This window comes from Arctopsyche grandis, chromosome 4 (assembly GCF_051622035.1).
Source record: "Arctopsyche grandis isolate Sample6627 chromosome 4, ASM5162203v2, whole genome shotgun sequence".
NCBI classification, from domain to species: Eukaryota; Metazoa; Arthropoda; class Insecta; order Trichoptera; family Hydropsychidae; genus Arctopsyche; species Arctopsyche grandis.
The window spans coordinates 13,386,512-13,530,690 of NC_135358.1; the positions used below are offsets into that span (position 1 = coordinate 13,386,512).

Below are 144,179 nucleotides of genomic sequence, written 5' to 3' on the forward strand. Positions count from 1 at the left end.
TTTTAATTTAGAAATCTATTCAATATATTATATACACAAAAGCTGCCAGATAATTTTCAACTTCAGAATACAATTTTCAATTCCATAAAATACATATGTACATATGTATCATATATAAATGCGCGAAAATTCATACATTTTTAAAATTTCGTGAAATGATTCAATGTTAGATGGGTTTCCTCTACGACACAAAAAGTTGATTCAAAGCATCATAAATAATCCTTTGATGTGCATACTCCTAATTCCGAAATTTTCCAACGAGAAAAATAATTGGGTAAACATGGATATTGCACACAATTTGACACATTAGAAATTAGATTCATTTATAAATTCGACGGAAATCAAATAGTTCATGTAAAGGAAAATTATTTTCATATTATATGTTAAATATTCTTTACTTACTTTCCTATAATTTCGCATAATTCGTATACGTCGTCGAAAAGCACTTCGTCGTCGGCCATTTTCACATTTGTTTATAATTTAACAACTTATTTCACATTGATTTCACTCACTGAACGCATCAAAACTCACTGTAACACACAAAATTGCCGATTTGTCGCCGAGTACATTGGGGTAGGCTTTGAGGTTAGGTTACGCCCACAAAATGTACGCGCCGATGTGTGCGAAAACTCGTCGAACACGACTCAAATCTGTCAATAGAGGGCTAAAACACGCTGAATTTCCGATCGACTTCGCGAAATAATAGAGAAAACGCGAAACGGACGATGACATTTGCCGCGACGAGAGAAACGTCAAAAGTGACACTTGAGAGAGGTGCGCTGATAAGCCAACTGTCAAAGGCGATGCTGCCACTCTGCAAATATCACTCTCTATTATCATTTGTGATTTTTTTTAATATATTTCACGCTTTAGAGAGATGCAATGACAGATTTTTTACAAGACGCTTTTTTATTATTATTATTCAAGTGACTGTTAGGTAACTGGAATATTACTTTACACCTGTTTGTCCTTATTTAAAATTTAATATCAGATTTTGATGCATAACTGCCCTCCACGTAACAGAGTTCATGGCTAATCATAATGAATATTTTATCAAATTGACAGCATAAAAAATTTAGGAAATTCCATAGTCGCACAAATTTAACTGTTATGACCTAATTATACTCATAGTATTTTCACTTTCAAATAATTGAAATAATTTGACTACAATGGTGAACCAGAAATTTAGCAAATTGATTCGATGCGCAATCGTTTTCGATGTTTTGTATTCGATGTGACCTTTAACATTTGAACTGCAGTACTTATCTTTATGCATTGCAAATTTTCTTCAAACAATTTGAAATAATGGTCACAGTGGAGTTTTTAACGACCTTCGTCCGAGAAGTCACGCTGATAATGAATAATCGAAATTCACTCGGTAAATTAGATTGATGTTCCTATTAGTGTTGACGTTTAATACACGGCGTGAAAAATGTCGAGGTGGCGGATGAAGAGAGGACCAAGGGATGAAAGGGGGAGGTGGGGCGTGTCGTACCCCCGCGCCTACAACATAACACACAAACCCCTCCGATCACACTGCATGCAAATAGCACCTTATTACAACTATCAATTAGGCCGTTTTTTATTTTTATATTATTAAATAGATTTTGGCGCCCTTTTCACTCAATCGATACGGAAACGCGTATTCGAATTACGAATTAGACCACGTTTTCCTCGAGATGTGTATTGTTTGTGTACGTATCGCGAGGTCAGAGAGGGGGGCGGCGAGTGGAGAGTGGCGAGCGGTGGACGACGAATTAACACTGTCGCGATGCACTGGCAGGGGCGTGCGCGCGCGAAGGTTATGCGGCTATGGAGATTCGGGGGCGCGCGGCCAGGGGCGGAGGCGTCCGTACGGCAACGGGGCGTGCGCTCGATCGGGCGTGCGGCGCTCGCCTGTGACAGCGGCCCGTGGCAGGGGCGGGTAGGCGCTAAGCGGCTGGTGGGCGGCGAGCGGTGGGCGGTGGACGGGGGGGTGCGCAGGAGAAGTGCGCGCCAAAACAACCCCGGCGCCGCCCCTGCCGCCCCACACCCAACCCCACATAACCTGCACCAGATAGTCGTCAAGGAGACACGATCGCATCTTCACAACCAAACATTCTCTGAACGCTCATCATCTCGATTCGAACGGATAACGATCCGCCTAGATCACTTTCCGTTACAAATTGCAATTCAACTTGAACACCACACCAATACTCGATTGTCAATTAGCTTGAAATCTATCTACATACATACATATATCTAGGTTCTATTTCTCAAGCGATCACAATTATTTCTGAAAATGTTCATAAGATAATGTGTGGTGGATTTTTACTTGCCTCTTCTTATTTTAAACTCTGTCTGAATATCTACAACAAAGTTCAAAAAGTTGCCGCGTAATATGTTTACAAAATCATTACAACTCAACAAGCATTTATTATAAAAAATATAAGCATTTTCCATCAGCATATTTTTTTTCGGTTTGGTGATTACTAGTCAAATGTGAACCGGTCACAGAACAACCGGTCGCTCTAGATTGGTCACACGTGATCACCCGTCACACTAAAACTGGTCACGCGAAAACTGGTCACACCCTAAAAATGGTCACACCCTAAAAATGGTCACGAGAAAACTGGTCACATCCTAAAACTGGTCACGAGAAAACTGGTTGACTGATTTTAGGGTTTGACCAGTTTTAGACGGGTGATCACGTGTGACCGATCTAGAGCGACCGGTTGTCCTGTGACTGGTTTACATATGACTAGTAGTCCGTTTACCATTTTTTTCCCACACTAGAAAGATTCGGGTGACCGTGAAAAAGACGAGAATATTCGTCTATCATCCATACATATGAAAAACGGTTAGTATATATATCAGTGGCGTGCGGTATAAGTCTCTCTCCTCCCGTCGTACATCCTCACTTAATTTGCGCGAGCAGGATACAACAGGAACAAGAGAAACAGGATTTTCCTCCCGTATCCTGTGCGCGCACATTAAACAAGGCTGTATGACAAAAAGAGAGATAATCTCACCGCATGCCACTGATATATATTATACATATATACATAGTACCGTTTACCATGCGCCCTTTTTTTTTTTTGATCTTTCGACTTAAGATCTTTCGATTTTCGATCTTTGCCTTCCGATATTTGCTTTTTTGTGATCGTATTCGAAAGTTAAATCGGAAGTTTGTAAATCGCTACAACCTGATTTGAAAACTGGGCCGCTTGATTAAAGATAAACAACGAACCTCAGTGAACTTTGATTTTCATTATTGTCATTATTGACTACTGTACAACTAATCAAATTAAATTTTCATATTAATTTAATTTTACTTATGCATGCGTATCAGGTTTTCGAATATCATCATAAAAAATTACATCGGTACTTTGTATGTGTATAATCAATAAATAAGGATTTTCAATCACATTTTTAACTATCTAGCATTGAAATATCGAAATCTGTTTATTTAAATACTGCTATAATTTTTAAAATTCATAAATGTAATTATATACATAAAATTCGTAATTTAATACAATGTACGTATTTGTATATGTATATATATGTTCACACACATCTAAAGTATGCTTTTTTTATTTGGTAAAAAAGTGCCAAAATCTTGCTATGCTTTATATTCATTCCAACACCTTGATAAGCGTCGAACAAACATTACGTGAACAATTTTTGTTGATTCATTATTTATCAATAAAATTGTATTATATATTTGATGAATTATTTTTACCACATTTCAAACACTAAGAAAATCCACGATGTCTTAATTAACGACGCTAACTTATTATTCATCAGTTGTAAGACGTCCTTCCTGTAGCGACGAAAAAGTTTTTGGAATTCTAACCGTATGTAAGGATTCATAAATATATTTCAACGTTCATTGCATATATAATTAAAATTTGTTAAAACGTCAATTATGTTCAATTTCTCAATTGAAAAGAATATCATGTCTACGATAATCAGCAAATATTTTTGTTCAAATGTTACAAATAACGTCATCAATATAGCACAATTTACAGAAGGAGTATAAATAATAGTGTTTAGCAGAATTTTTTTTTATATACATAGACAGGTACATATCAATGACGTATCGTGGAAAGTTCCCTGTTATTATTGCTTTACTTACGTGTACGAGAGCAGAATATAGGTTTATCATTCCAAATTGACCCATTTACATTTTAAAATGACCCCTTTTCATTCCAAATTGTTCCTTTTGTATTTCAAATTGACGTTGAAAACGGGTCAATTTTAAATGAAAAAGGTTTAATTTGAAATGAAAAGGAACAATTTGGAATGAAAAACCTGTACAAGGGGACCTCTTTCATTTCAAATTGACATTGAAAAGGGGTCAATTTTAAATGAAAAAGGATCAATTTGGAATGATAAACCTGTACAAGGGGACTAGACTAGGTTACGATTTTCGTGACACGCTACTGGTACAGCATGAATGAATTTATGTTATTTTCCACCTCAGTGAGCGTAGGTTACCAGAGATTTGTTTAGCCGATTTGTCTGGTAGCCTGCGCTCATCATTATTTTCATAATTGGGTGCGATGTACGAGTGAATTTTGATCTTATATCTTACATTGTTTTGTATTCAGGGCTGGTTCTTGTACATATGTACAAATATTGGTGCTGACTGTTGATGCAAAACATACCCTTATATTTAAACATCATTATATATTTTGTGACTTCTTCTATTGTTTGAACTTTTGCTGCTATTTTTATGTATATGTATAAATATTTATTTTTTTGTTATATTTTCTACCATTGTGGCCCATTCAAATATTTTGTAATACCACAATGATCAAAACTTTAAAAAAATAAATTAATATTATCTTTTAATTAAATATTATATATATTTTACATAAATACTCTCATTACATTTGATATTTTAAATTATATAATTTTGTTTACATACAGTTCTATTTTCTTTAAAATGTTATTTTTCATTTGATTCATGGACGAATTCACACGTATTTGGACCAGTGTCACTCGTTTGACGTGTTTGGCGTTTACGTTTCGCGGTTGATGTTCAAAATATAAATTCATCCACTGAATTGATTTCCTTATAATATTTAACGATGGTAAGTAAGACAAATTATTTTCTTCATTATAAAATATGAAAACTGTTGTTCAAATTCCAATAACAAATATTATAACCTCTAAATATTTTCACAGGCGAGAAACGCGGAAAAAGCCATGTAAGTAAATTTAAATTCGAGCAATTTTTGTAGATTTTTATTTATCAGTACAATTGTTTTAAGTTTTTATGTATTTATTTTAACAATTCAGGACTACTTTGGCACGGTGGCGTGCCGCTCAAGTTCAAGAAGCCGGAGGTCTCAACAAAGAAAGACGACCATTTTTAGCATCAGAGTGCGGAGATCTTCCTCAAGCAGAAAAATGGCGACTACAAATCATCGGTGAAATAGCAAAAAAAGTCGCTCAAATACAGAATGGTAAAAAGAAAACCTCACATACTCTTTAGTTCATAGCAAAAAAACACTATTTATAAATGAATGTAAATCATTATAAATATATTGATTACTATTACAGCTGGCTTGGGTGAATTTCGAATACGAGATCTTAATGACGAAATCAATAAACTGTTAAGAGAGAAACGACATTGGGAAGATCAGATACGCGAACTTGGTGGACCTGATTACTTCCGAGTCGGACCGAGGATGTTGGATCATGAAGGCCGAGAAGTTCCCGGAAATCGAGGTTACAGATATTTTGGAGCCGCTAAAGACTTGCCTGGTAATAACTATTTTCATCAATATAATAAAAAATATGTGTGTGTGTGTGTACATTCAATAATATAATTTTGTATTTTGTTTTTCCATACAGGGGTTAGAGAATTATTTGATCAAGCGCCACCCTTACCCCCTCGTAAAACACGTACTGAGCTAATGAGAGATATAGATGCTGACTATTATGGTTACAGAGATGATGATGATGGCTTGTTACTACCTCTTGAAAAAGAAGCTGAAAAAATTGGTATGCAATTAACTACAATTTTAATTTCCTTGAATCGTTTCAACGAGTTATATATTATATTATAATACTATCTTGTATATAGCGAGATCGAAGGCAATTGAAGAATGGAAAGCCAAAAAAGAAAGTGGTGTTACCGATGAGGAATCAGCAGAAACTGATGCAGAAGACATTTACAATACAGTGGTAAGTATTAATAAGGTGTTTATTAGCCTCGCATTAAGAATTATTTGATTTTAAATGCTTATAAACTAATTTCAGATTGATGATACTGGTGGTGCAGAAGACCCAACTGCAAGTTCAATGTCACAACAGTCACAATATACATCTCACGTCCCAGTACCATCACAAAAAGACGTAGAAGAAGCGTTACTCAGAAAAAAGAAACAAGAATTGTTAGACAAATATGGTTGTATGGATGTTAAACTAGAATCATAATAAATAAAATAAATAATCGTTTCTTGACTTTAAGTGGTATATTTAATATAAAAATTTTATATTAAAAATATGTATGTTTCTCATCTCTACCCATTAAAAACCACTGTCAAAAAATTTAATAGTACAAGAATTCAATATGTATCTACTTTAAACAATTTGTATTGTGTATAATATATAATTAAGACCTTTTCAAATTTATATTTTAATTACACTTTCATAAACAAAATATTTTAATAAAAAACAACTGATTGATTTATCGAATTTCATTTCTGTAAATCCTTATATCCCATTTTATGATTAATTTTAGATAACTTGACAGATATATAAAATAATAATATCCCCTTAAATGAAAAAAGTATATTAAAATGTTTTACCAGGTTTTTGGGAAAAAAACCATTATGACTTTAAACTTTCCTTACCACTTTCATTTAATACAGATTTTACTTCTTGAAACATTAAATAGATTAAAATAATTCAAATGTATTCCAGTTGTAGTATGTTATCTGGCATTTTAGATAATTCATATTCGAATATAGATTAACTAGTGGATATGTTTCTAGAGGCAAAAATCCATGTATATATTGACTTCAGATCAGATCTTTTTACAGAATATATACAACAATACGTTATTACTTACTATTCCAAAGTATATATGTATAATATAGTTTCCTATTAAGATACGATTATGTGTTCGAAACAAAAATGTGACTTCAACTCAAATTACTAGTCAAGTGTGACTTTCACGAAAAGCAGTTATGTGGATAAAATACGTACATCAAAATCAAGTTACATTGAAAGCCTATGTAGGTTCTGTGAATCTGTTGTGTTGATATGGAACAAGATGTGACTAGGAAACAAGGATGTGACGGAAACTTATGTGAAAACAATGAAAAGCTTGCAGGTGCAACATTAAATATTTTATTATTTATTTATTGCCAGGCAATATCATAACATAGGCTCATCGATGATTGCAGAAAAGCCCTCAATGCGTCAACAAATCAGCACAGAGATCGAAATCTCCCTTGTATATTTTATTATTGGAATGTTCGGCACAAATTTTAAACCAAAGCTGTATTCAGAGGACATCATAATTATATTCTCAACAACTGCAATTGCATAACAATATAGTACTATATGTAATCAAAATACTCCACATACTGAAGGTGCACGCTCAGTGCAACAATTATCGTATAGTTAAAAGAATCTTCAAAAAAAATATGCCATTTTCATACATCAATTTATCCATATAAGGGAAAACTCTGAATGCTATTATCATAGTATAATATATTCACAATTTATCCTACGAGAAAAATAGATTTTTCAAGAAAACCTACGTCAATATTTTTCAAACTTGTATACATTTTGTACAATTGAAATATATTTAATGACTCGATTGGGTCAATTGATAAGTGAATAATATATTTTCATAGTATGACTATTTAAAAATTTTTATATCCTTGTACTTCTCAAATCACTACAAGGTGAACGTGCACCATAAAGTATACATACTTATACATATGCATATTAATCGATGTTGCAAAGTTAGGTGTCAATTCAAATGGTATTGTATATATGTTTAAATTATCAAGTAGTATTTAAATTAATGCAATTACTAGAATGTTAGAAAAGCCAGACACGAACAAATACGTTAAAATATTTAAGTAGCACTGAATTATAAAAATTATTTATTACATTTTGCACTCCATCGTTATTCGAAGCGCTTATGGGAAATGATACTATAAGTTCACTAATTAAAGTGATTCGTAATATTTAAATTTAATATTCACAATATATTATAAATGAAATTATAAAATACTCTTATTTCAAAATAAAAGTGAGATTACAAAATAAAAGGTGGTTATATGCATACTTGTTAAATTTAAAAAGAATACAAACCTCTAAATATAAATCCATCGTATAAAAATGTTTTAATAATAAAAAACATCACAGTAAAAAAATTGGACTATCAAATTTAAAATAACTTAAAAAGTAGTATGTTATGAAACTTTTACATATGATTAAATAGCTTCATTACATATCGAAAACATACATAAGTATTAGCAAAAAACATAAAAATCTGTTTTTTTTAATTAAAATTAATAAACCTATGTAAGTGGCAAACCACATCTCATTCAATTCAGTATGAATCAACAATCAAATTGCAAATTAATACTGAATTAAAAGTTAATCTACCACTTTTTTAAGTACCTAACTGTTTTTTTTTTTTTTAATATTGAATATTGTCAGACAAAATTAGTAAATTAATCCTCCAAAAAAAAATTTTAAAATCCTTTTAAGATTAAAATAAGGAATAATATTATTTTTTCGGCTATTTCAAATAAATACATGTTTATTAAATTTTGGGCATACATAAATAATGTCTTCCAAGTTTAAAATTATCATGTATGTATTTTTTGCATTACCTTTTTGTAGAACCAATATCGTTTATCAGTTTCAGAAAAAAAAATGAATCAAAAGAGTTAAATAATTTTAATTCTAAAAACCAATACATTATTGGAATACCGATTTTATAGAAAAGCAAAAATCAATGATAATACGTAAATTAAAAGCTATAAAATTGATTACACGAGGAAATACATAATATACATTTATGTATGTATGTACATATACTTTAATCACAATAGTTTATGCATTGTTTAAATGCAAATGCAATAATAACTAACTATAGATACAATATATGTATGTGTATTGTAATAGTTAATGAACTAGAATTTGGATTCAAATAATACAATTAAGAATCGAGATAAATTTTTGGCCATATTGACCACTTGCAAATCGTGCTATTTTCACGGTAGAACCTCAAGAAGCCATCATACAATACGTAATAGGATAAATATTATACTACGACAAAATATACTTTAGCACTCGTGAATATTCCAAATTATGTATATGTATAAATACATACTGTGAAATTTAATATTTATTTATAAGATAAATCTTTAGAGTATTTATTTCAAATGAGTATTTTAGCATCAGTATGAGTTTGAGGTTATACCGTAACTACGTCCGTCAATATACCTAAATAATTGTTTTTTTTTATCACGTCACTTATGATTGAAACAAATTCTGCTGCTTTTCGTCATTTTCAAAATCGCTCCAAGCATTATTCAATTCCATAAATATTAATTTTGCTATATTTTCATTTTCTGTACCAACTTGCTGTAAATTAAAAAGAAAAATCTTATTTCAAAACACCTTCATTATAATTTATTTATACACAATAAATTCCTTTCAAATATTCATACCTTGTCTGGATGAATAGCCAAACAAGCACGACGATATGCTTTTTTAACATCATTGGGATCAACGATTGCACCCATATCACATTTTGACCAACGACAATTTTCCCACACAATAGTATGAAGAGAGCACAGTAAAGCTCGAATATTTGACTTTTTGCCTTCAGCCTAAATAAAATAGGTAAATGTATTTTATGAATAATAAATACAACAATCTAATCAATCAATCATAAACCAAAAATAATAAAAAATATACCCAATCGTGAATAAGCAATCTTTCAGGATCCATTTCCTTCATTATCTCCCCTTTCCTCATTTGATTAATAGTTCGGGGACCTTGATCCTTCCTTGCTGCGAATTCATATCCCTGACTACCCAATAAATCCCCGAATACATCACCCGGTTTTTTTATCTTATCTGCAGGAGCTTTTGGTGGTTCAAAGTGTGATCGACTATAAATAGCATTTATTTTATTTTATTGCAATGTTACGATTAATAAAAATATAAATAGAAAATAATTTTATTTCGAACCTATAATCGGGTTGATGAGATGGACTTGGGGTTGCTGCAGGTCGATGAATTGGGCTGGATAAACGAGAAGCAGAAGCTGAATTTTCACCACTATTCCAAGCACCAGTAGGTCCAACTTGCGGAACCGTTGGTGGTGCTTGATTTCCATTGTTTGAACCCAAATTACATAAATCGATGAATGGGTCACGTTTTGTAGAAGTTTGCTCTGATGATTGCTTACCTGTGCAATACATAAATAGTGAAAATTATATATGTACATACAAAAAAAAAAAAAATTGTATCAATAATTGCTCTTGCCATTCGTTGCTGAATTCTTGGCAGCACTATTCATAACATTTGGTGTAAGTAAAGGATTATTTCCATCTAATTTTTGAGGAGTAGCAAGACCAAATGGATCAAATGCATCAGATGAATTACCACTTGCATTTATAAAATCACCAAGACCTGAATTATCCTGAAAAAGCAAACAAACATGAAAAATACTGAGAATTTCAAATAATAATGCATATATAGAAAATTAATAAGTTTACTGCAACGCTGGTGCTGTTACTGCTGACATTGCTCAAAAAATCTCCGAAAGTATCATCTTCCGGAAATAGAAGATTTGCATTTTGATTAATCTTTGGTTCATTTAACTGTGCAGTTTTACTAGGCGGCGGTGGAAAGTTGGCAAATAAATCAAATGTGTCAGTAGTAGCAGTTTGAGATATATCAGCACTTTGCTCTCCAGCGATATTTAGCATATCTGTAGTTTCCTGATTTAGTTTCACACTATCAGCCTGTACATCGACATTCATAGTTTTCATCTGATCTGAGAGTACTTCTGGAGGTGGTGGACGTCGAGGAGGCTGTGGCGAAGGAGGCGCCGGTCTAGCTGGACGAGGTCGGCTCCTTACAACAGTTACTGAAAATTTGATTCGAATAACCATTACAATGAAAATAAATAAAAATCAACAAACAAAATTTAATATGTACATACCAAAGTTATCAACAGTTTCGTCCCTTTCTAAAGTCGTTGTAAATATTACTTGACTCGATCTGACGTAGAAAGTATCATCTTGTGTCCAGGGATCTGGCTCGATAGGAGGCCTACCGTCAGTACCAGCAACCAAGACACCAACGCTTGCACTAATCCCACCAGGAAAGTGATCATTCCCTTCTCCAATATCGTCCATTTCCGACCTAAATAAAAATTAAAAAAAAAAAAACAATAAATATAACAAAGTAAAATCAAATCATGCATAGCATGTGCTAAATATAAATTTTAATACCTATTAAACCTCAACACAATTTGATCTTGAGGAATATATCCCGTGTGAAATTGAATTTGAAACATCCTAATCCCAGTTGGTCGACCTAACTGATGTCTTGCATGATAGACCACAATTAACACATCTCCTGCCACCGTTGTGTTAAGTTGCAACATACACTAGAAATCAAAATAAAATAAATATATTTTTACATATGTTGCAGTAGCATCATTGACATATTATTTTATATTTTAAAAGTTTATATTTAATATATAATTTCAAAAGAGACTTTGAATGTATGTTTGTATATTTGTTTGGTTCGTAAAATCCGTGACGTTCAATTTAATTAAAAAAAAATGAATATTCAAATAAATTTAAATAAAATAAAACGATTCAAATAAATTTCATAAAATGTTTACTATTAGATTGGCCATGTTTAAGCGGTTTATATTACAAATACCGAGCGAAGCCGGGTAAAAACACTAGTAAACTTATAACATTAAGATGTAAAAACTACACAAACAATATGTACATGGATATTACATATTCTTTCAATCTTTACCTTTCCTTCAGTCACATTGAATAGATGAAGTTTGTCATAATCTTGCAAAGTAGAAAGCACACAGCGATCGTTGTTGTAAACTTCTACATAAGGCCGACATCCATCCCTAATAATAAGAATAAATTAGAATAATTGTATATATTAGTAGAAGGTTGATGAATATATCATTGAAAAATTGTTGAATTATTTACCTGACTTTAGTGAAAAGTGGAACAGGTTGAATTGCTAACGACATGAGAGTAACGGGTTTATAGTGAGGTAGTGAAGGTTCAGGTCTAGAGAAATAAAATTTTCAATAATGTATAAATACAATTATAATAAATAAAGAAGAATTTAGAGTAATATATAAACGTTGTAAAATGTTATTTCATTCAGTTTATATTATATAAAGACAATAAATTTTAGTTAAAAGTGCTAAAAATATCATAAAAAACAGCTTGAAAGTAGCTGTATGTTTTGTTTACCGTATAATATTAGTTAAATAGTAAAGATATCGAAGCTGACTGGGTTGCATGTTTGGAGGACAACGTCGAACGGCAAATATTTGCAATCCATCCTCCGGTACTGTTATGAGGCGACAGTAAAGCATTAAAGCACACACTAATATACACGACACAGACTTCCCATCCTGGAAAGTAATTATTTAAATGATTTCGTCAATTCGAGTGCCATTAATGATATATAAAAGATTGCTTACAAAGAAAATCCATGCTTTTGTTAGAAATCTGGCAATATTACCTGGCAAGTAACAACACACACGTTCTTTTCATCCTTTTCCAAATGCTTATAAGCATGACGAAGTGACATAAACAAGGATCGCAAAGTGGGTGAATGGTGAGCTTGCGAAATGAACACATCTATCGTTCGGTTCGGAGCTGGAAACATTGCACCCGATGACTTCCCAGATACGTTCACAATGAGACATTTACCGGCGGGATGACGACTTTCCAAAAATGCCTATAAAATAAACCGTTTAAATTTATAATACTGAAAAATCGATATATTACAAGGAAAGTTCAAACTTTTACTCACTCGCACATCATCAATGTGATTTGTTTTATATGCACTTTCTATGCCTTCAGATGGATAAGGCATAACAGCCACTCGGCCCGTTATATAACTGATATCTAAATCACTTCGGGCGATAGTTCTAAAAAGATAAGTAAATTACACAAATTAAGTAATGTTTGTTTTTAAATGGAACATACTTTGTTATCTGATCTACACTTACTGTTGAACTGTTTGCATTACTTTCGATGAAGTATCTTTAAGATTTTTGAGGAAGCTACCAGCTCCACCTTTGAGCGACGAGAATAGACCAGCAGGTTGAGGAGTTTGCTGTTGATGAACAGGTGGTGTTGGTCTTGGAGGGGGTGGGTCATTAGTAACTAATGGAGCTGCTGCAGGCATTGGTGGTCTGGCAGGCTCTGGTGGTCTGCTTGGTGGTCTCACTGGTGTGTTACTCACATTGGTTTTGGCATTATCGCGTACAGGTATAGTACCTGAGAATTTTAAAGCATCATGAAAATTATTGATTGCATTTGTTAAAACAACAAAAAATAGCCTTACCTGAAAAACTTAAGAAAATTAAGTGATAAATATTAGTTATACAATATAGTATATATCATTCAAGTTAAAATCAATATAGGAATGCGAACAGAACCTTATCTACATATCTTTTCCAATAAATGTATAAATTAATTTACAAAATGTATGAAACATTATAGAAAAAAATAAAAAATATTATCAGATTTTTTTTATTTTGATCAAGTATTTACATGATTATATAATATATATTTTTTATAATATTATTCAACATAATCGATATTCACAACTTGTTTTTACTATAAAGAAAAAAAAGAATACTGATTTCATAAGTATTTCCTCGTTTTTCAAAACATCATATAAATCTCAGTGAACCATTGAAGAAAGTTAATCTCAAATCAAAATTTGGTCTATGATAATGACTATGTGGACAATATCTCACGCCAATCATCGATTAACTGGCAAGAGCACACTACATAGATACATTTATTTCCACACGCCTAAAAAATATTGGACATATTATATTTATCGTGAACCTCAGTCAGTAAGATTAATAAGATGTATGAATTAATCATAAAATGTATACAAATGAGTATATATAATTATTAAATTTTAATTTACTAGAAATTAATCAAAAACTTGTAAAAAATTATATCTGACAACAAAATTACTAAACAGCTATGGGAATTAAAGCTCACTGTTAGGGAAAGGGGAGAGTTTAATGCTATACATAATTACAAGAATATGTTTATTTTAAGTTTTTTAATAAATATTTAAATCTATATCAACAAAAAAGTGATAATACTTGGTCCACTCGATACAGTACTCAAAATAAAAATTGAGTTACAAGTCTTGTTAATGCAAATTTTTGAAAAATAAATGGAATGGTTGTAAAAGGGTAAATAAAACTAAAAAAACACAATAAATCATATAAAAATTGGAATGCTAAGTGATTATTCACATCTGATGAATATTATCAATTAATACGTATAACATTACTGAATATTATTACTCATCAAAATCTTGGACTAGCTACAAATATATTATGCTAATATATTATAGCACCTTTAGGTGACTCAGTTATCTTTTTGTAAAATTCATAATTGTAAGTACAATGATAGAAATGTCAGCATATATCCGACTGAGTTATTTGAATGAAAAGAATACTGGACAGCCGAATATGCTCAAGAACCCACCTGTTAAATAATGAAACATTTGTAATTATTCTAATCACACTAAAAAATGCAGTGTTTCTATTGATTGTCACTTTTATTTCATTGCTAGTAGTGCATTAAAATATTTTGCTTCAATTTCAAAAATATTTAATGAAAGGTAATTGTTAACGTTGTGCATCAATTTTATGATCAATATTCAAACATTTATGTACAAACAAATGTGCACATTTTACGCACAAAACTTAAAATACTAAAAACCAAAATTTCACTCTTTCATTAAACATGTAACAACAGAGATATTGCGATATAACTGTGACAATGCATCATATGTGAAATTTTGTTTATATGCACTCGAAAATGAGTCATAAAATTTACATCATACAATTTAAAAAATATATTACAATATAATCATATTGTCTTTAAAGAACAAATAAACCAGTCAAATAAATATTATACTACCTTTGATGTATAAATATATATTTTTATATATTTGTATGACTAACAGCTTCTATCGGCACTAACTTTCAGTCGACTAAGAAAAATATCGTATTCATATTCACTAAATATGTATTTGTAGAGCTTCAATTATGCTATTTAAAACTACGTTGAATAAACTTTTAAAAAAATTATATAAAAATCATAATTTTAAGGGCTAAATCCCAAATAACGAATGTATAACTCATATATTAAAAAATAAGCAACATTATACATAAGAACAAAAATAAAATGAGTCATATTATAGATATATGTATTTGCAATTTTTAATGTAACTATTTGCAAAAAAATAGTTGGAATGACTCGATGAGTCTATGAAAAAATTATAAATTTCACAGACACTACGACGAAAACTTAAGATGTTTCGTATGAAACTATATTAAGAATATAACCTTAATAAACATTAAAAACCACAATAATAAAAGCATATTATTGAAACTGTATTTAAAAAATAAAAAAATTTAAGGGTAAAAATTTGAAAATCTTGACCATGCTAAGCTCGAAAATAAATTTTAAATCAAAAAATCTGTTAAAGAAATACATTTTGGTTTTCATTACGGATTCGCGCTATTTTGAAAAATGAATTAAATTCAAAAATTAAAAAATAAATACAATTCGTATTCGTTTTACGATATGGTAGTGTAATATTTACTTGACTTCTTATTACCTGGCGAGCTAGTGGCCACAGATTGTTCAACTTTTTTACGCTCAAATTTCAAGGGTTGCTTTAAGTTGACATTAGTTGATTCGGCTATAGCAGCTAATCGTTCTAAAACTCCGTTAATTGTCAACCGATTTTCCGGATTCACCGTGAGACATCCACCTGAAAGTATTTATTCAAGTGTTATATTTTTCATGTCCATATTGTTAAACACGTGGCTGTCGGACATTCGATTCTAACACACCCGATTATTTAATACTCACGGATTATTTCATGAAAACATTTATACTGCTGATCGTTCTGATTCAAATTGTAATTTCCGTTCAAGATCGCTAACTTTGCCGAATCTTCGAAAGGATGTTGCATATAACACAGAGTATACAGTATACAACCCAATGCCCAAATATCTACCGAATGATCTATTTGATGGTTGTCCCAAGTGTCCAACATTTCTGGAGCTCTATACATTGGAGTTGTAAACATCGTAAGCTGTAAAACAAATTAATCATTAACTCACATTCGAAACAACGGAGCAAGTCAATATATTTGTCTCAAAAATCAGAAATATTCTCACAGTTTCCTCCAGCATGGTTCGTTGATTTACATTCCACGATGTATCAGGTGAATGTACTTCGGTTGTTGCAGAACCAAAATCGCACAGCTTTATTGTACCTAAATTGATAGTAAAATTGTTTGAATGAAACAGGTAAAAAAAAATTAGACAATTTAAGCTTATGCATACAATGTTTCTTTATCCAGTTACCAAAAAACAAAAAAAAAATAATTTTATTTCAACTACAATATCATGATTATACTGATATAATTACGTAAATGAATTTAAAAAAAATTTCAATGTGTATATTTCATTTAAATAAAATAAATATTATGCATAGATACCTTCACTAGTTATTAAGAAGTTCTCCAGCTTGAGATCTCTGTGAGCTATCGGGGGAACTTGTGCATGCATATGCTGTACTGACCGGCAAGCCTGATAAAAAATTCGCAGGATAGTAGACACGGGAAATGCTGATCCTCGGTTCTGCAAAGCTTCCATCAACGACCCCCCAGTGCACAAATCGGTCAGCAATAAATACTCAGACATTCCGTGGGAAGTCTTCGTGTTGTCGATGAAGGAAGCGCCAACATACTTGATGATATTCGGATGACCGGAGAGTTTTTTAAGCAGACTAATCTCCTGAACGATGTTCTTGTTAGCGTCTCGGTCGGCTGCCATCAATCGTTTCAGAGCATACTCGGTTCCGGATGCAGTATCTTGAGCGACAAATACAAACGCAAAGCCACCTGTATACAATAAAACGAATACCATAAAATATACTTCAATTTTTACCAACGCATATAATATGTTAATGATAAACTAAAATACTATTGATAAGAGAATAAAATAAATGAAACACACACAATGACGTGTTATTAAACTTTTATCAGAGTGTAATGTATGTGGGTGAAACGCTGATAAGTTAAGCATTTTTATTATTTAGAATTCAATGATTTAATGTGTAAGCATTTCAAATTAAAATGACCAAATTTTTACTTAAAATTAATAGGGATGAAAAATGTGCATAATTTTCTGCAGTGAATCAGCGTATACATATACATAGTATTACCATAACAAATCTATATATGTTACAGTGAAACCATATTTCAAGTGAAAATATATCAATTCAAGTGGTGAAAATATATCAAACAATGAATTTACAATGTTTAACTCTATAAATTTATCCCTTACAACCCAATCTTAAATGAATAGGGCAAACCCTTACTTAACCTAACCCTTAAATAACACCAACCCTGAAAACGTAACTGGTAATGATTTCAATGAAACGTGAGTGAAAATATATTTTCACTGTGACATAAAGACTGAGGGAAATTCTATTATATAGATTGTTCGAATAAAATCATTTTGAATGATATGTGTATATATATATTTACGTTTGAAAGACTTGGCAATGTCTAAATCTGTACCCGACAAGTAAGTGAACAAAAGAATTAAATTAGAAAACGTTTATGTGATTGTCCTTAATTTAATATTGCCACTTGTCCTCATTTTGTAAAGATTGCTCTTCAATGATGCATGTCCTGTAATTTGCGTCCAATATTGTACCGTCTCAGACAATTTTATCCCCGCGTTTTAAACACAATAAAAAATCAATGCATAGGCGACTGCCTACTAATTTATGCAAACAATGTGCTAACATTTTCATATTTATAATAATCTTTTTAGCACCTATAAATGAACAGATGTAGTATTTGATTGATTTTTTTAATCTGTGCTTGCAGATTTTATCATACATGGTGATTTTTTTAATAGAAAGTAATATAAAGATGATGCAAGTGCGAGAAGTGACAAATTATTGGGGAGGGGGGGGTGCAGCAAGTGGAGGGGTTAGAGATGAGGCGGGGGGGGGGGGGTTGAGGTTGAAGGTCAGACCTTCGGCGATGAGTCTGCGCACGCGCAGTTTGAGTCCGGCGACATCGATGGCGGCTCCGACCAGCTCAGATCCTGGCTCGCCACCACCGCTGGCACCGTTGCTGGCCGAGCTGAAGTAGCCCATGGCCGAGCGGAAGACGCTCATGGTGGTGGTGGTGGTGAGAGTGACGGTGATGGAGACGACGATGGCAAAGAGAAGCCTCGAGAGGACGAGTCCACCTCACCGCCACCTCCGGCCCTCCTCCGCCTCCAGCCAGCACCCGCCGCCACCCACTTGGCAAATGTACCACTGCTTACACCACCGACTAACGTCAACTGTCAAGCTAGCCAACTCACTCGATTCTCCTCTAAATCAATCGAAACAGCTTGGACTAGAGAACCCTATATGCTGGGCCGACAAGAGGGGGGAAAGCTGGGGTAAAGTTCCACGGCCCCGTGTTGGGACGTTTAACTGACCGATATTGTTATTTTATATTATTCTACATAAAAGTACATACATATATTTATTTAGGCTCGATAATATTATTCCGAAAAAAGCGATCTCACGCACGTCACTAATATCTCGATCACGGAACATCTGGTACCCAAGAACTCCATCAACCACGTGAAATATTGTACTAACGAGAACCCGAATGCCAGATATTCCGTATTCAGGGCCGCGCCTACCATATGCAAAAATGTGTACAAATTATATTGTTACGTAGAGGTGGGTGGAGGATCCAAGTAAAAGGCCAAAGTCGTTTCACAGCATTTATTGATGATTAAGGAGATACACACACTGACAGTGCTCAGTCCAGAATGTCTTGATAACGCCTTAAGGTCTGTTCATACCTAGTCAGCACGTACCGACTTCAGCAGGTATCCGGCCGTACGAAAAGTATTCTTTGGTACATTTTGTATGGGTATATTCATACCAACCGTCACGTTTACGCCACGGCAGGCTTACAGCAGTACCCGACATTTCCTGTTCATACCTTACAGCAACATCCGTCAATGTATCGTATCCGTTTTTTTGGCCATCGTAGAAATATACACGCGAATTACGTGCCATGAGTCTGCCGCTTTGCTGTTTTGGACCAATTATCGATAGTGATAGTTGACAGCTGTTCAATCTTTCGACGTGGTTTTGGCGCAAATATTAAAAAAAAATTTAAATTTTTTACGGAAATATTTAAAAAAAATGACACATGTTTGACAGGATATCGTTCGTTTGAGAATGCGAGCGTGTGCCATGCGTTAATGACTTTTCACGTGTAAATGTCTTTCGGGACATGCGTTGCGGTCGCCTGATGACATCACAACTGGGTTTCGTTGTTTTACGATCGAACGATGAACTCTTTTTTCAGGAATGGTCGAAGGGGTCGTTGCCCTTGAGTTTATGCGTGTTTTTACAGGAACGACGATGAGATCGCTGGTTTTGATGTAATAGCACAAGTTGTACTATATTCCTACAGTACCAAGGTATCGGTCACTTCTGAGAAGGGACCACGGGAATGCGACCAAGTGCCGCTACTACGCTATGGGGGATGAACGAATGAGACGACTGGCATGTTAATGCACGTGTTTTATTTATGACAGCTGAAGGCAGAGTGAGTAGCCGCTCTCCAAACCCAGCCGAGTTGGTCCCCACTCGCAGGAAGGTAACCAAACTCGACCATGTCGTATAGCGAGCCGCCACAACGCCATTGTTTAGCTTACTTGCACTTAGTTTGCAGATAATCCTCGAAACCAATTATAACGGTCGCACAGTGTCAGGGATGCGCCTCGGCTTAATCCGATTGCACTTAACCGGCGGCTCTTTACTAACCTCTTAATTTAGTATACGTAACAATATTACTTAAAAAGTACGAAACAAAACATCGTATTTTATAAAATGCATTTAGGTTGTCTTGTTGTTTACTTATGAATTTCTGTTGCAAGTTCCAACTTTGAACACACCCGAACTATAATTAAGGGAAATAAGGGGATAAAATATATGTATAGTTCTGATCCGCATAGAGCTAGGTCTTTTATATTTTGGACTGCCAGATGTTTATCATAATTTTTAGACTTGGACTTAAAAATATTGTGTTGATTATGGAATATGGGTGATTAATTTTTCATTGTCGATATTTAAATTTGTAGTGACGATTCTGCAAATAAATAGTCATCAAAGGTGAGACAGTTTTGCGTCGCTAGTGTTCGGCAGTTGGTAGTCGAGCGAGCAGTGAGCAGTCTGCGTGCGGAGTGCGGAGTGTGGAGTGCGGAGTGCGGAGTGTTCTCGCGACACAGTGAAATATGGACGGCGACGACTGCGAGCAGGACAGCGGGCTGGAGTCGCCCCCCCACAGCAAAGGAGAGTCTCCCGAGCGGCCGCCCCCCTTCGAGGAGCGCACCGTGAGAGCCCCCGCCGCGCCCCCGCCCCGCTCCCCGCGCCCCTCGCCCGCACACGCCCTTCGTGCTACGCATAACCTCCAAATCCCACCACCACCCCCGCTCTATCCCACCTTCACCCCCGCGCATATATACCGGTTAGATAATTCATGCACCTGCCCTTTAAACTGCCATTCCAAATCCTGCCATCATATTTCCTATCGATCTGTCATCCGCCCATACTTTTCCAACACCCGAAAATCTCCCATTATCTTTCGAATTGTATTTATTTATTCGACCTCGAATTAATCTGATTTGTTTTAAAGTTTCAGCCTGAAGGCATTTCTCTGTTGGACGAGAGTGGGAAGCCTTTGATTTTGTCTTCAAAAAATGACTTATCTAAACAAGACAGCGTCTCGGAAAAAACTGACCTCACCATTAGTAAACTTTCATTTGACGCAGATTTAGAAGATGTAATTTCCTTCATTTCAAATATTCAGTATTCTGCATTAACTTTTTGGAAACCAAATCGACTAATTATAAAATAGAAAGTAGAGGAAATGACATAATATACTAACAAATCACATATGCTTGTGATTACATATTAAAATTAACAAAAAGTAGAGTTTGTCGATCTGTCTTGCAAAAGGCTTATATGTACATATAACACCATACCTTTTACATCAGGCTTGTTGTTCAGATATTTCAATATTTAAAAAATAACATACATACATATAAGTGTACCACTCCTTAATAGTCAGTTTCAGTTTAAATCATTCGTCAATCTATTATTTTACTTGAAAATGCTATAAATATCGTTTCATTAATTTCTTTACTTAATTATTTTTTTAAAAGTCCACATACCAAAAATTAAACAGGGCTGATGTATATGATAGTACTCTATTATTATTTAATACTTTAAAAACAGTTTCCCTAAATTAATTGAGTTATTAGTCTTGATTGTTAAAAGTTGATTATATCTATTTTAAATTAAGATGGTTTTTTTTCCTGTAAAATTTTTATAATATATAATCAATCTATTGATCTATAATGGTTAATCTGATCCAAAGCATTGTGTTGCATGATTTCATCATTTCATATTTTGTAATTCTATATATTATCAAAACTTCAATACAATCTTAAAATTCTCAGGAACCAGATGAAACATTAACTGAAAGACTTTGGGGCCTGACAGAAATGTTTCCTAATTGCGTTGTAAATGCCACCCACACTGTTACCACAACAACTTGGTTCGTATTCACCCCTGCATATATGCAATGTGTATTAATTTCGCCTTATTTATTTATATGTGTAATAATTCCAGGTCTGGCGTCAAAAACTTATATTCATTTTCCCGATCCGTAATGTGGATAGTCGCTAGCACGTCAGTCCTCTTATTTGCTCCCATTTTATTCGAATTAGAAATTGCTAAGAATGAAGAACGGCAAAAGAGTGAACAAAAACAGGTACCAAAAACGTTTCTATCCAGCATTTTTTTGATAATATTGTGTTTGTTTTGTTTTAATTGATTTATTTTATAATTTTAGTATCTACTTGGACCCAGTGCAGCTATGATAGGTCCGCCTGGTGCGACACCCCCGATGCCACGATAGAATATAAATGAATGCAATTTAGAGAAACTGTTGAAAATTGTTATTTTTGCGGAACAATATCTAGTCTTGACAGTCTATAGATTGTTTTCAACGCGACGAAACATCTGTATAAACATCAGATCAAACACTTTCCAATGTACTCTAGTATCCTAATATGGCATTTAACGATCATAGTCAAATCTGCATTATTATAATAGATATAATCAACTCTTTCGCACTGTAGACTCATTCCAAATAGCTGAATCGTGGCTTGCATATATGTACGTACATGCATTCATCAATTGTATTTAGATGTGTTCCATGTTTTCATGCATGAGTATATTCTGATCTTGTATTAAATGGTTAAAGCTAATATTACCAAAAAATGCATTTTTCCCTCATGTAGATTATGGCAACACGCTTATGAACTGATTCATTTTTGTATAATTTCGTTTTGTAATATTTTACTTTTTTTTCCACATCAACATTTGACGGAAATGAAACATTAACTTTTGTGAAAATATGGTTTTCAATACGTTTGTTTCTTTTATAAATACAGATATAAATAGTTTATCGTTTTTTTATGTTAATGTAGTGTATTCAAGGGTTAATGTAAAATAAATATAATTATATTTAAATAAGCATTTCATTCCAGAACCTCACTTCAATTTTTTACACATTTTTCTTATATCTACAATTTCTATATAAATTGCATAGATGGCATTCACAATTGAAAACCTGAAATCATAATTTACTTTGATTTTTAAATATGTACATAGGTTTGTATGTAAGTATATACATTTTCTGTTACTTTCCGCTAGTATCAATAGTATTGTAACTTTTTTTAAATACATATACAATTTACGATATTTAGAAACATTCAATTAAAAATAGATTCTTAAGATCCAGGTAGCCAAGCCAACGGTAAACCACAACACCTGGTAATAATGTCTCGTCTTGACAAAATCGATCACATTTCTATATTTCGATTCATCACAATATGACCCCATTATCAATTTCTTTAAAAGTATTCAGTTCGTTGTCTTCACACAAATAAAAAATAATAAAAAACAATAATAAATGTGTCATATCTTATCAGTACGAAAATTAATGAACCAAACTTAATGCAATTTAGAAATGCGAATTAGAATTAATAATAAATATGTTATCCTTTGGTTTTATATTTACATAGATCGTTTGAAATGAATCTTTGCTCGAAGTCATCATATTAATTGAACCGAACTTACAATTCATATATTCAAAAAAGTTAATACAACGCATAAACGAATGTCCACATTTGATTGTTAACCAAAGAGTACGTCATCAACTTTATGGTATATATACATATTTACCTTTCAAATTGTTCTTGATAATTGCTTATATTTTTCAATGATTATGTAAATAACATACGAAATGTCGCATTTCCACGCTGATAGCGAGATTAAAAAGTAAACATTTCGAGATGACTCGTCGCACACCACCTCAATTTCGCAACGTGGCATACCCGTATCAGGCAGTGCAAACATACCTTGAATAAATATATTCCAAACATATAAAGCACTTGATGATTCTGTCGAGTTGTTATTGTGTTTCAGCAGCCATTCGACAGCTGAAAGCACCTCGATCCTAGTTCGATCTGGTCAAGATGTAGCCAATTTGCATCCCGATGATTCAACGTCGAGCAATTTGCACACTGAAACAATCGTCGGAATCATAATATAATTAGTTTTGAATGTTAAGGGCCGCGGCGGGTTTTCACATCACCATTCGATGGGATAAATTGGATCGATAAGTGTGTATTTAGAGCTGAGGGCGTGTAATTTTAGAAGTAGATGATAAATAGCCGTTTCAGTTTGTTTGTAGATACAAGTGTTATTTTAGTACTACACCATTAGTTCAGTTTACTTGGATTGGAAACACCAGATGGACACTTTAGGTAAGTTTTAACGAATACTTTTACTATCTAATATGTGACTATTTACTTTATATTCCTTGTATGGTTTTCATTTTCGCTGTTGTTATCAGTGACATCCACTTAGATATTTTTTTATGAGTATAGTCCTAATTCGCACGATTGATATACAACTACTATGAACGTGATATATTTGCCTAAGAATCATACAGACGCTCCACTACTGCTAACCAGTGATATGACTTTTATTAAATAAACAATTCATTCTATTTTTATAATTTGGTCTCTGTCCTTTTAAACTTTCCTGTGATATACAGACGTGTCATTGAATCAAAAATTGTATTTAAATCCCACTGTGTATACAACTACAATTATACCTATGTACATACATATGTATGTACATATTTTGTATTTCTTCATCGTGCCCATCGTATTCGGATGAAACGAAAACGCATGTTTGCATTCTTTCCACGTTATTTACAGCACCATAACAAGCAAGGCAATCTGAGAGACATTCTATAAACAATTTGACCTAATTTTTATTAGCCATCATTTTTAATCCATCAAATTGCTTCAATTTAAACTGGCGTAACTACATATTATGTGGGATATGCGGTGCATGCGGGTCCTTGAGATCGTGGGGCCCCCAGAAGGATCTCCAAATATTAATAATAATAATAATAATATCTTTTATTCCAGACGATGAGGAGAATAGTGCAATCCCCAACGCTCATATAAATAATATGGGTCTACCCCACGGGATCGAATTAGAAATGCACGAAAAACCAAATATCGGAAGGCAAAGATCGAAAATCGAAAGATTACTCTTATTATTATTAAAAGATTATTATTATTAAAGATTAGTTCTCACGTACATACTCACTTAATTTGCGCGAGCAGGATACAACAGGAACAAGAGGAACAGGCTTTTCCTCCTGTATTAATACGGGAGGAAAAGCCTGTTCCTCTTGTTCCTATTGTATCCTGCTCGCGCAAATTAAGTGAGTATGTACCGTTTACCATGCACCCTTTTTTTTGATCTTTCGATTTTCGATCTTTGCCTTCCGATATTTGGTTTTTCGTGCATTTCTAATTCGATCCCGTGAGGTACACCCAAATAATATATAGATAATAAAAAGGGTATTGAAAAAATAGTAAACAAAAAAAAAATACATAAGTAAATATATAAATATTACTAATAATAAATAATAATAATAATAATATGTTTATATATTTTAAGGATTAAAAACAGTCTTAACCCTTTGAATGCTGACCGGGCGTTTTGCCAACAAGTCTATAGGCCTGAAAAACGCCGATAGGCGTTGTATTTTGAGTATAAATACATTCATTAATAGACTTCTTTTGCTTATTTTATACTAATTGTTTTACCCGGCTTCGCTCAGTATTTGTAATATAAACAGCTTAAACATGGCGAATCTAATAGTAAATATTCATTTGTTTATTTATTAAATTTATTTGAATCGAATAAAATATATATTCAACCAATCGAATCGTCATAGAAACATGCGCCCCCCGGTACCCCCGTCCCCCGTCCCCATGTCATGGAAATTTTGACTTGTTTTCGTAGTTCCAACCATCAATAATTACATACATACAAAGTCTCTTTCGAAATTATATATTAGATTGTTTCAAGATATAATAGAGTCTAAAGCAACCTTTACACAATTCGAAATCCTCGGCGGTAGTGATCTAGGGTTTGTACGGATTAGCTACAGTTTGTATCCCTGCTTTCTATTGGATTTCTAAATAATTCTAGTTGGAAATGTTGGCGAAATTTACAGCGTGGCGGGCTTTCAACAGAAAAGACGTCAGCACTCAAAGGGTTAACTATATGTATATTCTTTTAGAGAAATAAAAATATTTTATAGGATTGGATTTCCGAGAAACTTAGAATTATCATAAAAATTCTTTATTTCCTTCTAATTATGTTTTTGCATGCATATTGTGCTAATAGTGGGCCGTTTTTCCTGCCTTCCTGGAAACCCAATTCATTCATGAGAACGTGCAAAGAAAGCAGAAACGTTACTACCATGGCTTATTTTCAACACATCCGATTCAGGTCATAGTCTCCATCGACGTCGTATGATCAGGCCACATAAGGTTATCTACCGGAATCCCCGCTATTGTGACGGTACGGAGACAATTTGCAACAGTTTAAATAACAATAAATATTGAAGAAATAGCACCTACGCATTGAGTCTTACCAGCTGTGATAAATCTTCCTCTCAATATTCCAAAACAAATTAGCTTTGCGCGTTTCACTTTGATTACTTTGTGTATTTTATCGCTGCGTGGAGTATCATTATTTACTCAACGTATGACCTTAAAAAAAAAAAAAAAATTTTAAATATGCGCAGCTGAAAGATTATGCAGGTTGATAATATTAGTTCAGTTGACAATATTCGAATGTTTTAATTTCAAAAAGTAGCATCGTATATTGCTATCAATATTAGTAATGAATAAAACTACGATTACGTAATACACAAAGGAAATTTAGAGATTGTATAATATAATATCCAATCTTCTCAATTAATCTCTTAATGTACGTATACATACATATGTTACAGTCGAAGTGTATTATTAGTTGTAATATATTCCAACTGGCATTTTAGGTTATTCATATTCGAATACTATATATATTCCAACGAGTAAATTATATCTCTACAGGCGCAAATTCACTTTCAACAATGAGCACCAGTTGTAATATAACAGTTAAGTTTTGTCAGCTCTTATGTTTTAGAATTCAATAATGCGTTAATATTTGCTAGGTGTTACGAATAAAGTTAATGAGTACAGTATTAAGATAACTCTAAGAATGTGTTCAAAACAAAAATGTGACTTTCCAACTCAATTCAATAGTCGAATGACGTTTTCACGAAAACCTAACCTTGTAATCTTGTCGAGAACATTATTTTGAATGGCGCTCACTTTTTATCATGTGCACGTGGTTATTAGTAAAATAAAATGTACTATAGTTGGTCCGCTGTAGGAAAAGACTTTGGAACAATGTACATGCTGTATCTTACACTGCCTCTCTTCCAATAGCATTTCGTAAAAACAGTGGAAAATTGTATGCGCGAAATGCTATTGGTTGAAATGGGGTGTAAAGGACAGCGTGTTTGTTTTACACAAGTGTCACCCTGCAGCGGATGAACAATGGTGACCTGGTGCACACATATGTGCCCTTGTTAAAAAGTGAATTTTTGAAATCCACTTACACCGAGCCAATTTATAGAACTCAATGATGCCGCTATCTCTTTTTATTTCATATCTAAAGAGACGTAAACGCGAACAACGTATCGCCCAATATTATGGCGTTGAAGAGAATTACAAAAACAAAAAAAAAATAATACGTTAGCGCGCATGCGCATTGACTGTCAGTATGTGTGTGACAAATCAGCGTGACAAAATCAGGCTTTTAAATAAATATACTATATATAGATAGATATATGAAAAAGGGTATAAGGAAAACCACAGTGGAGATGGATGAGAGTTACCCAAAACAGAGACGAATGGAAGCGGGATGGAGAGGCCTTCATCCAGCAGTGGATAGCGAATGTCTGTGAATTACGCTTATATGAAAACAGAACAGGCATCACAATTTGAATATTTTACCTACTATCTACCTGTATATCTGCTTTTATAAATAGGAATCGACACCCATCTTAGAATTAAATAAATTTTTTTATTCGATCAGATTGTTTCAATTTTGAATGTACGGGGATTCTGAAGTCCGAATGCAATTCAAAAGCGATATATATGTACATAATAATATAACTGCCCCTTTTGACTGTAATAGCACGTATTGTAGACAAACGTGTTGTATAGCTTAACGAACTCATAGGAGATTTTGTTCTTTTGTCGTTATCGGTTGGACACTAAAGTCAATATGCAGAAACCAAGGTCATATAATTGTTCAAATTTGCACTACTGGAGTAGCGTTTCGGCTTACGCGGAAACGTACCGCTTTCCAAGGTTTACAACCAGTCTACATACATAGTATACATACATATGCACATACTTCTCTACAATTTGCTTATCATCGTCTCGCTCTTCCAATAATCCCACCAGGTCTGCAATAGCGTAGGTGGATTTTTGTATTTTCTCGTGCGAAGCTGGGTTCAAGGTGGTTGTCGTGGATGCGGTGCATCCGCTCTAAAATCACCAGACAAATTGAACGACAGATTAACGGACGGCTGCTTTAAATGCTATTCTCGTCTTCTCGAATGATAGATTGCACATCAGATGACGGGTAACCTTTCGATGTGCACAGATGCAATTATTAAAATTGAGTTGGATCTTTCAGGCGAGTTTAATAAGGCAAGATTCGATAAGTTCCGAATCTTGCCTTATTAAACTCGCCAGAAAGATCCAACTCAATTTTAATAATTGCATCTGTGCACATCGAAAGGTTACCCGTCATCTGATGTGCAATCTATCATTCGAGAAGACGAGAATAGCATTTAAAGCAGCCGTCCGTTAATCTGTCGTTCAATCTGATGTGCAATCTATCATTCAAGAAAAAGAGAATTATGTTTAAAGCTGCCGTTCTGTTAATTTGGCGATTTTAGAGCGGATGTACCAAACCCGGTTGTCGTCCATGTGGGAACCCTATCACTTATTTAACCATCAAATTATATATTTTATGACTACAATTTAGGGACAAGCATCAAATTTTGAAACCGTCCTACAAAGCTATTCATTCTGAACAATACATTTTCTCAAAAAAATATTCAGTAATGTGTATTGGATTTTTATTTAATATTTTCCAAATATATTATCATATTTTTTCTTAAAGATAAGCTATTTTTTCATCGTTTCATTATAGTGTACATATATAATGAAACGTTTCATTATAATGTATATTACAGTGAAAATCTTTCAGCTTTCATTATACTGAAACTGGAAACTGGTGCTAAATAATTTATTATATACATATACATATATTATATCAATATTTGCTCCCATCCAGTTCAGTGGCGTGCCGTGGAAATCTCTCAGTCTTTATCACACAGCCTCACTTATGTGTGAGCGAGGGGACTCAGTATCACGTCACCTAGTCCCCTTGTATCCTGCTTTCGCATATGTACATATGTATGTAAGGCTGAACGATAAAAAGCAAATAAGAAGCTTGTAAAAACGGGGAGATTTATATTTCACGCCACTGACCCAGTTGTATTGCTGGTAAAATTATTTCAAAATCTTATATTATTATACCAGGGCCTTAATTTTTATACTTGGGGGTGGGGACAGATGTCCTCAGGCGCAAGATGGAAGGGAAAGGGAGGGGGGGGGGCAAAACGCATTTGATAATATTCCATACTATGTAAAATAATAAGCTTGATTTTATTTTGAGAGAAACGTTTTTTTTTTCGCAGGTTTATTTAAAATGTACTTGAGTATGTAGACTAGTGCTGCAAACGCCATTCGCCCTGCCATTTTACGAAAATGACAATATTCTCCCTTGAATAAATTATATTATTTTGAATTTGAATTTATTTGCTGTTGATATTAAATGGAAAACGGTAATTTTGGTTTCTTATAAATTAAACAAATATAATTATATTTTGCATAGACATTTTATTTTATTTTATTTTACATAGATATATACCAGGAATACCTAATGTGCCTTTCCTAGATAATTAATTAAAAACATTGCAGCATTTTTATTACATAAATCGCTGTATTTTGAGAAGTTGAAGAACACAAAATTAACAGTTAATTAATCCATAAAGAATTCTATGGATTTACATAAATGAAATTCAGATATTTGTGTCAGCGAGTAGGATGATTTTGCCAATTTGATGGAGGACCGTTACGACAATGAAATCAGATAAATTGGCAAACTGACAAGAAACGATCGACTGGGAGTCACAAATATCCAAGTCTGACCAGCAGTATTGAAGATTGGAACGGGATCACTGATAACTAGAGGTAGGATAGTCACAGGGCTATCCATTGTTCGGCAAACCTTTAACAATGCATTTATAACCTTTGAACAATACACGGCCCCCTCAGGCTCCGGTGACTACTGATAACCTCTCGGTGTTAAACATAAACGCAACCACCGAGCCATACTGCTGGCTCGAAAATTGTTGTCTTATATCTAGTCACCGGAGCCTGAGGGGGCCGTGTATTGTTCAAAGGTTGTAAATGCATTGTTAAAGGTTTGCCGAACAATGGATAGCACTGTGACTATCCTACCTCTACTTATATCTAAAATTCCCGTTAGAGATCTGAACAAATAACCGTATTATTTTAAGCTTAAAAATCAAATTGTGCCATACGATAAAAAACACTGCCACGTTTCTACGGTTTGCTCGAAATAATGTTTGGAAAAAGTAGCATTTACGTACGTCTACAAATAAATACAAACACTGGAGATCATCGACCTTTCAAATTATTTGCGTGCAAAGCATTAAGTAGAACGTACTTACGATCTGTAATCGTATAAGAAATCCGACGATTAAAACAATAGAATTGTTTATAGCACTTATAAAGTCATTGTCCCATAAATAAGAGGGTGTGGCGTAACGACACTTTCGCACTTCAATCAATCCCTGGCCTTCACAATTGACCGCCAATACACACCGGCTGCAAAAGTTCAGACGTTTCGTCACAAAATTGAAGTCGTTTTCTAATCGATCTGCATTGCGAAAATGTAATTTTCGCCGTCTCGGTAACTTTCTCTGTTGTATCGCTCGGCGCTGACATTGTGCGCAATTTGACAATTTATTTTGCCATTTTCTATAGCCCAAGGGTTGGTTTGTCAATGACCCAGCTGTATCGATTAGCATTCCCTGCTTAAGCACATGCCGAATGATTTTTGACATTAAAATGTCGTTACCGCTCCTTTCGTTCGTTGATCAGTTGCTAACAACATTTTAATAATACTCCGTGACTGCGACTGTTTTCTACTGTGTGCTGAAAACATTCGCACCATGATTTTTCAGAAACCTTGGACTAAGTTCGTAATATGAACTGGTGACAATCAAATTAGTTTTACTTAAATATGGAATAGTTCATCGACATAACGATTTAGAGCACTTTAATATAATTGAATGAGTCGCAGCAAGTACTTATAAATTTTATTGGTACATACTTGCTGTAAGTATGTTTGTAGAATAAACATACTTACTATTCCAGTATAATATAATATGTATATTTTATTCCAATCACCTTTCCAAAGGATGGTAAAAATGCTGTTCATTTAATTACCAAATATCTTTTACTGAGCATACCTATATATGTATGTTCATTTTAGTTATTTTTGAAATTGTTTTAACTTATTCATAAGACTAATTATGAACTAGATCAGGGGTAGCGAACATTTTTATGTTCGCGTCACAAATTTTACAAATATTTATTTGTGAAATTTTCACGCTCAGGCGTGAAAAGGAATTTTGATGAAGAAAAAAAGGGGCTTTCAAGAATTATATTGAAAAATTTTGAGCAAATTATAAAGTTGAAGTAAAGTAAAATTAATCAAAAACTATAGGTTTTTAATAATTCCAAATTCTTCATTTCAAATTAAACCTTTTTCATTACAAATTGACATTGAAAAGGGGTCCATTTGAAATTAAAAGGGGTCAATTTGGAATGAAAAACCTGTATAATGACAAACATAAAATTCTAATATATAATTTCAAAAGAGACTTTGTATGTATGTATTGTTGGTTCGTAAATCCGTGACGTCATAGAACAAATTATTCGATTTTTCTCGATTCAAAGGATTCGAAGTCCCCGGGGGCACAGCCCGTAGTGGGTAAAGCCTCCGGAGGGGGCGCCGGGGCCAAAGGCGCTGGGGGAGCCGCCGGATTCTGGTATACATATAATTTCGAAAGAGACTTATATATGTCTATATATATGTTTGTTTGTTCGTGACAGTCAATTTAATAAAAAAAACAAATGAGTATTCAAATAAATTTATATAAAATAAAACTATTCAAATAAATTTAATAAAACGTTTACTATTAGATTAGTCATGTTTAAGCGGTTTATATTACAAATACCGAGCGAAGTCGAGGAATACAGCTAGTATAATATAAAAAAGATTAAAAAAATCTGCCTACAAAACTTTAAATTTGAATGTAATAATAATCGGAAAAATTTTTACATTTAATCTTATTAAACTTAAATCAAATAGTGACTTAGTGCTTTTTTAATTAATTTCATTAGATAATTCCGTTTTTATAAAGCTAATGATACGATCGCATACGTAATTATAAAAAATAATATGTTCCATATGTAAATATGAGTCGTTATATTTGAAAACGGCGGAAGTCCAATTTTCAGTTCCAAAAACACTCTTTCTGTTTCACTTCACAAATTACTATCATTTCTTTCAATATGTCCAGAATCTCTGAAAAGCAGAGTAAATGTATTACAGACCACCTTTTTAAATATTGTTAAACGTAAAAAAATATATTTAATGTTTTGCGAAGTATGTCTCGAAATGAAGAAAAATGGACTTTTGCCACTTTCAAATATAACGCCCCATATGTACATATATGCAAATATATAGATAATTTTTAATTTTATAATAAATAAAACCTCACCATTTTCAATAAGTGTTTCTTGTTTGTTTTCACGTTGTCTTTTTCGTTCATAAAAAGACAGAATGATTGTACTTAATTTATTTAATCAGATGTTTGGTATTTTTATGACCAAAATATTTACTGTGCGAAATATTTTATGTTACATTTAAGAATGCGATCTGAATATATAATTTTCCTTGAAAAAATACATTTGTATAATTTAAAAAAGTAAATGATATATTTTATGTAGGTATTTACATACATACATATATAAAGATAAGGATGATAAAATAAATATAATTTTTTTTTTTTTAAATTTTTATTAATTTAAATCGAATGTTTAATAAATTAAATCGTAATCAATGCATGGTATCTGTAAATCGTCTGTATTGACGTACATATAACATACATACATATACATATGTACATATGTATTATGCGTTATTTTTACGAAAGGATTTCCACACAAAATAAGCTACAAATATTGTACGATATTGCTAAATTAATCTTTCATTACTATTAATATAAGGTAATCGAGACAAGTATGCACATACATATGTATGTACGTAGATATTTTATGCTGCCTGTCATCATTCTAAACAATACATTTAATTAACTGATTTCAAATAACGATGATGGCGTTTTGATTCTTGCATCAGATTAATTGCATTGCAACAAATATAAAAATCTTCAAAAAAGTGAATATGTGTATGTAGAATATACTTTAAATATGTAGAACAATATAAAAATTTACAGATTTCAAATTGGAACCACCAAGTTTGGTTTACTATTTCATGGTATTCTTACTTCAAATTTTTCAAAAATTAAATAAAAAAGTTCAATTTTTTCTTTTTCTTACTTTTACCCGCCTGAACATCGCCGGATAATTCGGTAAGAACGAGATATTTTTATATAAATTTTAGTATACATATTATAAAATTAGCAGCGATATGGTTAGGCCTGCGTTTCTCAACATGTTTTAAACCATGGCCCTCTTTTGGGTTTAATATTTTTCTGTGCCTCCCCCCCCCATATTTTCATGAAAAAAAAGTACACATTAAAAATATTATGTATTATATAAACTTTATTTTATAATTACAAATTTGAACATAAATACGAAATATAATTTTTAAACATAATAAATTGAAAGGTAATTTTATTACATACCTCTTATGCATTTCACATGATTTTCGTGTAAGTGGTAATTTTTTATACCTCTTATTTAGTGTGAGTTTATTTAGATCTGGCTCAAATGTTGTTAATGTCATACGGAGATCGCCTCAAATTTTCAAAATATGTAAGTATAAAAATGTATGTAAAGATCATCATCATGTATTTCATTATAAATACATAGTAACCAATGATGGAAATTGTGTTAACTATCGTCGTCCAATATTTTGAAAAGATTGAGCTTTCCAAGAAAAGCAGTAATTACATTTTTAAACGTTATGATATTACAAAATTTTCCTTGTAATTGTTTTTTTTAACAAATTAAATTTCTCAAATATATTTGATAAATAAAATATATCGCATTTTGCACCAACCATCTCTTCCCCAAATTGGTTATCACTTATAAAGGACACAATACTGTTCCAAAGTATAACAACACGATTAAGACAATTATCCTTCGATAACCACCGAACTTCTGTGTGTAATATAAGGGGCTCAAAATCCTCATCGTTTTCCTCACATCTTTGTTGAAAAAGACGATCTCGAAGTTGAATTCATTTAATGACATTTATTGTTTTTATTATAATATTAAGAGACCCATTTAAACGCCTTCCCAACCTTATTTAAAAATATTTGGCACCTTTTTTTGATATGCGATAAATCCTCGATATTTGCCAACCATTGAAGCAGCCCCATCGGTTGCACAAGCTAGTATATTTTCCGAAATGCAAACGTATATTCAGTTTGATGACAAATAAAACATTTCAGCTCTTCTTTCGATATAATTTAAATATAAAATTTCATAATTTTATACTCACTGCCTCCCCTAGAGCTCCCCAAAAGTAGAATTTTAGTTTGTGCCTCCCTTGAGAGTGTCTGGGGGGGCATGTGGACCCAGGTTGAGAAACGCCGTGATACAACTCTTCATATTAAAATTCAAAAACTTAACTCATGATAAGTATAATATGTACGTCGTATATCAATTAATATAAGTATAAAACGCTAAACTGAGATATACTCATATAATATCATTATCATATATTGTTTTAATACTATGAATTAATGTTTAATTAGGTATCGTTTAGCTATTAGTTCAACGGATTACCAAAAGCAAATGTAAACGAAACGTTCGTATCGTTCAATAAACTTAGTATCATAGCTATGTATATATGTACGTATGCACATATGTAAAAGTGTTGCACTAAAAATTTAAACAATTGAAAAATATATTTTGAAATTAATTAATTTTATCCACATATCATTTATTTATGTAAATATATGGCATAATAATATTTATAGAAGTTTGTAAAATTTATTTTAGTAGAAAAAAAACTTATACACATGTACAAGGTACAGATACATAAATAAACCAATTCTCGCGAACACTAATACAAACCGTTGTTAAATTATTATTATTAATGACATTAATTAATTTAATCTTACTTTGGTAGTCTGGTAGGTTTTTTTTTTTGTAATATGCGCAATCCTAATCCGCGTTATCTTCCAGCCTCATTAGCAATATTATCGCAAAAATAAATATTTTACTTGAACATACAAACACACACGCGTTTATTGAATCTAAGAAGTTTATATTAACCACTGTATGTAGCAAGATCCTCATAGTGCAGCGCAAAACAGTTTCAGGCAGACCTGTAAGGCCTTTGGCCCGAAGGTCCCCTAGGACTTCTTCCCGAATTTGGAAGAGCCCTAAAGATGGTCGTGTGTAGCTCAAAATAGCATTTACAATGTTGTAGAATCAGATAAAAAAGACGCGAGTTTCGTAAAATCAACATCAACATCTTGGGAGTTATTCACAAGCTTTTTTTAATAAATTTTTCGCAAAACGTTTTAAATACCTGTTTAATACATACTTTTTATAAATGGAAAGATATTTCGACGATGGAGGTGAGTGAATTCAAAACATGGCTGTTAACAAATATTAAATTTAAAGTTATATATATATATATATATATATATATATATATATATATATATATATATATATATATATATATATATATATATATATATATATATACATATATACATATGTGTATGTATATATATAGTATGTATAAAAAAATTCGGTTTTTTTTGTTAGTAGAATTTTGTCATTTTGTATTAATTTTCTACGCATTGAAAATGTTGAACACGTATGATTTTAATCATTTTGTATAATGGTAAAAATGCTTAAGATAGTGTTGACGTGAATCCACTCAACAGCCAAATTTTGATATTACAAATACGCAGTAAAGAGTAGTGTTTACAATTTAGAAAAACTTCAAATTATCATCCTCTATCTCTTGAAACTTTTTTTTTAAATATGTACGAATATTACACTGAATTTATTAATTATTATAAACAATATGTACATATTGTGTATTGTATATAATTCAATTTTATAAAACTGTATCATTTCTTATCTCTTAGCTCAACATTCGATATGTTTTATTTCACATTAATGATTTTAGAATTAGCCTTTACATTTGATAAGGTTTTGGTAATTTTCCGTCAGTGTAGATATCTACATAAGTGGTGAATATATATGTAGATTATTTTCAAGCAAGAATGTCATCGAAACAATTTTCGACGTTTGTATCTATCGTAATATAAAATAAAATTTGATTTTTATATTTGCAACAATGTTATCAAAATTCATTAGATGTGTAACATTGATTAATTAATTATGAAGACATAATTATGATATCACATGCTTCAAAAGTTTTGCAATTGGATATTTACCTGTTATTACATATGTATGTATGTATACCTATATATGTGTTTTATATGCAGGTGTAGTATAATAATGGTTTTTATACAAATTAAATAATTAAATATGATTTCTATCCTTATTAGTTTTCCGTACTCATAAAATAATTTTCTTTGTCGTTTATGTACGTACATATATGTATGTATAACACATACATCTTTTTTATCCATAGAGATAGTTTTATATAAATATATTTTATTATATGAGTGCACGCATATCCTTTTCATAATGAAAGTTTGGAAAGTTTTGAATGCTCGTTTAGAAAGTAATAGTCGAAGGAGCTCAAAGGGCTTAAGCCGATTGAAATGGATTCGAATCGATTGTTGATATTCACTTTAATCAGTCCATTGAGAATTTTGACATAAGCAATTAGGTACAAATCAGTAAAAATTCGTTAACTGGTGCTTATTGGGTATCAATAGATTTTCAAATGAATTCATCGTGCTTGTGTGATTAACACCAAAGAGCCAGTTCTCAGAATTCGATTGCACCACATTGAATGAATATGTCGAAATTTGATAATACTTTAATTATTTTTATTTTAAATCAATTTTATGTCGTATTTTTTTTTTCAATAATGTATATGTTACAGTGTATCTTCCAATTGTAATATATTTTGACTACTTAGAATATATTCTATCTAGCCTCGTACCAACTACCGTTGTGGTTAAAGTGTATTTTCAGATGTAGTATATTTTGTCTGGGCGGAATATATCCACGTAAGTCTATTCATATGGCGAATTACATTCCAACTGGTCAAAATATATTAAAACCTGAAAATGCAGTTCAACTATATGTTGGTACCAGGTAAGATAGAGACGTTAGGTTTTCATGAAAACGTCATTCGACTAATAAATTGAGTTGGAAAGTAACATTTTTGTTTTGAACACATTTCTTAGAGTTATCGTAAAACGGTACCTTTTTTTTATTAATATCTAGCAAATATTTACGCATTATTGAATTCTAAAGCATTCGTAAAAACACCAGAGCTGTCAAAACTGGCAGACATTGTTGAAAGTGTATTTGCACGTGTAAAGATAAAATTTACTAGTTGAATTGTATTCGAATATGAATGACCTAAAACGCCAGTTGGAATATATTACAACTGAAAATAAACTACGACTGTAACATATGTATGTATATGTATGTGAATGCTAATTTTCCCTTTATGTGTTCAATTTTTATTTTTATTATACAACCATCATATGAGTAACATACTTTGTAACGGAATATTATCGCAAAATTAACCATTAACGACAACATTCAATCACATAAAAGCGTATGGACCACCGGTAGAGTAATCTTATTCGATAACAAAACGCTTACACATGTGTGTACTTATTGAAATGATATGAATTCGAGGTAAAATCCCAAATCAGATCTATAATATATGTAAACAAGAAGATTTAATTTTTTCCCCATTGGGTTAATTTTCGATTATTTCTAGAGTACCAATATAGGGTGCCGCATATTCATATGTATTTACATATGTACATAGTATGCTGATGCAAATCATTAGTTTTTTTTTTTTTTTATTGTTTTCTTTCAACATTTTGTATTTTTATTTATTTATAATTAATAATAAATAATTAATAAACTGTACGAATTAGTCAAATATCATGTCTTTCCTCAATGTGATGGTACGTACATAATACAAAGACAAATATACCTATATAAACACTGTATCTCAGATCTGCATACATTATATATTATTGAATCACTCTTAGTAATTAAACATTGATATATGTATGCATTGTACATTATTAAATGCGAAACTCCAACTCCTATTCTGAATTGACAGCCCTCCTAAATATGTACATACATATATATGTATGTACATACATCAGGGGCTTCCAAACTTATTACTACTAGGCCTCCCTTTCGAAAAAAATCTAATCTTGGTCCCTCCCCTCCCCTCCCCCCCTTTATTTCATAAAATAAAACAAGCACATTTTTAATGATAACAATGTATTAATATAAAAAAAATACAAATATAATTGACAGAACAATAAAACTATTCTTCCAACTACATATACTATCAGCAAGCGGTATTGTCGCAACCGTTTCGCATTTGATTTGCCTAACATTATTTCAACCATATAAATTCTGCTGGAAAAACTATTATATGTGGTTTTTTACAGTTTGCGATTCTGTAAGAAGTTTTATATGTAAGACGCTAGTAATGCATTTGATGGAACAAAAACTGATCTTTACTGATCTTTTGCTTCTGTTTATTAAACCAATCTAATTTTATCTGAAAAAAATATTCTAAAATAATTCTACCAACGTATTCAAAATGCATAGTTTCAAGGTGTTGTGTTTTAATTTACTTGGTCTCATACCATCTGCAGCTAAAACTTACATATTATACATATTTACAGAGCAAACACATCGGACTTTCACATTTAAATCCCAATGATCGATAAGATGAATCGTATGTACTTACTTGTCTTGATATTTCTATTCCTACAATATTTACTTGTATTATCGTCAGTATATTCAATATTAGTGGATGTTCTCTTGTAACCAGTCAAAAATTACATGCATTTTGTTTACATGTTCAATGTTTTGAAAGTTTATTTATAAGTTCATATTATTTTATTTTATTAAGCTATGTACATATATTATAAACTACTTTTCGCGCCTACTTTATACTAGTCCGAGCCGCCTAGTTAGTCGCGCCTTCCAGTTTGGAACTCACTATGTACATATATATGTATGTATGTACATAAAACATATAAGAACTTTGTATAGTCAATTTGAAAATAGATTTATTGAAAATTGAATTGTATTATGTATTAAAAATACAATTTAAAATCATATGCGACCAACCAGATATTTGATTTTGAAATGATTTTTATTGTTTATAAATTACTAGTGGTTTTACCCGACTTCGCTCGGTATTTATAATATAAACCGCTTATACATACGTGGCTAATCTAACAGAAAACATTTTATTAAATTTATTTGAATAGTTTTATTATATTTAAATTTATTTGAATATTAATTTCTTTTTTTATTAAATTTAACGTCACGAATTCTACCACCCAAACCTTACATTAAACTTTACATAGTTAGTCTCTTTCGAAATTATATATTAGATGTTCAGAATACATCTAATTAGGTCTCTTAAAATATTTATTTAGTGATCGACTGATCATTTTCTATGGTAGTTTTTTTTTTAGTATGTATAGTATTCTTATTTTAATATATTTTATGTACAGCATGATAAGAAAAAAGCTCAAAAATCTATTTACACAAACATATATGTACATGTTTTGTATCAGAACCTATGTACATTAAATAAATTTCAAATATAATATTTTCACAAATACTCTGCGGACACGTACGCATAAAATATTTAAACTCTAAATAATTGAATAATGTTGTTTGGCGTTGCTACTATATTGGTTATTGGCAGCCCTGGTGACCGATTCAAACGCAACCAGTCGCGCGCTGACGTTTGTCGGTGTTGGACGTCTTAGCTTGGTCGTAAATCCCTCGAGTGACTCGCGAAAATAAAACGTAAAACAAAACCGAAAGTGAACGCAATCTCGCTATCAGCGTAAATCGTAAAACTTGACGATAACGCTCACGAGCTTATATGGCCGTATAGTCGCCGACTTGCGAACACTCGCCGGCTTGAGCTTCGCGTGAAAATGGCGCTAGATTCAAACCGCCGAACATCTACCGCCAAGTGAACGAGAAACTTGTGAACTCGCGGAGAAATGTGAACTAGATTGTTTTGATTCGAATGTATACGTATATTTAAATCGCACCTAGTACTAGTTTATCAGGCCATATTACAATATATGTACTTAGCTGAGTCGTTGTGTTCAAACTTATCATTATATGTATAATTGTGAGATGTGTTGTAAAGGCTGCTGTGGATTTTTCAAGAAATTGTGTGGAGGTGAGTCTTCTTTCGCTGTATATCATTTTAAACACTGACACGATCATTTCTTGATGATAGTATATTTTTGTTTTGTTGTTGCTTTCTTACAGATTCTACGGTTGTGCCTTGTCATTTTTTTAATAATATTATATTGAATTTATTATATTACATATGTATGCATTTCGATAGAAACCGGGTTAGGTTTGTTAACTCGGTAGATGCATTTATACAGGCGTTCTACTAAAATTATTGTGATTTTAACTGTCGGTGCTCATGCTCGATGATTCAAATGGCTAGTCATAGTCAGCCTTTCACTGTCTACTCAAATTGTTTTTCTTTCTCCGTCTTAGATGATTTTCCTACTCTTCTTTCTTTCTGCCCTTTCCAATCGATAACTAATCGGTGTTCTTGATTCTGGTTGTACTGTTTTCATCCATTATGTTCATTTTTCAACGATTCTTCTTGGATTAAATTAAAAAAAAAAATCATTAAAATAACATTAAACCTAAATTGTATCTCGTAATATTTTATATTTTTAGTAAGCTATAGTGAAAAATTCTGTCTATAGATTAATGTCCAAGAACTGTGTTCACTTCTAAAGGTCAAGATTTCGATGATAGTGTCAGAATAAATATCTTCGACTTTCCAGTCATTGGTTACAATAGATTATATCTAATAAACATACCTACTATTATACATTTTGGAGGAAGTCGAAAATGAATCTTCTACCGACTACACTACTGATAAAATTATAGGTAGATTCCAAAACGAATCAAACAAATTATTCTTTTAATAAAATTATATTATCTATTATCTATTAACAGTGCAATTTTTTGGTTTCCGTGTACATACATATGTGTGTACGTACGTAAATTACACCAGTATTAAAAATCGCTCAACTCTTTTGGTATTCGTAGTATTTAAGTATTTATGCCTAATCACATAATCGCGCATATTTCAACGTGTAATTGATCGTATCGTATTTTCAACTACACTACGAAATATTTCAGTGCTTTATTCAACGCCTGTATATGTAATATAAAAGTTAAAAAATAATTTTGCACTATTTTACCTGTCTAAATTAAAAAAATTACACTATGCATCAACAAAAAAATATATTATGAGACTTTATTTCCATTTTTCACTAGTGCTTTATTTATGTATTTATTTGCAAAAAAAATTTCCCGTGATTAATTTGTTACGTTGCCAAACGGTACGGGTATATTTTTGAACGCTTACTTATAACATTGAGAGAAGACCGTCTCAACAAGATTAACTTTCATGTAAAAAATAATATTACACTCACGCAACGAAATGTAATGTTTAAGTTATTTTTGTTGTAAAATTTCTGCGATATCAATCAATTACAATTTGTGTATGTACTCATAATTACACGCGTGTTCCTTTTCATAAAATTTACATTCGACGTACAATCGGATGGTGTCGGCATACAAATTCGTTGTTTTCTATACTACTAATGCAGGCCACACACGTTCGATGCAAAATTCGCACCGTCACACGCGGAAGTTTGTCTATTCGCTAAAAAAATAATTATACTGTCAACGCACAACATTAAACAAACAATAATCGTCAAGGAAGAGACATATGCTAATGAAAATTCGCACTGTATAAATGAAACATTTTATTTTGAGAAAAACTATATTAATTCTTAATTTTGAGACCTTGATGTTTATTTTGGTGTTTTAGTTTTTTAATGTTTACTTTAGTATTTCACGTCAATTTCCCACATATAAATAAACTTGTATAAATAAAGCCAGTCAGTTGCCTACATATCAATAAAACGTGAATAGTTCATTCAATTAAAATGTCATTTTAAGGCCATGAGAATAATTTAAAAAAAACATAACGAAATACATTTTTCAAAAGTGTTAAATAAATTCGTCGAATCTCAAAAACAAAAAGGTACTTTTACATTGTTTCGACTATTTTTTTCCAAAACTTTTTGCCTTAACCAAAGCTGTGGAGTCGTAGTCGGAGTCGAAGGATTTCAAGCCGAGTCGGAATCGTAAAAAATGTACCAGCTCCGATTCCTTTTTATTATTACCTTTAATTAACATTATTACGGTAAATAAATTTAAATTTAATATTTTCTTTATAATAATCATGATTTTATATGAAATCATAAATGAAATCGTTGAATTACCTGTATTTTGATGTTTTGAGGAAACCATCATCAAAGCTGATGGTTTCCTCCGTTACCTACTTATTTTTTTATTCTCATTTTTTGCATTGATTTACTTGGGTATGAAATTTATACACATACACTATGAATGTACCTACTTTTTATTTATACCTACATTATATTATTTCCAATAGTTCAAAAAATTTGGTTACATATAAATTTTTAATGATTTTTTTAATGGCTTTAATATATTATATTTCAAAAATCGCTATTATTTGTATTACTAACAATTTTATACGTTAGGAAGAAAATTCAATCTTACTAAAATCGTCCAAGTTGGAGTTGGAGTCGGAATCATAAAATAAAGTCAGAGTCGGAGTCAGCTAATTTTGATCCAGAGTCGGTCTTAAAAAAATTCTTGAAATTTAATAAAATATCGAACAATATCGAAAATTTACCTTTTTTATTGAATGTTACACAAGTACATATATGACGTTCACTCTAACTCCATTGGAATCTCCTACAAGTATCGAAAATTATTTTTAAAAAAAAACTAGTTTTCGAATTTTCATTCGGTTTTTTTTTAATGAAGATTATGACTGGTCCAATATTTTATCTGATTTTATTGCTTTCAAAAAAAAGTTAACGAACCAATACGTACATAAGTATACATAAAACTCGCACATTTTTGATGTTTAGAAATATTATTGAATGCTAGCACGTATTTACAATAGGTAAATACATTAATCTTTCGAATTGAATGGAAAAGAAAATGCGTTACGTCCGTACGTCATTCTTCAACAATAAATGATTGATTTTATGTAATGTGACGTATTTTATTGACCGCACGTCATTTTAGGATACTGATGTCATCTGTATATTTATGAAAGGTTGTGAAAATTATTTTGAACATTATAATTATTTATTTAGATGGAACGTGCATCGGTCACTGAATACACATTTACAGTTGTTGAAATTAAAACAACATACACTCGCATCTCCTGGGCGTGATGCGTCTATTAATAATTTGTTTTGTTTTGCGATGAATATTTATTAATAAAAATTTCGATATTGCATACAAAATACTCTTACTGAGGCTAGACCGTACGTCGAAATATGTACATATGTATGTATGTATTGTATACAGAGCGATCAAAGTGCCGAATCGTCAGTAAAAAGAATTAACACACCACTATGAAGCTTTTGATTTTTTATTTAAATATCGAACGTGTCTTTTATCGATTTTCTTTCTTTGCTTTTACGTTCATACATACATACATAGTTTATACATCTTGACTTTTTCCATATTGTGAATGTCAATCGATACATCTATTACGAGTTTTATATTCGAAAAGGTAATTTACTAGTAATTAAAGAATGATTGATTTCAATTTAAATACAAAAACGACTAAGAAATGTAACAAAAGAAATTGACATTCGTTTTTCCTCAAAAACCGAAACCAATCTACATAATGGTGACCCTTATGTAGCCTAAATGATATTAATTAACCCAAATATGTATCCCTCTTTCATTATCCGTTTGTATGACATAATTTTTTTTTATCTTATTATTAAGTGTTTCAAACCAAGTCTGTGGAGTCGGCTCACAATTTACCGACTCCGACTTTATCTTATTTATTTTATTTTATTTATTTTTTTATTTAATTTACACCAAGAAGAATTTACACCATTTATTTTATGATTCGACTCTGAATCTAACATGAACGATTTTAGTAAGATCGACTTTTCTCCCAACGTATAAAATTATTAGTAATAAGAATTATTTTGATTATAAAAAAAATCACTAAAAATTGACATGCAGCCCAATTAATTGAATTATTGGTAATTTAAATACATAAAAATAAAAAGTAAGTACATTCATAGTGTACATACATATGTGTGTGACTTTCATACACAAACAAATCAATTTAAAAAAAAGTATGAGACGGAGGTAAAAATTTATTTTGGCCACAAAACATCATAATACAAAATTTAAATTCATGATTTTTATAAAGAAATTATTGAATTTAAATTAGTTATTGGATTTACTTCAGTAAAGTTGGAAACTAGTTGACTCATATGGTAATAAAGGAAATTTAGAAAAATAATAAAGATGAGACGGAGTTAGTTGATTTCTACGACTCCGAAACCGACCCCGACTCCGCTTAAAATGCTCTGCGACTCCAATTTGATTCCAGAGCCTTGGTTTCAACTTTATATTCAAACGAGTTTTTTCTTGTTGTTTTTCTTTAAGAAGCCGTGCGTAATTACGCTTTACTAAATTTTGAATAAAGATGCTCGAGTCTCAAAAAACTAAAATTCATACTGTATTATGCAAATATGCTAGTTTATTATCCAAAATGTCATAACTTTTAAATTCTGGTTTCAGACATCTGAATCCTTGAAATAACAAGTAATAATTTACAATCAATAAGAACGCGTCTATTTTTATACCAAATTATTTTCATATGCATATTTAAGCTCGTTTTACGCATACCAGTCTCTTTTCAATTTTTGTTCAACTTCCGACCGTTACACAGCATTCGTATTATTTAGCAGAAAATGAGTCCAATTGACCTGTAAACTTTTAAAAAAAAAGTAATCACGGATATCATTATTCCACGCGATTATACATGATTCGTCACTGACCGATTAGCAGATGTTACCTTTAGTGTACGTATAGGTACATACATACATATGTATGTGTTTTATTTATTTATTTTAATGAACTACATATGTTACGGGATGAATATTTTTGTAATGTTTAATTTACAATAGAACCTTCGTATTAATTGATATTCGTATCAGTTATATATTCCACGATCTATTATTTCCTATAAAATGTATCCTGTAACTATGTAATTGTATTCCATGACGTTTAATGATTTTAAAATAATTGAGATAATATATATTTATTCATAATTTATAACATGTTATTCTCCCATATTCATCGTTTTTAGTATCGATCGTCTTTCCAAACAGTGCCCCAATATTTAGTCGAATATGTCTCTTCTACCGCAATCCCTGTTGATTTGTGTAATTAGTACTGTCTGTTTCTGTTTCTTTTAAAGATGTGAAATAGTATCTCTTTATATACTAAATTTCCATAGTCCCTTCTTCCCATAATACCATTAATATGATTTTAATTATAAAAAATATTCAAACATTATATGTACATACAGCCTATTTGTAAGGGCCTTCATTCAGCATTCCCACAATATGTTTTGTAATAAGATAAGGCATTTTGCGGTTGGCAAAACGTCTCTTGTCTTCTGGGTATCTATTACATGTAAATCGCCCTTCACCCACATTGTACTTGGGTGACTCGTATTTCTTTGACTTTATTTTTTGCATTCACTCTAATTATACGTTTTTGATGTCTAGAGAACGGAATATACTTATTGTTTGAGATGGCCATCAAATTGCCTCGGCTGGCACAAAAGGTTTTCAAGAATGTGATTCCATGCGAAAGTTCGAGTCGTCCTCATTGTTCTCTTCCTTTTGGCACACGTGCCACTTTTCCTGCAGTCCTGAGTGGGGATGACTTATTAATGAACATTAAAATTGATTTTAACTTTAATATGTCTAGTAATGTTAGCACGAAATGCTTTTAATCCAATATTACTTGACCCTGACGTGGCTTTAGGATTTACTTTCGAACTAACATTTTTTTTACAAATTGTCCCAGCGAAATTTGGTACTCTTGCAAAGATACGATCCATCTATGGATAATATAGATTCGACTCACTTAACGACAATTAGTTGGTACAATAGATGCTCGTTTTAAATATTTGCATATATGTATATAAATACACAGTATCGTACGTCACATCTCAGCACTTTAAAAATACAGTAATATTTAAAATATTGCATAACACAGAACAATCTTATTTGTTCTTTGTTATTGTGATAAATTGCTCAATGTGTCAATTTGACAATTGCACTAATTGACTGAAGCAGATCGTGTCCAACATCGAATTATTTAAGTAATAAAATATAAAAAATATCTTTGGAAACTTAATATTGAAAAGGTAAAGTCAACCGAGCGTTTGCATAGCCAGGTTTGCCTCGAAAGTGCTTCACTTCCGCTTTCCTTGTTTGCGAAGAACATAATAGCGTTTTAGCTGCTTTTTCGCCTCGTGTAATCCAGACGATTTTATACGCATTTCTGCACATTTTAGTTGGTTAGCATTTTATAATTTTGCACCCTATTTTATTTCGCCAATCGCTGCAAGCCATACACATGAAACTGGAAATTTTATATTTATTCCTTGTGCATCGGATGCAGACTATTGATTTCTCAACTGTTATAAATTTATAAAGCAATGGAAGCAGTAACAGAAATTCTCGAGTGTGTTGAATTTTTTATGTTCCTCTATTGTTACGACCGTTAATCCATTACACGTTTGTACATTCAGCTATATGTACGTACGATTTTGTAACAAATTTTGTTATATTTACCTAAAGAAAAAGCGAAAATATTTAAAATACATAAAAGTTGATGAAATTTGAGTACTGAACTTCAAAACAACTTGCACGTAGCTCGTTTAAAATATCATTGAACGTCCGTGACATCTTTTTCACATTGCAATAAATATGTGAAAAATGTCATTAAACCATTTATAATCATGATACAATATATGTAAAAGCATAAATTAGATCGTCTTAAATAACATTTGTTTTTTTTTTTAAATACTCAATATGTATTTACGTATTGTATCAAGTACAGTAATCATAATTATAATGAAAAATTAATAATATTGGACAATAATAAAAAAAATATTAAGCAAAAATTTTTCAAACATCTCATATTTTGTCGTATTTAATCTCCATGTTTATCAAAAATCTTTAGCCTTTTTCTTTTATTTTTCCATTTTTTCTCCCATCTTCTCCAGAATAATCAATGCTGTACCGTTTCTGGAATTTCACCTCAGCCTTTCTTCAAATACATGTAAGAAGAAATGGGCAATATTTAAAAGTAATTTTTCAAATATTTCTATTGTTTTGAATTTATAAAACTTGAATAACCTCATCTAATTGAAATTCATTATCATTCTACTACAATTATTGCAATAATAATATAAAATAAAATTATTAATTATCATCAGTGATGATTCGCATATATGTATGTATTGATACACACATACATAGATGTATTTTTTCACCTATGAAATCACTTAAAACATTATATTTAATTTTTGAATGACAAAAATTGCAGAAAATCACAGAAGTAACCCAACATTTCATTCAAAATTCCATTTATTTCACGAGTTAAAATGTAAAAATTATTAAACAGCAACACTTAAAATCGAATAAAAATAATGCTCGTTATATTAAACAACTCCTTATATGTCAATCGTAGTAATAACAGGTTTTTTTTGAAGTTTTCTGTATTTTTATTTTTTCGAGTACTGCTAATCTTTATCCGACAATTGAACGTTGATATTAAAAAAAAAATCGTTGAAATTTTCCTCGGGAGATGCATACCGGTTGTTCAAATAAAGCAGATGTCCTCAGAGCATTGACAATGACCTCACCCAACAGAAAAATGAACACGAGTCGTCGGACACGACTTCTGCAAAGGGCATTTACGTGCAAATGTTTACAGATAATGGAGCACTACTATACTGTACGATCAACACTGACCTGGTTTCGTGGCTTATGACAAACGCATATTTAATAGCAAACTGTGTTTAAACACGATTTCGTGTAACCACGTAGATATGCACATGATACATGTATGTATGTATGTATGTACATATATTGTAGGTAAAAGCTTGCACGAATAAATCAAATCGTGCATACATGATCCACGTATGAACTTGACCCACCCACTTTTGATAAATGTATGTCCATTTTTTTAACAAAAGCTACAAAGTTTTGTAGACAATGCAAAACTCGACTGCAATGATTTGCATTGAGTCGCGTTTGCTAACCACCTCGTCTAGATGTGATTGCTTACGAATCCAACCCAGTTTAGTTTTGTGAATCATCTGTTTATTTTAACGCACGTTCATTTGAGAGCTTTACTCTTTTGTTGTGTGAGAGAGTTATTGTTAATCAAAAATTTACATATGTACATAGTACTATTTGAATAAAATTCTCATGCATATTTAAATGCAAAATATTCAAATCTTGTATTTATTATCAACATCACTGCTGGACGAAAGACTTTTCAATCTTCTCCCTTTTACTTCCTTAGTCAAATTTCATCTAAGATAAGGAAAAAACTTTTAGCCAAGTATCAAAAATGCACACTTTTGATTATAAAACAAAACAATTGCTACTTTAATTGCCCCACAATTAACTATCTGATAGCAACAAACATAAACAGTAGTTGAAGCATAACAGTTAAACAACTCTTCTTCATATGCACAGCTACCATTTAAGCACTTTTTTGCATTTTTCCATTGATTTGTAAATAAATACTATGTCACATGTCAGATTTTTCACTATTTCCGTCGTTCAGTTCGTATTTCTTTCACACGTTTTCCTCTCATATTATTTCAAACACATGTATTATACATTTTTTGCTTATATATGTATCTTACAGTTGAAGTTTATCTTCTAGTTGTAATATATTTCGACTAGTTGGAGTATATTCGATCTAATCTGGTACCAACTAACGTTATAGTTGAAGTGTATTTTCAGTTGTAATATATTTTGACTAGTTGGAATATTTTCCGTCTGGTTAAACACACAAGTTGATTCATATGGTGAATTACATACCAACTGGTCAAAATATATTACAACTGAAAATACAGTTCAACTATAAATAAGATGGAGAGATAAGATTTTCGTGAAAACATAATTCGACTAGTAAATTGAGTTGTAAAGTCACGTTTTGAACACATTCTTAGAGTTATCGTAATATGGTATTCGTTACCTTTATTCGTAATATCTAACCAATATTAACGCATTATTGAATTCTCAAGCATTCGTAAAAACATCAAAGCCTTCAAACTTAACTGTTATATGTATTACAACTGGCGCTTGTAGAGGTATAATCTACTAGTTGAATTGTATTTGAATATGAATGACCTAAAACATCAGTTGGAATATATTACAACTGAGAATATACTTCAACTGAAATATTGTATACTACTTACATATTATGTAAAATCCCCAAGTTCAATGTCCATTCGTGCCAAAACACATATTTTCATATTTTTTATTGTAAACAACAGAATATTGGATTTGAAAACTGCTCATTCTTCCAAAAGCATTCGGTGCCAAATTGATTCTTTGTTTTATTTCCTCTTCTTTACATTAAGTCTTGTTTGCTTTCATGAAATATTTTTTCTTGAAAGTATACAAACAACTTTAATGTTTTATGACGATATTAAAATCTATTTTTTTGGGACATCGAATATTTAAAACATGTATCTGTTCTTTACATTCTTGTTCATCTTTAGTTATATACATATAAATGTATTTACATATATAAATAGATCGTTGCGTGAATCACGACACACCCTTGTGCAAACAAAACAACAAGGGAGACTTACATACATAGGCTGGACCCACACGAAATGTTTTGTCTCGAACATTTTAGTCGACTATGTATGAACGGTGGAGTGCATACATAACAAAAATGTCTCCCTCACCTTGCCTAAAAATAATGCAAAACATTTTTAAGAACAACAAAAAGACTACTTTTCGTTTTATCGTTTGGAAAAGTATTTTTATTTGTTCAAGTTCAAGTTGAAACGGTGGCAAAAGCAGAAATGTTTGCCGGTGATGTAACCGTTATACGTATTATTCGGGGCAATGTGCCAACGTTGTGCCAGTTTTTCGGCTTTTTGCTCATTTTTTTAACCTTGTGGTCACTTTTTTGATATTAAATATTTCATTGATAAAAGATAAGTTTTATTCTGGTTAAATAAACTTTGAAATTGTGTCAAATTCTTTAAACGAAATATAAAAAACTAAGTTAAAAGTTTTAACTTTACCTTTCAATATGATACATACAATACATACATACTTGTTTATATTACATAATTAATTATATTGTGAACAAACGATAAAACTCTCAAAATTGAAGTCGCTTAAAACTTACTCAAAAACAACGGTCAGTTAGTTAACAATCCCATCAAAATAGGGTATGTTTTCCATAGAGAAGGGGGTTAGCCTTTATAAATGGAAAGACTTCCACCATAATGTACGTGTTATTTTCGCTTCCATTTACAATACATTTGCCCAATACTAAAGATTTTCCAAAATATCTATGCTCTTTAAATTTGCTTAACTCAATTTTAAATATCAATTAATGACTTGTTTTGAAATTTTGTCTGATGTAATACTTATATAATAACACAATTTATATTACATTTAAAGCCTTGCATATGTGCGTTCATTCTACATAGATACATATAATGTATGAATGTACATACATATACGAGCTAAAGTTACGAATTAATAGACTCGTTTGTATTGACCGAATTTGTCCTAGCGCTTATTTTTCCACTTGCCTCATTTATGAGCAAATAACTGGTTTTAAATTGAAACCGTAATAATTATGAAAAAATAGTCTATAATGCAAAGTTGAATATTGATTTAATTATGAATCCAAATTGCATACTCCGATTATAGGTTTTGAACTCCACTATTCATTCGTGCTAATTTACTAAAAGGTTCATATACATATGTACATATGTATGTATAAGAACATGCGTGAGCTCGTAATATGGTTTCGTATAATTTCGATTTATTACTGAAAACCCCCTTTTCTGATTTAACAAGTTGTTTTTACGGTCGCCGAATGACATGAAGATTTTCGGCGTGTAATTTGAATATATGAAGGAAACCACTTTGATATTAATTTTTTTTACGTTTTGATCAAATTTTCTTTATACAGGAACATGTTTTTACATGATTTATCCTGATTCCATTGTCATTGGATGAGGTCGTTTATGATCGATTTGCTATGTTTGCAATATCCGCGGAAATTACCTCTGGTCAAAATTGTCACGCTTCTCGATGACCAGAGGCCAATTCGGAGGCCGGACAGAGACTTCAGATCTTCATCGTCTCGGAAGACCAGGTTCGTAAAAATATCCAGGTCATTTTTTCGTCTGCAACATTGACACCGAACGGGCGAGCGGAAATGATTCGCTACTGATCCACTTCTCGACATTGATTGATGGTGAATTGAACCTCCATTTGACGATTCGTTCTCTTCTTCTATTCCTACACATACACACATTCGTAAAAAGTGTAATACTTTTGTTATTATTTTTTATTTACTTTTCATCAAATGAAGTCAATGACCAACTAAAAATATCTTATGCATTTTCATATGCATAAGATACATACATTTATCAAAATACATATGTACTTTCGTGTGGGTCTTTGCATTGTGATTACGGCTTATTGTTTTGTGACGTCAATACGATAATGAGGATCTGATTAGGTGTACTTTGTATATTTACACGCATACCCAAATGTTGTATTTATAGAAAAACCACTATTGAATGGTCATTCGTGCAATTTGATCGACTTCCAAATGTGTAAATTTTCAAAAGTACGATGAACTTGTAATAATTCAACTAGCAGACGAATTTTAAGTGCACTATTATCTTTAAATGTGTTACTGAAATTGACGTTTGAAATTTTTATCAGTCACTTAATTTTATTTAATGTATTTTCTAATGAATATTTTAACCCATTCATATTATGCATATAATATGTATGTACCGGTAAACAATTTTACAAATTGAGGGTATGATATTTTGGTAGCGAAATATTGACCGTCTCCCACGGGAGAGCCTGTCTTGAACCATCTCAAGAATCTTCTGCCTTTCTACGCTACATATTATACATACGTACATACATACATGTACATATATTATACATACATAGTTTCCTTTGAAATTTTACCCTCCCGAGTCATTCTAGATCACATTTACTGACCTTTTCACTTACGTACACGTACAACTTATGAAAGTTTATCCAAATCCTATCACTTTTCTGAAAAACATGCCTTACGTAGCTTAGTTAAGATATATCAATAAAAAATGTTAAAGATTGATACATTTATGGGTTCTAATATTTAATCAGTAGATGTTTTAATAAATTTTCCGTTTATTCCAAACTTTTTCCAAGATAATTATTTCTGCAAATTTGCAGACTAAATAAATGAACTTATTCCATATTCGAACGAGGACCGATCTTACTGTATACTTTTAATGTAGTTTGGACTACACATCATGATAATTTAAGTTGTTTAGGAATTTTCGACTATTCCGACCCTTGAAAATATATTCATTTTTGGCATTTTTCAATAAAAGAAGATGCACTTCGTTTAAAACAACTATAAAAACGATAAAAACAACGCGATGAAACCATTCCTATCGAAACACTGATTTGCGTAAATGAACATTTTTTTGTATTTTTTTTTTTTAATAACCAACCCACGGAAGAATACATAAAAATATCCTAGTATTTTCGGTTAACACGATTTTTTATAAGTGGCCTTATACATTTGTCCACGCTTGTATACATACATATACATATGTATTAGGGTTTCTGATTTCCCGGACTTTTTCAATACCCGGGACACGGGATGGAGCCCGGGATCCAGGGACACATGTAAAAAAAACTTTTTTTTTCAATTTAATATATTTTTTATTAATAAAAAAATATTTATTTATTTACAAAAAAATACATAATATATCTATTAACTCGAAAAAATGTAATTATAAAAGTAAATTTATTTAAAGTAGCGTCTTAAGAATACTAAAATATTTAAATGAGAATTCGAAAGTCTAATTCTAGATTTGGTACAAAAATTTCCAGCAATGGAAATAACTGTCAGTTTCACTCGAAGTTGGTTTTATTGTTATAAGGGACGAAAACATTTTTTTTAAAGTATCGGTTTTATCTCCTGTCAGCATTTATATTTTATTTTCTTTTTTAAAGTCGAGGTTATTTTTATTAACGTTATTTTGTATATTCGTCTTTGATAACTTCTTATTTAATTCTTCATTCATCGTCAAACACACAATTGTTCATCCGAATCTAAACGAGTTTCTTCCATTGTGGAATCGTCAATACAAGAAGGATATACTCACTTCATAATACATAGTTTCATCGTAGGATATACATACATTCGCTTTTATTACAACATTTAAAGAATGTTTTGTTCGGTATAAAATCAGAATTATTTAAATTTTGTGTTAAAAAAAACAGTTTTAGGCTTCTTCTTTCTTCGATTTTAATTTTTGAGAATATTTTACTATTCTTTTTATATTTGATTTATTATTTCCCTTCGTGCAGTCGTGAAAATGTTGTATGTTTTCAGGATTATTTTAAATCCAATTCCCGGGATTCAAGATAAAAATTCCCGGGACATGGAACAACAAAAATTCCGTGAATTCCCGGGAATGTCTGTCTTGGGTCGACCCGGGTCAGAAACCTTAGTATGTACATATATCAGGACTTATCCCAATATCTGAGTGTTCATGAAAATTTAGCATTATGAAGCGATTTAAATTGCGAGAAAATGACATACTATTTGTCAACACATGTTATTTATTCTTCGGTCGATAGGAATGAACGGATGTATGAAGTCATATATGTATGTGTATATGAATAAATAAAATATAAAATGCGTACCGCTTAAGTCGGGAGAAGTGATATTCATACCTGAATTTCACCCTCACTATGTGCTCTATTTTTAAATAGCACATTGACATAATATAATATGGCAGTGTCTATTGTTAATATTCTCCTCACGTCCCGTCGATTTGAAGTCGTGATGAGGAGCGGCCAAGCTAAGCGCACACTGTGAGACCGGGGAAACCGTTGAACCGGTGCCAAAACAGAACTAGACCAGTCGTCGCTCGTGGAATGAAAAAAAAAACAGAACCAAATCAAAAACATACAAAAATGTCGACAAAATCCGAGTGAATAAAACAGCAACGACCTGGAAGCCAGCTGGCATGCCGGCGAAACCTGGAGGGCATCGTACGAAGGCATCGGCGCGTGAAGCCATGAAGAGTATGAGAAGTTGGTCGTTCAGAACCAGGGTGTTTACCCACGTAGAAAAACCCAATTAAGGTCACCGTTCAAAAATGGGAGGCAGGAATCGAAAACAATACAAATTCCAGTTTAATTTTACCACATTCATAATACAGCTTACTCGTATGTCTATCATTCTACTGTTGAATAATTTAAATTCGTTTAGTAAATGTATTATTACTATGTGGAAAACTTTCGATCATATCATAAAAACGTTTGATTTATTATTCAATGTATTAGGCTATTTGATTGATTTAACTTGGACAATGGATTTACACGTTGTACTATATTGGAATTTCAATCCAGTTATGAGACAAAAATAAAATAAAAGTATCAAAGAAAGGCTAACATGAAAAATGATCGCGCATGAAATACATTTCTTGTAATCTTTTATCACTTTATCTCATATGTAATTTCATCCTACTGGAAAATTTTATTGTGATAAATTATGTCTGCGTGTACAGAAATCTAATATTAAATCATCTATTTTCTGATGATTCTAAAAAGAGTTGTGAACCAATCTATAACCAGTAGTTGTGAAAACCAATCTATCATGAAAAAAAAAATTTAGTGTCATCAATTACAATGATGGCATGAAACAGAATAGTTGACTCAAACAACATAAATAATAATTTTTGGAAAATTCATGTCTTACTGTTTCTTGATCACGTGATTCGGAAGGGGAAAAAATTAAATTATTGACGAATTATATAATAAATAGACATTAATTTGCATGGTGTTGCGACCGTGAACGCGTTATACCGTTATTGTTGCACTTTTTGTCGCTATTAAAATGTTCATTTAATATTCTTCTATTGACCCACTATCGCATTGATACAATGCTTTAAATGTCTACAATTAAAGTTAATACCTAACATAAAAAAGTATTCAAAACGCACCGGTTAGTATTAATAATTGAAGACACGCAAATATGAAATTGTATTTACATTGCGTTCGATCGAGAATAGTGTGACACAGATAAACACAATAAAGTTGCACAATCGATGGTTGACGACATTGCGGTGCGAAATGGGTTAAAAGAACGAAATAAGGTGGACGAGAATAGAGGGCGAATGCATCAGTGACGAAATGAACACATGTGCATCGATTATTTTGTCTAGGACAGCGGCTCCCAACCTTTTTTGACCCGCGTACCTCTTGGCAACCCGTTTCCAAAAATTGAACTCGTATTAGATTTATTTCTAATTGAATGAACCTCAAACTGCCCCATCTGCCCTATAAAGTTTGTGGAGCTCGTACAAATTTATATTTTTATATATGCCATAGTGCAATGCCAGGTCATCCTTAATCGACGCTATGGCTAACTGTTTACATATCATATTATGTGATGTAGGTATACCTATATATGTACAGATATCAATGCGCAAGTAAATGTATGCTTGCAAGTTGCAACAATCAAACACAGAGGTGCACGGCACATGTTCTATTTTTATAGTTTTATACAGTTTCGTACATGTAAAATAACGCTAGCACGCCTAGACTATGCTATGGCACCCATGCCAAAACTCACCCCTGAAGTGTTTATTATTTTTATTAAATATGTTCAACTAAAAAAAAGAAGCATGCGCCGCAGACGAAAGCTATTTTCGGATGTTTGAGAAAGCCTAGTGTAGAATATGAGCTCAATTGGCCAATTTTTGAAGAAGAGTATCTTTGTGTGATTTATTTGATACGTTCGCTAAATTCAAGTTTTCTCAGGCAATGGACATATTAATTTTTGGTTTCTTATTATAAATAAATATATAAATATAATGGAACCGTCCCATCCAACGTTAGGCAAGTAGAAAAAAAAATTAATAATCGGTGTGCGGAAAAGTCAAAAATGAAGGTAGTAAAGTGTTTATACGTTTTTGTTTTCTCACGAATCCCGGTTTCGAATCGCTAGTCTATAAAATTCAAGCCGCTATAAATGAAGGCTTAAATGCATATAAACGGTTAACGATCGAATTCGATATGGCGATTTTACACGGTACGATTTTTCGTTATTTATTTTCAGCGTTAGTTTGCCCGAGTTAACCCTTTCAGGACCCGGGCTATTTTCGCTGTCATTAATTTCCGCTGTGTGTTCCAATCGATATCCGACCCTGCGAGACGATCGTGTAGGTACATACATACATACAATGTAAAAAGCGAAAATAGCGTTCATCGTCAACAGCTTGATTGCTTGATTTATATTTCAGTGAGATTGACGTTTTTCTCCTATGTTGGATTTGCGTTTCGAAATGTTTTTTATGTTGGCTAATCTTTATTTGTTTTCGTTGATTACTTCATCGTAAACTCGGAATTGTATCACACATTGTCGATAAATTATGACATGAAATCGATTTATTGTACCGCATAATGTACAATCAGCGCTAACTACTACATAATTAATTAATTTTGAAAGAGAATCTAAAAGATTCACATCGCATTTCTACATATTTACTCTTTATTCAATCATAATAGCCAGCAGCATGGCTCGGTCGCTGGGATTTTGCCTAGCACCGATAGGTCACTGGGTTCGATCCCGTGAGTTGACCTCGAATGAAAAGAATTTATTCTAATTATATTATCTGTAATGCTGTTAGTCAGATTTGGGTATTTGTTATTACAAGTCGATCGTTTCCTATCAGAGTTTGCCAATTTTTCTGATTTCATTGTTGAAACGGTTCCTCCATTAAATTGGCTCAAAACCATCCTACTATTTGAGTGTGATTTATGTACAATAAAATTTATGTACAAGTTAAAATTCATAGATGTCTCGTTAATTTTGAGTTTTTCAGTGTCTCGTAATTCAGCGACATATGTAATAAAAATGCTGCATTGCTTGTAATTGGCCAGGAAGGCGCATTTGGGTTTACCTGTTAGGCCTTCCTGGTATATATGTATGTAAAATAAATAATTAAGATTATGCTACATATTTTTAAAATTGATCGAAGCAGCTCATTAATAAGGGGGCTATTTTTGGTTTTGATATTTTAATTATTTTTGATTACACAAGAACTCTAAATCTTACATCTGAGATCCAGATTATAGAATACTTCTAACCAGGGCGCTATACAAAAAGCGCAAAACTGAAGTGTTATTCAAGTGATGCACGTTCTGAATGAAAAATCCAATCAAAACAAATATCCGAAATATCTCCATTTATTCTCAAAGGTCTTTCGTGAAGAGTTTTCTTATCAGAAACACATTTCCCAAATGATAATCAAGTTCTGAAGGTGCAAGAGATCTAGAAAAAGTTACAGTATGGCCTTTACTAACACAAAAAACATTATTTAACGCGTTTAGATCCGCATGAATATCAAAAAATGAAATTTTAGTACTGAAAAGTAAGGGGGCCTAGGTTTGAGCCTTGAAAAACCCCAGACGGAGATATATTCAGCGGAATAATAGTGTCCAAAAGTGACAATATATTGTTTGCGATTTGATAAATAATTAATTTAAAATTACATCATTTACGTAGAAAGATACCATGGTGAACTTTTTCAAGTGATTTGATAAATTAAGAATTTTAACAACAAATAAAGTTTGGCTTGCTTTAAATTGTCCGTTTTGGCCTTTTCATACTACCTAAAGATTTAAGCATGTATTTAATTTATGTGTCGATACTTATTCTTTCAAAAAATATCTTAATAACCGATACGATTTATCTTTGTATGTATATATGTACTTAACACAAGTAAAAATAATATTAAAAAAATAACAATTTTTCAATAATTATGTTCAATGTAAAATCTTATCGAATACATTGAGCGTGCTATACATTTTGCAATAATTTGTTATATTGTAACAGAAACAGTTTCCAATATCTCTTTTCGCTCTAAATCGATTTATAATAATTGGAAACGTTTCAAATTATAGTTATTTTTATTATAAGACGTTTATCATAAAAAAAATAATTTCTCTTCAGGTGAATCGATAAGCCGTTCTATGTATTAGAATGTTTATATATAAAAATAGTTTTATTGAATTTAACATTTTAATGAAATATTATATATGCGTATTTCGATCGTGAGCCGATACGAAAGTTTAATGCGACGAACGCATTTACCCAGATGATCATAATAAGCGGAAATATCGTCCGACCGTTACAGGTGAAAGACAATGACGTTGCTATAAAGCTTTGTCTTCTTATCTTTTGTCAGTTGAATGTTAATTAACGCGTCAACAATGGTAGGCACGGGATGACGATTATAAAACGGCGACGCACGCAAAAGGTTAACATCATTTTCGAACGTCACCGTTTTCCAAAAAAAGGCACGAATATCAACAATGGCATTAATACCTCGATTCAACGTCACGGCGAAAGTGTATCAAATTTAAGGACAAAATTAAATATTTGCGTGGGGTGTGGGGTGAGTGGCAAATATGGCGTGTCGAAGTGCGTCAATGGAGTTGTGGTTGTAAAGCGGACTTTGCACGAGATCCGGAAACTGCCCGCACCTTTCCGGATCGGAGGGATTTTCTCATGACGTTTCGGAAAATTAACCGTTCATCGATTTTCCGGCGACCTTTCGTCGTTCGATTGTTGGTCGGCCAACTGGAGCAACATGACATTTCGTCGACCCGGTCACACTCCAAATCCAGCATTAACATTAGATCGACACCTCCACAATAGCACGCAATCGAAAAGGTAATTTTAATCCGGTCGAAAGCTGTCTGTGTTTAAATATTTAAATTATAGGCTTTTTCGTGTCCATTTTCGAAAAAATTCGGTCGATTTCGACGGCTGTGTTGTCGTCGAAGGGGTTTTATTAGTAATTAAATGGTGAATATTGGAGAGAGAGAGAGTTGGAAAAATTATAAAGAATAAAATCAGGAAAATTTGGCAAAATTCAAACAAAACACAAATATGTACATATGTAATCAAAATAAACTCATAATTTAACAAACCTGTTTTTTGTTTTTAAGTTGTTTTTAATGACATCGAAAGTCTCTGGTTATCTTTGAATTATAAAATACATATGTATGTATCTACTACCGGTCGAACTTGACTTTGCCGGGGTCCATTTTGAAACAGTTTTAAGCAAATTCACGCCCCCTTCATAATTTTCAAATAAACCTTTTAGAACTTGAAACAAATGAACACCCTTTTTGTATTATATTCATGCATATGGTTCTTACTTATATTATACTAGTGTTGGACCCGTTGATTTCAACGGGTGGTTTCGAAAAGGAATTGAAACTCGAATAAAAATAAAGTTAAAGATATTGAATCGACTGGTTTCGAAAAGAAAATGATGCACGAATTAGAAATTACGAATGACAAATTACGAATTACGAATTACCTTTTGTGCATCGCCGACGCCCCGATGCCTTTGCCCCCAGCGCCCCGATGCCTTCGGCACCCCGGGGCCTTCGCCCCCGGCGCCTCCGACGCTCCGGGGCCTTCGCCCCCAGCGCCGCCGACGCCTCCGGCGCCCCCAGTGCCCCCGATGGCTTCGGTACCCCGGGGCCTTCGCCCCCAGCGCCTCCGACGCCTCCGGCGCCCCCGATGCCTTTGGAACCTCGGGGGCTTCGCCTCCGGCGCCCTCGAGGTATATAAATATATATAATAAATTTATTATATATAGTTTAATACCATAAGGGCAACACGTAAAGGAATTATGGTAAAATATATATATATTTTAATATAAAAGAAATATACATAATCACTTTCCCTTCTGAATTTACCAATGTGAACGTCAATCACACATACATATTATATGTATTTATCAAAAATTTCATGCTTCCTGTTTGTCCAGTCGGTACTCTGGAGGCTTAAAATCTGCATAGATCGACATCTATGCAGATTTTAAGGCTTCATTTTGGATACAGATAATGGCACCTATATAATTGTAATTCTGAATTAGTATTATAATCATAAAACAAGTTTTTTATACTAAGTAGAAAAACTTTTGGGTCATGTTCTCAAAACTAGTGTTGCTCCACTAAAAACTGGCTACATTAACCTGGGCTTAATATCATGCAAATCTTAATTGCAGTTACACATGTGTATGTACATATGTACATACACACATACAAGCATGTATATTTAAATTAACGGTTAATGCTTCGGCTGAATCGATATTTGCATCCAGAAATTTTAGTATAGATTCAAACAAATACTCGGTAATTATGGAGTTTTTAAAAATGACCACTTCTAAGCTCAATTTTATCTCAAGCTCTTCAAATCTGACTAAATATTTGAAGTCCTGATTGAAATTTGAGCACTTGTATACATTTGTGATGTCATCAAAGTAATGACGACTTCGTAAAATTGTGATTGTAAACTTTTGAAAAAGCGCGATAAGAGACTTCAATGCGTCATTATTTCAATGAATCGCAGGTACTTTTTTAATAATAATAACTACTTGAATTTTATTGCCTGATAGCTAGTGTTACATACATACATACATATATGGTGTAAATTTCCAGGCAGCTGGTATTGATCTGAAACAAAGTGACGTGATTCTTAACAATTCATGCAAGTGTCTAATTTTAACTTTACACAGTACATATGTATGTACCTACTCCTACATAAGGACGAAATACCATGAAAGCAAGAACTTATCCGAGATTGGTTTATGTTATGCATTAAGAATTTTCAATTTGAAAACCCAACTTCCCTCATAAAACCCTAAACTCGACAACATCTCACTTACGTGTGTATTTCGGTATTTTTTCAAACAAATTATTTTTACTAATTTATTTTTGTTTTTTATTTTATATGAAATTTCGGTCACGTTCAACAGGCTTTTCTATAGTTGACCTTATGTATTTTAGATATACATACTTGAAATATGAATACCCGATTTCCTTCTGGATCGAAACCTAGGTCAAGTTCATTCAAACATTTTGATCGTCTCAATATTGTCTCTATATACATAAATGATTCAACATTTATACAATTTTTCTTTCAAATTTGATTATTATATTTTTAATTAAAGATAAATAATTTCAAATATATTTACTTTAATGAAAACATGAATTTTCCGGACAGAGTAAAAAGCTCAATGTCCTGACTGGTTGTGAGAAAAAAAATCTTTGAAAACTGAATTGTAGCTTATGATTAGGGTGACCATATTTTCCAGGACTCAAAACGAGACGCTTCGCATGAAATCCCCCCTCCCCCCATATAAAAAAATGCATGCCCAAATATTTTATAACTTTTATCTCAAATAACCTTTGTTGTCACGAAATTATACATTTTTTCAGAATATATAATTCTTGTGTATAAAGAAACAAGATAAAAAATATTAATATAAAAAGTACATGCACCGCAGGTTGATTTTTTTTAAAAGTATCCACAAAAATATTCTCGTTTTCTTTTAATTTCAAAAATTATGTGCAACTGAAAAACTTGATTTCTTTAATGGTCATTTATTTTTTTGTCAAGTATATAATTTTTACCAGAACTTCCATTTTTTAAAGAGAAGAAAATTAAAGAAGATAAAATATTATATAATATAGTATTTTACAGTTATTTAAAAATAATTTTGATGAAAATAAGAGCACGAAGTGATATTTTTTGAAGAAACATAAAATGAACAAGTAACAAAATATTTAAATGTTTAAAATGAATACATTGTATATTTATGTTTTTGCGACAAATCAGACAATTTTACGAAAGCGATGACGAACGCAAAGCACTTGAAAAATGGGACTGTCCCAGCCAAAATGGTCCCTACTTTTATTATTTCAAAATTTTCCGGAAAAATTCTCCTTTCGGGCTAGATTTATGATACTTTTTGAAACTCGGAATATGCAAACGAATAATGAGCTTTTAGTGTTATCATGAATTTGAATATGTATGTTTATAATTGGACATCTATACCGATAGCAATAGTCCCTGAAAAATGGAAGCATATGTGTACACCGAGCGGAATAATCCTGCCAAATCCTATTATTCTGATACGATTTGCTGACCGGACCAGAAAGCGTCCGCTACGTTAACCTTATACTCACACTTCGATACTTCGTATTTGAGGCTTTATTCTGAAACGATCGAAACCAGCAATGGCCCTCTGGCCCTCGAATGCTGAGAACTCATTGTCTTATCGACGTATCATTTGTATTATGTGAATTGTGTCACTCGACCGTGATTTTTTCACAGTTGCACAACTACACAGACGCTCACATTGCGATTATGTCAAGATCGTTACGTGGCCATTGTTGGCGTTATCGCACACTTTTGCTTTTAACATATTCCTATTTTGTTTGGCATGTTTTTTTGTCCTCTCGATTCTATCGCCTGTTGCGTGATCTATTGTTCACTTTTCATATTTTCTTACTGTTCGCTTTTAATGTCACTACAGTAAGCTGGACACATAGATACATAGGTCACCTTTGAAAGTATTTCATACAAATTTAAAATGCTTGATTTTCTAAAAAAAATTCACATTCAAAAGTAGAACTGTAATCTTATAATTTAAAAACTGTTTTCAGACGGCTAGGAGCCTGGAGCTTTTAATATTTTCCCTATTCTACTATTCTACATATTTCATTTGTTATGCATGTTTTATAGGAATAAAGAAATAAACCAAGGGCTGTGGAGTCGGATCAATATTTTCCGACTCCCGACTTTATTTTATGATTCAACTCCGACTCCAACTTGAATGATTTTAGCAGTGGCGTGCCCTGAAAATCTCCCTGTTTTTGTCACACACCCTTATTCAGGTGTGCGCGAGCAAGATCAAAGGGGACTAGGTGACGTCATATCTAGTACCCTGTATCCTGCTCACATATGTACATGTAAGTAAGGCTGTGCAACAAAAACAGGAATATTTTCACGGCACGCCACTGGATTTTAGTAAGATTTTTCATACTTTTCGACTTTTCATGTCAACGTATAAAATTATTAGTAATAAAAATAATAGCGATTTTCGAAATATAAAAATTAGAGGATTAAAAATTGACATGCAACCCAATTTATAGAATTATTGGTAAAAAAAATAGTAATAAATAAAAAGTACATTAATACACAGGAAACAATCGGTTTTAGTCACAAAACATCAAAATGCCTGCAATTCAACGATTTTATTTATAATGTAATTTATAATCATGGTGTTTATATAGAAATTAGTAAGTTTAAATTTATTAGTGGATTTACTTTAGTAAAATTGGAGACTCTAGTTGACACATACCGTAATAAAGAAAATGAGTCGAAGTCGGTTGATTATTTTTACTTTGTCTATGTACGTAGTAACAACAATAGATGAAGTTTTGTGATCATGCGAAAATTCGAACTCGAGATTTTGACTGATTCGAACTCAGAATCGATCACTGATCACGTTTTCATAATCTAGAAAAGCAAGAAAAGCGAGATTGAGAAAATCATTTTTTTTCAATCTTCTTTGGCAATATGTAATTAATTTTATTTAATATTAAAATAACTAAATAAACGGAAATACTACTTTATGAAAAAAAGGATCTTAAATATAATTTGTTAAGTTTACGCTTTTTACAAAGTTTTTTGACATTCTTGTAAAATATGTGCCTGGGGGGGATGCAATTACAATCTCCCGGTTTAGATATCAATAAATCTGGCAGCCCTAAATAAGCACCAATTAGCTTACACAACAATACTTATATAATACATATTCATATTACTACCTGCCCGACATTGTATATTTTCCTTTGATGATAAATTGATGAATCATTGGCGAGATGTGATGTCTGATTGCGCAACATCATAAAATATTCCGATTTAAGTGACATAGTAATTTGTAAAATTCAATTCATAAACATTTCCGGAACGATTCTTGATAGATTACAGCAGAATCTGGATACGTTCGACTTTAAGTCTGGATTCTACCCACCCGCTTAAATATTATGTATATGTTTATATATATTATTTATTATTTATTTATTTTAAACAGACCATTGTGGCATAACAGGAATTCCTAAAGCGCCACAATGGTCAAAAAATATAACACAAAAAAGAAAAAAAACAAAATAACAATTAAACATAAACATAAATACATCCATACATACATAAAAAATAGCATTTATAATAACAGATAAAGTAAAAATATCAAATAAAATATAGCATAAGGAATGCCTTGCACCTACAGCCAGTTTCAATAAATATGTAAGAAACAACTACAAATACAAAACATCCCTGTAAGGCCCAAATGGAAGAGAGTTAATCAAAATTTCACTCATAAATCACAATCAATCATGAAAACAATGATGAGCGCAGACTACCAGATAAATGGGTTAGAGTAATTTCCGACAATTTACGCTCACTAAGGTGGAAAATATCACATTCAGTCTCGGCAGCAACGATTTCATTAAGAAGTCGGATAGCTCTTGGAATAGGAGCCATTCGAAAAAGGACTGTGCGGGCAGGAGGTACAGCCAGCAAATGATGATGTCTACCACGCACATAGTGAATAGGGACATAAAGCCCCAACTGCTCCAGCAACAACGGGCATGACGTATTACCACGTAAGAGCAGGAGAACGAAACGAATTAATGAGAAGTTTCTCCGAAGTTCAAGGGAATTATACCCAAGCATGCCCAAAAGGAAAGGAGTGGGGTAGAGATATGGGTAATACCCATATTCTTTCCTATATAGGAAACGAAGAAATACTTTTTGCACTTTCTCAATCATCGGAGAGTAATTTGCTTCATGCAGATTCCACACAATCGCATTATACTCTAGCTTACTTCTCACAAGCGAATTGAAAAGCAAGCGAGAAGACAAAGGATTGGAGAATAATCTTGCATATCTCAAAACAAATCCAAGTCGACGAAAGGAAACGTCAGCGACTTTTTTGATATGGTTGTGAAAGGTGAGCTGAGGATCAAAAGTGATACCCAAATCGACAATAGATTCCACACGCTTCAACAAGACGGATCTAATGGAATATCCGTGACAATAGAGTGAATGTGCACGTCCATAGCTCATAATTGCACATTTGTTTAAATTAAGTTCAAGGCCTAAACTAGAACTGAACTCCAAGACAGCGTTAATATCAGCTTGAAGGAGAGAGGCTTGCCTCTCATCCTTGACAGCAAAAAATAATTTAACGTCATCAGCAAACAAGAGACATGATGCATTACATAAAACTCTAGGGAGGTTATTAATAAGAATTGTAAATAGTAATGGGCCTAAAGTGGACCCCTGAGTAACACCAGATCGAGTAAAAAATGAAGGAGATTCATAAAGACCATATCTAACAAATTGCTTCCTATCACTAAGATAAGAAGCAAAGAGTTTAAGAAGACGCGTTGAAAAACCCACTTCAGCTAACCTGATCAAAAGAGCGTCATTATTGACTTGATCAAAGGCTTTACGAAAGTCAAAGTAGGCTACATCAACTTGCTGACCAACGTCAACTTTAGACATGATCAAATGTGTGAAGCAGGCGAGATTAGTGGTAGTGGAACGACAGGGTGTAAAACCATGTTGCTCATCACACAATAATCTTTTAAACTGCGCAAGAATCAAACGATAATAGCCCCACAGCCCCACAAACAGCCCCACCTTACAAAAAGCATATTTGATTTTGTTCCGACAAAATAAATCCGATTAAGCTAGAGCTGGTTTTTTCAGAAATAAAATATAAAAGAAATATTACTACACATTTATGTAAGAGAAGCTTCTTCGTCTTTTGCGCACTTTGCAAACATTTAAACTCACTTTTCATTGATTGGATTACGTACTTATAGATTTTACATTAATTTACAGTATACGCAGATCGCAGGACTGTTTTTAATATATGTAAAGCTATATCAAAATAAAATATGCCTTCTTTCGGCCTAAAATTTTTCTTGTACGGATATATATGTACAAGTATATAATATTTGTTTGTCTATGTACTAGATATATTATGTATTTTGTAAAAATAATATAATATTTGTATTATAAAATCAATGTATATATACATATATGTATATATAAATTGGAACTACTGCTTCCCACGTCGGTATTTTATTATAACCTAGATTCGCTTATTTTGTGATGTTGTGCCGCATAGCAAAAGTAATCTCAACTTATCACCACCGTTACTCGAATCTTGTTCTGCGGCAATACCGGTTAAATCTGCTTATTTGTACGCAAATCGAGACGCGCCAGGTTTCTACGCCTCCATCGTCGACTGAAGATCTTAGACAAGGTCGACAAATAAGAGTGCGTAAACTTTCTCGATCATGATCATGGAAAAAACGATTTTCCGACAATGGTGGTTGTGCGAAGGTGAACTGGTGATTTGCGCAATAAACGTGCGTACACACATATACATACTACGTATGTATGTGTGTACATGGTTTTCATAAATAATATCATAAATAAAATGTTACCTTACGACTCTTATCTAAGGCTCGCAAAATATTGTGTGATTTTCCTGATGTGATATGAATTTTCATTAAAATGCTAGTTATATAATTAAAATGCTAGTTATATAATTATGTAAAATATAAAATATTCTTTTTTGTCTAAACAACTGCATGTTTATTTTATTTATTTATTTCAAGTCTGTTATGACCATTGCGATATTACAAGAATTCCTAATGGTCAAAAATATAACAGAAAAGAAACAAAATAATTAACTATACCGAAATTATATACATATTTATACATACAATACATAAAAAACAAAAGTTCAAGCAATATAATTAGTCACACAACTTATACATAATAACATTTAAATATAATATGTTATTCTGACAAACGAATAATTAATTTTCGTATTCTTTGTATGTATGTACATTTGTATATATGTATACATATTGCATATGTATGATGAAGGAAATCAAAACAAAACAATTATATCTTAATCGTTATTTGCATAACTTTTTTAAGCTAATCAACTGAGTTGGTTATCTTTTTTTTTTAATTTTTCTATTATAAAAAAATAAAAATGTATATAAATGTGCATCTTTACATAATTCATTTAAGCGCGCATACATATTCTTGTAGAGAGTCTTCTATGTATGTATTTTAAACTTAGACTATGTTATTTTGCATGTTGCAGAGATACCATAACAGTACCATGTAAAGTTTTTACATTGCTAAAAGTTTTCATTAAAAATAAACTTCTAAGCGGGAGGCTGACATCTTTCAACCTCAACTTCATACTGTTTTATGATTGTTGGATAATACATATGTACGAATATATAGTAATTAAATATGGCATGGCATGAAATAAAACGTGCGTCAAAAATATTTCTGAAACAACTAATCGTTTCAGATGCACTTTCAAAATGTAGGTTTAAAATGTTTAATCTTTGCTTCCGGAATACGTGAAGTAGATAATCGATGCTTTCAATATATTAATTGCATCGAATTCAAGATCCTATTTGGAAGGCCAAAATACCTTTCCATTTGTCAGCATCGCCTGCTTTTGCTCAATAGCTCCTACAGCGTTTTCCAATATTTCATTCCAAATACTAGAGTGATTTCAATGATGTATGTATGTATGTATATGTGTATGCGTCCGTTTATGAATTCCGTGAATAGTGTCCGACTTTTCGTTATACAGGAAGCCTTTGATGAGAAAGCGCCACAATTGAGCTATTACACGATTGCAAGATAAAATCACTTTCGCAGAAATCCGACTGTCATTGTAATCAACTTCCGTTTCCACAAAAGTGATAATTGCACCACAATCTCACAATCCGACAAAAATTATTATCCTAACAGACGAAACTCTTACTATACATGCATACGTCATCTATCAATAATTATTTGAACTTTTTAACAATTGAACCTGCCAAAAGTTCATAATATTCATATATAAGATAACGGTCCCAGTCTTCGTCAAATAAGGACACATCTCACCTGAGAACATCGACCATTCTCAATTCTAAACAGTTTCTTGCAATCCATGTTGATGAAAACATATTCAGATGCTTTTATTACTTATTGCAGTGTAATTAGTTAAGGAATTAAATCTGAAAATTAAGATTAGAATATTCAAAATAAAAGTTTAAAACTAATAGCTTTTATTCGCATTCGAAAGTAAAACTGGCGCGGACTGGGTCATTAACGAAGATATGTACGTACCGCTACATTATATATGTATGTACATACATATGTAGTATACATACTATAAAATTATGATTCTGAAACAATTTAGGTAAATGCTACATACAAAAAAATGCGATTTACCACAAAAGCGATCCTATTTTCATATCCATTTTTTTTGTACATTCATATATAGAGACATCTGTATTCTAATAAAATCAACAAAAAATATAAAAATTTTCAAATTCTAAGGGCAATTTTCATGATTTTAATTATAATTATATTAATAAAACCGAGTTTTTAAAGATGTCTGTAAATTGTAAATAATAAAGTAACCTCTTCTATGAATGTCTATGCTACCCGTAAATCGAAATTCCATATTTCAACTGATTTTGTTTGAGTGCTCTCCCCAAATTCTTTCTTCAATCATTAAAATGGGCGCTTTACCTATTTTTTGATAAACTTACTGTTTATTAGTTAACCAAGTTGATACATATGCATTGATTGATATCCTGTGTTCACATCAAACAAAATTATTCTGTTTTTCCATAATATACCCCAATTTTCTTTTTAATTCGATAGCGAGAGATGAATATAAATATGTATGTATGTATGTACATATGTAGTTTTTCATTAAAATTCCATAAAGGACACCAAATGGTTGCCTAAATTTGCTTAGAACAAAAAAATCACGACTGCCCGGTATATTATTAGCATCGATTAATTGTTATTTCAAATTGATTTTTTTTCTCTATAGTTAATAATCAGGTTCACAAAAAAATATTTTTACTAACTAAATATCTGATCAATTGTGTTCCAAAGTCTACCGTATTTTCTTTTATATGTATATGTAAAGTGCGCTGTATTTAATGATACTAATTATTTGATTAGGAATATGTTATACAATATACATAAACACAAAAAAAATGTATAATTACTTTTTAGAGATTTAATTTTTAAATAAACCATCAAAATATTTAAAATTTCAGACTCCAAATTGGAATAAAATTATTGATGTCGATTTGTTCTTAACAAATTTACCCATTCACATAAAAAATATATACATATTTAATTTCCCTAAAATATACAATGTTGAAATGGAAATTTTAATATAATTTGTATTACTCAAATACTCAACGATATGTATTTTTTTTTTTAATATACAATTTTCATATCATTGTTTATTTAAAAGAAAATTTTAATTGATTTCAGCAATGTCACTGGACGAGACAAGACAGTCACAAAGACCATACCGTTACGGTATGGTTTTGCTTTGCATTGGTGCACTGATTAACTGGTTAGGACTAGCGGAACATTATGCTGAGCCAGTGAGGTACATAGGCGTTGCATGCATCATAGCCGGAGCACTGCTCATTTGTGCTGCCATGTGTTGCTGGTTACAAGCTCCAATGACAAGACCTCAACAACAAAATCAGCAGGTAAAACTTGATCAATTTAATTAAAAATTCATACATAAAGTTATAGTTATAATAATCTTAGCCTTAATATGTACAGGACTCACTGTTGTTTTTGTTTTTCTTTTTTCAGATAGATGATCCTATTCATGTAATAACAGTTCCAGATGAAGAAGTAATGCAACAAAAGCCTCCAGATTACGATTCAGTTGCTGGAGCTCCACCCACATATGATGATGCCATAAAACTCGACCCAAGTTACTTATTGCCATCGGTGCATTTACCGAGTCACAGTAATCATAGGATTGGAGAAAGATCACCATCTCGCAGCATTTCTAGAAATTTGAGAAACGATCAAACCTTATCTAATGCAGCTATCAATACTCTTTTACGATCATCTAGCAATGTTGGAAGAGAATCTATTCCGGGACAATTAGAGGGTGTTATTACAGAAATTCCAAGCAATACAATACAAATACCACAAACACCGCCTCCTCCATATCGACCATCCCGAACAATCAGATGAAAAATTCGTTTTCGTATTCAGGATTTGTATTAAATTAACCATATTGCATCAAATTCTTCACATATCATTATTACAAAGCTCCAAGATTGGTTCCGAACGTGTCGAAGCAATATGTGTTCTCGAGAACAACAATTATATTAATTGATGTGAATAGAATTACACATTATGTATATTTTGTACATTAAAAAAACACCCTAATTGTTTGATACACTATAATATATTTCTTAATTTTGAGGTGGAGCATGTAGCTCCCTTACTGCACGTGCAATATTAAATGTACGTTAATGCTTTTCTTCAAGTTAGGCTTTCTCGGATATGTTGTCGCTATAGTTGCTATTTAATATTGTTAGAATATATGCGTTAAACTAGTCTAAATTCTCCTTTGACCTATTCACTGATTTTATACTTGTTACAAATTTTAATTGAAACCAATTCAAGCATGTCAATTTTCCATTATTTCTTTTAATATTTTTACAATCGTGGTAAGTATATTTGATGATGTTGAAATTTCAACTTGTTTTTGGATGAAAAATGCTGCAGGAATCTTGATATGTTTGTTTTATAAGTCTGTAAAATAACATTTTTTTTAATGGGACCAAACATATTTAATTCAAAATATGTTATTTATTCATACATACATGTTTACGGTGGTGTAGTTAAGAAGTATGCACTGATTAATTTAGAATAAGAAGCAGTTTGTTAAGCAATTTATTGTGGCCTGCTATAAAATGAATGTGATATATAAATATATTATTGACCAATGATTGTTTTAATATTTTAAACCCTTCCATTTCATTTCTTTTCAACCCTTCCAAGTATGTACAACCGGTCGCTCTAGATCACCCAAAAATTTAAAATTGGTCGAATTTTTGGGTGTGACCAGTTTTTTCGTGACTAATTTTCGGGTGTGGCCAGTTTTCTCGTGACCAGTTTTAGTGTGACGGGTGATAGCGTGTGACCGATCTTAAGTTACCGGTTGTCCTGTGACTAGTTGACATATGACTAGTGTCCGTTTACCGTTTGATGGATCAATTTGACCAGTTTTGATCAGTCTTTCTAGGGGGAGAAAAACAGAAGCGTCATTTGGGGGGGAGCTGGGATACTATTTGCCAACAGGAAGAATAAAATTTATATTCGTCAATATAATCTAGAGACAGTATCCATTATTAATGTACTATATTATATAATAGGTATTGTAAATAAAATGATGTTATAATAATAAGATTATAGTTATATAATTTATTTAATCCTAATTTTATATTTTTTAGTTTAAAATAGACGTTCCATGTATTTTCAGGAGATTATTTTGTACTTTATTAATATTCGTTTATACCTAAATCTTTTAAAGGATTTTTTAAAATTATTTTACTATTAATTTTATTAATAAAAATATATAAATAAAATAATTATTAAAAGAAATAGTTAAAATTCATATACACCAGTGGCAGCTCGTCCTAATGGGCTGCTGGGCTGCAGCCCCTCCTATAAAATTCTAAAATATATGTTTAATACTACATTTAATATTTTATTTATTAATGATATTTTTTTATTAGTTGGATGACGAACTATTGGGGCCTTCGACAGAGTAAATATTACTTACAATATCACCCATATCCAAAAGGGTAATATTGTAAGTAATGTTGACCGTTTCGAAGACCCCACTAACTTGTATTGTGACAGATGAATTAAAATGTTGCTGTACTGGCTGTAAAGTTTTACAGCGCCGCCCTGAACTCCACGCAGCCCGGAGTCTCGGAACGAGAAAGAGAAAGAGCTATTTGCAACTGCAGATAGCTCTTTCTCTTTCACTCACTCTGCCGTTTTGGGCTGGATAGTCGGCAGCCTTCGCCTGTTAAACGACATTCATCTGTCAGTTTGTGTAAGACTTCGCGCGCTTGATCTTACATTTGATTAGTTGAATCGCACGATCACAGCTTTATTCGTTTTCGTTACTCTTAATTGGTTGTGTGCGAGCCCTCATCAAATCTTCGGTGAGTCGTTTTCATTTCGATAACAGCAAACTTTTTTGAAATCTGTTTAATTTTTTCTCGTAATTTTTATTTAAATATATTAAGATTTTTTTCTTTTAAAAATGGAAGAAAAAAAGAATTCAGTAAAATATTTACAAAATTTGCACTTTTCGCGACTAGAACTTACCGAAAAAGTCGCTATAAAAGCATTAGGCTGCCTCACGCCCAATTTAATTATTTCACAGCCTGCAACTAGTAAATCCTTTAGTTACTCGCGAAAATTTAATCCAGACATTTATAAAAAATACAATTGGTTAACGGGATGTACAGAAAAAAACGCGTTATTTTGTTATCCGTGTCTTTTGTTTGGAGGCGAGTCGCCAGGCGAAGCATCTTGGACGAAAACAGGAGTTATTGACTTAAAACATTTCAACGATAAAATTAAAAAACACGAGGGAAGTGTCGAACACTTAAAAAATGTGTGTAATCTCACGATTTTGGGATCGGCTAACATAAAAACCCATTTAAGCGAAGCTTATCGGCGGGAAATAGATAAGCATAACGAAAACTTTTGTCCTGTTATGACATGATAGAACAATTATGGTGACATGTTTTAGACATCTTTTCAGTGCAGCCCCGCCACTAAAAATTATCACGAGCCGCCACTGATATACACTCATTTTTTTAATATAATATACCCCCCCCCTCTAGAAAATCATTTCTCACTGGTCAAAAATTTTGTTCCCCCCCCTGGGAAAAGTTGAAATGACGCCCCTGGAGAAAAAGTTACAATATGTTAAAAAATTTGCAAAACAACAAATATAACGAAAAATGGATTTCATCAAACGAAATGGATATTCCTGGAAAAATATAGGAGGGGGGGCAACTTGCAACAACTTCCCCCCTCTTCCCTCCAAATGACCCTCCTGATGAATTGCGGCACAAACACAATTTTTTTTTTGAAACCGAGAGATTTAAATACTTCTATCATTAAACATGCGATAGAACTTGCTACTTGAATTGAAAGTATACATTAATGCCAATTAATGGTAAAATAATTCAGTTTTAGTTCGTAAATATTTTTATTAGAAATTATTTGGGCTATGGCATAAAAGTAGACATTTAGGCCAAATAATTGTTGTGTCTAAACAGTCGCATTGACAGCAGATGCAGCGTCGTACGTTCTAGATCTGGTGATATTTTAGACAATCACTAAGTAGTTATTAGTGGACGCAATTATTTTTTGACTTTCTAGAGACATTATGTGTGCCGCTCCAGCTGATATCGTTGAGGAAGATGCTGCCGATCTCCAGTTTCCAAAAGGTGAATATTGCTAACATAACCTAACTTACGGCTGTTCGATTTTTCACCATGTTACTAGTTCGTTTCTGGACTACAATTTATAACCTAATTTAATCAAATCAATGATTATTTAGTTATTTCCCCCGTCCCACTAAACAATAAATAAATTCGAAGAAAAACAGCCTGTAATAATATAACTCATTATAAGCTTTTTATTATTTTAACAATGACTATCAATTCATAATGCTATAATTGACCTTAAAAAATCTGTATATGTATATATTTGTTTTCTTTCTAGAATTTGAAAATGCTGAAACGCTTCTGATATCAGAAGTTCACATGCTGTTGGAGCATCGGAAAGCACAAAATGAAGCTGCAGAAGAGGAGCAAGAGTTTTCAGAAGTATTTATGAAAACTCTGACATATACTGATCACTTTAGAAAGTTTAAAAACAAAGAAACCATACAGAGTGTCAGAAAGCAAGTTTTTTTTTATCTAACTTGGAATTTATATTTTCTATCATCTCAATATATTCTTATAAATTTTGTATTTTATTTTCAGTATGTTGATCCAAAAGAAATTACATAAGTTCGAAGTTGCCAGCTTGGCAAATCTATGTCCTGAAACTGCTGAAGAAGCAAAAGCACTACTGCCATCGCTCGAGGGAAGATTTGAAGATGAAGAGCTCAGAATTACGCTAGACGATATTCAGACAAAACGAAGTCTACAATATTAATCTGTAAAATTAATAAGGATACTTTGCAAGATAGCGAATATTATGCTTCTCATTTTATTACTGTATGTACTGTATCATAAGTTTCTTTTGTAACTTGTTATATTTAACTCATTCAAAATTGTGAACTCATTATAATTGGATAAAATCGTTAAATTTCAGATGTCATGCTTTTCATAGTCCACTCCAGCCCATGTGAATTTAATATAATTTGAGTTCTTATATATATCACATTAAAATTGAAGAGTCATGGAATCTAAGACCCATGAATTTGGAACTTTTAATATGTGTATTAATTATCGTAGCTTTAAAAATTAAAAATTACACTTGAATATATTCGAAGATTCTCACCCCATTTCATGCAGATTGAAAACTGAAAAGAATTTAAATATTGTCTATATTATATATTGAAATAAATGTTTTTAAAGGTTTTATATTAGTTTCATTTCTTTCGTAAATACTGCATCCCTTCCTTAACTCTTCCGATCGCTTTGAAACTTTGCCAAATTGCGAGGTTTGGCCCCTGATAAAAATTTCAATTGTTTTCGCTAAATCGTTATAGAAATTTAATCACCATAGACATGTTCAAAGATCCAGAATTTTTCGAGAAGGTGATAGCCGACATAAGCGTTTGGGTGATTGCCCAAGCTTGTTTGATTTTTCGTCCCCCCCCCCACTCGTTTTGTCAGATTTTAATTGTTTAAACGCCTATAACTTCAAATTTTTCATACTATATCTTATAAAATTTGCATTATAGGCTCTCATATATATTTTGAATTCACTAATCGATTATTATAAAACTTCTTTATTTATTTTAAAAATATTGAAATGGAAAAGCTTAACACTTTCAACGCTGAGCTAGAATCTGTTGTGTCCGTGCTATGCTGATATTTTATAAAATAGCTCCGTCTCACAAATGTTTTGACAGTGTGGGGGTCTAGACAGTTCTTGGAACGCGCGTCTACCTGCATCTTGCATAAAGCACGCTATACAGTACCTATATTTATTCATTATTTTCGTAAAAAAAACAAACACTCGAAGGTTTACTCGATTTGTATACTCGAAATTATATCATACATTTATTCAAAATCTGCACTCTAAAACGGTCCAGGTTGTAAATGTGTAGCGGAAAATCAAGTAGATACGTAATTCAAGTCGTGAAGTCTCAAACGACAGGTTTTTCCCTTAAAAGGTAGCGTAAAAGTCCACAATTTCTAAAAGGTGTTACATGATGTTTTCCAGGAATCCACTCACCATTATCGTGTAAGCAGGTAAATCAAAAAAAAATTGGCATTTTTACATATAAAGTGAAAGCATCATATTTGGATCACCTGTTAGACATTTAAGTATATTCACTTACATTTACAATTAGCATCAATTTGGTGAGTAATATTTACTAAGCTTTTTGTATAAAAATATAATATAATCACTAAAACATCTATATTTTTTGAATAATGTAAAAAAAACAGTAAATAACATTATATAAAATTTAAAATAGTGTATAGAGACCTTTAGGCGAAAAAATTTAATGCTTCCCGCGTTACTACAGCAATGCGTATTTTTTTTTTTTGAACCTTTCTGTTGGAAAGGGACAAAGCGCTGGGTGGGTCGTGCGCGGCTACGGAAATTTTGTGATCATGACAGGCGTATCGTTAGCACCCAACGGGTTAATATTGGCTCAGTTTACATATAACTTCGTAAATCCACTTTTAAAATATATATGCACCCCGATATAAAATGCCTTTTCACATAAATCAGAAATTTATTTTTTCAGTTCGGTTAGGGACTACATAAATATTACATCTATTTTAAATGTAATAGAAAATATTACAAGATTTCCTAGTTAAATTTATAATAATACTTGATACATGGATGATATTTTTGGACAATGATAGGTAAAGTTATTAAAAAATAGTTTCCAGATTGAAAAACGTTTAATAATCAGTCTGTGTGTTGGATATGTCTGTACATACGTAACATTTAACTTATGCTATTCGTCACAGTGTTCATTTAATAAATTTTAATTAATAATTCCTCCGAAATTACGTTAAATGATGGAGACAAAAAATATGCTAAAAAAATATTTGAGCGGTCACCGTGAAACATCATTACTTTTCACAAAATGAAAATAAACATAAAACCAAACTTGATAAGTCAATAATTTATAAAACAAGCGATAGGGTTATATGCATTCATACAAAATAGTGTAGCGAAAATAAGACAAGTGAAGACATTCAGATGCGACAGTGCCACGCCAAATGTCAACAAAATTTCTCAAATCAGTCAATGGGCACTTTTGGTTTTGTCAAAGTCTTTTTTCGTATGTTAACGATTACAAAATTTAAAAAAAACTGTTGATTCTTCGTCTAAACGGTTATATTAATTGTTAAACATATATTCTAATACAATAACAAGGATAAAATTAAAATCGGGCAAAAAAAATGTATGCGTATATACACGTGTATATTAGACGAATATGTGCTGTGTGTGTACACAATATGATAACACTTTAAATTTGGATCCACGCACAACTATCATTTAAATTTAAAAAAATATGTTGTTGAATTCTCTTAAATTGCCGAAAACGTTAAATTAAACTCCATATTAAATTTCAAATAAATTATTCATAAAAATCTTATTTACTACTAAAGCTTTCGAATACCCAAAACGACCAAATCCAACGTTATCAAATATCAAATGTACACACACAAACACAAGTTTACATGTAAAATCGCTACAGCTTATTTGGTTAATTGTTATCAGTCATCTGTGGATCCTCCGAGTGTTGGGTACTAGCTGGCAACGGACTAGGTGGTTGAAGTGGTTGAAAGGCAGACCCTAAGGATGGTCGCAATTGAAAACCAACGCTTGGTTTAATGGGACTGATGTCTCCAATTGTTTTGCTGCACCCCATAACGCCCTCGGTAAATTTTAAATTAACCTAAAAAAATTTCATATGTAAACGTAATGTATGTACATGCGATTGTAGAATCTTATAAATTTAAACTAACCTTCTCGCATCCATCAGGAGGTTCTCTAGCCAAAAATCTATTAATGTGCGGAGATGTCCCCAATTTATTAACGTCCAAATCTGGTGAAGAACACACACTACCACCTAAAAATAATAAATTTATTCTCTTTAAATTGCATTTTATTGATAGATGACGAATTACATAAACTAAAATAAATAAATAGGACAAGCAAGATAACAATGTAATATTTTGGTATGAAACAGTAACTTTAATAACTACTTAACAAGAATTCATCATATATATACATATAATACGTTTAAATTACAAATGTACATATGTATATGCAGTATTTTTTTATTTTCTAAAAAGAGGTGTCGGAACTATTGATGTATAATACACATAGATGGGCCCTGACGTCTGATTTTGGTCGGAGATCTTGTCTTCACTAACTGAGGGGTGCGGGGGGTTGTTAGCTAGCGGGGAAGTTGGGTTTTTTTCCCTACGACGCAGCCGTACCTACCTACCTACTAAGAGAAACTGTGCATGCGCCATGTATTTTGCATTCGCCAAAAGGGAGACCAGTATAACACGTGAGGGCGGATCTAGTGTATTATACATCAATGGTCGGAACTCATTTCTTGTCAAGCTTTTTATTAAAGAAAATTATATCTAAATGAAATTTAAAGCAAGTTTTTAAATGTCACTATAATATTTAAACAAAGGGATACTATTTTTGGCACGGTTGTAAAATAAATTACATGACAAATGTCAAAACGAAATATAATGTCAAATTAACATCTCTAAAGTAGCTCGCACGACAGAATCGACGTTCGCCCGGCAAATCAAACGTCAAACGGGTTGTCAATAACAAAAATAAAATTTGACGTTTCAGTGAAATCATAACCAGTTACATTTTCACTGGGTAATCGGAATACATTAGCAGCCAACACTTATTTATTTAAGGGTTAGGTTAAGTTAGGGTTGGCCCTACTCATTTAAGATTAGGTTGTTAGGGTCAGTAGTTATTTTTGTTACTTGGCAACTCATTTGACGTTTGATTTGCCGGGCGAAAACGGAATTTGTCGTGCGAGCTATTATAGAGGGGCATTCTTTTTATTTGCCAGGCCGAAAAATGGTACCCTTTAAAAAATACCTAATTAATGTATATACACATATGTAAAAATATAATATTAATGGAGTGCAAATAAAAAGTTGATGGCAAATGATTGATAAAACTAAACATTGACCAGTTAAATTTTTAGCTAAATTTTTCTGATTGAAACTAATAATAATTTTAGCAATAAAATCGTAATGTTTATTCAAAATTTTAATTATTTTATAACTAGTCAACGTTTTATAAACAATTTTTCGAAAGCGAAAATTAAGAACTAGACTCAATATTAACAATTATTGTGCATAAGCATTATTAAGTGATCCTAGAATAAATATTTGGTTCTAACTAAAATAAATATAACTTCATACATGCAAACTAACGCATTAATATGGGTCAATTGCCACCACTAATTGTATAACATCACTTAAAACCTATAGATGCAACAAAGTATACATCAGTTGTATATAAATTTCATCATTATATTTAGAATTCATAAGCTATTTTTGAGCAAGCTGATGAAAATATTTGCACTTATTTCTTATGAATTACGGAAGAAAACCTAAAGATTTATCTAACACTCTATAAAAATAAAGTAATATCTATGTATTTATAAATAGATGACCTGGCATTCCATGCCTCTCTGGAGAACATCCACTGGATAGTGATTCTCTAGAAGGAGGGCCTGATGTGTTCATCGCAAACATAAAGAAAATAAATAAATTGGTAAAAATAAAAACTAAACATAGTACATTATTGAATATATTATATATATATTGAACAAGAAACATTTAAAATAGCTTATTGTACTTTATGTATCTAGAATATATGATATTATGCACATTTTCATTCCAATATGTTTTTAAAATTGTGGTAAATGTGACTAAATTAGACGAATCGTTTATCTAAAAATATATATTTCTGGTAAAAATGACATACATATGTCGTATGTCGAAAATCACCAGTTATGGCAACATTAAAAAATAATAATTTCACCTGATGAATGCGCACTTTGAGATTGCCTATCAGAATGAGCAGGCGTCTGAGTATTCACTGATCGTCGCAATAGCTCTGCTAAGGGAGCCCTATGACCTTCTGGTGTAATCTGAAATACATTTAATAAGACATACAATGATTCAAGTTTTCAAAGAAAAAAATCATATTGATCTTTAATTGTTTACTAACTAAACATTTCAACATAATTATCTATTATAAAGATTACAAAAACCGTCAGTAAAATAAATTTACTAAACAAAAGCTAGATATTGTGTTAATCTGCGTGGAACATTAGTTGGGTAATGGTATAATGACTTATATACCTTATCTCTGTTTCTTTCAAGTTGATGAGATGGTGTCGGACAAAGAACGAGTCGTTCAATTTCTTGATTGAGACCTTCAACAGAACTACGAGTAGCTCTCAGTGGAACACCATTTCCCGCTCTAAGACCTGGAACTAGTTTTGAAAACATTTCTTTAATAATTATCGATAAAGTAATAACAACAAAAGAAAATAAACCCGTTAACATATGTATATGCATATAACTAACAGAATACTGGGCTCATAGTCTGAGATGCGTGTTCAGCAGCATTGTTAGAAGATTGCAGGCGGTAAGCAGGTGATATTCTTTGCAAGCGGTGACGTAGAAATTTATCGAATTTGTCTTCTGCGGTAACATTACTTCCTGTAGTCACTATCGATGACGTACTGTGCAATATTTTACCCTGACATTCTTCGGTCTATAAGAAGCAATGCGTTGTTTAAATACTTACATCAATATGTATACAATAATTATTATAATAGAATAATTGTAAACCTGTGTGGCTTTGTCGACTTGTAGAAAACCAAGATGAAAATCGCAACAATCCCGAAGAGGTTCTTTTTGATAAATAGCGTCGAGCGATGCAGTTCGTCTTATGGTATTCAATGAAACATCAATTTGACCTGCATGTTTCAAATTAAATATAATAATTATTTGTTCGAATTACATACTACTTATGATATATGCAATTATGATTTAATTAAAAATAATCAAGTTTCTCTCTATCATAAATTGTATTACTTTGCTATGAGTTCTTATAATTAATAAAATAAATAAAGATGAGGTTTCCAATTCCAGTTTTATCTCTTATGTGATTAACATTTTAATTAATGAAAATAATTGGAATATTTCGAAGGCAGATTGAAATCGTCAAAAAATAATGTAATTGCATATTATTTAACAGTTTTACCTGTTATTTACTACCCCACCATATATATGTATATATGAGCCATCTAGTTTCAAAACCAGATAAGTCAGTTTTTAGAAAATTTTTCAGGAACAAAGAAAAACTTATAACTCGCTTAATTTTTAAATATTTTATATTAACTGGTCATAGATGTTTACATCCTTGACTGTATTTTCACTTTTGACCAATAACTAGTTTTTGAAAAAAAAAAAAAATTTTGGATCTATCTGTTTTTACAACCAAGTTTAGTAATGTATCTGGTTTTGCAACCAACGTTGTGGATCTATCTTGTTTTGAAACAAACTATATCTGATTTATATGAATTTTTGCATAAGTTTGCGGCTCACGAGGGAACCTCTATCTGGTTTTGTTGCAAACTTCGAGACTTATCTGATTTTGAAACAAACCTTGACTTTAGCTGAGTAATTCAATAGGATGTAAATTGCTTTGACTTTTCTTACTTGGCCAACATATGGATCCGTATTTTGACCTAACAAAAATAACATAAAATGAAAATTGAAAAAAATGGATCTATCTGGTTTTGAATCTAGACGGCTCATATAATATACAAACATTTATTATGGATTGATTAACGTAATACAATGCAATAGATTGATCTGAGGAGGGTGCCTAACTCTCCCATTAGACGTATTTAATTTCATATACATATACACACACATACATACATGATTTAATATTTCACATTTAAACATATTATTCCCAACAGATTTTTAGATGTAAAAATATATTTTAATTCCTTATATTTTAATTTGATTGTTTTTAATACGACCTTTCAAGGTAGATGGACAAAGCTCAATGCAAGATGTCCCCATTTTAACTTTCAAAATTGGATCAACATATGTAAAAGAAAATCAATAAATAAGTGATATTACCAAGATTTTGTTTTCAATTTTAATTCTCCCCCCCCCCCTCCCTTAACCATATTCTGGATGCGCTACTGATACAACATGAATTTCTTTGAAGAATTATTTCACATTGCACAAGAGATCCACGACAGAATTAAACCCCGTCTTGATCAGCTTGGCGATGGTTAAGCTTTGGATTAACCAAGTATTTTTATTCGTTGACGTATATATCTCAGCTGATTAATAAGAATGGTAGATTATTCTTCTTACCATTAAGTTAAGTGACATGAGGCATACCTAACGGGACCATCCCGTTTTTAGGTAGCCTGTCCCATTGTCCCCAAGCACAGCTTCGGGACGTTGAAATGACCCGTTTTCAAAAAGAGAGTATTTTTATTGAATTATTATATATATATATATATATATATATATATATATATATATATATATATATATATATATATATATATATATATATATATATATATATATATATATATATATATCGTATAATTATTGAATACATTTTATGCCTGCCCGGAACTAATGCACCCGTAGAAAGAGTCTTTTCACAGATGAACAAATTGTGGACAACCGAATTAACGCAGTTCTTAAAACGATGTTGTTAATTAAAATCAATTTTAAGAAATCCTGCCAAGAATTTCATTCTTATTAAAAAGCAAACCCAGTAATACTTAAGAAAATTTGTTCATCAGAAAAATATAAAACAACAATTTTTTTATATTTATATTATTCATTCCTTTTCTTTTCTTTTCTTCTTCAACATTCCTGTTCTTTTTATTAATAAATAAAAACTATGAAAAAATACGCGTATTCTTGAATACACATACTACTACGTAAAAATTGGTAGATGTCCCGTTTTGAGGACAAAAATAAATGGTCACATTAGGCATACTGCATACGTTCAATCGACTCCTGAAAGGCGTCAACGTTTCGTATAAAAGTGAAAAAAAAAAAAACCGACAGACAAAGGGTTTAAAATTTTCATACGAAATATAATTGAAACATTTATACAGCGCGTGAAATGAAGAAGGTTGGTAGCAGTGTGAAGTAGCGAGTGACGGATGTAGCGGAGTTATGAGGTATGAAGATGAGGCATGAGGCATGAGGCATGAGACATGAGACAATGCGAGAAGCGGCCGACGGGAAGAGGGGCGAGGGGCGAGGGGCGAGGGGCGCCTGCGACCGGAGAATGATTGTGGGGGACGAGGGGTGACAGAAGCTTGACGAGTATACCTGAATATGAGAAGTTGGATGTGGATGGCGACAGCGACGGCGAAGGGGAGGTGGAGTGAAGAACGCGTCGGTGTTGGTGTTGGTGTAGGAGGGGATGGTAGTGGTGGTGGTGGTGAGGCTTCGACGGCTGCGGCGTGAGGGGGGCTCTGGGGCGGCGGCGCGGCGCGGGGGCAGACAGCCGGCCCGCGCCCGCCACCGCCATCTGACAACACACGCACACGCGCACGGACACGGACACGCACACCACACACACCACACACCACACACCACACTCCACACACACCACACTCTACACGGCTAGACGCGAGCGCGCGCACATTCAATTTTAACTTCAACGCTGCAAACAAATTTCGGTAATTGAACTATTCGTCACATTGCGGTGGTCATAAAGACAATTTTTACCATGAAAATCGCTAATACACAATATTTGGCACTCAAGTTCTCGTTAGTATAATGGACTTTTTGGCTGCCAGATGTTCCGTTATAGAGATTTTAGTGACTTTGTGACCAGTAATCACCGAACCCAAATTTCGATGTTTCGACGTTCGGCATCAGATAAATGTGTGGGAATCTCGTCACATTCATCAAAACATTTACTGCGACGCAGAATACATTCCCAAAACCAGTCGAAGCACACCTGCAGCCATTAAACTAAACTCAAGCGGAACGGTGCCAAAAATGTTCCAGAAAGCTCCACCCCTACCAGTAGAGCGGAAACAAACCGGTCGAAGCACACCTGCAGACATTAAACTACATCGAGCGGAACGGTGCCAATAATTCCAGAAAATTCTACCCCATCGACAAAAGCACATTCCTCGCATACGCATTGTAGGCGGGGTACATGTGTGTTGACCGTATCCCGACCTAACGAAACACTGTTGTGCTAGTTTTATAAAGTTTTATTGTTTGCCTATGGTTGTACAAAGGTATGGTATTTGTGGGCAAAAGTATGTCGTTCAGCGGTCTCTGGATATGGTAGAGTGTCGCTGGCTCGGCATTCAGCTATGTTCAGAAGGTCTCTGGATACGGCAGTGTGTTGCTGGCTCGTCCGGCTGGTTGATCTTCCAAGTCCGCGTAGTGTAGTGGTGGCTGGTCAGGAGCTGTATGTCGACGCTTGCTGCTGTGGGTCGACTCTTGCTGCTGTGGGTCGACTCTTGCTGCTGTGGGTCGACTGGCGTTGTTTGGGTTGTACCTCCTTTTATAGTGTTTCTGGAATGCTTGGTGGAAGTGGTTGTTGATGCGTACGTGCATTTGGTTGTTGATGCGTACGAGCATTTAGTTGTTGATGCGTACGAGAGGAATGCACTTTTGTCGAGGCGTAGAATTTTCTGGAATGCTTGATGGAAGTGGTTGTTGATGCGTACGAGCATTTAGTTGTTGATGCGTACGAGAGGAATTTGCTTTTGTCGAGGCGTAGAATTTTCTGGAACGATTGGCGCTGTTCCGCTCGATGTATTTTAATGGTGGCGGCGTGTTTCGACCGTTTTGGTTCCACTCGACTGGTAGGGGCGTTCCGCTTGAGTTTAATATAATGACTGCAGGTGTGCGACGTCTGGTTTTCGGGAATGTATTCTGCGTCGCAGTAACTGCTTTGATGAATGTGAGTTCCGCAAGGAATGTGGTTTGTTGTTGCGGAATATTCTCGAATGTTTCGATGACGATGACTATGACGAGATTCCTACAGCATCAACAACAGCCAGCAACCAGAAACACTATAAAAGGAGGTACAACCCAAACAACGCCAGTCGACCCACAGCAGCAAGCGTCGACACACAGCACCAGACCAGTCGACCCACAGCAGCAAGCGTCGACACACAGCAGCAGACCAGTCAACATCCAGCTCCTGACCTGCCACCACTACACTACGCGGACTTGGAAGATCAACCAGCCGAACGAGCCAGCAACACACTGCCGTATCCAGAGACCTTCTGAACATAGCCGAACAACGAGCCAGCAACACACTGCCGCACCAGAGACCTTCTTAACATAGCCGAACAACGAGCCAGCAACACACTGCCGCACCAGAGACCTTCTGAACATAGCCGAACGCCGAGCCAGCAACACACTGCCGCATCCAGAGACCTTCTGAACATAGCCGAATGCCGAGCCAGCGACACTCTACCATATCCAGAGACCGCTGAACGACATACTTTTGCCCACATATTCTAATACCTTTGTACAATATTTAGGCAAACAATAAAACTTTATTAAAACAAGCACAACAGTGTTTCGTTAGGCTGGGATACGGTCAACACATCCTACCCCGCCTACAAATGTAATAATATTAATAGAAGTGGCTTTAGGTGTTCTTTTGTTGTCAAGTGACATTCTGTCCACGGACAGATCTAAATAATTTTAGCATTGTAGGCATATAGTACAACTGAAATGATCTCATCAGGTCACTGCGACACATATCCAGGAAAGTCATTAACGCATGGCACACGCTCGCCTCGTCAAAAGGTCGACACGTGTTTCTATACACGTATCTGGGAAACAAAGGAAGAACACACTGAACCCATAAAAACCACGAACTACGTCCAGGCGTATGAACCCATAAAACCACGCTCGCAGCATAACTAGGGCAGCGCGAGTACCAAGAACAAAAGATGTGCACACGACACACTTCAACCCAAAACTTTTATAAAGCAACGCAGCAACCTCCACCGGCAGAGTGAGCCTCTAGAGTTCAACTAGATCACATCTCCGAAGAAACCTCTTCGTACATACAATAACCATTGTACCAATTGAACAAAAATAAACGATCCTCTTTCAAACAACACAACACGTGTTTCGTTAGACCGGGATACGGTCAACATACCTTCCCTGTCTTACAGCATCAAGGTCTGTTCATACCTAGTCAGCACGTACCGACTTCAACAGGTATCCGGCCGTACGAAAAGTATTCTTTGGTACATTTTGTATGGGTATATTCATACTAACCGTCACGTTTACGCCACGGCAGGCTTACAGCAGTACCCGAAATTTCCTGTTCATACCTTACAGCAACATCCGTCAACGTATCGTATCCGTTTTTTTTGGCTATCGTGGAAATATACACGCGAATTACGTGCCATGAGTCTGCCGCTTTGCTGTTTTGGACCAATTATCGGTAGTGACAGTTGACAGCTGTTCAATCTTTCGACATGGTTTTGGCGCAAATATTTAAAAAAAATTTAAATTTTTTACGGAAGTATTTAAAAAAATTTTGTCCATCATCCACAAGTTTCTTATGCAGTGTCCAAAACTCTCCTTCGGTTTTTCTATTTTTTAACATGAGATGCACATCAAAACGCCTCCGTGCTTTTTTATTGCCTTCTTGAGCTTCTTCTCCCAACAAAAACGCGATTATACATAATTTTTCGTTCGATAAACGCCGAAACATTTTTGCTGACGTGTATTCTGACGCGTAGCTACGAATGCACGTGTATGCATTCATATTGTAAGTACCTGACAATACGACGTAAGCAATATTGCGCCGTATCGTCATGGCCTGTAATGTATAAGTAAGCCGATTTTGCCTTGCACTCGGACAAAGTGATGTAAGCGTGACGTGACCGCGACGTGTAGGTAGATATGAATAGAAATGTAATAAAAAAAAAGTTGGCCAAGCATCGGTAAAAATTGCACAATACATTAAAAAAACACACAATAAACAACATGGGATACATTTTTATAAGTAAATTGATCCGATTGTATTCCGTGCGATGTAGCGTATTTATAGAGACGTACCGCGTAAAATTGACAACAATTATTTATTTGTAAGGGCCCCTCTATTCTTATTACATCTCTCAGTTCAGCATACGCATAAAAATGTGTATTACAAGCGATTGATAATTCAAATGTTACAATTCTGAAAGTAACAGGTGGAAATTGAAAATTGCGGTCATTTACGGAGAATCGAAATCATGAATTAATTAATTAAACTTTTAACAATTAATGTAAAAAATAATTTCAAGTACGTAATTATTCAACTACATATATGTTGAATAATTAAAGAAAAGATTTATGAACATACCCTTACTGGTTCGGTGACAATTTCGCACATAGGGACCTGGGACACGTCACGAAAATCTCGAACACGGAATATCTGGCACTCAAGAATTCCACCCACCGAGAGTTTCAAATTCCACCTAACGAGAATCTCAAAAATTCCAAATAACGAGAATTGGAATGCCAGATATTCCGTGTGCTATTGTCTTGTGCGAGATCGCCATGTGCGAAATTCAATAATTTTACGTGATTTGAGTTTTCGTATCTGTCATTTGTGAATCAACACAAATAAATAAAGAATCACAATGAACACATATCACTATCATACATCATTTCGAACGGGTTAGATCAACGAGTGTGTATTGCGCGCACTCAACTTTTTCTATAAATAAGTGCGCACGCGCGCCTATAAATTACCTTACTTTATATGGATGGGAACAATCGTGTGTCCACTGTTGTGAAATTTTTATTTGATTTCATAGCCGTGCATATATGAACGTATAAGTATGAAATTTTTCCAAAATATTGTTCACAAGGTTGAATAAAAATGCTCACATTCAGATAAATAATTATATTTCTAAGCAATAATATAAAATCTTATTTAGACAATTAATATATCTGTGGATAAACCGATCATACAGTTTACAATCAAAATTTCCAATCATCAATCACTTCAGTCGCATCATAGAAAATGCATTAGTTTAATGTATTACACCAGTGTAAGGATATATAGTATACACACATACATAATACTTCTTATATATTATAATAAAATTCGAATACAGTATGAGTATGCATGAAAATTGAAATGTTACGTAGTTGAAACAATCATATTTGAAGATGATCAAAAAAGGATTAAATGAAATATTGCTTCATAATGCTTTAATCAATTTGTAGTACATATGTAGTTGAATCAACATATTTATGTAAGTGTGACGTGTTATAGACGATTTCCCATAAAATAACTAGAACTCAAATACCAAGATTGCTAATCGTATTTATCCAAAACTTGTATGAAATGCTTGTTTAAATCAATAATAATACATTGAGTTTTGTAAGAATCCTTTTAATTCTTGCAATTATGTACAAGTTGCTACATTCATAGAGATTACATTATAAATATAATTTTAGTGGCTCATAAAGAATACAAAATTCAGTTACAAGCTTTGGCGCCCGTTGGAAATTGTCCCACCAAAGCATTAATTCGGTTATAACTATACATAACTATAAACCAATTGTTGATAAATTTACCAATGCTTTTGACGATACAATATACATACATGTGAGACTATTACCAAACTGTACCAAAACTTTATTACAATATATTATATTTAATATAAAATTAATTATACCAAGTAAATAAAATGTATAAAAAAATTAAAATACACGTATTTTCAATTATCGCATTGACTCAGCTATAATAAAGACATTAAAATGAACAAAGAAAGGTAATAAACGATTCTGTGAGATGTAAAATCTTCTTTTCAAAAACTAATTATAATTAAAAAATAATGGATGTCACTTTATAATCGGTCACCTTACAGCTGGGTCAATACGATATTACAAATTTAAAAGATTTGATCTTAATTTGTGACGAAAATATATTATTTTCCTCTATCACATTTAAAACTAGGTCATTTTGATAGGTTTCAAGCATTAAACTATAATATAATATATAAAATATCAAACTATTAGTCATTGATTTGTAACGCAACCAGCGAGAGAGCATTCGATAAAATACATCACAATAGGAAAAATTTTGCCTCGTAAATAAATAATTCACAAAGCAAAAACTTTCAAATTTCTTCGAGAAGATCATTTATATGCGATACATATAAGTGTGTATCTGTTCTATTGACAATATCATCGTGTACAATTAATTCTTTTGAGATTATCACATTGAAGGTTTAAAATTAAGACAATTAATGTCTAATGTTTTTTTTTTCTGTAAATAAAATAATTTATTTTAGAGAGCTGTAATCCTTATAACAAAAAATATTCTGTTATAAGTATACATACATATAAATTTTTTCAGTGTTACAAAATAACGTGAAACTAGCTTATGAAAAAAACACAAGCATTATGAGCAAACATAAGAGGAATTTCAATATATTGTATGTATTTATTAGTACAAATATGTCACACGACTTTAACACTGTTTCAGAAAATTTCCAAATATGCTAATTCAATATTTATTAAAATAACATAAATTGGGTATAAAATAAAAAAGAAGTATAAAAAATAGTATTGATAGACAAGATCAACATAACAAAAAATAAAAATAATGTATTAAAACTATTACTTGCACATAAAATTAAGTAAATTCATTCAGTCAATTAATTGATATTTTATTTAATCACATAGCACGATTTCAAACACACATAAAGTAGATATTTCGCATCAGTATATAAGGAACTGTAAAAATAAATTTATACTAAGCGATATATGTACGTATAATCCACGAAGTCCCCACGTATATAAAGCTAACCATATTCTTATAACTCACATCCATTATTTATAAGATTTATATTTCACTTTCAGTGTCATACATGGAGGATTCTCTTACACAAGTCGAATGAGTACACGAATTGTAAATTAGTTACATACATACATATGTATATTAAAACAAACACAAAATTGGACAAACATCTGTAATGTGAAATGAGATCGCTATTTACATGGTTGTCTTTATACATTAATATAATGTAAACGTGTTCATGTATGTGTATATATTATATTACTTGAAATATTTTATTCTGGAATACATTTCAATAAAATGTAACGAATTACAATAATTACATAACCTAAGTCACAGTATCAAAAAAATTAAAACTAAATTCATTTAACGTAAAAATGTTTCACAACTTAGAAATATGTATATCTTAAGTTATACTAATATATCGTTCATTAATAAAAATATATAATGAAATGGCTAATAAAAAGCTCAAATAAAAAAAGGAATTTTTTAGCATTAACATACATATATATATGTATTATATATAATACAAAGACACGATCACAAATGAATGTAAAGATTACACGCCGGTACGGTTTTCTGGAAAGCGTCAGCAGACAGACGTAGGCTCACCTTCGAGAGTGCAAGCTACCGTTTCTAGTTTGTGAGCTAAATGCATTTTATTGCAATGCGGATCCAATTCTAACGCGATGATTATCGGTTCACGGTATTTATTCACATATATATATAATTCTTTAAGGGCAGATATCGTGTCAAACTCGTTGACCTGGTGAACAGACAGTTGTTGCATCGAAGTGCTCATTTCCTGGTCAGTGATTTGAGGCAAATTCGAGACGGCCTGATAAAACCTCAAAACCATTTCTCTATATACAGGTATGTCTTTAGCGAAAAGCAGCTTATTCGACGGCGAATCTTTACACAATCGATGCTCGGTCATGGAGCACGCGTCCATGAAAGTTTGAGCTATAACGGACAAACAAGAGTCGACAGTCATCGTCTTATTGATATCAAAAATAAAGTCAGGGTTTTTAATTAGATTAACCCAAAACCTTAAAGGCAAACTGTTTGATTTCCATGCATGGACGACTTCGGGATTTGCGATTCCGTGCATGCGTGCCGCCTCATCGAACAGATCAAACAGCCATTTAACAGCAGGCGGCAAAATATCATTAACCGTCAATATAGTGTTGAAGAAGTCATCGACAAACTTGTTGATTGTGCCTTTTGTCGAGAGGAGTCGCGTTAAAAATATTTCCGGAATAGCTTTGTGAGTGTGTTCAGATGATTTATTAGCAAAATGATGATAATCTATAGGTTTCACCAGATGATATATGTGCGTATTCACTTCCGATTCCATATCACCGTTGATTATTCGAAGATGTGAATTAGAACAGTACATACCGGTACAATTTCTACACGGGTGTTTGTAGCTGGTGTTGTAACTATCGTTTTGCCTAGATATCAGAGACATTATAGCCGATTCCTTCACACCATAGTGAGCGAGCGAATTGAGTTTTTTCCAACCGTTTACTGTTTTTGTAGTCAGATCTTCATCTTGCAAGATCAAATGGCCACCTCTGCCATGGCGCCACTCGAGATCAACTTCATGGACGGACGGCCGTAAGGAAAATGGAGTATTTTTAAATAAAGCATCTAATATCTTCGACTTTACCTGAGATATAGTATCACAGTCGAGCACTTTGCATTGCACTTTTTCATCGAGATCATCTTGCAAGATGTGCAAAGTGACAGTTTGATGATCGATCTGCTCTTTGAGCAGTCTCTCCTCGGATAAGCAATATCTAGCCTCGTGTGTTATGGCATCGACGAGACCTTTCTCTACTTGATGTTTAATAGCTTTGAACAATAAAAATAGAGACGATCCTGCATAATCTTTAAGATAATAATACATACAAAGAGCCATCCAATTAGTCAGCATTTTTTCAACGACACTCTCAGTCCTACGTAGCATTAACTGAGGATGTTTCGTGCAAACGGACTTATCTATTAAACGTAAGAGTAAACATTTCAAAATATCAGTAGCATATTCCATTTTGCCCATGAGGACGACCATCAACAAAGAGGCTACGTTCACTTTGTCCCTGATATTGAATGACTTTTGTGCCTCGAGTGTGTCGATGAATGACAGCAAAAAGAATTTATTGTTAATCAGTTGTTCAAATTGCAGCATTGCTGCATCGTAGTTTGTGCGCGGCCCATTGATAAGAGATTTTTGAATATTCAAAATGGGATGATCCGAAACACCCGGGAAGAAAACTTTCATAACATAATTAATGTGGTCCAACGTTGGTATTCCCGAGTTTTCCAAATCGGCAGCCAAGTCCGACATATCGGTCTGGAGTTCGGCAAATGCCTGTTTACACTCTAACCGGACGTTGCATTCTAACGTGTCCATTTGAATTTGGATTCTTTTGTATTCTCGTTCGGCTTTAGTACTCTTCCGTCTATACACGACAAGTACAATCATGAATATTAAAACTAAGAAAAACGTACCGGCAGCAATCCCAGCGATAGCCTCAGGAGGGAAATTATAATTTTTCATGACTTCATACCGTAAATAGCCCAAAGGAAATTTCAAAGACCGTCCAATTTTCACTACAACCAACGGTAAATTTATATCTTTTATTTGAATTCCATTTTCATCAGTATTTGCAGGTTGCATTTCAGGTGGAGTGCACACAAGTTGAGTCATGGTTAGACTTGTCACATTACAAGACCTGATACCGATTGTGACTGAAACATCCGTTTCGTCACTTGCACGGTTAAGATTTTCACCCTCGATAACCAAAGTGTCTCCCTTGTACGGTTTTATCCTATTTGGAAAAGTGAAAACCTGTGGATCTTCCACATAAACCATTTGCGTTCTGAGCGAATGAAAATATTTCTCAAGATCTTGCATAGATTCTACGGAATCCATAGTAAATCCGATTCTCAAAATGGCCTGCGATTTCATCGACGGCAATTTAGACGAGGATAACTGAGAAATTTCAGTAAATTTTCTATTTATGGCCGGACTGGGGCATTCCATTTGATTCGGATTCAGAACCATGCAAATAGTGCGATTCACCGGAGTCAATTCATTACTATAAAACACATTCATCTCAGGCTTTTGAATTGTGTGCAAATTCGTACCGTGGATGGTGATCATTCTACCGCCGGATATGAAACTTTTCAATGGTTTAATCTCCATGATCGTAGGATCGTGAGTGTAATTGAACAAATTACCATACAAAGTTCGATTGGCGTTGTCGATCGATATCGTAAGAGTTTGAATAATCCTCGGACCGTTCGATTTGGAAGTTATACAAATTAGTCTGCTATTCGAAGTCTGCGTGGTATTCACCTGACAAACCAGATCATCGAGATACGCCGATATTCGAGATCCGATATTGAGATACTGCCCGGCGATGGCCAACTGAGTGCCCCCGGAAACGGGTCCGACAGATGGATAGATTCCCTGTAAACTGATATTTTTATAACTAAATTGCACGGAAGATTCAGTATAGCCAGCATCATTGCTAACGATAACCGGGGCTATTATCGACTCGTTTGAAGTACCAGTACGACAAGTGATACTAACGGATACTTCGAAATGAACTATCTCACAGGGAACATCTCCAATGCGAACTTTTCCCAACACTTCTTCTTCTTTCAAACCGAGATTGCTACCTTCTATCGTCACCAAAGTACCACCTTCGATCGGACCGCTCAAAGGTTTGATCATATCGATGCGAGGCTTGGGACATTCGGCCACTGGAGTTTCCAAACACGACTCGCTATACGTACAAGAATTACCGCACCAGTTACATTGATATATACTATTTCGAGTGATGCATAGAGAACAATCGGCATGTTCTCTGTGTGATCCGAGAATGTCACATTTATACAACGTGATATTTATTGTATCTATATAGTGATTGTGATTCCAAACAACTGTAACGCTAGCATTATATTCACCTACATTTTCTTCGTACTTATAAGGAGTTTTATCGCATACTATATAATGATTTGAATCTACTCTCGCCGGTAATATCATTTTAGCGACTTCTATAGTGACCACACACTGAAAGCCAGTATGTCCCGCTTGAAGATGAGGAAGATTCTCAACTTCTAGAATCAACTCTTTCGGAACATTATCCGGCACCAGCTTCAATTGAGTGTAGTGACGTATTCGAGGACAATGAGCCGCACCGTGATTGAGAAGTTTATTAGAGTTATTCTCTCCGCTGATTATAGTTCTTTGACAATCTTTCGCGTTGTGAGTGCATTTGTTATCGTAAATACACCAATTGCAAGCCCACTGACTAGTTGTGCATTTCAGACAAGTTGTATGCACCGAACAGTCATAGAATGAAAAGCTTCTAGAGACGAAATCTTTATTAGTCTCGGAAGAGTGCACCGATAGCGGGACAAAGATATGATCGTGCGAGCCGGGTATATTCGGTCGGTGTTGGACTTTGGGTGTCGGACAAGCCAAGCCGATAGAAGTGACGACTGCGTCTATAGGAGGAGCTGTTCCGAATACACATTTATATTTAGCACCCATCGGAAGTTCGGGCAGAGTTCGTATCGTGAGTTGAACAGTCGTCATTTCACTGATGGGAATTCGATCCGGAGAAACTTGCTCAAAATCGATACATTGCTGTCCCGTGTACTGAGACAACCAACGGGGAGCACTTTGAGTACCTTTTTGACAATTGTTTTGAATCGTACAACGTTTCTCCAAAGAGCACCAACCACAATAAGGATCGTTCGATTCCAAACAAGTCGAACAATTCGTATAATTGGTACAATTCTCAACAGGCAATGAGAATATTGCATGTTTCGATAAGACGTACAGAGTAGTTTTGTCCGGGGAAAGAGTGGTGTCCGGTAAAATCCTATTACCTTCTTCCAACTTAATTTCGTCATATTCCACCGCATTGACGGTGGACAGGACGACTTTCTTCAACGAACCATTCTTAGTTCCGAGGAACCCTATAGTGTGCGGTCCCGTCACTCCAACAGTCACAGAAGTGATGTGAGTCGAATTGTAATTCAACACAGCCGTAGACCTGATGGGACGATTTCCGCTGATCTTCAAGCCGACTTCGCAGAAGTTGAGAATGTTGCCAGTTGCAGCAGCCGGACATTTTCCGTCGGATATCATACCAGATACATAATCCATATTCCGCGACTTGATACTACCGTTAAAACACAGATGAATATTCTCTTCGAATTTGGAATCGATCTCGGCGAGGGAATATATACAAACGGCAGATTGGGCTACGGGTTCATTGTTCATCTCTACCGCCGGACTGAACACGCCGATTAATACAGGATCGTTCACTTTGATGCCCAGTTCTGAGGCTAAGTTTGAACCGGCTAAGACGACCTTGGCATCTCGCACTAAGTTGTAGTTGACAGGTGGTTTTCCGTTCCCCGGGACGAAACACTTGAGAGTCACCTCCGTGTAACTGTTGTAGTTGTTATCGTTGATGCACGAACGAGTCAGCCTTGAAACGTAGCCGTGCTCTTCCATACCCGGGAGATGAGATTTCTTTTGGATGATGACAAAGTAAGCGTAATCGCTGGCGTTGAATCCGTACACATACTGCACTAAGAAGTTGTCTCTGTATTTGACGTCGATTTGAATGTTGGATTGTTTGGAGAAGGAGAACTCGGCGATTTGGAGAGTGATGAGATCCCGGCTGGTTATAGCCGGGACGTCGTGTCTGTACCCTCCGTTGTTGGTGAAGGTGGTGCCGACGTAGACGATGTTAGTAGGGGGCCGGTTGAGTATGTACTTCTCGGGGCCGATGAAGGCATACGTAGATGCATTTTCACTGTTGGCCGCTACACTCACTGGGAAGAAGACTGGTTTGGTGGAGATGTCTCCGAGGCTGTACTTGTTACAGGCTCCTTGGGATACAGATCCACAGGCGATGACGACGTGAGACTCCTCGTCGACTAGAAGTATCTTGTTGATGTTGTCTGTGAGGGTGGTCTGAACCTCGCCGCGACATCCGCTGGCGTGGCAGGAAGGGTCGTCAGCAAGTGGACCCGTGGAGACTGTTTGCTCCAGGCGAAGTTTGGGGGAGAGCTGCAGCAGGTGGTTGGTGGCGGCCGCGTACATCCGACCCGACCGCTCCGTGGCCAGGTGACTGAACACCAGCTTGGGGTTGGAAGCGGAAGCGGAAGCTGCGTCTGCGGCTCCATTGGAAGTGGCGGGTGGAAGTGGAGGGTAGCGCGTCGCCGCCGCCGTCAGCGAAAAGAGCGCAACGACCAGCAACGGCCACAAACCTCCCCCGCGACTCATCTTCGCACTCATCAGATATATCACATCGTGGTCTGCACTCTGCACTCTGGCTGTCTTCAGTCGCGGCCGCAGACACAGTCAGCTCGCGATCCCCAGTCACCAGTCTACTTGTACGTCTACACTCAGCAGTCAATGTCCCTGTCCTGTCCTGTCCCGCACCCGCACCCGCACCCACCCCCGCACCAAACACTACCACCACAATTGCACGCATCAAACACAGACAGTAGTGCACAAACACCTGATCTTTTCGCCGTGTAAACTATCAACCAATTGCACAAATTGTTTTACAATTTCAAGTTTTAGAAATGTGCATATTTATTATAGCTCTTCTATTAATACATAGTTCGATTGATATAAGGTGACTATTTTTTTCAAACTCAAAACCAGGGCATTTTTTCAAAAAACATATTTCCAAATACTTCAATTATTTAACCCTTTGACTGCTGACCAACGCCGATCGGCTTTTTGCCAACAAGTTCACGGAACTGAAAAACGCTGATTTGAAATGGCGTCGTCCACACACACACGGTATCTACACACGATATTTACGATATTTTCCATATCCAGTTCCAATATTGCAACCTGTGGTTGCTATTTAGGAACTGGTTATGGAAAATATCGTAAATATCGTGTGTAGATCCGTGTGTGTGTACGGCGCCAATGAGCTGGCGAAGATTCGTATTATGTTTTTCTATTCGTTAAATCTGGTTAACAATTTAGTTTTAGCTTGTGAAAATAGTTAAATTTTCTGAAAATATCAACCTGTGTCGGAGTTCTTTATTACCATTTGCTTTTACGCTACTTTTACGCCCGCACGACACCAAGTCAACAGCCAATAGCCGTCTCGAGAACACTACGATTCCAGCCGCTTCAACAACATATTTATACACTTGTATATTCAAACAATAAAGTACCTTATTCAAACAAACAGCAGTTTTAACTACTAAAACACAGATGAACTCGTCTATAATACATGGTGGACTGGTGGTGAAGAACACCTTCACAACTAGACCAGTCCCCATAAGTTCTTCTACAGGGTTGCTTTTCGATCCTTTCCAGTGGTTGGTCTTCGTTCCTTTCGGAGAGCTTTTCACCAGTTCTTCCACATGGCTGTTTTTCGGTCCTTTCAAGAGGTTGATCTTCATTCCTTTCAGGGAACTGCTCTTCAGTTCTTCTACAGGGCTGCTTTTCGGTTCTTTCAAGAGGTTGGTCTTCGTCTATTTCAGGGAGCTGCTCTTCAGTTCTTTCAGAAGATTGTTCTTCAAGTTGTTCCGATATTCTGCCATTTTTAATGTAATTAGTTAGCGAATTCTTTTGCAGCAGTGCAATTTATCTAGAAAGGCCAAACAATCGACAACGGCGAGAGCAATTATCGCAAAGCTTTGTACTTTACATAAAAAAGTAGTCGTTAACTCCAATATTTTATGGCAAAATGCATAGAAATTTCCGAATTAGAATTTATCCATCTATTAGATAAGAAAAACTATATTACATAAAAATGTGTACTGGTTGTATCTCACGACTTACCAGGACAGATACCCAAAAAAACAGTACTATGCTGGTAAAATCAGTATGAATGGTCACCTTATATTTGAATAAACTACAAAAATATACCTTCATATTTGCTACTTAGGGATAACTGTAAATATTCAATTACAGGTGTAAGATCTGCTACACATTCGACGGTAACGCAGCGTTTGCCCGGCTTTACACGGGAAGGATGGATTAGACCGGCACCGGCATTTCTATAATTTAATTTGTTATCTGTTATTTCTAAGCTTATGGTGAGGTTAATTTAACCAATTTACCAATTACCTGATTTAAAAACACAAAAAAAGACTTATTTATATATTGTCAGCAGTTGGAGACTATAAAATACGATAGATTTCTAGGGCAGCGCCGAGTATTTTTTTTATCTAAAATATTTTTTTTATCTGAAGTGGTGGGCTCAAAATGTTTCGAAACTTCTGATTTAAATGATATTTGAACATAATTTTTTTTAATAAAAAGCTTGATTAGAAAGCATAGTATTTATGTATGTCTTTCAAGATATTTGAGTTTCAGAATAAATTTGTGATAGAAAAATGTAATTTAAAATATTTATCTTTAATATTATAATAAACATTTTTTTTCGTTCGTTCGTTATTTCTAGAGGGGGCAGCATATTGGTTGGAGATGTCAATGTCTCCTATTTATTAGAAATTGCACTTTACTTGCACCTGATGTTAAATATATCGACAATTATTTACTTGTGCTAATCAGTGTCTGTCCGTTGATATACCAACGGGTGATTTCGGAAAGCAGTTAATAGTTGAAAGGTTGGGTGTTGGTTAAATGATTGATTTCTTTCGGTCACCCATATGGCATAATTTTGAAGTAGTCAATATATTATATATACATACATACACCACCCGCTTTCTAAACAAAATCCATTCGAATAATGATCGTTAGTAGTTAGTAGTAGTAGAGTTTTCACCGATCATCGAACATAGCCTGAATCGGCGAATCGAAAGAAAGAGGAGAGAAGCTTGTTGCATCGTGTGCAGTTATGGGTGCGGGGTGTGGGTGTGGGTGGTATTTGGTGGTGTCGCGCGTCAGTTGGCGGTATTTGGCCGGTCGGCCGGCTCGGAGCCTCCGTCTCGGGTGTCGGTGTCGGTGTCGGTGTCGGTTTCGGTTTCGTTCGGAGGTCGGCTGTCGGCGGCCGCGGAGCCCCTTCGGGCCCCCTCCCCTCCCTCCCACCTGCCGCGGGCGCTCCGCCCCGCCGTTCATATGCCTTCGCATTGCTACTGAACGTCACGTATGCTTCACTTTCACACTTCATACTTATTGTTCCTAAACATAACCTACACCGTAAATACAATAGTACAACACTAACAAATAATGTTATCTTGTCGATCCATTTCACGTAAGAACGTTTCAAACTTTTATCGTACTAGTATGCATGCTTAGTATTCATATATTTCGTTAGCACAATTGGGCAATCATTACGAAAGCTTCCTTGAATATAACTTGACATTGAAGTGAGTGAGTGAGTGAATGAATGAGATGAACCGGTTTTATTTTATTCCAGGAAACATTGTGGATATGATGGGTCCACCGGCGACGAGTGTGTCGGGAGATCCCCTCACACAAATGAACACCTATCGGAGCTATGTTACCGTTCTAGCAGACCCGGGGGCTAAGGATGAGATCAAACTGAAGGCTGTACAAGAACTGAGTGAAAACTTCGAAGTATTTGGAAATAACCAACGAAGCTTTCATATATTTAAATATATATTCAATATCATCGTAATACGTTTTTATTGATTCCAGGTTATCATCAATTCCGCTCAGTATCCCCAATTTTTAGATCATTCGATTAAGATATTTTTAAAGATTTTACAAGACGGAGAGCCACACTTTATATCCGAGTACAACATTCAACAAGTTAGAAAACTCATACTGGAAATGATTCACAGATTGCCTACTAGTGAAACCCTTCGGCCTTACGTGAAAAATATCTTAATTTTAATGTTGAAATTGATGGAAATTGAAAACGAAGAGAATGTTCTTGTGTGTCTAAAAATTTTCATGGAAACTCACAAACAGTACAGACCTCCATACAATCCAGAAGTTGATGTAAACTAATTTATCGTATAATTTAATTGCATTCCGCTTAATCTGTAAATATTTTCTCGTCCTGAAATTATTATATTTTGCAGATACACAAATTTTTACAATGGGTTAAAGGAATTTATTCCAATTTGCCCAATCATCTTCCAAAGATTTTCGAACCCCGTCCCCCCATTCGAGTAAAAGACTTGTCGGAAGTTAATATCGACCAATTATTGTTGGAAACTTTCACGCTTACCCCGATACACACTGAGAAAAAATTAGTTGATGGAACTGCTGTAATTGTAAGATATCTTTCAATTACCTTTGTAAATATATGTATACGAATTTTTAATTAATTAATAACATGTACTTGTTTTCAGTATAATTTGATTCCAAAATCGGTATTATCATTGAAAGTTGTTCAAGAATTACCTATTATTGTAGTATTAATGTACCAACTTTATAAGCAAAATGTCCATCATGAAGTGAGCAATTTTATTCCTTTAATAATGGAAACGATAACTTTACAACCTCCTTCTGCCCAACGGTATTTATTTTTTATCTTGATAAATATTTTAAACTGAATACATATTATATTATTATATTGTGTGTTATTTTATAGGCAATCATTGTCTTTCAATAAGGAAGTTTTGGTAGATTTTATGGGTGCTCAAATCAAGACCTTAGCTTTCTTGGCTTACATTATAAGAGTTTATCAAGAAGTAGTTGCCAGCCATGCAGCCTTAATGGTTAAAGGAATTATTGGACTTCTCACACTTTGTCCTCCTGAAGTTACACATTTGCGAAAAGAATTGATCATAGCAACTAGACACATATTGGCTACCGAACTTAGAATAAGTATGTATATAATAAGTATGTATGAACTTAGAATAAGTTTGACTAGTTTTTCATCCATGCTGCGGTTTTTATTTCCGTGGTTCAAATTACGATACTAATTCATATGTTATAAAAAAATTTAGAATTCGTTCCCTACATGGAGAGACTTTTCGATGAAGATGTTTTACTCGGTGGTGGTTGGACTGTCCATGAATCTCTAAGACCATTAGCATATTCTACCCTCGCTGATTTGGTGCATCATGTTCGACAGCATTTACCATTATCAGATCTAGCCAGAGCTGTACATCTTTTTTCTAAAAATGTTCATGATGAGTCTTTGCCAACTAGGTACTAAAATGTAACACTTATATTGTTCGATATCACTTTTTTATATGTATCATTTTTATTTAAAAAAATTTTAATTTTAGTATTCAAACAATGTCTTGTAAATTGCTTTTGAATCTCGTTGATTGTATTCGACAACGGTCAGAAGGAGATGCTACAACTTCAGCTGGTGCATCTACGACAAGTGTAAATAATCCAACTCAAGGAAATATGCAAGGAAGACAGTTGCTTTTGCGAATTTTAGAAGTATTTGTCTTAAAATTCAAGACAATTTCCAAATTGCAGTTACCAATTTTACTAGCTAAATGGTAAGGAAAATATTTACTAAATTATTAAAATAGTTAATGAAAAACTTGTTATCGTTACAATCCATTTGGTTAGTTCTTTCTACGGCTTCAAAGTATTTTTATATTATATTTTAGCAAAAATTTAAATGGCACAAATTCTACACCCGGAAGTACCGCACCTGCAGCTACAGCCCAAACTCCAGTCACTACGACTGCTCCATTAGATATAAAAGTTGAAGAAGAAAGAACTCCACCAGAAACAGTTGACATGTTTGCCACTTCTAAAACTGAAGAAAAATCCAAATTTGGATTTCCTACATCTCAAGTCAACAACTATAATGTTGCAGATTATAGAACGCTTGTGAAAACATTAGTCTGTGGAGTTAAAACAATTACTTGGGGATGTGCTTCGTGCAAGGTGCTTAAAATATATGAATTTAATTATTTTTCACATTCAAATGTATTCAATGTCAAATAAAAATCTTTTTTTTTATATTTTAGGGTGGGGTAGACGGTTCTCCGGCTCAGAAACAATTTCAACCAAAGGAAACACTTGTGTTTATTCGCCTCGTAAGATGGGGTCTTCAATCTTTAGATATTTATACAATACAGACTAGCACTCCAAACACATCCACAACTCCACGGTCTCCTGCATCTTTAGTTAGGTCCAAAGAAGAAAAAGAAGTTCTTGAACATTTCAGTGGTGTTGTATGTTATGTTAATTAAAGTCTTACACATTTTAATGTATTGTATATTTACATGTTTTTTAGTATTGTTGTTTTCTTTTCAGTTTTCTATGATGAATCCTCAGACTTTCCAAGAAATCTTCACTGCTACTATTTCTCATATGGTGGAAAGAATAAATAAAAATATGACATTACAAATCATCGCGAATACGTTTTTGTCCAATCCAACAACATCGCCAATATTTGCAACTGTTTTAGTGGAATATTTGTTGGAACGCATGGAGGAAATGGGCTCAAATATTGAACGATCTAATTTGTATCTGAGATTATTCAAACTTGTGTTCGGTTCCGTGAGTCTGTTTCCGGCTGAGAATGAGCATATGCTTCGACCTCATCTTCATAATATTGTAAATAAAGCAATGGAATATGCGATGACAGCGAAAGAGCCTTTCAACTATTTTCTTTTACTGCGAGCATTATTCCGTTCGATTGGCGGTGGTAGTCATGATTTATTGTATCAAGAATTTCTCCCTCTATTGCCAAATTTGCTTGAAGGGTTAAATCGATTACAAAGTGGACTTCATAAACAACACATGAAGGATTTGTTTGTCGAACTGTGTTTGACTGTACCAGTTAGACTCAGTAGTCTTTTACCGTATTTGCCAATGTTAATGGATCCTCTTGTATCGGCATTGAATGGATCTCATACTTTAATATCGCAGGGCTTAAGGACACTCGAACTGTGCGTTGATAATTTACAACCAGATTTCTTATACGAGCATATACAACCTGTACGAGCAGATTTAATGCAAGCTCTATGGCGAACTTTGCAAAATAATGACGTTGCGCGAATAGCATTCAGGGTTCTTGGCAAATTCGGTGGTGGAAATCGCAAGATGATGATTGAACCCCAACGCTTGGATTATAAAGAGGTTGATTCCATTGAACCTGCAATCGTCGCTTTCTTCCAAGATCATCACAGACCAATAGAATTTTCCGTTTCTAAAATAATTGACACGGCAGTTACCGCTTTGAAGTCCAGCACATCTGATCCATTTTACAGACGCCAAAGTTGGGAAGTTTTGCGCTGTTATTTGGCGGCATCTTTGTGTTTGGATGATGATAAGCATACTTTGAGAAAATTGTTTTTCCACCCGCTATATGTAGAAGGAAAGATTTCACCTTTGACGGGCCCTCATTACAAGTGTACTGATAGTGTTGCTAGAACAACACATCAAAATGCTTTGACTGGTCTATTTGTAGCCTCGGCTGTGAAAGAACTGAGTCAAATGGTTATACCTACAATGCTGTCATTAGTCAAGCATTATACCATGGTGGCTATTGCTCAACAGGCTGGTCCTTTCGCATTTACTGAACACCAGAGTTTACAAGGTACTGGACTCGATCCTTTGGTACTCATCGACGCTATTGCTGTGATTATGGGCTATGAAGAAAAAGAACTGTGTAAACCTGGACAAGTGGCTTTAGTCACTTTAATGGATACATCTGCTATCATATTGGGAAGTAAAGAACGAGCTTGCCAACTTCCTTTCATGGAGTATTTAGCTGAAAGAATGTCACTTTTGTGTTACGAGAGAGCATGGTATGCAAAACTAGGAGGATGTATTGCTATTAAAATAATGTTCGAAAAAATGGCTGTCAAATGGGTATATCAGCACATGTTTACCTTTCTTAAAGCATTTATATTTGTTATGATGGATCTCACCGGAGAGGTTTCTAGCGGGGCTATCGATATGGCCAAGGTGAATTTAGAAAAAATGGTCCGAGTTTGTGTTACCGGTAGCTCGAATGGTATCAGTGAGCAGTCGATGAGTTCAATTGATCCTGATATCTTATTAACCCGAAAGAAAGCTTTACACGATGTATTGTGTGAACTGGTGCGTCAGATTACTAGCCCATATATTTTGGTTCGAGAGCAGGTATTTTTCAATTTTGACATGTGTATTCTAATAAATAAATTTTGATTATGAATATATATTTACATATCAATCAATCTTTTAGGCTATGAGTTCTCTCCGTTTAATTGCCGAGTTACAAAATAAAACAGTCACTCAAGTTATGGATCCACATCGGGATGTATTGGTTGATATTATTCCACCCAAAAAACACTTGCTGAGACATCAATCTGCTAATGCGCAAATGGGTTTGATGGATGGTACCACTTTCTGCACCACGCTGAATCCTAGACTTTTTACAATCGGTATGAGTTATTTAAATAAACATTTATCGTTAGATAAGTTCTATTCTAAAAGTTGCATTGAATTTTTCAGATTTAGATATCGTTGAACATAAAGTGTTCTTCCTTGAATTGATATCGCTCTGTGAAGCTGAAGATGCTGTTCTTGCAAAATTCGCATGTTATAAAGGAGTCAACTTAGTTCCATTACGTAAATCTAGTTTAAGCGCCTTGGCTGCGTGTTATTACATTCCATGTAATGATAGTATGGGTGAAAAGATTTTTAACGTTTTATATAAAGCATTAGAGAAACCAGATGCCGAGTTGCAACAAGTAAAATATTTTGTTTATATGTTTTATATATTATTAAATTTTCCCTTGTTTTATGTTTAAATCATTGTTCTTTTTATCATTAGGCTGCTTTTGAGTGTATGCAAACATTTTTGAGTGGTTATCAGATAGAGATGGATAAAGTGCATTCTGTTATGAGACCTTTATTATTGACATTGGGAGATTACAGAAATTTAACTGTAAATAATGCCAAGAGATTATCTTATTTAACTCAACTATTTCCTTCATCCTTCAATGAAAAACTCTCTGAACAATTATTACAATTACTTAAAAAATTGCTGGAATTCTATATACAAACTAATCGAGGTAACATATTATGTGTATTGTTTAATATTTATTCTTCACTTTCATTTTTTTAATTATAATATTTTATAAATGAAATATTTTATGTTTCAGGAACTAACTTCTTGGGTGCATCCAAAACTGGTGAAAATGAACAAAAAATAATTTTAATAATAGGCATATTTCATCAAATACCAGCTGCATCTAGCAAACTAATCGATGTTCTATGCAAACTAGTTCTTCAAACAGAAAAATCATTAATGGTTGAAGCTGGATCTCCCTTCCGAGAGCCTTTAATCAAATTTTTATTGAGGTATTTTTCTATACTGATGCATATTTCATTCTTTAAATAAATATTTAATACATCTAATAATTTGTTCCATTATTTAGGTATCCAAAGGAAACTATGGAATTATTACTTCAAGATAATAACATTAAAGATCAGCAGTGGAGTCGATTCCTTACTTATCTTGTTGTAAATAAAAAAGGGAAACCATATCGGGAAGTTCTACAAACCATTAAGAAACCAAGATTACTTGCATTACTTTTAGCCCATTCCCAAAGTGTACAAGGTTTAACACACACAGATAAAAGCGAAATGCAGTATCAAGCTATAAGAATCGTTTCGCTTTTGATAAAGAACGATGATCAGTGGTTTTCATCACAACACGACCTTGTCGAAGCATTGAAAAGAATTTGGTGTAATGACCAATATCAGGTATGTTTACTTTATATTCATTTGTATATATTAATACATTTTACATTATACTAAAATTTTATATTCAATAAAATCTTTTAATTTTAAGGAATTGCACAAAAATGTCGACAATATTGATTCATCGCATTGGAAAGAGCCAAAATTGATTGTCAAAATTTTATTACATTACTTTTGCCATCATCCTAATGATATTGATTTATTATTTCAACTCCTTCGAGCTTTGTGTGATCGTTTCATTCCAGTTTTTCAAGTAAGTTTTATGACAATAATTTTACATTTGTGTTGGTTTACTATACATTTGTTGTTTTAATTGCAGTTTTTACGAGATTTCTTGGAAAATACAGTTGCACAGAACTATACTGTGGAATGGAAAAGGCGTGCTTTCTTCAAATTTGTCGAACATTTCCCTAATGATACTATGTCTCAGGAGCTAAAAGCCAAAGTTCTTCAAATGATATTAATTCCATGCTTTGCTGTGAGCTTCGATAAAGGTCACAAAATTGTTGGAGGACCTCCATCACCTTATCAAGATAATCCTGACAATGTCGTTTCAGTATTTATCAATAATGTAAATACATTTTTCTAATTTATATTTCAAACAAACTTAACTGATTTTAATATTTTTATTGTATATCATACTTTATTTATAGGTAATTGATCCAGAAAATCCATTCGGTTGTTCTGACAGTGTTAGAATATCACTTTTACAATTTGCGTGTTTGCTTTTGGAACAAGCATCTGCACACATTCATGATGCTAACAATAAAAAGCAAGGAAATAAGCTTCGGCGACTCATGACATTTGCTTGGCCATGCTTACTCGCTAAAAATTTCGTCGATCCAGCTGCAAGGTTTTCTATTATTATTTGAATTTTAATTAAAATGGAATTGAAGCTAAAGTCTAATATAATGCTTATCATTCATTTTTACTTTATCTATGTTTTTTTTTAGATATCATGGACATTTGTTGTTAAGTCACATTATTGCAAAGTTTGCAATTCATAAAAGGATTGTTTTGCAAGGTAAGTGATCCAAATCGGTTTTTGAAATGATTAGGCAGTTCTAGTGCTATTGATTAATATTAATATTGTATTTCAGTTTTTCATAGTCTACTAAAAGCTCACGCTGTAGAAGCTCGTCAAGTTGTAAGACAGGCTCTTGAAATTTTAACTCCGGCTATGCCACATCGGATGGAAGATGGAAACACAATGCTCACTCACTGGACAAAAAAGATTATCGTTGAAGATGGTCATTCGATGCAACAACTTTTACATATATTACAATTGATAGTTCGACACTATAAAGTATATATTTTTACAATTTCACTCATTAAATTTAGTGCCTATAATTACATATTAAAAAAATAGCAACATGTGTATGATTTTGCAGGTTTATTATCCTATTCGGCATGCGTTAATCGCACATATGGTCGGTGGAATGCAAAAATTGGCATTCTCTAGTACCACTTCAATTGATCATCGACGTCTTGCAGTGGAGGTAGCTGAAGTTATTATCAAATGGGAACTACAGCGCATTAAAGACGAAGCTGAGGATCCAGATGTACATTTTTTTTATTTATCCCAAATATGCGTAAACCAATTAGATATTATAAGAATTGCTTTTTTTTTATATATATAGGGAATAACGTTGTTCCCAATAACATGTGGAATCAAACGACCATCTTCAGAAGATATGTCTTCTCTAGAACAACGTAAACCATTGAACACTGGTTGGTCCAGTCCTTCACAATCTTCTACCTCAATGCAATCAAATCCAAAAGTTGATCCTGAATCTTCAAAACCTATCGAGCGAGCTCATGCTGATGTTGTTTTAAATCTATTGATTAGAATTGCCTGCCAAGTTCAAGTGAGTGTGCTTTTTAAACATAACTGGTTTTGGTCATTTTTACTATTTAATTTTTTTATACAATATGCTAATGTGATTGTAGATAAATGAGAGCACTTCAGTCGGAGGATCACCTGCAGAACAACTTGCTAGACGATGCGTTACACTCTTTAAAACTGCTTTGAAACCTGATGTTTGGCCTCAACAGTGTGATCTAAAATTAGCCTGGTTCGATAAAGTGTTTATTGCGGTTGAAAGTAGTTCAGCTCCTAATTATGGAAACATATGCACTGCATTGGAAATACTTACATTTTTACTAAATGTAATGAAGAAAGAACAAATTTTAGCAGCACTTAAACCTCTTCAGCGTGGGTTAGCTGCATGCATTACAAGCGTTAATACAAAAGTAATTCGCTTAGTTCACAGTTTGCTTGCTAAATTAATGGAACTTTTCCCAACTGAACCTGTTGGTTGTAATGTCGCTTCAAAATATGAAGAACTAGAAACACTCTACGCCTGTGTCAGTAAAATGATATTTGAAGGTCTGGCTAATTATGAGAAAAATGCAAATGCCAGTCCGAGCACACTATATGGCACACTGATGATGTTAAAGGCAGCTTGCCTTAAAAACGAATCATACATTGATCGATTAATAACACCTTTCATGAGAGTTCTTCAACGTATGTCTAAAGAGCATTTAAACCCATCACCAACTGATACCAATCCTGTATATTCAGAGTTATTGATTTTGAGTTTGGACCTTATTAAATCAAGAGTGGTTGTAATGGGATTTGAAATGAAGAAGACCTTTATCGGCACTATTTTAGTCGGTCTTATAGATAAAACTCAAGATCCAAAAGTAATGAAAGCAATTGCAAGAATTCTTGACGAGTGGATGAAGAGTAAGAATTCTGCAGCTTTAAATCAAGCTCCTTCGATCAGAGAAAAATCAATTCTATTAGGAAAAATGATGCATAATGTCGAAAGGAGATTCCCTGATGATTTGGAGCTAAATGCTCAATTTTTGGAACTTGTCAATTTTGTCTACAGGTCTGTCTTGATAGCAATGAATTGTATTTAAAATTTGTAGGACCTTTAATAATTTTTATTCCGTTTTATAGAGATGAACATCTTAAATCATCCGAATTGACCTCTAAATTAGAACCAGCTTTTCTCTCGGGATTGCGATGTCCGCAGCCACATATTCGTGCCAAATTTTTCGAAGTGTTTGATGGATCTATGCGACGACGCCTTCACGACAGGTTGTTGTATATTATATGTTCTCAGAATTGGGAAGCTATTGGTCCTCACTATTGGATTAAACAATGCATCGAACTTTTAATCGTCACAACAGTATCAAGTAAGTTTTCACATGTATTTATATTGTCTAAGGTATAATATTTCTATTTTTGTAATATCAATATATTTTTGCTTGTAATAGGTACACAGATCCAACTCACCAATGAACAAAACTTACTACCGAGCATCGCTTCTGTAATCAATCAAGCAGATTGTGATGAAAAGAAAAATTTCGTCATTTATACGAGCGTTAAAGAAGAATTGCCTGACAGTTTTGAAGGTCTTGAACAAGAAAAAGATGACGTTATGGACATGGATCTTTCTAGTGTAGATTCAAATACAAATAGTCGTCGAGATGATTTAGACAAACAAGTTCCAAATAGGTAATAAAACATTCTGAAATAAAGTTTCATAAATATATTAAAATCACATTTAATACAAAAATTTATTGTTTTAGGCAAGTTGCCTTAACGAGACTCATAAATCAAGAATTTGATTTCTTGGAATCGGCTCGTAAAGTACGAACAGAACAATTTTTGATTTCTTCTGCACAATTGTGTCATATGGATGAGCAGCTGGCTCATTGGGTTTGGTTAAATATGTTCCCAAAACTTTGGTCCATTTTAGACGACAGACAGCTAAATGTAAGATTTTCATTAATTTATATATACACGTTTATTAATAATTTTAAATGTAATCAATTTTCGTGTTTTTTTTAGACTTTAATTCCAGAAATAGTTCCATTTATATCGTCAGGTACACATGTTATTCAGAAAGATACCCAATCGCAAATGAGTTCCATTACCACATTTGTTGAAGCTCTTTCCCGCTGCAATCCTCCACTTATTATTAAGCCGTAAGCATTAACACTATATTTGGCGTTAATTTTTTACAATAATTAATTTAAAACTATTGCTTATCTATGTAATATTCATCATTTTGTAGAGCATTGATGAAATATTTGGGTAAATCTCATAACCTATGGCATAGAATGACTTTGAATATGGAACAAATGGCATTCGATGTAACTTTAATTACTAAACTCAAGCGTGAACCTTCTGACTGTTACGACTTCGAACCTGACAACACCCCACAAAATGTGTGTATTTTGTTTTTTGCCCAATATATGTACATATTATGTCTTACAAAATGTTTTGTATATATTTTCAGGATGTATTAGACACGCTAAGTGATATGTACGAATTATTATTTGAAGAGGATATGTGGTCTGGGCTGTGGCAAAAGCATGCTCACTACAGAGAAACGAATGTCGCCATAGCTTATGAACAGCAAGGCTTTTATGAACAAGCTCAAGTATGTTGTGTTTAGCTATTGATTCGGTTGCACTTTCATAAGTATCTTGTCTTACATTAGTATTATTACAGGGAGCTTATGATGTCGCGATGTTCAAGTTGAAGCAAGATTGCTCAATTGGACCTGCTCCATATTCAATACAAAAAGAATGTATGTTGTGGACTAACCATTGGGTCAAATGTGCAAAGGAGTTGAATCAATGGGATTTGTTGTTAGAAATAGGACAGGCTCGTGGAGAGAGAAATCCATTTTTGATATTAGAAAGTTCGTGGCGCAATCCTAATTGGACACAGATGAAGGAAGCATTAAAAGAAATCGAATATAGTTGTCCAAAAGAAATGGGTATGATTTTTATTTATTTTATTTATGTATGTGTTATTATATTATTATTAATTTTGCAATTTTCTTTCCGTCAAAGGTTGGCAAGTAAATTTGTATCGTGGATTTTTGAATATATGCCAACCGGGCGATCAAAACCTGAGCACTGTAGAAAGATATGTTGAAAATGCTTCTGCACTTTGTATGAGAGAATGGAGACGGCTTCCGCATATAGTCTCCCACGCTCATTTACCGCTTCTTCGTGCAGCTCAGCAAATTATGGAATTATCCGAAGCAGCACAAATACATCAAGTAAACATTTTTGCATTTAAATATACTAAAATCTTTTGAATTTGTTTTTCATTTTATTTATATCTTTGCAGGGTCTTTTACATAGTCGTACGAATTCTTTACATGACATGAAAGCAATCGTAAAGACGTGGCGGAATAGACTTCCTGTTGTTGCCGATAATTTATCTCATTGGGGAGCTATATTCACTTGGAGACAGCATCAATATCAATTTATTGCTTCCCATTATGATTCTCAAACGGACCAAGCAACCAATCATTCGATGCTCGGAGTACACGCTAGTGCACAAGCTATAATTCATTTTGCAAAGATAGCACGCAAGCATAATCTTTCCGGCGTGTGTTTGGATTCCCTTCAGAGGATATACACCATACCGAGTGTACCGATTGTTGATTGTTTCCAAAAAATTCGACAACAAGTGAAATGTCATCTTCAAATGGCATGGAGCAATGGCAAAACCGAATTACAAGAGGGTCTCGATATGATCGAGTCTACTAATTTCAAATACTTCACCAAAGATATGACAGCTGAATTCTACGCATTCAAAGGAATGCTCTTAGCCCAATTGGGACGATCCGAAGAAGCGAATAAAGCGTTCAGTGCAGCCGTACAGTTGCACGATACTTTGGTTAAAGCTTGGGCTCTTTGGGGCGATTATTTGGAACAAATATTTACTAGAGATTCTCGACAAATATCCATTGGTGTATCGGCGATGACTTGCTTCTTACATGCTTGCAGACATCAGAATGAATCCAAGTCTAGAAAATATTTTGCAAAGGTATTTTTTTTTAATAATATTTACAATTAAATAATATAATGATTGAAATTGAATTGTTTATATTTTTTCATTTGTCATTTAAAGGTATTGTGGATGTTAAGCTACGATGATGAAAAAGGCAGTTTAATGGAAGCACTTGATAGATATTCTGTTGGTGTTCCTCAAATACAATGGTTACCGTGGATTCCCCAATTATTATGTTGCTTAGTTCAATACGATGGAAATGTTATTTTGAATTTACTTAGCCAGGCAAGTGTGCTAAATAAACTTATTGAATTAAAATCATAGGCATATTATTAACAAAATAAATCATTAATAGGTTGGACGAATATTTCCACAAGCTGTATATTTCCCCATTCGTACTCTGTATCTTACATTGAAAATTGAACAACGGGAGAAGTATAAGAGTGCAGAGCTAGCAGCACAAGTAGCCGGAAAAAATATCCAACAGCCAAATGTGAGTAGATTTGTTTTTAGCTTCAAGTCTTCTGTGATAATTTTTCTAACGTGTATATTTTTTTAGAGTGATGTAAATGATATTCACAAATCCCAAACTGCCACTTCATCTGCTGGAAGTGCAAATGTGTCAGGCACCGCTAGCTCAACAACTGCCAGTGGTTCATCTGAGACAGGGCCAATTAAAGCTACCTTGCCTATGTGGAGATGTTCAAAAATAATGCACATGCAAAGAGATATTCATCCTACAGTGTTGTCCTCTTTGGAAGGCATTGTTGATCAAGTATGATTTCATATATTACGCTTGCATACTTGATTATGCCTTTTCATATTATAAAATTTACCTTGTTTCGTTTTTGTAGATGGTTTGGTTTAGAGAAAATTGGTACGAGGAAGTGATTAGACAGTTGAGACAGGGTCTGACTAAGTGTTACGCCATAGCATTTGACAATCGAGGCTCCGTGAATGAAGCAACCATTACACCGCATACTTTAAACTTTGTCAAAAAAGTTGTATCTCATTTTGGTACTGGAATTGGAGTCAGTTAGTGACAGTCTAATTTTTTTTAATAAAAATCTGCCGTCATTTCAAAAAGTAACATTTTATATGTACGTATATTTTGATGTTTGTATTTTAGAAAATATATCGAGTACCGTGGGTGGAACGTTTTCATCAGCAGCTTCTGAGAGTTTGGCACGTAGAGCTCAAGCGATTGTACAAGATCCTATATTCCAGAAGATGAAGAGTCAATTCTCGATTGATTTCGATTTTACACAACCTGGAGCAATGAAATTACATAAATTGATATTTAAGCTAAATAAATGGGTGAAGATATTGGAAGCCAAATCTAAGCTTTTGCCTAGGTATATATTTTTATTAAATATTTATATATATATATAGTAATATGTAACGTATTAATATATAATTTTTTTTATAGATCGACACTTTTTGAAGATAAATGCCGATTTCTTTCTAACTTCAGTCTAAAAACTGCTGAGATCGAATTACCGGGAGAATTTCTATTGCCAAAACATGCTCATTATTTTGTAAGAATAGCCCGATTTATGCCACGTTTAGAAGTCGTGCAGAAGCACAATACAGCTGCAAGACGTTTATATATAAGAGGACACAATGGAAAGATATATCCATATCTCTTGGTGAACGATTCAGGTCTAGGAGACGCTAGAAGGGAAGAAAGAGTTTTGCAATTGCTTCGAATGCTCAATCTTTATTTGGGAAAACAAAAAGAAACTTCGAAGAGATTCTTGCATTTCACAGTGCCCCGTGTCGTTGCTGTGTCGCCTCAGATGAGACTCGTCGAAGACAACCAAAGTTCACTGGCTCTTTTGGATATATACCGCACAACTTGCGTCAATAATGACATAGAGCACGAAGCTCCAATCGCTCGGTACTACAGTAGATTGGCCGCTGTACAAGCTAGAGGTTCACAAGCCTCTCATCAAGTTCTCAGAGATATTTTAAAGGAAGTACAAGCCAGCATCGTTCCTCGGACGCTTCTGAAAGATTGGGCGACTCGTACGTTCCAGTCGGCTACAGACTATTGGACTTTCCGCAAAATGTTCACTTTACAGTTATCACTGGCATGTTTTGCTGAATATGTACTTCATTTGACACGTTTAAATCCTGACATGATGTATATTCATCAAGATTCTGGTTTAGTGAATATTTCATATTTCAAATTTGATATCGATGATTCAACAGGTATTTTGATAATATTTATAATAGTATTATACATTTGATTTCAGATTTCTTATTTTCTTCTTTTTTCTTTTAGGTGAATTAGAATCAAATAGACCAGTTCCGTTTAGGTTAACCCCCAACTTGGCTGAATTTATTACTTCCATTGGAATATCAGGACCACTCACCGCATCAGCTATAGCTACTGCTCGTGCTTTAGTGACTCCCAACTTTAAGGTACTTCCACGTTTGCCCATACATCTGCATTAAAATAACTTGGAGTCTTATTATATCTGTTGTGTATATTTAGTTGCAGGCAATACTTCGTACAATACTTCGAGATGAAATGGTAGTTGCTTATAAAAAACGTTTAGAAGACAAAACCAATATTTTACCAGGATCAAATGCTGTTGGAGATGTAAAACCTGTCGAAATTGACAATGAGACTATAATTACTATGGTAACAAAGGCAGTGACTGCTATTATGAATAGGCTGAATTCACTAGCACAATTTGACGGAACTGACAGTAAAGTTAGCACCCTCGTAGCAGCAGCGAACAGTCATGACAATTTATGCCGCATGGATCCTGCTTGGCAGCCCTGGTTGTAAATTTTTTTAAATGTATTGGTTTCAGTCAGGCAGCAAGGCTAGAAATTTAAATTTTTCTTTTTGTATAATAAATAATATAACATAATTCGACGATTCCTTGCAAATCAAATGATACTCGAATAATTTATTTTATTTGGTGCGTTATGTCATTTCTAAAAATCTCGTGAGATTTTATGTAAAAATGTTTTAGTTCTATGTGTTGTGAAATTGGCACTCGTTCTTATCACATGTAATTATTTTTATGGATAGATATAACTGAAAATATAATTAGTTATTACTTTCTCAATGTACCTATTATTTAAAAACGAATAATGTATGTTTTTTTAAATAAAAAAATGAATCATAATAATTTTGGTTTATATTGCTTTCAACAAAGAAACAAGACATACATATTTAGTAGTAATGAAGTTTTTTTTTCTTCATTTAAAGACTAAAGAATTTTCAACACAGAAAAATAAAATGTATTACATGAGTGAAATGTAAAGGAGGTTTGTTAAAATATTTTGAATATGGCCAAAAAAACGTTATTAACAAACGGGAACTATGTACTTGGGTTATGAAATTTATTGCTCCTAATTTCATTTTCCAAATCTTTCCTATATGTATATTCTATTTCTAAATCTTGTTTAAATATACTTCCTAATTCCAAATGATTAATGATAGTTTTATATAAATTGATAAATACATGTATTTATCAATTTATATACGTTGACATGTGTACATACTTGTACCCCATTCAAAATTCTAATATCCAAAAAATTAAGCTGAAAAAGACTAAAGGCTACTGTCAAAATATCAAATAAAAAGAGGTATGTAAAAAAATGAAAATCATCAACATTTAAAATAGCCAAAATGTTCTTGTTTTCATTCTGAAATAGTGGGGACGTTTTATTAATTTGCGGAAGTCTTATTTGTAGAGTTTTCTTGCGAGAATCTTTTGTCAAATGAAACTTTGACATATGATTAAAAAAACTCAAATTATGAATCTTTGAATGGAAGCGACGAACACAATTAAGATCACCCCACAGTTTTTATTGTGTTGCGAACAAACGTCTCGTCTGTTGCAAGCAGGGCCGCCGAAAAGAATCCCTGGCCCTATGACAAACTAAAAAAAAAACATAAAACTGAAACGCCCTCTGTAATTCGTTTCTGATTGGATGTCGTCAAAGCCGTTTCCGATTGGTTGGATTGGTTAAAGACGTTTGTGATTAGTCGGTCGATAAATAATATTCATTTTTTTCAATTAAAATAAATTTAATAAAAATACAAATGAAGATGTTTTTCATGGTTTTCATTTCATTTCTATTTACTGAGCGAAGCCGAGTAGCACCACAAGTATCTGATAAATTTATTTTTAATTTGCTTAATATCTATCATAGCTATTAGAAAAATACCTATGTACAGGTCTGTTACCGAGTTACGAGTTGGTGCGTAGAAATGCGCTTGAGTAGTGTCGGTGAATAGGTGTATAGCATGCTGTCACACTGCATTCAATAATAAAAAGACGTTCTGTCCCTTTCACGCGCTTCCGTGTGAGTACGTGAACGCGCCAACTATCAGTAACAGATTTGTATGTGTTGGTTGTAATTTTTAAAATAATTGAATAAGAAAGTATGATATAACATATACGATTTCACATGGACACAAAAAATGCGTGGATCGAAAAATAATAAACATTTAGCATTAAATAAACACATATTTTTATGTAGAATAATATAAAATATCAATATCGGTCAGTCGGACGTCACGACACGGGGCCTCTCGAGTAGTCCGGGCCCTGGAACTTTACCCCCAATCCCTCCCCCTCTTTCGTCAGCCCTAATTAAGAGACAAGTTGCTGAAGACATGTTGACATTTTTCTTCGATTAACCTTCGAGCAAACAACAAAATTATTATCATATATGTATGTATATAATATCGCTATTTCGTCTGTCGGTCTGTCAGAGATAACGCTCACTGTACTATAATAGTCGTTTCGATTTGACATACCTATGCACGTCACAGCTAAACCACTGCTATCAAAACGTTTCGTATTTATAATACGAATATAAATAATAACAAAAGAAAAAAAACTTCTATATATACTGTTTGCTACCAATGTTTCCTCTAGGCACATAGACGGCGCTAAGTCTCGGAGTACTTACCGCCATCTATTGAATTTTTTTTTTGATTAATTAATTCATTAATTTTTCTATTGGTGCTTTATATTGTTTATGTAGGTAGGTAGGTAGGTAGTTTTTACCATTTTTTCATATTAAATTAAATATATTTAAAAGGTATTTGAAAAAAATTCAACCGCATGCGGATCGAACACAGGACCGACACATTACTTTTATTTTTTTATTTAATAACTTACTATGCCAACAGCCATACGATGATATTTAATCGGGTACAACACTAGTAGTAAAATAACGGTGTTCAAAGCATCTCCAAACACACTCATTTTTTTTTTTAAATACCAATACGAAAATGTGATCAGTGACCGATACTATGTACATAATATGCAGTATCGGTCACAACATATTATGTAGGGGTCTACCTCAAGGGACCGAAAGTGAAAAGCCCGAAAACGCAAATATCGGAAGGCAAAGATCGAAAATCGAAAGATCTTAATTCGAAAGATCAAAAAAAAGGGTGCATGGTAAACAGTACTATGTATATATATAATATATATGAGTGGCATGCGGTGAAATTATCTCTCTTTTTGTCATACAGCCTTGTTTAATGTGCGCGCGCAGAATACGGGAGGAAAAGCCTGTTCCTCTTGTTCCTGTTGTATCCTGCTCGCGCAAATTAAGTGAGAATGTACGACGCCACTGATATGTATACTAACAGTTTTTCATATGTATGCATGGTAAACGAACATTTTCGACTTTTTAACATTCGGTCCGGTGACGGTCACCCATTATGTATGTACATATGTAGATACAAATCAGTCCAAATCTCGAGTTCGAATTTTCTCACGATCTACTTTATTAAATAGTATTAATTATTGATACTTCGTATACAGATAAAGTGATAATGAGATTGCAGGTTAAATTTGGAAAAATAAGAAATAATTCGGCGTGAAGGGCAAACTGGGAATCGAATAGGGCGGAAAGTGACGCACTTGACAACGTTCAAATCGATAGATAAACATGGCGGCGTGAGGTGGCGGCCGATTCAACGCTCGGTTAGGTGGGCGCCCAGGGCGGCCGCCCCCGCGCGCGTATCCTTTGCCGCCCCCATAAACCTCCTAGCCCTCGACCGTTCCTCCGCCCCAGAGTGTTGTCCGTAGCCCCGTTTGCCATCCTAGCCGCTACCAGCTGGCTACAATTCGAATTTGAGAACCGGAAACGGATGCGGCGCACGTTGCGATTTTCGCCGTAAGCGGCCGTCGCACATTTTCCGGCCATATGCCGTGGAAAACGGTACAAGCGGTCGCCGCGTTCGCCGTATGTTAGCGCTCTCGACTGAAACACGACCGGAACCTGCAGGAAAAGCCTCCCATGAAGTTTCCGGCAACCTTCGAATCCGTCGCCAAGGTAAATAAACCATTACGATAACAAAATATAGAAAGAAACTTCAAAAACAACAGTTCCATTCAAACGTCTGGTCTGCTATCGCATCATATGTTGAGTGTTTTGACAGCGATTTATTGTAAATCGCGAGTCTCCGCAAATGTAATTTCATTCACGTTGCAGTGACGTCTGTCACATATGGACCGATTCGCGAAAAGACAACCTGTTTTTCATACAATATGTTCGAATGTACTCGACGAATGTTAAATATCCTATGGTGTTTGCGTATACGGAATGGTAAATTTTCCAAACAGCTGTTAACCCATTTGGGGAGTTTTTCTATAGCGGATGTTTATGCAAAGCTCTTGGGTGATAATTTTTTTTTTTTTTAAATCTGCCATCTGTTTAAGAATTTTGCAATAGTTACCTTGTAAAATTTTATCTTTTCAGTATTTGTCACGCTTAAATTGATAACGAGTGTTCTGACTTCTACATAAAACAACACATTTGATTAGACGTACAAATGTACATATGGAATGAGGTTTGTTGTCATTTTTACAATTTTTTTACATAATTATTTGTCTTACTCATTTAAAATTGCTAATCGTCAAATATATTTGACATATTATACATACATATCTGTTCATCATTAGTGTCCATACACGTTTCAATTTTGTATAAAATGATCTTTTCATTTTATTATTATTGATTCGTTGGAAATGTATGGAGCTAAATTAAATTTTTTCAAGAAAAATAGTAATTTTGGATTATTTTTTCATGTTACACACATTTTTATATTTATTTTAAATATAATTAAATTGTTACTTTAATTTGTCTTCTTGGCTTTCCTTGAGAATACAACACTAATTCAACTTTGGTAACAGTTGACATACATACCTCTAAAATATTTCACATACATGCATATGAATGTATTATACATAGTTCCTAATTTAAACAACACTTTCAAAATCGAGGAGTAATCCAATTTAAATTTTGATTTGTAATTTCTACAAAATTAAATGAGTGAGTATGAAATGAAATTAGTCCGATTATCAAATTTGTAGTATATGGTAGGCATTCATGATTGCTCAATAAAAAAAATATCATTACTATGTACATATATGTATTAATGGCACTCCAGTGTTGAGCCAAATTACCGAAATTTATTTTGAAATAGTATAATGTTTATACATACATACATATGTATATGCATATCAATATTTAATTGGGACGACACTGATGACCCTGGCGTCCATCAGTCAATATCTCGAGCACGAATTTTATAAACAGGATTTCTCAGCTAAATTGTACAAATTATTCCGCATTCTGTTAGACATACATACATTGCACATTATTAATCACAAATGCATTGTCTACAAGTGTTATTACCAATATAATGCGATAATGGCGCGATTAGTATGAATGTTCTCATACACACATGTTGCCTACGAATAATAAATTAATTGCATACATATACGTACATGTATAATATGGTGCAGCGTTTTTAAGCATTTTCAAGTTTTTGAAATTTAAAAAAAATAAGATATGATAGATTATAAATAGATTTCTGAGAATCTTTTATTTGCTCTACGGAAAAATCTGTTCTTTCCCAAGAAAAATTATTACGAACATCTAGTGAACTGGAAACGAATGTACTTTAACCGGAAAAGCTAAAATTCTAGTAACAGCATAGGCATGTGGCTTCCGCTTTCGTTAACTTTCATATCCAAGGAGGAACTCCCCGGGGAGCCTCTTTACTTTAATATTTTGTTTCCGATAATAGCTATCAAGGGGGAATAAGACCATACTCGTCGACGAATTAAACTTTCTTGTAGTTCTTTCTATAAGATAGGTTATATTCGACAGTGGTCGACAACGTGACCAGTGACCGTGTGTGAATAATGCGATAGCCGAGTATAAAGCGATGACAAATTAGAACACCAAAGTTTATCAAATTACTATGCATATGTACTTTATTTGTCATTTAATTAAATTGACAATATTGGCACCATCGAGAAGATCGAAAAAAAATCCAGGATAAAAAATAACAACGCTTTAGTGTACTTTAGCCATTTTAATAATAAATAATAAATTTTACAGTTTCCTGTGAAGTTTTCTATTGAAAAAAACATCGTCTTGGTGGCTGAATTGACATTAAGATTATGAATAATTTTAAAATTTCAGCTTTATAAAAAAAAACAAATCTTTTTTTTAGACTTCGTTTATCTACCTATTTTTATATGTACATATACTATTATTATATTAACTAGCCCGTTTTTGAAAAATGACATTTCAGATTTTCATCGATGGACGTAGTGGAAAACTTTTGTTGTATCAAGGGAACGTTAAGTAAAAAAAAATCATTGATGTCCTGTGCCTCCTACCGTTCTATTTATCTCGTTTTTCCATTATGTCTCTTTATAAAGAATAGTTCCGAGTATTTAAAAAATGCTCCCCAAAAAAAGCGCGCGGCTACGCAACAAAATGTCACTTTTTAAGTACATCAAAATAGGTCATTTTGGCCTCTTTACATTTTTTTTTAATTCATAATTTTTTTCAGAATTTTCTATGTTCGGATTAAAGGTATACTCAAGGAAGTTCTCAACGATTTTAATTTTCTAAATAATCGCGGGATCATGAAAAAATGACGATTTTCTGAAAATAACGCTTCCCCCATACAAACATCCATTGCGAGCGCCGCGAGTTTGGTATGGGAACTTTCGAACGAAGTGGGGACTTTGAATTCTCATTAATTAGTCAAAACTTATTATAATCGACCCAAATAAACTTCAATAGGTGAGTATTAAGCGTTTATTTTTTTTAAATAGTAAAATAAATCTCGAAAGCTACTTTTTTCTAATTTTTGTCTAGATAAATCGATTGGCTGCAGGCACAGAACATTTTTTTTAAATCAATGATTTTTTTACAAAAGTTTTCCACTAGATGAAAACCCAAAATTTGCGCTTTTCATTCCGGCCTAATGAACATACTACATATGTGCATACATGAAACTTGGACTAAACTTATGTTCATTCATTGAGATTTTCACGCTTTGTCTTCTCAGTACTAAAGTGCAAGGATGCTATGCAGACTGACGAACACTTAACTCGATTTTAGTTGTGGAATCGATGACGAGGAATTAAGTCTGATTTTGCTAACACACTTACATATACATCAGGGTTGCCATACGTCCCTATTTGAGCGGGACTGTTCCGAATTCAAGACAAATTCCGGGTCCCGCATTGTCTCTGAAAATCCCGACTTCACAAAATTTGTATATGTACAAACATGTACGTTGACTTCAAAAGTAACTAATTTCAATTCCCTTAAGTCTTGTCCTTAAACCAAACATGGAAATCGAATTTTCTTCAATTGAAGAATTAACAAAATTATTTAATACTAGTTGTTTTACCCGGCTTCGTTTAGTTTTGTAATATAAACAGCTTAAACATGACGAATCTAATAGTAAAAATTCATTTGTTTTTTTATTAAATTTATTTGAATCGAAAAAAAAAATATCGAATCGTCGTAATAGAAACTTTGATTTGTTTTCGATGTTATCAACCAGCATTAAATACTTAAATAGTTACAACGTCTCTTTCGAAATTATATATTAGACGTTATTTTGAAATGTTGACCTTCTATACGAAGATGTCTGTTTATTAAACAAATTTTTACTGAAGCAAACGAGAAAAAAACAATGTATCAGAAATGGATAATATTTTTAAAGATCATTCCACTTGCAATCATTTATATAAAATTGTGGCCCACATACTCTCCATTCTACATTCCATTGCAATTTGCGAAATAATATTTAATTTAATGAGTGCAACCTGCAGAAAGTAGAGGAACAGATTATTGTTAGAAACCATAGAAATTAAATTAATGACTTGTAATGACTTAAAAAATTTTTACCAAGCAAAGCTGACGAACATATTTTGAAACAAATTAAAAGCTAGGAAAAAACTTTTATGATTGCATAATTTTTTTGCATTTAAAACAAATTGTAATTGTATGCAATATATTTTATTAACTGTGATTCCTTTGAATTTTTAAGTGACTATTTTTTATATGTTCTCTTCTACACACATATATACATATGTATTTATTTATATACATTATAATTTAATTAAAAATATATTTTTCTTAATTTCTTCATTAATTCTTAACCCTTTGACTGCTACAACAACGATAAATCGTTGTTTTGAAATCGGCGAAGATTGCTACGACGATCGTTGTTGTCGTCATTAATTGTCGTATTTCAATACTTTCTTTGAGCCACCAGCGCATCAGTGGCACGAAACATTTTTTTTATATACGTATTTATATTTATTTTTAAATCAAGCTTTATAAATATTTATCAATTTTTTAAATAAAAGCTCTTCAATTTCGGGTTCATCATCAAAGTAAATTTCGGGTTCGTTGTCAATGTCATATAAGGAGTTATTACTTGGGAATTGATTATTGTCGATAAATTCATTTTCAGAATCAGTAGAGCTGCTGATTTGTCGAGTTCCTCGGCGAGGAGCTATTATTTCGCTTTCATCACTTTCACTGTCCGATATCATTTTGCAGAGTTAAAATAAAAGGCAAAAAACAATATAAATCCGCTTTCAATTATATAGGTCACGAGACGTCACGAATTCGTGCAATCAATCAAATGCAACTGAAATGCATACAAAATGTTTATGATACATGTTGAAAAATTATTTGATTATTAGAAACTTCGCATCCTTGTGTGTCTCGCTCACACGTACACAATTAAAACCAAGAAAGAAAGAGAGAAAGACCGCTACCTGTTTCGAATATATCGCATGTTGTAAGGATACATCGATGTCTAAAAATAGATTATTGAAAAAAATAAAGCGTTGGAAAACAATCGTCAAAACTTATTTAGTGTATATATGTAGGTATCTCTTTCGCACGCACGCATGTAAAAGCAAGACAGAAAGAGAGAGCACGAGTCCACAACTGCTTCTTAAAAATGTATATAAAGTATTATAAAAATTACGAGCGTTCGGCGAAGTAAGTATGTAAAAAAAAATATTATATTTATTTTTTTTCAAAATAATTACAAATGTTAGCATTTTTCGCTTGGACATTGAAAAACCTCGTAGCAGCCAAAGGGTTAAGCTTCTTTTTTTTTGATCGTTCGAAATATTGAATGTCCCGATTTGTGATTTTGGAAATCTAGCAACCCTGATATACATACCGATGTACATTTCGTTCGTTGGAAATCTAAGATTAAGTTCAGAATTAAGGCCGAGAACGTTGGAAACATGTGTAGTGTAGGGAGGCGGTAATCTTTGTCGCCGCCTTAAAGGATATAAAGGATCCGATGTTAGCTAGTAGGCTTACTGATTGTGTGCTTTGTAATGTGTTGTGTTGGTGTAATGTGTGTTGTAAAATTTTCAGGTGTAAATGCGGTGCAGGTGCGCGTAGTGTGTTGCGATAGAGGCGCCTGTGTGGTGGTGTTACAGCGGTAGGGTGTGCGGGAGGGGTGGCGGGGTGGCGGTGAGCCCCCGGGGGTGCAGCGCGCGGGGGCGAGGGGCCCGCCTCGGAGCGCCCGCCCCCGCCGCCCCCGCGCCCACTTTTGGCTTTGGACAGGGCTTCCAGCCCCAGAGGCCACCAGCCAGGTACGCGCCCTACGAGCCCAGGGGCCGTGAGCACGTCATCTACTTCCACGTCAACCCCGGCGTCAACGTCACCTTCCAGGTCGGCGACAACACGCATCTCATACAAGGTATGTCATCCATTTAACCATGTCACAAGTACTATCAGAATCCCTTCCGTGGAAGCTTGAATATTTTCATAGAATCCTTGTCCCAACATTTTTTCCAAATCTCAAAGCACTTCTGAAACTCCTCAAACTTCCGCTGTTTTTTGTGGCGACAGAGCAAATATTGTGCATGAAATTCTGATTATTGATGGCGAAAACTGTTTTAATTCTTGTAGAAGTTTATAAGGCAGAACTTTTAAAATCCCCTTCTTTCCTGTAATACAAAAAAGCACGAAAATTGATTGAGTTTTGAATTGTAGCAAGCAGGTAATTGGTTCCTGCACCACGACAACGCACCAGCACACGACGCATTGGGTGTGCACCCTTTTACAAACTTTTTTTCTTAATCAAAAAACGGCATTACTACATATTATTTTCCTCTCTATTGGTTTAATCTGACACCGTGTGATTTTTTCAATCTATCTGGTGAAAAACAATCGAAAAGAAAACATCTTGAAAATGTTTTATTGAATACTAGTGGTTTTACTCGGCTTTGCTCGGTGTTTGTAATATAAACCGCTTAAAAATGGCCACTCTCATAGTAAACAATTTATTTGTAATGTATACAATAGTTGTGTGTTTTATACAAATTTATTTGAATATTCATTTGTATTCTACGCTACATAATGGATTCTACGAACCAACGATAGTAACATACATACAAAGTCTCTTTCGAAATTATATATTAGATTCGTCCAGTGCCGGATTTAGGGGAGGGCTGGGTCGGGTGGTGCCCGAGGGCGCCAAATTAGTTAGGCACCGCTCGAGGCGTCAAAGGCGCTTTAAATTTTAAAATTAGAGCGCCAAAAGCAGTGGCGTAGCGTGAATTCCAGGCGCCCCCCCCGCAAAATATTTTAAGGCGCCCCCCCCCATATATTCATATTATTTCCTTACAGCAAAATAACTTTCCAAATTAATAATTCATACCTTTTTTACGTAGAAAAACTTTTTTCTGGACTCATTGGCAAACACGACTATTTTGTTAAAATTTAATACTAATCATTGCTAATATTTTAAGACGATGTTGTGACATAGTTGACCTTAAGTAATTTTTAATAAGTTTCAACTTGTGAGCGAGCGCTCCGTAGTGGCTACAGTTACCGGAAGTGTGAGGAACAAGATGATTTAAATGACGAATTTAAATTATAAAAATTACAAATGAAGAGCTTTGCGAAATTATGAACACGTTGATCTTCTTTATTTTTATTTATTTATAAAGGTTTATTTTCTTTTAAGCACGAACGGAAATCAAGTATCTGATCAGGCAATGATTAGTCAAAATCATTGACATATTAGTTGGCTAGAGACATAGCTTCATGATATACATATGTACATATATGTAAATCGTCATCTGATAATTGTTTTGCAGGAAAGCGAACTTTGAAACAATGTTTAAATAACGTGATACGAACCTTCATTTGCACTTAGGTTACGTTTAGTGCCGCATTAAAAATTGTTCAAATTTTCTTTTAATGGATCCTGGAATCGTATATCATGACTAAGTTCATCGAAATGCTTTTAGATTCAATTTTGGCTTCAACCCTAATATTGTTGAAATTGTTACGAATCCTTCATATTTATTTCTAAAATTACTGATCTCGCAATATGCATCAGTGCTCAGTCTAATCATAGACTGAGCACTGATATCATCAGCGTTTTTTGATTGAAGGAACTTTGAAACAAAGTTGAGAAACCGAAGAATTTTTCAAGAAGCACGAGTAGGAGAATAAATTCGAAACATTCCATTTTCTTTTTTAGTCACTTTTCTTTTGATTGTTCATCATTTCTTTTACTTTTTAAAATTATTTCTGTTAGAAATTTTAAGCATCTGTACATATATGTACCTACATATATATCGAAGTGCATTAATAGAGTCTAATCTGGGCGACCAACAAGCAGTGCATAATCTGTTTAAAGTAACTGATGATGAATTTTCCTTAAAAACTTCCCACCTGTTAATGACAGCTAAAAATTTATAAATTTTTACGTTTTTACGCCTCATATAATTTTATTTTATTGTTTTAACACGTTGTTTTAACAAAAAATATATACAAGAATAAGAGAGAATTGTCAGCTACATATATGTAAATACAATAAAACGAGATGCAAATAGGTTAAAAAATAAGGTTAAATAAAGGTTTTTAAAAAAAATATCGCGGGGTCTGCGGGCGCAGTAGCCACTGGCCAAAAGCCATACAAAATTTTAGTTTAGAGCGCCAAAGGCGAAATTTTTTTCTAAGGGTGTTTAGAAAAAATTGCCCGAGGGCGCCATTGGGTGTAAGGGCGGCATTGGATTCGTCCCCGGGGCCTTCACCTCCGGGGCCTTCACCCCCAGAGCCTTCGCCCCCCACAGCCTTCGGTGTCCCCTCGGGGCCTTCACCTCCGGGGCCTTCACCCCCAGAGCCTTCGCCCCTCACAGCCTTCGGTGTCCACTCGGGGCCAGGGGCGAATTTATTTGAATCGAAAAGAAAATATATCGTCATAGAAACTGACATGTTTCGACAACCAACAATACATATGTATACAAAGTCTCTTTCGAAAATATTAGACATGCCTTTAACCCTAGTACGGATACAGTGGGTCCGTTGGACCCTTGCGTATATTCGACTGTTTTTTTTGTTTATATGGAGGATTTTATATGGTTTTTTTTAGAATTTTATATGGAGGATAATCTTATTCTTATATATGTATACAACTGAAATGGTGCCTGTAATTCGTTTCTGATTGGGTGTCGTCAAAGTCGTTTCTGATTGGCTGGATTGGTCAATCTTTAATTTTTTTTTCGATTCAAATATATATAAATTTAATTAAAAAATACATGAAGATAATGAAGATTTTTTTCATGGTTTTCATTTCATTTCCATTTACTGAGCGAAGCCGGGTAGCACCACTAGTTGATTATATAAGTCAAAAATAAAATATATTATAATTCAAAATAATAAATGGCACTTTGGAAAAGATATGTAATATAAATAGTTACTTTGATTAAAAATAAAAATAAAATATTAATATCAATTGAAATAACATATCACGTTAGAGCCGTGATAATTAAAAAACAAAATTGTGGCTACTTTTAGGTCTAAAATATGCCGTCTATGTACAGATAGTTCACAAGAAACGAATGGCTATAAATCAAACGATAATCCATCTATTTCATGTGTAAAAATTATTTGTGGCTGTTACTTCATCGAAATTGACTTGATCGAAAGTCGAAAGATCGAAAATTTTCGCGATTTTTATTACGATATATGAAATATCTTTCGACTTTCGATGCAGTGACCCAGACCCAAACATTATTTATTGAGATACAAATAAAGGTAAAAGTATGCTCTTTTGAAATATCTACATATGTATGTATGTGCGAGAAATTACATATATCTGTCACCCAACTGATGACCGTTTTCACGAATACACGCTTGAAGTCGTTTTAGAAAATTCACCTGCATTCTTCCCAGTGTGCCCATTTGTTCGATTTGATTTTGTATTGCGATCTTCAGTTCTTCCAGAAGTAGGTGGCTTGAAGATAGCTCCCCAAATAAAAATCAAACTTGGAAAAGTCAGGTCAGGTGAGCTAGGGGACATCACCAAAGTGTAAAACAACGTTCGAACTGCAGCCAGTGAAGTTTTGGCTGGATGGACAATAATCCCCGTATTGCTGGAACCATAGATTTTCCCTGTTGATTCCTCATCTTCGAAATTCTAGTTATATTAATTAACAATATTCACCACAGGTTCCTTTTCTTTTCACACGCCGAGTACAACTCATCACAAAAACATCCGTTTTCCATGGACCACCCTGTATATCTTTTAGTATACTGTGCACAAAAATGCAAAAATTTTCCAATCCTTTATTTATGACTTTATTATGTCTTAAAAACATTGTGGTTTTTTTCTTACGTATATCGGTATATATCCATATCTTAATTGTTTGAAAAGCGGTTAGCGTATGTCATACATATGATTAAATTGTAGTGAATAGTCAAAGGCTAGCGATATTATAAGTTAATCTAACCAAATATTATAAATTGGGTAAATAAGCAATAAAAATATGTTTTTCACAATCCAAATTCATAAAATTGTACTATCGGCTGTCAATATCGATAGCAACTGCTTTAGTTGTAATATTTATACTTACATATTCATTAAATTTTCCATTTGCGTAAGAAAATTAAACTTGAATAAATTTATAGGTGAGGGCTTTACAAATTCAGTGGCGTAGCGAAGGGGGGGGGGGTCCGGGGGGTCTGGACCCCCCCCTTGGCGGATCGCGGTCGGCGGCAAAATATCCCACTCCTGTCGCAATTGATCGTTTGTACCATTTTTGGATAGTTTTTTTATCACAAATCCATGACAGATTTTTAGGACATAAACATATACTTGAAAATTTCCAATGTTTGCTTCCTGATGGAAAAAGCTCTCAACCATCAAGTGTTTTAAAAAATAAAATAAAGACTTTGTTGGAAATTTACAACCAAGATATATTTTGTGGGCCTTGCATTCTAACTGGAGAGTTGGAAATGTGGTGACAATATATGTATAAGTTCTAGTGAAAATCAACCAAAAAACGCACTAGATGCAATTGGAATTTGCAATCCTTCAATATTCCCCAATATTTACATACTTCTAAAAATTCTAGCAACACTTCCGGCGACAACAGCCACAAGTGAACGGAGCTTTTCCACACTACTTGCTTTATTAAATATTCATAGGGATATAAATGTTTGTGCAGAAAAAATATTAGATATGTTTACAATAAAGACGCGAAGATTGGATCTGTGAATCTCGTTATTTTTTTAAGTATTCATTATTTTTATTTTATTTGAATTTTGTTCATACTGTTGCGTAGGGGTGGGTGGAGGATCCAAGTAAAAGGCCAACAGTCGTTTCACAGCATTTATTGATGATTCAGGAGATACACGCACTGTCACTGCTCCGTCCAGAATAACATGATATCGCCTACGTACCGCCTTATAAAGGGTAGATCTCTCAGGACGCCTAATCTGTTTACCTGTTGTATAGTCACGTATTCGGATATGTATTTCCACGACACTGGGTCTCCCCGTACCGATTCTGAGAAATAACTAATAACGGTCATTGTTTAGCCTAAATGCACTTAGAGTCCAGATATAATCCTTGGAAGTAAGTGCATGCACTTAGTTAACCCGATAACAGATATCCGTTGGTCTAAGTGCAATTCGCTCAATCCGCGGCGTACGTAACAATACTATATTTTTATTACGTATTTACTTTATTTTTATATATTGTGATTTTATATTAATTAAATATAAATTATATAACTTATTTTGCCTTTTTTCCTGTCAAAGCCCCCCCTTGACAAAATCCTGGCTACGCCACTGTACAATTTGCAATGTCTAATTCAAATTTTTATTTTATTTTATTTATGTGCGGGATGCGAATCAGGCGAATATGTGTTTTTTTTTTACTGTTAAAAGAAGATTGACGAATCTTACATACATACATATTTTGATAGATTCGTATCAAAAGAGGATAAGATTATTGTATTCGTTTTTGAAGTAGAATTCCGGTAAGCTTTTTACAATAGCGCTCAAAACATCTAAAGGACAGTGGTACTCTCTGGATTACCTTTCTTTTGATTCTATTCTAAGAAATCTATTATATTTCGTTACAATGCTACATGCTTTTATTCCGTTCGATTTGAAGATACATATACGAATATATTTTTGTCCATTATGCTTATGTTTATCGATTTTTCCATGTTTTTCATTGTCATCTAATAGCGATTCAATTTTTCGTATTTAAAATTAAAAATAATACATCTTCGTTTGTGGGTCAATTGGATATGCTCTTGTTTCGGTCGATCCCAATTTGAACGCTTTAACAGCTGAGATGTCTGGACGTGCCATTGTCCGCAATTCAATTTTAAAACTGTACTATGACATCATCACGAATGGAGCATAAAATATGCGTACGCACTCGTACATCATCATTTTACAATCTATGACTATGTATGTATGTATGTGTGTACAAAGCGATTTGCAGCGTATTGATATAATTACTGTCATTATTGCCGTATGTTATTATCATGATTTAGTCTGGCCATTACGTTTTTTTTTTTTATATATTATTCTTAATATCAGTTGGAATCGCTTCTACATATTATCCATACATAGATGAGCGTCAGAGCAATTAATAGAATATGAATTTCAAAGAGACCATTTTTCGTGAGTCATACTAATTGTAAGTTGTTAGAACATGTACTTGTTAGAACAATAATGGCCGACTTTAGTATCGACAATACCTACATGTGTCTATTTTGTATTATAAAATATAATATGTATGCACATATGTATATATGCTATATATTGTAAATATATATAATATAATAAGCATAAACTATGTAACTAATTTATACATACTTGACTTTGATAAATGGTTCATTTGCATTTTTCTAAGTTGTTTTCATTAACAATCTCTATCCGAGTCACATTTGAATCAAATGTTTATTGATGAATATTTTTAGTAGTTTCATAATACGCATGACATTAAAATGTCATTAACTCGTTATGCAAAGTTGTTTTGCATCAAACGCATATATGTATAGTATGACATCATCACATCGTCTGGAAAATTGAAGTCTCAAAATTGGTTTCACTGTTCTAAGGAACACTTTGGTGCTTTTATTTCCGAGTTCAGTTTTATAATATCCAGTGCCAGCCTTACACCCTATGGCACCCTCAGGCAATTTTTTCTAAGCGCCCCTAATTTTTTTTTTAAAAACTGTAAAAGATTTCCCAACCCCAGTTGGAGTTAAAAATAAATAAATAAAATGATAATTCAGAAGTGAACTTTCCGAGCCTTTTTTTTTTGAGCAAAATCTATAATTAAAGCTGAAAAATCTTGATTTTCAGCGATATCATTTTCAGTAGATAGATTTTAAAAACTGGAAAGTCTATTTTGTGAGATGGTAGACCGGAGATAAGTTATGTTTCGAAAAACTACGTTCACCACTATACATATATATGATACAGTTTCAGGCAGTGTCAGCAAAATTCGCATGTTTGGATACAATTTTTATAAATCATGCTGGTTTATAAACTTTAATACAACGAGTGTATTAATTTTACCTTGAATTTTATTTGAAAGAAAGGCTTTTAAATTAATAGTTTCATTACTAATAATATCAGATTTTTAATTCGCGGTGAGCTTAATTTGAAGATCGGCTCTTTCCGGTAGTTTGTTTACAAAATACACAAATCAGATTTTTAATTCGCGGTGAGCTTAATTTGAAGATCGGCTCTTTCCGGTAGATTGTTTACAAAATACACAAAACCCTCACGTCTCTGAATATTTGTTCAACTGTTCGAATCTTTCTTTCATTGATACCAATGTTGTACCTAAGAAATAAATGTTAATTTAATTGAAAAAGAACATCGTACGTACCAAACAATTCATGAAACAAGAAAACTGACACATTTTAATTGTTCCGCTGATGTGGTTGCTTCATCAGCTACCTAGATATTTTCTTTTAGTTTCAGATAAAGTAATTAAAACATCATTAACGTCAAGAATTTGATAACGAACTGCTTTGACACTTGTGGTTTTCGCTTCCAATCGTCTGTCAGATAATAAGGAATTATCTAAGGAATATAATTGCGCATGAATCAGTTAGAATCTTTCAGCGATATATTGAAGCTGAACAAAGTGTTAACATGTTTATAGTTAAGAAAGTAGAAGCGCCTTTGGCCCTCTAATCTAAAATTGTGTAGGGCCTTTGGCGCTCTAATTTAAAATTTGAAAGCGCCTTCGGCGAATTGAGCGGCACCCTAACTCACTCGGCGCCCTCGGGCGCCGCCCAACCTAGCTCCCCCCTAAAACCCGCACTGATAATATCATATCGTTTTTACTATAATATTTATATATTGCAGCGAAACTGAGAATGATATTTTTGTAGTCGCCAAGTAGGATATCAATGTAGGTACAATGTAGTCGCCAAGTAGGATATCTGATACTCCTCTTAAATACTATGTACATGCAAATGTAATCTCATCCTCAGAGTATTGAGACTTCGAGAATCCGTTAACTTTTACTAGACTTCGTAAAAATTGGACTTTAGTGCAACTTTCTAAACTGTATGATGTTTCTTATGCATCTTTAATTTGACACCATTTAACCTTATTGATGTTTTGTTACAATGCTTTTCATTGTGCTAGTGCACTTTGTGCGCAATTGAAGTACTATGTATCATACGTCGAGTGCATAATCTTGTGGAACGTGTAACATGCAAATGAGAAAACTGCAATAGAGCCGTGTGACTCATTCAGAATATTTTTAACTCGCCACATAAATATAAACTTGTAGTTTTATGTTTTTTAATATTAATGTGCCTATTCTATAGATTCCATAGCTTTTAGAGCTCCTCTTAGACTTTCTCCATTTTGATTAAAAATTAGACTCCGTTTGGAATAATTATCCGTAGCCTTGTTTTTAATTGTTTCAATTGCTTCAATTTCGGAAAAAAATCATTATGTTTGAACAAGTATATTAGTTTTTAGTGCAGTCTAGTTCAAGACAATTCCAAACCAACCAAATTCTTTAATTGGGTCGCATTTTTAATACAAAGCGTAAGCTTAAGCTTTTTCTTATTACCGACGATATTTTTATCTTGTCAATTTGTATTTTTACTAATTTTACTTTTTAACTATACAATAAGCAAAAACTAACATTTAATATTTATATTTACTAACATTTAAACACTTCTTTTCAAATAGAGTGGATAAAGTTTGGAATAGTCTATCCAATGAATTTGTAACTTCTCATTTTACTTACCTCTTCTTTACCTTGCCTTACGATTATTAAAAATAAACTTGATGATTTCCTTAAAATAAATGGGTTTTTCCCTTTTTAAGTTTATCTATTGTATTTTCTGCTGTTTATTTTATTGTCATTTATTTTGATTTGTTAATCTAATATTTTATTTTCGATTTTCTTTGTTTTTGATTTTTATTTTCATTATCTGATTTGATATTTGTATTTCTGTACTACTGTATGATAATCAAACCACTTGAGCCCATGTGACCAATATTTTTTTTGTGTGGGTGCATTGGTTTTAAGGTTGCATGTATGTATGTAGATATGCATATATCATGTGTGTACATTGTGATAGTGGTAGTTGAGGCAGGCCTATTCCAAGAATTATACATACACAAGTTTAACAAGCGTATAATACGTCAAACTCAATAGCATAGTAAAACAGTCGATACACATGAAGCAATAATAAGATTGACATACGAAGTTAGACTTATATGTATGGTCTTGTTTTAGGTCATCTAAATATTCGATAGACAGACATATATGTAGGTACTATAATCGATTTCATTTACGAATGCACATGAAACTTAGCGACCTTTATCATGAGCATCGATCGAATTCAGTTCATAATTTAACACAATAGCAACCCCATTTCAGGACAGTGATTGTCATACATACATATTCTTCTGGTAGTTAGAAGCGATTTTTATTGAATCTTTAAGATATTTTTAATTATGTATTATTATACGTTGATTGGATTGAAAATTACGCATTATACAAATCATCATCATCATCTACAGCCACTCACCATCCATTGCTGAATGAAGACCTCTCCAATACGCTTCCATTTGTAAATGTTTTGCGCAACTCTCATCCATCTCACCCCACAAATTTTCATAATTTCGTCTATCCATCTTCCATGCTGCCTTCCTTCCACCCTTTTACATTCTATTTGGTACCATTTTAGCAATTATTTTGTCAATATTTCGTCCATTATTCTATCTCTTGTCATACTTCTCACCCAAGTACATATTTCGTTTCCTATCTGTCGTTACGTCGGGCATACAGCGTTCTATACTTCTTTGATTGTATTGGACGCATTATGTATACACATATCAGGTAAGAAACCAGATCGTATTTAAATTGCCGGACTTCTGTAGTCAGTCTTACAGTCGCGCAGTTTATAAATGATGCATAAGATCTTATTTACATCGATTGCACTTTCGTATATATCCGTCATAATAGGAGTGCAAAAACGATGCCATTTACGTGCAAAAAATACTTTTTTTTTCAATCTCAATTTGCATTTAGAAAATGTCAATAATGTACACAATCTCTTGCGAAATAGCTGCTGCGAACGGATGTATACAGTGAATTGGAGCGAGCGCGTCCGGTGTTGCAGGACAAAACGATAATTCCGTTATTATACTCCGATACGATAGGAATCGGACCAAATTGTGGACCCATCGGCTAAAAAACAGTATCTACATCGAAAAGTCATTTTGAAATGGCGCATTTCCCGTAATGGTGCTCGGTTTTTCCGCGCCATCCGTCCAATGCTAGGAAAACTGTTCGGAAATTTTCCAACATTACATCTAAACGTGTTTCTGTTGTAATACAACTCGATATTTTAATATGTGATTTGATAATAATCGATATTAATATATTTTTTTAAATTTATTTTTAGGTAAGGACCGACTGGCGGTGATATACATATGTACATCGAAAATCGTAAGTTACTCACATCAATATTTACATTTATTAGATATGGGGAATATTTTTAGCATATAAGAACTGAGAGGTTGCTTTCGCACAAGCGTTGCTGTATGACCTCAATTGGTTCAAAAATAAATACATTATTGGCTATGCGAAACATTTATTTACGACGATGATTTGTTAAATTACTACGTATACGTATACAAGTAGATGTGAAATTCAACAGAAGCTCAGCTCGGAAAGTATAAACACGGACGTGCGTGCTTTCGTGCACATAATGATACTTATCTCCAATATATAAAATAAACATTGGTTCAATTTTATTTTCCGCATCAAAATGTAATCGTCTGTACGAGTTTTACTATCGAGCAATCAAATTTCGATATTTCGTAGAATGCGACTGCATAGAAAGGTGCCGTTGGAAACAATGATACTTTCTCTTTTTAAGTTGTGAATTCGCGAAAGTATCGACGCAATCTTCTGTTCAATCCCATTGTTTCCGACAATTGGTACGTGTGCACTGTAGCATTCCGATTTTGTTTCAAAACGAGATTAAACAAAAAACAAAAATAAAGAAAAAACAACATCTGCGACACGTCATATTAATTTAAATAAATTGATTTTTGAGTGCGGGTTGAAATTTTAAAGTATTGTAAGTGTAATAGCTTATGTATGTACTTTGATACTATTTCTATGGGTATGTGCGAGGCAATAGTAGCTGAGCTGGTATTCGCGGCACGCACGCCCCTGAGTATAGGGTTGCCAACTGAAATGGAATACCAGAGATGGAATTTTATTTTCAAAGAAAACGGTATTTACGTTTATAAAGCGCAAAATCAATCATGTATTTTTTCAATTTAATATCTTCTTTCTCTTTTTAGAAATATCTACGGAATTTGCGAATCGCTATATTACCCACATACATACATACATGTGATATAGAATACATATGTAGGTAGGGTGACTTTTCAACACAAAGCGTTTATTTTTCAATACATTTTCAATCATTGTATTGTATGTATTTCGATTTGCTGCCTCGGTTTTATAATCGGGAAACGTAGAGTAGACGTGTAAGCGCGCACTAGTATGTATAAATATACACTATACAATATTTCTTCCTAATATATAATTGTAATGAAAGAAATAATATCACGTTCACCTTTTTTATTAGTATTGTAAACAGTCGTTGAAATTTCTATAGAAGTACATACATAGTACGTACATACGTACGTTCTAGAGATGGTTCCTTAAGATATTACAATCTCATCATTGCCAATCGTGCACATTTGTCCTCATTCTGAGCTACATATATAATAAGTTCTCAAATTTGTGTAATTTGCTATACGCACTGCACTGGTGACCTACCTTGCTTCCTCGTGCGTTCTCTTGGACACTGCGAGGTCGAGTATATTCTTCGTCCACTTTCTATCCAATTGTTTTCATTCACGTAACCTGCCCGTCGATATTTCAACATAATCGTTCGCTCCACTGAGCCTGCCACCCGTAGTCATGATTATTATCCAATTCTACTCATGAGAATACATATACATACATATATTAACGGTAGCTAAGACTCGAAAGAGTATCGCCTTAAAAATCGTATAAAATCCAACATTATCTTTCACAAAACAATAATATGTTCTTATATCAGTGTATAGTACAATAATGACACTTTGTAACAATAAAGGTCTATCCATATTAGCACGGCACAGCACAAGCTAGTACGCAAATAATTCTTTGGTGCATTCTGTACAAGTATAAATTTTAAAAAATTGAAAACGAATACGAAGTAATGAAACATTTGTATAAAAGAAACAATATAAATTTAATCACTACGAGACATGACAAAAATTTTACTCCAAAAAACATTTAAAAAAATTATAATGTTATTAAAGAAAACAAAGCAATTACTAAACAATGAATAGACCTTTATACGTAGGTGGTTGATCCAGTGGCGTAACTAGAAAATGTTTGCCTGCTTTCAAAACATAGCAAAGGGCCACCTATTTTTTACAAGCCTCATATCGGTTACCTGACAACTCGTTCACAGATTTTCCGTAAACCGAGGATGCGCTCCAGGCATTACGTATACGGCCATCTCTTTCTCACCCCGTCTGTTCACCAAGATCTCGTTTACTATGCCATTACGTATGCAGCCATCTCTTTCACAGACCGTCTATTATCGGTGAACAGACAGTCTGTGAAAGAGATGGCCGTATACGTAATGCCTGGAGCGCATCCTCGGTTTACGGAAAATCTATGAACGAGTTGTCGTGTCACCCCTCATATCAAGTTGCTTTCGATTTTTTCAAAGAAATAAACTTGTAAATCTAAATGACCTTCTCAGACTATATACAAATTCTGCAATCACATATTTTGAAGACATTTTCTAAACTTCTTCATCTTGCTATTGAAAGTTCGCCAAGTCAGAGTTTTTTTATACATATGTACATATGTACATACTTTTGACGTTTTCAGTTTATTATTTTTATTTATTACTTTACTTTTTTGAATATATGTGTTAATATTTGGAGATTCTACTGAAGGCCCTCCCGACCCTAAGGGCTCGCATGCACCGCATACCCCCGCGTCATAGTACTTACGCCACTGAGTTGATCTGGTAAGTTATGGTCAATTCTTATAAATGACCAATGACACTGTTATTTATGTCAATGTGGCTAACAAACATGATGTACAAGACAATAGTGACAACGTGGAAATAAATGAAACTTTGATCATTTCATTTCCCCAAGAAATTCTAAACTAGGAAGTATGTAGTTCTATGCTGAAACACCGGTATTTTAAAAAAAAATATATTATCGATATTCGTTTTCTTACATATCTGTGTGCAACGAATCAAATCTCACATATGTGCATGCATATGTATTTTCCACATTTTTTCTACGTTCAATCAGCCTTAATATATAACTATAATTAAATCAATTTAGCAAAACTGCGTAAGAAATTTAAGTAATTTAAAGAAAATAAGTGATAATATAACAGTATGATGTTTTCTTGCAATTTAATTCTTTTTACAAGCTTTTTATTAGTTTCACTTGGTTAGTAAGGTGAAATTCTAATTTTGAACCACTTGCACTCTTCCAATCTCTTTGATATATTTAGCCGACATACGGAGGTGAGCTCTTATTAAAGTAAGCAAGTGTCTGCGACATGAAGCTTCGACGTGAGGAATTTAATCATCGACGAAATAATTAAAAATAATATCGGAATCATCTTTTAGATCGACGCGATGACAGCTAGCTATCCAAACGCACATTTCTAGTGCGCAACTCACAAGTTACACAGTTAAACAGTTATAACAGTTGCTTTTTACTTTATCTATGTAACTAGAACAATAGATGAAGTTTTGTGATCATGCGAAAATTCGAACTCGAGATTTTAACTGACTCGTACTCAGAATCGATCACTGATCACGTTTTCATGATGGAAAAAATACTTGATCCCTTATCGCGTACATCATTTTTATTACCAACCTAGTTTTTTTTTTTTTAATTCTGGCCTAACTGTCACTATATTTATAAGTTATATTTAAAAGTTCAATTTTCAGTTCCAAAAACCTTCACAAATTGTAATCATTACTTTTAATTCGATATGTCCAGAATCCGTGAAAAGTAAAGGAGAATTATCGCAGACCACCAGTATTTTCAAATATTGTAAAACGAAAAACATTATATTATATTTAATGTTTTGTGAGATATTACTCGAAATTAAGTAAAGTGGACTTATGCCATTTTCAAATACAACGTCTCAAATGTTGCAGCTTTGATCGAGCAACGTCACTATTGGCTTTCATTATGTTTTTCTTCTCTGGTGTGGCTGTCTAAGCAATATTTGGTAGCCCTGAGTGGGTCCTCCTGAGCAACAATCGAATCGCGATAAATCACGGACGAAAGTGTCGCCCTCTATGTCTTGGATTTGCCACACAAGTATCCATACGATTGGTGTGTGGCGCCTTGACCTTTGGTTATAGTCGCGCGCACGCCACTGGAGCTGCCCGACCGGCATTCTTCAATTCATTAATCGGCCACGACTATAAATTACTTATAGGCCAACGCACTGTCATTTCACCACAGAACACAAATCAAACTGCTCTGCTCTGCTCTGCTCTTCTCTACTCTGGCCAGTGGCCACTGTACGCATAAACCCAATTCTCAAACAAAAGCCCGTGACTGCTTCTGTCGCACGTACATAATTCGATCTTTGAGACTTTGCTATTTCCCTGAACGTATTCGTTCCTCTTATATTATGTATGCTTCACTAGACTTAACAGCGAAAGCATTCCTAGAATTTCTACAGTCTACTATATGTACATATGTACATGCATAGGTACATAGATTTCGAATATGAAGTAATCTATTAGTATTTGCTGTTGTTTCTCAAAATATGTATTTTGATCGCAAAATGGTACCGACATACTTGAATATATTTCTGACAGTTGACTATACTTACAGCTATTAAAATATACATCTTAAGTATATTTTAATAGCTGCTGCAAATCCAGTGATCTTATATACATATACATAGCTACTGATCTTTATTAGCTACTGATCATTATCTATTTTACTCTTTATTCTTCTTGTTAGTATATGTAATATTTATAATATTATATTATTTTAATGTTAGTGTTCAAAGCATAACTAATCTAAAAATTCTTCTAAATATTCATAATACTTAAATATAAATATATTATTTTTAACTGAAAATCTAGCGAGAGATGTTAATATTTATAAGATTTTGAATTTTACAGAATAATAAATTAATGTAAATACAAAAATATATAAAATATATGTATAATACCACTAATTCAATGGCGCACAGTAAGTATTATATTCAAATACCACACTTGTGAGGTCAAAAAGGATCGATGTTAGCGATTCAAGTCGTTTTCATACCATATATCGTTGCTTAGCATTTAGAGGGTTAAGTCGAAGATCTAAAGCAAATTAATAGATATAAAATGTATGTATGTATATGAACACAGTTAATGTTTGCATGCTTTTTTTTTACATATTTTTAGAAGGCAATGTTTTTTCAACCCTTATTAGTGTCTCAACCTGCATAAATAAGGATCTGATAATCTAAAATAAGATTAGCCATTTTATTTTACTTTTTCTAGCTGTCAGATTTATTACCTTAAAAATATGTTATTTGTCATAAAGGGTCAGCATCGAAGGTGTTCATTATTTTGTACATCCGACAGTTTTGATGACATTATTTAACAGTTTGCTAGAATTCTAAAGCAACCAGGGTTAAAGCAATCATACTCGTAGATGGGGTCAGAATGAGAGTTGGAGGAATTTAAAATAATCCCACAGCACCGGCGGTGACACGAATTAAAATTTTATAGGAAATTTATATTTTCAGCAGCTTTCCATTGCTATTTAAAAAGGACATAATGGAAAGAGAAAAAGACAATTACAATTTAAAATGTTTTATAATAAAGGGATAATATTTCGCTTTCTAAATTTCACACGAATTCACACGGTCAGTCTTTATACATTTTTACGGGCTCGCGAATTATTATATAGATAATGCTTTTGAGATGTTGTCCTGGAGGCGGATGATAAGAATCCCATGGACCGAGATGCATACGAATGTCTCCATTCTTGAGGAAATCAAGATTAAGGACAGATTGTCTACGATCTGCTTGAGAAGCATTCTCCAGTTCTTCGGCCACATAGCACAAAGACGAGAGGAGAGCCTGGAAAAGATGGTTGTGGTCGGCGGTGTGGCGGGAAGAAGAGGAAGACGTTGGGAAGAGAAGAGAGTTGAGGAGAAGAGGTTCCCGACACGCTGGACCGACCAAATTGTACATACGAGCAGAGACAGGCTCTTCTATAGTAACAGCCCTCCGTGTGTTTGGCTGTATCTAGAAATAAATGAAAACAGGCAGAAAACTTTTCCATGATCATGATCCTCAAGAATGAAAAACACGACTAATGAATGTTGCAATGTAAAAATGCAAGCGAAAATTTTATAAAGTTAATAGCACTTCCCATGGGAAATTGAATGAGATACGGGTATTTTATTTCCTTTGTGACGATGAACAGTGGTCATGATCTAAATTCAGAGTGCATTATCATGAACTTATATATGCGTTTGATACATCCATATCAAACGCATATACATATGTACATACATACATAAATACATACATACATACATGCATGTGTCTACATAGCTTTAGAATTCACCCGTCCTACTGTAAAAAATTTGTTTGAAAACAGTCATTTCATCAAAACGGATGATAAATCGAAGCGCAAATATTCACCCATGAAAGTAGAAGTAGGTAAATATGTACATACGTATTTCTGTTTAGCGATCTGCTTAATCACGGGAATGTATCTTGTCAGTTCGTTCATCTGCTGGAGCGTTCGTCTCGTTTGAGACTCTAACTTTTTGGCACGTTGAATAATGCGTGGTAATTTCGCAAATCGGAGTGCGTATTCGTGATTTGGTTTCTCTTTGTGTTTTGCCTAATGTTGCGCTCAATATCCCCTTTACTACGAGAGTCGCGTTAAATGGACCGTTCGTATGAAAATCAAGACAAATAATCGCATTCGCAATAATGATATTCAAAACTTTCACACCGTTGCTGGCTCTGCGAACGTCTCCATGATAAGTGTGTATTGTTTCTTATTGCGACTTAAAAAATGATTCGTTGATCAGATTGTCTAACAATTGTTGAAATGATAGGTCTTGGTAATCGTTGAAATGATAGGTTAAGATTAAATTTGTCAGAGTCAAAACGAAAACGAAAAGGCTAGCGATTTTCGTCATTCTTTCCGATGAATTTCATTATTTTCCCATATTAATTGAAAAACAACACATTTTACATACAATTTTTGAAAAGCGTACATAGATATGTATGTATGTAATGTGTAATTTTGTTATTACAATTGGCTTTTGGAACGTAGTCAATGCGTGTGCGGACATTTCATCGCAGTGGCATTTTATCGCGGGGAAAACTTACTTGACAGATTTCATGCAAATATTTGCTATACTCAATATTAATCTTTAATTTTTATGTTGACTGTACTTTTTGAAATGCATATTGAAACCATTATTCAAATATTTGGAGCAATGATTTTTTTTAATCATACATATGTACGTACATATGTAGTTACTCTATATACTTGTATATAGTTACGCTTTTATAATAAAATTAATTGAAAACTCTAAAGCTTTCTTTTATCAACAAAATAATATATTATATATAATTAAAAAAGTGTTGTTCCCGCGATGAAATGGTCGTGCGATAAAATGTCCTAGAACCTGTCATCGATATGGGAATTTTACGTAATTTGATTTGCTTCATTTTTCAAGAGATCAATTAAACAGATTCTTTAACGACGACATATTCGTTGTCAAGTGGTTCCATAGTAAATCTAATTGGGTTATGAAAACAATAAAAGAGCATATTATTAATTGCTAAAAAGTGGCACTCAACCTTTTTTAAAGATATAAGTTGGAATAGATTTTTAAAAACAAAAGATCAGATTTGCTCTAAAATTCAATTATAACGCATGTAATTATTGGTTCAATACATGGAGTTAAAGGTTCACAATATTTACTTTCTTATGCATATCTATCGTATTGGATAAAAACACAGTTGCTATCTCGTCAGAAGATTTGAAACCGCAGATTTATTTAGTATTTAACGAATTCTTCTACTTATTATTTGCGTAACTCGTCTGTTTAGAATGCTGACATTTGGCAAATGTCGTATATACATATTTTCCGTTCTTCTGTATAGTTCAACTGAAGTGAGTCTAAACGAGTTCCTCGTAATAAATAGTCAATAAGTTTGAAAACTTAACTCGTTTATACTGTGTAATTATTTATTTTAAATTTAATTTTTATAATAGTGCAATGACAGGCTACCCCAAATCGACATCTACAGCCAAACTTGTACGGTAATCGGACTATTTCGCACATTGCGATCGAGCACACGATGGTTTCTGTAAAAGAATCGCCCAAAAACGGGAACGGGAACGGGAAAACAGGAATGAGTTGCGTTACAACGTAATAATTTCAAATGTGTTCGCGTCGTCACCTGCGTTGTTAAGGTAAAATAAACAAATAATTGAATAATTTCAAATGTGTTTTTCCGCCTTCGTTTTTCCGACAAATTATCATTACTGTAATTTAATTTGATTATTAAGTAGTAATTTTTAATTTGATTATTAAGTTTTTCGAAACACATCGAAAAACGGGGAACGGGAACGGGAATTGCATGCGTTATTGTGGCATTGCAACGCATGCCGGGTTCAGCTAGTATGTATATACATTTTAAATTATAATCAATCGGACAGTGGTGAATAAAGGAGGTTTGTAAAAATAGAGGGTAGGTAGTCACAATCAGGATAAGTTGGTCGGAAACGATCGACTTGGAGCATTGATGTATAATACACTAGATGAGCCCTGACGTGTGATTTTGGTCGGAGATCTTGTCTTCACTAACTGAGGGGTGCGGGGGGTTTAACTAGCGGGGAAGTTGGGAAAAAAAAGGTTTTTTCCCTACGACGCAGCGGTACCTACCTATGTACCTACTGAGAGAAACTGTGCATGGGCCATGTATTTTGCATGCGCCAAAAGGGAGACCAGTATAAAGCGTGAGGGCGGATCTATGTGTATTATACATAGATCCACATAGATCTATGTGTATTATACATAGATTTGGGGGTCTTGTTCTCGAATAATTTTCAATTTAAACGACACATAGACAATATTTGTTTGCGAGCCACAAAAATGCTGGGATTCTTACTAAGAGTTAGCAAACCTTTCCAGAGTACGTTGGTGCTTAAAATTCTTTATGAATCTTTAGTACGTAGTATTCTAGAATTTTCTTCTATTATATGGAATCCTACCCATATAACTCATTCATTGAAGATTGAGAGAATCCAAAAACGGTTTCTCAGATATCTTTATTTGAAACAGTATGGTTATTATCCTTGGCTATATCCTAGTGCATTCCTATTAGGGGCGTTAGGTTTCAACTCATTGGAGTCTCGTCGGAATATGTTACTGGGAAGGCACTTTTTTAAGCTGTTGAATGGGATAATTCACAATCCTCAGGTTCTAAATGAATTTAGGTTTAATGCACCTAGCAAATTCAGGGACTTGAGATATCGTGATTTGTTTGTTCCTCCTGTGGCTCGCACAAATATGTTGACAACGGCTCCTATATCTAGGGCTATATATCTGCTCAACCGGATTTCTGGTGAAATTGACCTCTTCAATATAAAATATACTAATCTGGTTGAGTGGTTGTTGAGGAATGCCAGTGGTTGATTTTGCCTATTATAAATATGAATGATTGTTATTACTTTATCTATGTTTTTTTTTTTTATGATTTTATGATTTTAATGATGTTGTGTCAATATTGTTATTTTTATAAGTTATTATTACTGTTATGATGTTATTATTACTGAATGACCGGCCACAGTGACGCGTTGGAGATCTCTGTAATGTCACTTTGGCTAATATGTTAAATAAATAAATAAAAAATATACCTATGACTTGGAGTCACAAATATTAAAATCTGACCTGGCATAAATCTAAACCAGGGCTGTCTGTAGGTAGCAACACAGGTATACCACTACGCTATACTACTAGCTACATATATGCAAGTATAAATAGTATAATAAATTGTGAGTGCAGAGAAACAAATTGCACAATGCACATTAAATTGGATCGAGTCGGAGGGGAAAAAAAAAAACAACAACAAATTGTGGCGCCACTTTCTTCTATTACGTCATACGCCGCGGTAGACCGTTTCACGTTTCTCTTCGTATTTCATATGTATGTATGTACATTTGCACCAAATCAGCACTTGCTACTGCATAGAAATCCTATAATTTTATTGTCTAGTACATGTGTCCGATTCTAACGAAGTTTGAAATATGCATGCACACCAAGCGGAGAGAACGTTGCGGAGAACTCTATAAGCCAAAAGGACAATGTTGCGACGGCTGTTCTAATTTTTTTTTTTGTTTTGTTTTGTTTTGTTTTGTTTTGTTTTGCTCGGTCGGAACATCGCGTCGCGGCGTGTGCGGCTTTAAATGAGAGCACCCGAGATACAGGGCATTCGCCGAGGCGATTTTTGAGCAAATTCGCAAGCAGCCACCGCGGGGCAGGCCAGCCGACGAGGGGGTGAGGAGGTGACACGAAACGAGGCGAGGTGAGGTGTAGGGGGGGACCAAGTGAGGTGAGGTGAGGTGAGATCAGCCGGAGATGTAGCCGCGAGCCGCTCCGTCGGTCGTTCATTGACTCCATGGCTGACCTCAGCCGCTCGCTGCTGTTCTTTTGCGGACCACCAATGCCGGCCACACCACTCCATTCCACTCCAGCTGCACTGCCCTCTCCTACGAGTCCGAGTGTATACCCCGCTCCAAGAGCATTCACTTCAGCAGTGCTCAGCTCTTTCCTCTCCCTTTTTGTCGTTTCATTTTTGTGTACTTCTTGAGCTAGCGTCAACTCGCCACTGATAACATTGGTTTAATCTACTCCTTCTTAGAAATCTACTTCAAGATACAACTGCTTTAGCCCTTTGAGTG

The 144,179-nt window shown here is 33.6% G+C and overlaps 10 protein-coding genes across 16 annotated transcripts in view; 6 read left to right on the forward strand and 4 right to left on the reverse strand.

Moving 5' to 3' along the window:
• The window catches only part of CASK (peripheral plasma membrane protein CASK), a 408,349-nt gene extending 407,837 nt beyond the window's left edge, over positions 1–512 (reverse strand). Inside the window, exon 1 of the mRNA XM_077429351.1 lies at positions 403–512. Within this exon, the coding sequence (XP_077285477.1) occupies positions 403–461 (59 nt within the window). The 5' untranslated portion in view covers positions 462–512. The remainder of the gene's footprint in view (positions 1–402) is intronic.
• Positions 513–4,962: 4,450 nt separating this feature from the next.
• Positions 4,963–6,684, forward strand: LOC143910186 (pre-mRNA-splicing factor ISY1 homolog). Its single transcript, XM_077428554.1, has 7 exons — positions 4,963–5,078; positions 5,173–5,195; positions 5,287–5,453; positions 5,551–5,754; positions 5,845–5,994; positions 6,077–6,177; positions 6,253–6,684. The coding sequence occupies exons 1-7, from the start codon at positions 5,076–5,078 to the stop codon at positions 6,427–6,429; spliced, it is 825 nt and encodes a 274-aa protein (XP_077284680.1). The 5' UTR covers positions 4,963–5,075; the 3' UTR covers positions 6,430–6,684.
• A 651-nt stretch (positions 6,685–7,335) lies between these two features.
• Positions 7,336–18,702, reverse strand: aux (cyclin-G-associated kinase). The gene is made up of 19 exons (XM_077429601.1): positions 18,358–18,702; positions 16,806–17,210; positions 16,483–16,580; positions 16,172–16,397; positions 15,915–16,070; positions 13,264–13,534; positions 13,065–13,182; positions 12,771–12,989; positions 12,497–12,660; positions 12,224–12,307; positions 12,033–12,138; positions 11,492–11,649; positions 11,200–11,402; positions 10,751–11,124; positions 10,518–10,674; positions 10,221–10,440; positions 9,946–10,141; positions 9,696–9,857; positions 7,336–9,609 (listed from the first exon to the last, which is right to left on the reverse strand). The coding sequence occupies exons 1-19, from the start codon at positions 18,500–18,502 to the stop codon at positions 9,499–9,501; spliced, it is 3,573 nt and encodes a 1,190-aa protein (XP_077285727.1). The 5' UTR covers positions 18,503–18,702; the 3' UTR covers positions 7,336–9,498.
• A 1,701-nt stretch (positions 18,703–20,403) lies between these two features.
• mge (translocase of outer mitochondrial membrane 22 homolog mge) lies at positions 20,404–22,936 on the forward strand. The gene is made up of 5 exons (XM_077429609.1): positions 20,404–20,733; positions 21,036–21,182; positions 21,862–21,959; positions 22,034–22,175; positions 22,257–22,936. Exons 1-5 carry the CDS (start codon positions 20,635–20,637, stop codon positions 22,320–22,322), a joined length of 552 nt encoding a protein of 183 aa, XP_077285735.1. The 5' UTR covers positions 20,404–20,634; the 3' UTR covers positions 22,323–22,936.
• Positions 22,937–23,762: 826 nt separating this feature from the next.
• LOC143910952 (uncharacterized) lies at positions 23,763–71,785 on the forward strand. 3 transcript variants are annotated; one of them, XM_077429608.1, is made up of 3 exons: positions 23,763–24,237; positions 69,940–70,166; positions 70,276–71,432. In XM_077429608.1, exons 1-3 carry the CDS (start codon positions 24,225–24,227, stop codon positions 70,666–70,668), a joined length of 633 nt encoding a protein of 210 aa, XP_077285734.1. In that variant the 5' UTR covers positions 23,763–24,224; the 3' UTR covers positions 70,669–71,432. The 3 variants fall into 3 exon arrangements, with proteins under 3 accessions (XP_077285734.1, XP_077285733.1, XP_077285731.1); XM_077429607.1 differs by lacking the exon at positions 23,763–24,237 and adding an exon at positions 35,531–35,846 and having other exon boundaries at positions 70,276–71,785; XM_077429605.1 differs by lacking the exon at positions 23,763–24,237 and adding an exon at positions 40,094–40,624 and having other exon boundaries at positions 70,276–71,779.
• A 1,961-nt stretch (positions 71,786–73,746) lies between these two features.
• Positions 73,747–75,106, forward strand: Polr2D (RNA polymerase II subunit D). 3 transcript variants are annotated; one of them, XR_013260511.1, is made up of 4 exons: positions 73,747–73,961; positions 74,239–74,419; positions 74,502–74,738; positions 74,836–75,106. XR_013260511.1 is itself a non-coding variant. In XM_077429614.1 (3 exons), the coding sequence occupies exons 1-3, from the start codon at positions 73,901–73,903 to the stop codon at positions 74,674–74,676; spliced, it is 417 nt and encodes a 138-aa protein (XP_077285740.1). In that variant the 5' UTR covers positions 73,760–73,900; the 3' UTR covers positions 74,677–75,106. The 3 variants fall into 3 exon arrangements, 1 of the variants encoding a protein (XP_077285740.1); XR_013260512.1 differs by having other exon boundaries at positions 73,763–73,961; positions 74,502–74,742; XM_077429614.1 differs by having other exon boundaries at positions 73,760–73,961; positions 74,502–75,106.
• Positions 75,107–75,972: 866 nt separating this feature from the next.
• Positions 75,973–83,668, reverse strand: LOC143910959 (glucocorticoid-induced transcript 1 protein-like). 3 transcript variants are annotated; one of them, XM_077429615.1, is made up of 8 exons: positions 83,106–83,666; positions 80,571–80,698; positions 80,304–80,493; positions 80,076–80,209; positions 79,753–79,861; positions 79,382–79,441; positions 77,685–77,788; positions 76,409–77,614 (listed from the first exon to the last, which is right to left on the reverse strand). In XM_077429615.1, the coding sequence occupies exons 1-8, from the start codon at positions 83,305–83,307 to the stop codon at positions 77,423–77,425; spliced, it is 1,119 nt and encodes a 372-aa protein (XP_077285741.1). In that variant the 5' UTR covers positions 83,308–83,666; the 3' UTR covers positions 76,409–77,422. The 3 variants fall into 3 exon arrangements, with proteins under 3 accessions (XP_077285743.1, XP_077285741.1, XP_077285742.1); XM_077429616.1 differs by having other exon boundaries at positions 76,420–77,614; positions 80,304–80,478; positions 83,106–83,389; XM_077429617.1 differs by lacking the exon at positions 79,382–79,441 and having other exon boundaries at positions 75,973–77,614; positions 83,106–83,668.
• A 5,378-nt stretch (positions 83,669–89,046) lies between these two features.
• PlexB (plexin B) lies at positions 89,047–95,890 on the reverse strand. The gene has a single exon (XM_077429352.1). The coding sequence runs from the start codon at positions 95,888–95,890 to the stop codon at positions 90,161–90,163; it is 5,730 nt and encodes a 1,909-aa protein (XP_077285478.1). The 3' UTR covers positions 89,047–90,160.
• Positions 95,891–98,977: 3,087 nt separating this feature from the next.
• Positions 98,978–99,934, forward strand: LOC143910758 (transcription-associated protein 1-like). Its single transcript, XM_077429353.1, has 5 exons — positions 98,978–99,121; positions 99,203–99,508; positions 99,592–99,786; positions 99,865–99,885; positions 99,929–99,934. Exons 1-5 carry the CDS (start codon positions 98,978–98,980, stop codon positions 99,932–99,934), a joined length of 672 nt encoding a protein of 223 aa, XP_077285479.1.
• Positions 99,597–114,567, forward strand: Nipped-A (Transcription-associated protein Nipped-A). The gene is made up of 38 exons (XM_077428683.1): positions 99,597–99,786; positions 99,865–100,031; positions 100,107–100,342; positions 100,465–100,669; positions 100,750–100,974; positions 101,089–101,371; positions 101,455–101,661; positions 101,744–103,579; positions 103,662–103,860; positions 103,931–104,169; positions 104,253–104,493; positions 104,584–104,782; positions 104,860–105,187; positions 105,276–105,437; positions 105,504–105,755; positions 105,838–106,037; positions 106,138–106,208; positions 106,285–106,490; positions 106,576–106,746; positions 106,825–107,052; positions 107,135–108,081; positions 108,153–108,391; positions 108,473–108,713; positions 108,788–108,974; positions 109,050–109,186; positions 109,276–109,429; positions 109,501–109,644; positions 109,716–109,986; positions 110,063–110,274; positions 110,346–111,050; positions 111,135–111,299; positions 111,370–111,507; positions 111,574–111,789; positions 111,869–112,049; positions 112,144–112,369; positions 112,444–113,228; positions 113,302–113,441; positions 113,515–114,567. The coding sequence occupies exons 2-38, from the start codon at positions 99,934–99,936 to the stop codon at positions 113,812–113,814; spliced, it is 10,974 nt and encodes a 3,657-aa protein (XP_077284809.1). The 5' UTR covers positions 99,597–99,786; positions 99,865–99,933; the 3' UTR covers positions 113,815–114,567.
• Positions 114,568–144,179: the final 29,612 nt, after the last annotated feature.

Excerpts from the sequence above, each read along its gene's own strand:
- mge (XM_077429609.1), top strand. The coding sequence starts at position 20,635 with ATGGACGGCGACGACTGCGAGCAGGACAGCGGGCTGGAGTCGCCCCCC. Across the intron at positions 21,183-21,861 it reads TTGACGCAGATTTAGAAGAT|GAACCAGATGAAACATTAAC; the intron begins GTAATTTCCTTC and ends TAAAATTCTCAG. Across the intron at positions 21,960-22,033 it reads ACTGTTACCACAACAACTTG|GTCTGGCGTCAAAAACTTAT; the intron begins GTTCGTATTCAC and ends TAATAATTCCAG.
- Nipped-A (XM_077428683.1), top strand. The coding sequence starts at position 99,934 with ATGTACCAACTTTATAAGCAAAATGTCCATCATGAAGTGAGCAATTTT. Across the intron at positions 108,082-108,152 it reads CTTGTCAATTTTGTCTACAG|AGATGAACATCTTAAATCAT; the intron begins GTCTGTCTTGAT and ends TCCGTTTTATAG. Across the intron at positions 109,987-110,062 it reads TAGTTGTCCAAAAGAAATGG|GTTGGCAAGTAAATTTGTAT; the intron begins GTATGATTTTTA and ends TTTCCGTCAAAG.
- PlexB (XM_077429352.1), bottom strand. The coding sequence starts at position 95,890 with ATGAGTCGCGGGGGAGGTTTGTGGCCGTTGCTGGTCGTTGCGCTCTTT.
- LOC143910758 (XM_077429353.1), top strand. The coding sequence starts at position 98,978 with ATGGGTCCACCGGCGACGAGTGTGTCGGGAGATCCCCTCACACAAATG. Across the intron at positions 99,122-99,202 it reads AACTGAGTGAAAACTTCGAA|GTTATCATCAATTCCGCTCA; the intron begins GTATTTGGAAAT and ends TATTGATTCCAG. Across the intron at positions 99,787-99,864 it reads TTGATGGAACTGCTGTAATT|TATAATTTGATTCCAAAATC; the intron begins GTAAGATATCTT and ends ACTTGTTTTCAG.
- aux (XM_077429601.1), bottom strand. The coding sequence starts at position 18,502 with ATGAGCGTCTTCCGCTCGGCCATGGGCTACTTCAGCTCGGCCAGCAAC. Across the intron at positions 12,990-13,064 it reads ATCACATTGATGATGTGCGA|GCATTTTTGGAAAGTCGTCA; the intron begins GTGAGTAAAAGT and ends TTTATTTTATAG. Across the intron at positions 12,308-12,496 it reads TATTTAACTAATATTATACG|ACCTGAACCTTCACTACCTC; the intron begins GTAAACAAAACA and ends TTATTTCTCTAG.
- LOC143910186 (XM_077428554.1), top strand. Across the intron at positions 5,995-6,076 it reads AAAAGAAGCTGAAAAAATTG|CGAGATCGAAGGCAATTGAA; the intron begins GTATGCAATTAA and ends TCTTGTATATAG. Across the intron at positions 6,178-6,252 it reads AAGACATTTACAATACAGTG|ATTGATGATACTGGTGGTGC; the intron begins GTAAGTATTAAT and ends AACTAATTTCAG.
- LOC143910952 (XM_077429605.1), top strand. The coding sequence starts at position 40,564 with ATGTATAATTGTGAGATGTGTTGTAAAGGCTGCTGTGGATTTTTCAAG. Across the intron at positions 40,625-69,939 it reads TTTCAAGAAATTGTGTGGAG|CAATGTCACTGGACGAGACA; the intron begins GTGAGTCTTCTT and ends AATTGATTTCAG. Across the intron at positions 70,167-70,275 it reads CTCAACAACAAAATCAGCAG|ATAGATGATCCTATTCATGT; the intron begins GTAAAACTTGAT and ends TTCTTTTTTCAG.
- LOC143910959 (XM_077429615.1), bottom strand. The coding sequence starts at position 83,307 with ATGGCGGTGGCGGGCGCGGGCCGGCTGTCTGCCCCCGCGCCGCGCCGC. Across the intron at positions 80,494-80,570 it reads AAGTCGACAAAGCCACACAG|ACCGAAGAATGTCAGGGTAA; the intron begins GTTTACAATTAT and ends TGCTTCTTATAG. Across the intron at positions 77,615-77,684 it reads CTCCTGATGGATGCGAGAAG|GTTAATTTAAAATTTACCGA; the intron begins GTTAGTTTAAAT and ends AAATTTTTTTAG.
- Polr2D (XM_077429614.1), top strand. The coding sequence starts at position 73,901 with ATGTGTGCCGCTCCAGCTGATATCGTTGAGGAAGATGCTGCCGATCTC. Across the intron at positions 73,962-74,238 it reads CGATCTCCAGTTTCCAAAAG|AATTTGAAAATGCTGAAACG; the intron begins GTGAATATTGCT and ends TTTTCTTTCTAG. Across the intron at positions 74,420-74,501 it reads ACCATACAGAGTGTCAGAAA|TATGTTGATCCAAAAGAAAT; the intron begins GCAAGTTTTTTT and ends TTTTATTTTCAG.